Source organism: Spea bombifrons, chromosome 5 (assembly GCF_027358695.1).
Source record: "Spea bombifrons isolate aSpeBom1 chromosome 5, aSpeBom1.2.pri, whole genome shotgun sequence".
Lineage (NCBI taxonomy): Eukaryota > Metazoa > Chordata > Amphibia > Anura > Pelobatidae > Spea > Spea bombifrons.
Window position 1 is genome coordinate 7,888,142 of NC_071091.1, and position 119,510 is coordinate 8,007,651.

At 40.9% G+C, this 119,510-nt stretch overlaps 2 protein-coding genes and 1 non-coding gene across 5 annotated transcripts; 1 reads left to right on the forward strand and 2 right to left on the reverse strand.

The window, feature by feature from the left end:
* Positions 1 to 4,741: 4,741 nt before the first annotated feature.
* On the reverse strand, positions 4,742 to 59,075 carry ESYT2 (extended synaptotagmin 2). Of its 3 annotated transcripts, none has more exons than XM_053468455.1 (23): positions 58,491 to 59,075; positions 32,750 to 32,791; positions 31,539 to 31,673; positions 30,502 to 30,578; positions 29,916 to 29,988; positions 28,861 to 28,950; positions 25,074 to 25,129; positions 21,913 to 22,033; positions 21,551 to 21,727; positions 21,166 to 21,248; positions 19,462 to 19,510; positions 18,636 to 18,725; positions 17,478 to 17,573; positions 14,868 to 14,930; positions 12,705 to 12,779; positions 11,997 to 12,083; positions 9,857 to 10,006; positions 8,631 to 9,007; positions 8,092 to 8,190; positions 7,156 to 7,287; positions 6,641 to 6,746; positions 6,038 to 6,087; positions 4,742 to 5,322 (listed from the first exon to the last, which is right to left on the reverse strand). In XM_053468455.1, exons 1-23 carry the CDS (start codon positions 58,839 to 58,841, stop codon positions 5,277 to 5,279), a joined length of 2,625 nt encoding a protein of 874 aa, XP_053324430.1. In that variant the 5' UTR covers positions 58,842 to 59,075; the 3' UTR covers positions 4,742 to 5,276. The 3 variants fall into 3 exon arrangements, with proteins under 3 accessions (XP_053324430.1, XP_053324429.1, XP_053324431.1); XM_053468454.1 differs by lacking the exon at positions 14,868 to 14,930 and adding an exon at positions 16,593 to 16,694; XM_053468456.1 differs by lacking the exon at positions 14,868 to 14,930.
* LOC128498541 (small nucleolar RNA SNORA57) lies at positions 54,416 to 54,550 on the reverse strand. The gene has a single exon (XR_008354759.1). It is a non-coding gene; the product is annotated as a small nucleolar RNA SNORA57 (small nucleolar RNA).
* An 11,810-nt stretch (positions 59,076 to 70,885) lies between the features above and the next one.
* Positions 70,886 to 90,483, forward strand: DYNC2I1 (dynein 2 intermediate chain 1). Its single transcript, XM_053468453.1, has 22 exons — positions 70,886 to 71,015; positions 74,067 to 74,120; positions 74,892 to 75,309; positions 75,691 to 75,767; positions 75,931 to 76,242; positions 79,579 to 79,647; positions 80,084 to 80,279; positions 80,668 to 80,770; positions 81,399 to 81,528; positions 83,052 to 83,163; positions 83,772 to 83,860; positions 84,136 to 84,265; positions 84,655 to 84,818; positions 84,997 to 85,159; positions 86,178 to 86,276; positions 86,374 to 86,435; positions 86,999 to 87,050; positions 87,658 to 87,718; positions 88,501 to 88,600; positions 88,893 to 89,024; positions 89,427 to 89,650; positions 90,234 to 90,483. The coding sequence occupies exons 1-22, from the start codon at positions 70,995 to 70,997 to the stop codon at positions 90,394 to 90,396; spliced, it is 2,931 nt and encodes a 976-aa protein (XP_053324428.1). The 5' UTR covers positions 70,886 to 70,994; the 3' UTR covers positions 90,397 to 90,483.
* Positions 90,484 to 119,510: the final 29,027 nt, after the last annotated feature.

Here is a 119,510-nt window from a genome sequence, read left to right on the forward strand (position 1 = left end):
TCCTGCGGTGGGGGTGCAAGGCCTCTGCCTCCCAGCTCTGCCACTGTATGGAACAGTATAGAGTGATGGGAGTTATGATGTACTTTAGAGCATAATTATATAATGAAAAAGACATTGGAAATGGTACAGCATAACACCCATCACTCTCACACATTTACCAATCCACACTTACCATTCCACAGATTCCACACATACCAATCCACATTTACCAATCCACAGATTCCACATATACCAATCCACACTTACCAATCCACACATACCAGTCCACAGATTCCACACATACCAGTCCACAGATTCCACACATACCAATCCACAGATTCCACACATACCAATCCACACTTACCAATCCACACATACCAGTCCACACATACCAATCCACAGATTCCACACATACCAATCCACAGATTCCACACTTACCAATCCACACATACCAGCCCACAGATTCCACACATACCAATCCACACATACCAGTCCACAGATTCCACACATACCAATCCACACATACCAGCCCACAGATTCCACACATACCAATCCACACTTACCAATCCACACATACCAGCCCACAGATTCCACACATACCAGTCCACAGATTCCACACATACCAATCCACACATACCAGCCCACAGATTCCACACATACCAATACACATTTACCAATCCACACATACCAGTCCAGATTCCACACATACCAATCCACACTTACCAATCCACACATACCAGCCCACAGATTCCACACATACCAATCCACATTTACCAATCCACACATACCAATCCACAGATTCCACACATACCAATCCACAGATTCCACACATACCAGCCCACAGATTCCACACATACCAGCCCACAGATTCCACACATACCAATCCACACATAGCAATCCACACATAGCAATCCACACATAGCAATCCACTCTCACTGTCACTGAATGATTTCCTACCTTTCCTCTTTTCTTCTTGCAGCAGTCAGCTCCTTTTCTTCCTCTTCGCTCCTCTTCTTCTGTCTTCTTCCGGTTCAGAGGGCACGGACGAAGGTGGGCGCGGCTTCAGTGTTGCTTCAGCAGCAGTTGCCGCGCGGATCGCGAGGGAGCGGTATCGGAGGTCTTTAACAGACCTCCGGCTCCCTTGAGTAATTTTAAGCCGGTTCAAGGGAACCGGCTTAAAATCACTCAAGGGAGCCGGAGGTCTGTTAAAGACCTCCGATACCGCTCCCTCGCGAGCCTGCTCCTCCAGCGGCGGACATTACTGTCCGTCTCTGGAGGGGTGCCGGGTGCCGGCAAGTTGGCACCCCCCTGATGAGCGGCACCCGGTGCGGACCGCCCCCCCCGCCCCCCGCTAGGTACGCTACTGCCCTAATTATATATAATTAAAATAAGTGCCGTGTCCCTACAGACCGCCATTAAAATGAAACTTAAAAATCTTAAAAATAAGAAAACAAAAAACCCTCTAAAAATCACATGGCATGAGATATCAAGGGAGATATATTCTGTATCAAAACTATCGCTGTATGTCTTCCAAATCTCCTTGTATTTAAGTGTATCTCCCCTCCCCCCCAAGGTCCCATCACAAAAGGGGGTAGTGAACTAAACCCAAGGACCTATCCAATGAAACACGTTGGGACACAGGCACCTATTTAAATAATATTTTTACGGAATATATCGGTTCTATATGTTCTTCTTAAAAAGAAAACCCAACGCGATCAACTTCCAATCATTTAATCCAAATCAGAGTGATCCAGCGATTCATGTCTGGATCTCATGCGCTCTCTTACACGGCTCATTCTCAAAACACAACACTTATATACATCTTTATTTCAGAAACAAAAATATAAATGCCATTTAATATAGTAAACATTTTTTTCCCATAATGATAATACATTTATACGGTTTTTAAGGCACGGGATAAATATATATATCATGATAAAGAATCTCCTAGCGAAGCATTTGCGGAAAGTTCTCCAAATGTGGAACAAAACAGAATACGTCAAACCGCTCGAAGTTTGCACAACACGTTATTAAAAACCGACGATGAAATCAAGGAGGCGGAAGCTGGCTTTTATGATCATGCTGTTCAAAGGACTAGAAGAAAGTAAACTTATTGGATACCCTGATAATAAAGAATCTATCAAACAGGTTCAGGATGGTAACCGTTCCATATAACGTCATTATCCATGGTCGTGTGGTCCCTTATAACTTTCCCAATTACTTCTTTCTCTACAAAGATGTTGCAACATTTTACAAACCAGATTTTTATTCCAGCCGGCAGCCAATTAAAACGCAGTATCTAATTTAGTAGGGCCTGTAGTCGAAGGTGGAGATGGTAGAAGAGACCGCCAAGGTCCCAAGAGCTTGTTACTCTCCATCGTTTTCTACATCAGCCCCATAAAATGGATCATTTCATCTTCTCATGGACCAACTCGGCTCCTCGTCTAATTCAGTGCAAACCTTGCTATACAAACGCAGCGTTTATTCTGGTGACGATGGATCCTACATAAGCTCCTCAAAAGCCCAGCGTATAACGCCAAGTCCGACCCTCGAGTAATGTCTACTGATCGTTAAGGACTTCTAACGAGTAAAGAAGTAACCCACGGCATTTAGCGGTGGATAAGAAATACGATGAAGCTATTAACGGGAATGCCGTCCAGACAGGAACAGGCTTTGGTTATTGAAAATGGGATATTAAACAAACCTGGTGTTCTAAAATGTAATTTTGTGGGTATAATATATGTTATTTCATAAAAAAAAAAGCTAAAATAGCCTGGAACATATTGTGGAAACAATGCTGCTGCCTCTTGTTAAAGGTGCTGTTCCACTCAGAAGAAACGGTACTTGTGCTCGCTGATGAACCATCGCAGATCCATCGTCTTATTCTTTCTTCTGGAGGTTTAATCACAAAGAAACAGCACAGGAACTTTTAAGAAACCTTTTTGGTTTCTACAGCAACATTATTAGGAATGATGCTCCAAACTGATTTGTAAATGAGTAAAGTTCACTAGAGTAGGTGGAACAGCACCTTAAATACATGAGCAGCTAGAGGCAGTTTGGATAAGATAAAATATTTGTGTGTAACAATACTATTAGGGCACAAAGTGATCAAACATTCTCTAAATGTGCTGCACAGGAAAACAGGTCTGAATTTCTTTATTTCACTAAGTTTTCTGTAATCCTTTAAAAGTGATTTAAGGGTAAAAAACCCTTTAGGTGCCAGCGGGGACGATCACTGCGAAGCCCATCCTTCTAGCACAAAGCTTGGTGTAATGTAATGGCCAATAATGGCCAATTAGTAAATCTTACTAAACTGGAAAATAACATTTCTTGCCATCATCACCATATTCTGAAAAAAAACGGTAAATCTCCAACCAAGCCAACCAGGTACAGTTATTGTAAAAAATAGACACTGTATAAAACTACACAATACCAAGAGTACGAAAGGTATAAAAAAGAAACCCCTAAAGTCTGCTTTTTAACGCTTTCGAACTTGAAGATTACTTGTACAAACATAACGTGGGTGACCCACAACCCAGCTTTTTGGGTCTCTTGTAAACCCATTAAGAAAAGGTTTTTTTTCTTAAAACTTGCATTTTATTCTTTAAATGAGGGATGTCTTTGCAATATTTGATGCCTGTATGACAGCTGATGGTTCCCTATGTATTCAACGATATAAATAAATGCTTTGTATTTGCGGCCATGTTTGCTTTTTTTTAATGGAGTGGTGTATGCACTCTAGCATTCAATGGGTTAAAACTATTGCGCAATGGCAATGCGGTAGCATATATATACAGAAATCACTTGCTGCTTTTCCTCTTGATTTCTTAACGCCATTTCCATCAATCTGATCAGGAATTAGACATAACGGGCCACCCAGCACCTGTCCAGGTCACCTTTACGGTAGGACCAGCCCTGTCCTCCGCTTGCCCGTCTCTAAACCCTTACACGTCCGAACATCTAGAGAGACTACTTAGCAACAGCCTTAAAAATATAAATTCTGGGATAAAGAAATATGTCAGCTTCTAAAGAACTAAAACTCCCATCATCCCTTATCATGCAACTTAACTTGCGCAACCCTAATAGAACGACATGGCAAAGCATGTCGTTTCCCTACATTAATTCAGATTGAGGTGACCGGGAAGATGATAGAGGCCGAGAGCCAAACATATAAGAACACCAAAAACATTTATAAAAATACATTCCTCATCTTGCAAGGAAGACACTTATATATATATATATATATATATATATATATATATATATATCTAAGCCTCCTTCCATATGAAAATACTTTGCTTTATAGTGTGTTTATTCCATGGCTAAGCCCTGACCGCCTGGAACCGGTGACACGGTCCAAGTTCTGCAAACATTACATCTTCTTATCTACCTCGGTTTCTTCTCCCGCTCCATCAATCCTCCATTTTTACAGACCAAGAGTCCAACGGCAACTGGATAGCGGCACATTCTCCACCAGACCTTCACAGAAACCGCCCCTTGGATATAACAAAACTGACGAAGGATTATAAACGTACAGAGGGACGCGGAGAGGACCCCAGCAGCATTGGGGTATCCTACATTTTTTGGGAGACAGTTGGTTAAGCGGCTGGCTTTGGACTTGATGTTGATCGCAATTTTCGAATCAACCCAGAAATACGATTAAATATATTGAAGAAGCCATTTTGTGGTAGAAAATAACAAGCGGATGTAAAAGCCTTAGCGCTGAAAGGACCACCACAGTAGCTTGAGAGAAAAATTAACGTTTAAGCTCATCTTTTTACCTTTAATAAATGCGTGAAGAGCTGGCCCCTCAAAATTAAATTATCATTTAAACTCAAATCGATACTGAACCAACAATAGCAGTATCACAAAACAGAAAAATAGTACATATTTACATGGTATACAGTGGAGATATACAAAACAAATCGGGTATCTGGAATCCCAGCATTTAACTCCCAGCATGCTCATCCAGCACAGGGGGGGGGATTCCTATCCTTGCCTGTGATACGCAAACCTGTTTCTCTGTAAAAAGGAATGCAGGCGTCGTTCTAATTGCATTAAAAAACAATAATATTGCACAATATTAGACCGTTAAAACTTAAGGCTGATTAAGCTTGATAGCAGAAATTACCAAGAGGCTGCAAAGCGATGTAAAAAAAAATATATATACGAGTTTTAAAAAAATAAAATGGCCTCAGGGGCAGATAATGAAATATATGGATCGACAAAAACGATGACACATTTAGTGCGCTCGATACAATTGTGTCTGCAGGTGAAAGATATTTCAGGCGGAGTGTCTAGTTGGTGACAGATAACCTCGTACCATCTTCGGTGAGATCGTACCTACAGGAAAACAATAAATACAACGTTACTTGTAGGCAACACAATTCTTACAGAACCCGAGGAACCTGGGAGATTCCAGGATTCCCTTTTTTTAAGGCTGGGGTAAAACTGAGCAATTAAACGACCCCCGACTAAAAAGAACGATATGTTTTGTATTTTGTACTAGGCTGTCAATTGGCCTCGTTAAAAATCTCTGTACTCGATTGTTTTTCTGTGAATGGTTCAAGAGAGTTCAACGTGTAGGAATGCTATGATGTGCATTTGGGAGCAACTTTTGCGCGTTTTTGTTGCGTGCTTGCAGTTGGCTCCAGGGGAGGACATTATTGCTTGAAAAGAACATAAAATAGCAGAGAGAGGAGTTATCTACTAAGTGACGATTCACAGCAACCTACTGATTGATGAGTTTCATTTATGGCCATTCTAAAAGGAGCGCTGTCTGGACAGAAACACATAAAACACTTCTATCTAGAGGAGGTGCGCTACAGTAATGTAACCCCCACCCCAAACTAAAACAGCAATGGGAAAAGTCAAGGTCAGTCAGCGACCAATCAGCCGTCCCCACGGATCAGTGACAATTCTTTATCAAACGCTTCATCGGTATTCGTTATTTTCCAGATCCTTCAGGTTTTTTTCACAGGTTTTAACTTTTCCACTGTTTTCCATGTTTACTGTTGGATTTGGTGTTAAATATTAAGGGATAATATTTTTTACTTACCACTGAGTCCATCCTTTAGTAACTTCTTCTTGGTTTAGATCTACCATTAACTGTAAAAAAAAAATATTCAATTCTTGGGTTTATTCCTATGTCCCTCCAGGTAGAGTGTGCGTGTATGAGGAGGACCTGGCGTGATAATCTAGCTCGGTAGCAATACAAGCAACGGGCAATCATGACATCTTCATACAAACTCAAAAGACCCTCAAGATGAACCCAAGAGAAGAATTAGAGGCAGTAACTGGTAATGTGCAAACTGAGTCAGGTTCCAAACTAGGAATTACAAAGGGCCAACCCCGGCAAGTTTCTCCTAAAAAAAAAAAAATAAAAAAGGGGGCCAAGCCCTATGTAATGCATAGATTAGTCAGCTGAATCACAAAATGCCCCCCATATTAACTATACATTATGCAGGGCCAGCTGAGCCCTTCTTGCAGAAGAAGCTCACTGGTGTCAGCCCTTTAAAATGCATAATGAAAAAGGAGATGTGAAACATTGGTTATTCTTCGATGTCTCAGTAGAACGGGCGCTGGTAAGTGTCGCCAAACTCCCCAACCAGTAGGTTTCGGCTGAAGTTTCCCCTTCGTAGAAAGCACTTGTTTTACCCACCTTTCCAAGAAGTCCTTTGTCTCTGGATAAGAATCCCCCGCTGTTCTTCACAGCCACGTCTAATACCCTTCTCTGAATCTCTGGCAGCGAAACACTGAATTCAAACCTGGAATTGCAATTCACGCAGTCAGAATCATCACAGTCATATACATAAATAGCAATGGCGCCAGGAAAAAAAATAAAAATACTGAGTGTATCCTGTAACCATATAAGTGTAAGAAAGCAATGATAGGTGAGGGGGGGGGGGTACAAAATACCTAGAATTACAAAGTGGATCAGGGCTCATGGATGGTTGACCATTTCTGAAGACATAATTATATGAGAAAAACAAATAAGCCCTAGGTTAGAAAGGTTTTTGTTGCCCATAGGGACACAGCCCAGTATGAGATCATTATTATTATTTTTATATATTTGAAAAAATATGAACTTAAGACACTAATCATTTTCTAATCCAAAAAAATGTTTGTTTCAGTTTAACATAAAAATCTAATATTTAAACAGGAAAGACCACATACGTTTGGTCAAATACTGGATTTAGTGTCTTCTTATGTACATGGGTTTTTCTCCTGCCCGACCGCCTCTTGTCTGGCAATAAATACAATCGGACGTAGGGATCAGAGCCGTCTTCTGAAAACGCTATCAGGTTTCTGCAAGACAGATAAAATAAATTATTATAAAGCATGCCGGGGGGGGGGGCATTGAGTAAAGGTGCCAAGTGCCTAAAAGCCTTATTTTGATGACTCCATAGAACACGGGAAATATTAATAAAGTGAGTTAATGTAGGCCCCCCCTTCAGCGGCTGTCGATTTGAAGCTGGTACTAATGACATTGGCTGCGAATCGTATACTATTAGACATGCGCGAGGTCTTTGGTATCCAAACTGCGCGGAGCTGAAAAGGATACATTACATTTATTTATATTTCGCAACTCTATGAAGCTCTCCTTGTGCCTATCACGGATCATGTCGGAGTATGAAGTCATATCACTGATCATGTCGGAGTATGATGTCATATCACTGATCATGTCGGAGTATGATGTCATATAACTGATCATGTCGGAGTATGATGTCATATAACTGATCATGTCGGAGTATGATGTCATATCACTGATCATGTCGGAGTATGATGTCATATCACTGATCATGTCAGAGTATGATGTCATATCACTGATCATGTCAGAGTATGATGTCATACCACGGCCCCTTGTAACAGTGTGACTGGCCTTTGAGATAGCAAGCGTTTTCTGCTCTCACCAGGTACGAGGGACGTGAAAAATAAGTACGAACTAATATATAATATTTTAATCTAGCAGGTAAACTCTACTGCAAGTCACCGACATAACGTCAGCACTAATCGCATCCAGCGTCCAACCAGCTTAGTTACTCGGATGTATTTTGTTCCGGTTCCGTTTAATAACTTGAAGAATGAATAGATCATGAGAAGTTCACTCACCTGCAGGAATGTACCACCACCATGAGCTTGTTTCTGTGGGAGCTGTGCCGGATCGTCAGCTGGATCTGTCCGAGGGGAGACTGACCCACTGACGTGCCACTAAAAAATAAAAAGAAAATACTTTAACAAATGCTTAAAAACATCAAAAAAAATTTTGGATCCTAAATATATTATAATATATATAGGGATTTCTGCCAGCTATTTCTATAAGTAGGTGATTTGGTTGCCAAATTATCTCCTGGTTTACAAAGTTCTGTTGCATCAGTTTGGATAGTTTGACGATGTTTTTAAACTTTTTTTTTTTATTAAATCCTATCTAATCACACCATAGCAGCAACCATCAAACGACACAACTGTGCAGAGAAGAAGGATATTTATTTGAACCAAGAGGAAGAATAACTTCTCATTATGCGTAGATTACTTTAAATAAAGCCGGGTATATTGGGCTTTTTCTCCCTTTATAAGAGGCGCTGAGAACAAGCAGCCCACAGGGAACCCTTCATGCGCACAAAACACAGGGAGTTATCAGGACGACTAACTTCTGAAGCTGCCGGAGCCGCTGGCGTAGCTCATGCGTGGCCATTTGGGTGGATATGTCGGAAGCAATGCTCGGCGTGGGCTCCTTCATGGCGGATATGTGCGACGGAGAATAGCTGAAGCTGGAACCGGACAGGCTGGACGAGCTTTTGTTCAGATCGGTTGGTCTCTGGGGACTCGGATTCGTCGGGCTTCCTTTCTCCCCGTTCTCAGTTTTCTGAATACCATCTAGTTTGGGTGTCGGTGGAGGTTTCTGCACCGCCGCAGGCGTTGGTGTCTGGGGGGTAGGGGGCGCTTTCCCCTTGAATATGGACGGCCTTTTCACCTGGGACGTGTGCTGGTCATCAGGAGAACGTACCGGCCTCTCAACATAGAGTATCTATGGCAATCAGACAACATCGAGATTTTAGGTTATTTTCATCTCCTGTTTTTACAGCAAGGAAAAATTCTGAATACAGAAATACCAAGAAAATAAATAAAATAAATAAACTTATCCAAATGTATAGCTAATTTAAAATGTTTAACCCTCTAAATACCAGACAAATGTACAACGATTGCTGAGAACTGCACCCCCTGGCAATCAAAAGCGGACGTTAAATTCCCTGTGTCCATGCGTGATGGCGTCAATACTGGGCCAGTATGTTTGGGGCTTCTTGTATTTTTTTTATTCAGCTGCAGGAGAAGCTTGGTTTTGTCCTCCACCATCCCTGAAAAAGCAGATCTACGAGGTAAGAGGAGAGAAGGACCTCCAACAAAACAACTAGCTAAGACGATCCATAGCGCAGCAGACTAGGCGGTGGGGCAATAGGGTCACGTTATTGTATATCTATATGTTGGCAACATCATAGACGACCCAAATGAAGGTGACTGTAAGATCGTGACTTATGTGGCTGGGAACCAAATAAGCCCAAGTAGTTGCATTATCTGAATTAGTTGATTATATCATAACCTTACAGGGGTTCTTCGGCTGGGACCCTATCTATTATGCTCTTGTTTTATCTCTCTCATTATAGGTCATATTTATATCATAGACTTCTTCAGATGTTATCTCAAAGCAATACTTTGGGATGCTAGAAAAAATATACCTGGAAAAAAATATATACAAAAAAAAACATTGATCAAAGGAGGGCCAAAGCTTATCCCCAACTGCTGTGGACCTCCAGCTCCTATGATGCTTTCTGTCTGAAGAATGACAATAAGCGACACAAAGGTATCGGACGCGTCATACCCTGAGCGCAATCTTCATCTTAATGGTACTGTTGGGCCCGGAGTTATTCAGTTGGAACCTCTGATTGATAGTGAGGTCTTCGCTGTTCAGTAACTGGCTCAGCGGAATTCTCAGGTTGCCCATGGAACTCTGGTGAAAGTCATCCTTAACCTGCGAGACGGCACAGAAGAAGAGGGGGAGATTAACGTTTTACGGAAGCCGGCGGGATGTGATGCGTTACTGCAACATACAGCTTTTATTATCTTATTACAGCAACAAAAATCTATTAAATTCAGCAAAAATAGGCGCGATCAGTTTAACGCTTTCGAAACAAATGACAGCATCAGAAACAACTCGCCTCGTAGCGATAAACATCCAAAACACTTTCAGAAATATTTTGTAAATCCTACATTTTGCCTCATTTGTGACTTTTTAAATACTTGGCACTAAGACTGTTTCAAGGAGGCAAAGCAGAAAAAAAAGTTACTTGTGCTTTTCCAAGGGATTTTCTTCTTATCGTCTTTCTATTTCCTAACCATGATTTATTATTTATTAATAATCCTAATCAAACGGAATCTTCCGATTTAAAGGCGACAGGGTTTGTACTACATAAACTTTTAAATGCGTAGGTGAAATGATCATTGCTCCAAGATGTTCTATAGATCCCCCCCCGATGCGAAAGTATGATGTCACACTACTGCTCGCTAGGTGGTAGTGTGAGTGGCGTTTACGAGAGCGGGGAAGAGGGGAATGTTTAAGGCACCTCTGCCGTATTTCCCTACGCAATTAACTAATGCAGAACTAAAAGCGGAACCACTACGCTACATTTTGTTCCTACCCAGGCGCCAACGTCTTTGCAGATGGTGATGATGTCACACAATAGGGGATTAAAAGAAACACTATCACCTTCTGGGCTTTTAGAACAAATAAAAGTGCATTTTCGTTAACATTTTTAATTGCTCAATTTACGGGAATTGTTAAGTTTAAGGGTAAGACACTATTTATCTTTCAGGAAGCGAGATCTGTGGCAAAAGATGGCAAAAATGCATAATTTTTTTCTCCTCCCCCAAACCTTAAAGAACCAATCAAAAACAACCAGAAACTTAAAAGGGCAGAGAGAGCGTAACGTGACGAGGAGGCGGCTGCTCACACCGCATGCACTTAACGTTTTCTAATAGATGTATATTGTTTATTGGAATCTAGGAAGATCGTTATGTGTTGAAACGATCAATCAGATTCACGCTGAAACAAAGCCCCTGATTTGGCTCTTTATAAGCAGCTGCATTCCAACAATCCGCGCTCCACAAAATAAAAGAGACTCCGCATAGCAGGCTGGTAAAAACGCAAACAGATGGGATGAACAAACACCCGAGCGGAATAAGCAGGAGCCTGGCAATAAAAAACCCGAAACAATCAGCCTTTCTGAATGCATGGAAAATACAAACAGAACATGGAACAGAGCAGAGTCATCAGAACCGGTCTATGCCTCAAACAGGCCCAGCGCTTGGCACCAGCAGCGTCTGTACCGGGGAGGTGGAGGGGACTAGGAGAGATTCCATCGCCAAGTGGAGGGGACTGGGAGAGATTCCATCGCCAAGTGGAGGGGACTGGGAGAGATTCCATCGCCAAGTGGAGTATGACTACTCTATAGTGGGTAGAAGTTACTCCAGAAGCCACTAAAACGTGATTTGAAGGGCCGGTATAAATCATGTAACCGATCAGCACAGCGAGCATTCCGAAGAATGCTTCCTGTTCCAGCAGAAAGACAGGAAATCGAATTTTCTAACCCCGATTTGTATGCAGTAAAAGGCACCGAAGTCCGTGCAACATCGGCATCAGCCTTACTCATCGGGATAATCGTGACATTTATATTGCTGCCCCCATGGTATATAAATAAGGTGGGATTCTAATACATACATTGCTTATTTTAATCTGTAAACATTATAACAGATTAACAAAGTGTAAAAATTTTGGGGGAAAAAATCCATGGGTTAAAATCTCATCAAAAAAATATGCATTCCAGCTCTGACGATGGGAACTTAAATCGGGGAAGAGTCGTTAGTGCCTTACTGCATGTAATAGTAATAATTTTCATTGAAGTTTTCACTGGTGTGTTAATAAGCGCGTTATAACATTTTAGTAATTAATGCATTTTTTGTACCTCCACTTCGAGCGCCTGTCGCTTAGGATTGTGGACGAAGAAGGTAAACGTCTGCTCCCACACCGGTTCAATGGTCTTGTACTTAACCTTTTAACCATGAAAAGGGGAAAACAGGTTATCCAGTGAGTAAAGAGTCACTTCAAAAGACTTCAAGAGTTTTATTTTTTCAAGGAATAGGAGAGAATGGGCTGATTTCCAGCTATTGCAAAATATGTTGTTTTCAGGAAGCTGCATATTGGCCATTTGTATGTATTTTAGCTCTTTTCTCTTAGGCTAATCCACAAACGCGTTGATTCCTTATCATACTGCTTGTGGGAAACAATAGAATGGCTCAATTCTAACCACCCAGGTGGACATGCTGACTAGTAAAAGTCTATGGAGGAACGGACTTTGTTAGCATTGCAATAAAAATCATCTTAGTGTGGTGTTTGAGCAGAGAAGGTCACCCAAAATATCACATCCCACATTAGAGCGCTATGGAATATGATGGCTCTATATAAAACCATACGCAATGGCGGCTTCCGGGTCCGCAGATAAAGAAAGATTATTGGAACCAGAGTTTTTTTATATGTCGATCTGCATTAATGTATACAGGATTGGGGTTTATTCTCCAGTAACATTTGTTTCCAATAGAAGAAAGAAGAAATATCTACCGAGGACCACCTTTTGTTCCGCGCCAGCCCCGCCACTTCCGGTACGTTGGCTTACCTTACTCTCCTGCACAGTGTGACCCAAAGAAAACAGCACCAACGGGTTGGGGGTGCTTCCAATCTTCTTCCCAGACTGGAACGGAACCAAAAGCACTTCAGAAGAGAAGTCACACACCTACCAACTCTCATGACACCACACATATAACATGACACGCAACATATATATTATATATACACCGTATATAGCACATGCTGTATATTATACACACACACTGCAAGTATAAATACTCTTATAGATTCCCATATCACACATACAGTCTATATATATTATATATGTACTTATATATATGTTTATTATATCTATGTTGTTCCACCTAAAACACCTAAAAAGTGTGAAGTACAAAGAAGTATTTTGTTTCACACTCGCATTTTACATCTAGAAAACCCTTTACTCGTATGAGGTTCATAAAAGAAAGGGAAATAAAAAGAAATAAACTCAATGCACAAAATGAAACCAGCAAGCCCATGCATGAGAAAAAAAAAAGGCGGGAATGAGGACACAAAAAATTGTGTTTAAAAACCGGCAATGTATAAGAGTCCGCCTGCGACAGCCGGGGGGGGGGGTTATACATTGTATTAAAGGGACAGGATAGGGAAGGATTGTAGCGTTTTGTGGGGAGGACCATGGTTTTCTTGTAGTTCTTTTGTGTATTCTCAGCACGGGATTCCCAGAAGGCGGACGCACTATATACCGTATTTTTCGCTCCATAAGACGCAGTTTTTTTCCTCCCAAAGTAGGATGAAAAATCAGCCGCGTCTTATGGAACGAAGATGCAGGCAGGGGGGGGGGGGGCAACGATATACCGTATTTATCGGCGTATAACACGCACTTTTTTAACTAAAATCCGGAGCTTAAACCCTACCTGCGTGTTATACGCCGATATATCCGGGGTCGCAACTGAGGCAGGCGGCGGCGGTGGCGGCCGCCAGCAGAGGAGTCCTGGATTTCTGCCAGTCAGGGGGGCCCAAGGGGTGCCGAGCGGTTGCTGAAGACAACCGCTCGGCAACTCTCGGGCCCCCCTGCCTGACAGATATACAGGAATCCTTTGCTGGCGGCGGCCGCCGCCGCCGCCACCGCCGCCTGCCTCAGCGCTTCAACTCCTGTGTTGGAAGCGTTTGTCTCGGGTGCCGGCGCCCAGCGTAAAGCGCCGGCACCCGAGACAAACGCCTCACGCTTCCAACACAGGAGTTTAAGGTAAGTGACCGGGGCGGGGGGGGGGAGATCCTGAGAAGGGGGGGTTAGGGAGTTAGAGGGGAGATCCTGAGAAGGGGGGGTTAGGGAGTTAGAGGGGAGATACTGAGAAGGGGGGGTTAGGGAGTTAGAGGGGAGATACTGAGAAGGGGGGTTAGGGAGGGAGGTCTTACTGTGTGTGTGTGTGTCTTACTGTGTTTGTGTGTGTGTCTTACTGTGTGTGTGTGTGTGTCTTACTGTGTGTGTGTGTGTGTCTTACTGTGTGTGTGTGTGTGTCTTACTGTGTGTGTGTGTGTCTTACTGTGTGTGTGTGTATCTTACTGTGTCTGTGTGTGTCTCACTGTGTCTGTGTGTGTCTTACTGTGTCTGTGTGTGTCTTACTGTGTCTGTGTGTGTCTTACTGTGTGTGTCTTACTGTGTTCATAGCTTATTCAGTTATTGTAATAAATATTTTAGCCCATTTTTTAGCTCAAAATATTTTTTCCTTTTTTTTCTCCTCTAAAATCTAGGTGCGTCTTATCAGCAGGTGCGTCTTATAGAGCGAAAAATACGGTATATCCTGACGATTATTATATCTGAATCAGGAATATCGTTTTTATTCCTACAAACTGCGCTTTACCTAAATCCTACGGGAGAACCTAGCCTGCTATCACTGCAGCTTCATTCTGATCAGAAAATCTTTTTATTCCCCACTTTTTTCCTTAATTTTCCAATTTATTTCATACACTCTCTGCATTCACTTTTTATTAAACGGATAAGTCTCTATTTGCATTTCATGTAGTGAAAGCTGGATTTTTTTTCCATTTTCCTCAATTGTAACATTTTGACAGATACCAGAAAAATATTCTGCATGTTTTATGTTAAAAAAAAAACATTAAAATAAATGCTATTAAAATATGAGCTGCTTTAATGTTCCGATTGCCGTGTTTTTTGTTTGTTTGTTTTTGACGTTTTTGACATTAGGTTTACCTTTTTGGCTTTTTCAACAGCAGCCTTCTTCATGCCAACGTGGTTAATTTCTAATGGATTATTCTTATAACGGAAAAAATGAACACATAGAGGGTTAATAAACCATGCTATGAGGCTGCTCGGGCAGGTTAACCACAGACAGGAGCACGTGAAAACAAGCAAAATCAAAAGCAAACAGTGAATCATGGGCAAAACAAGACAAGAACACACGGTGATCCCGTTGTGCAGCGCTGCGGCATATGATGGTGCTATATAAAACAATAAATAGTAATAAAAGGAGAAGAAAATCCATTCCTGCATTAAAAGAATGGCTTGGAATTGTTTTGACTGTTGGGATGGCTTTAAATAAATACAAAAATGTTCGGGTTTCGTCCCGATTGATGAATGGTCAGGGCTGAACACCGATGTCTGGTGCGGCATTTATAACGAAGCAAATATTAATTCTCTGTATGGTGAGAATACGGAATGTAAGCTATTTCCATCAATGACAAAAAAAAAAAAGATATTAACCGGACAGAGCCGGGGAATGGACGGTGACAGCTGCCTTCTACGGCCCAGATGCTTGGAAAGGTCTCCACTGTGCTGAAGGAATAGAACTCATGACATATGTATTATGTATTATGACATATGTATGAGGTCTCCATTTTTAACGATGGACGCTTTTACCTTCACAAAGTTCTAAATGACTTTAGTTTAGCCGTGGATTATAAGAGTCCATGCTCAACCGGAATTGGAGATCTGCCTGACCATCTCTACTCCATGTACACCTCTTAGATGTTTGTGACTCACAAACTCCATAAGTCCATTATATATATATATATATATAGCAACGTCCTCTGTGTGAAGCCGCCAGGAGGAACGTTATACCAGCTTCCATGGCTACAGCTCCAAACTTATTTATCGGAGCATTTCAGATACGACCAACTGCTACATTTTCAATTTGGGCCAGACAATACAAGCCACTCACTTTGCTTAATTTGTTTCAGATTAGTGACATTAGGCTAGTTTGTTTATAACTCACCTATTTAGAGCAATTTAATGAAGACCGACATAATTTCACCAGACCTTTCAAGGTTTGGTCATGGTCTTGAATTTTTGTGATGTCCCTACTCAGAAATACTTGGAGAATCCCATAATTACAGCAGCTTCCTAAAGGTCCGAAACGTTACAGATTTTGCCTTTTGCATTCACAGGTCCGTAAAGAAAAGTATCGCTTAAAGAAAGACCTGAAGTTAGGAGAAAGGCTGGTTCTTTTAAGGTAAAGGAGTTCCTTACTTTTAAACGGAATATCAAAAACCGATGGATAAACAACAGAACAACCTACAACAACCGGATAAAATAGATAATTTTATCTGAAGAATGTTTCAGATCTAGTGAAATAAACACCTTTTGACCATTTATGAACCATTAAATGCAAAATGTTACACAAAAATGGTTAGTATAATGGGGATTCCATTGTTCTTGAAACATGGACTTTTAATAGCTTTTTAAGTCTGAAAAGTTTTAAAGTTGAAAGTTTTAAAATCCCCCAAAATAAATGATTGTGACAAAGAAAGTTAGCAACAAACTAAGTAGTTTACCAACAGCAAAACGCGATGGACAATCTCCCCAGATGTTTATTTGGAGGTGATTTAGATAAGAAACGGGTGACCATCTGACATGCTAAAAACATGCTTCGGTAGACAGACATGCATGTTCAGAATTCGCCACCACGTAAGAACTCACACAGAGAGCTCTATACATTGAGGAAGTGTTTTCACAAAAGATAAGTCCGGAAGCCTTTCTTTCTTTAAAGCGGCCGCAGCCCAAGCGCCCTTCGTAGATACTCTTGGAAGACGAAGAGTGAAATGACAAAGCAAAGAATGACCAAAGCGATGCAGAATGAAGGAAACGTGAGAGATAGGAATGAGATTTTAAAGCTCAGTGGTGCGAACAACAATAAACTTAAAGCAACACAACACTGAATCGACATAATGTGAACAAATGAGCCATTTCGCTGGTGAGGAAAAAGAATTGATCCGGGGTATGAGCATGCTGCGGGACTAAAACATAACGGCACACGACAGCGATGGACAGAGCTAAACAGGATCCACGTGGCGACGTCCGGGGAATCAGAGTCACGGCGATGAATGAAGAACAGCAGCAGAGAACGGTAAATCTCGGTGTTTAAGTGTACTGCACATGTTTATTATATATATATATATATATATATATATATATATATATATATATATATATATATATATATATATATATATATATATATAATATATAATAAAAAAAACACAATTCAGCCATACCTTACCTAACTTACTTACTAACCTCACTTAACCCATTAAAATGGAAAAAAAAGTTCAAAATTATGACAAATTTATGCAGGAAAAAAAAAATGTAAACTGTCAGTCCCAGAGGAAAACATCACGTGGAATAAAGGTCATTATCTAAAGCCACCGGTTCTTACCACTGAGGAGACAGAGCCGACAGATGTATAGAATTGGCTTGAATATCTTACAGCGCACTGCCAACGACAGCTCAACGTTGAAACTTTTTTATGTGTTACGCAGTTATCTGTGGATTTGGTGATACGAAGAAATATTTCGCTCTACTTACAGGCAAACTCCGCGCAGAATCCAAATACAGAATGAGAATAGCCGAGGACAGGCCATCGTCTGCCTGGTCTTTGTCAGCTTTAACGCTTGTGAGCGCCTAAAAATACACAATAAATGTAATACGTTATAAAAATACACAATCATCATAGGACAAATCTGTGGACAATGTTGTGTTGTCAATATATGTTGGGGCCACATACACAAAATGTAAAGTAAACCTTTATGGAACTTCAATGCCACGGCTCCACGGATTCCGTAGAGAAGTTGTATTTAGAAGTTGTATTTAGTGTGAGCATGCTGAGCATGAACCCCAATGACACCCAGCGGGCTCCCTGATATGTGACGGAGGGGCTGCCACCCACCTGACCTAGTCGCCCTTAGCCAGAATAAGCCACTGTGGGGACACAACCCCAAATTTAAAAAGGGACACTCCAGTCATCATATGAGTGTCTCCATTAACATTTTGGGGTATCTAGCCCTTTGCAAATGCATAGAATCTCCCTTTTATTTGACTCCCCCCCCCAGCTTCCAGACTCGCTCCTCTGCCAAATGCTCTCCTGGCTGCCACTGTGTATGCCCGGGATACTCATGGCAGGGCTGGCTCGTGCGCGAGTTCCAGAGGGTCAAACTAGACCCCCTAATTAACGGACTTTAATAGGAACCCTGTCCTGCCCCTGACAGGCGTAAAATGTAGGCGTGTGTAGTGGGGGAGTTTGCTGCAGCTTCTCCTAAAGGTGTTTTTTAAGGAAACAAATGCATATTAAAAGGACTTACTTTAATATACATTCTTATTCTTCATTGGTTGGGCTGCATGGGACACTAGACGGTCCCTTTAAAAAAAGCGCCACAACTTTGTCACCATTGCAAAACAAATAAAACCGTAACGATTTCCCAAAATTACCTGAGATGGAGACACCTAATGAGGGATTAAGGCCTGAAATGAGTGTTACAAACCCCTAGGTTATAGCACGCCTCCATCTGCTTCTACAGTTTTGGATTTCGGGTCAGTGGAGTTCCCGAGGCAGAAGCCGGAATACACCTGGCTACGTCACGGAAGATTTATGTATTATATTTATTTAATGGTATACAAAGAGGATTTTAAATGTTTGCCGTAATAACCAATTACAGATGCACCTTTATTTCCCTAATGACTACTTACCTGGTCGAGATACTCGGTTGTGGACATCAGTGTGAGCCATTCTAATTTCAAATGCAGTTTTCCACTAGTAGCATCATCCAGACAGAACCACTAAAATTCACAGAAAGACAAAACATCGCACGAGTTATCATTTCTTCAGACTGTTTTGGTTCTCATCTTTTTGTTTCTGTAAGTCCACATTGTCATGTCCTATTTTGGCCGGTGTACAGCGCTGTGGAATATGATGGCACTATATAAATCAATAAATAATAATCCGACAACGCAAACCATCCATCATGGGTTTGGGATTCTTCCCTCAAGAAAGGGCCGGACAGCCCAGCGTAATGCTTCAACGAAACCTCATCTAATAGCTACGCACTGTGCAAGGTCAACTTGGACCTTCTTGGAGAAGACACCTACTCGATTTGGTCAAGGATAACGTACAGTGGATGCCATATTAAATTGGCCAGTTAACCCTTTACTACACTAAAATTGAATCTTTAAAAAAAAAAAAAAAATTAAGATCTTGATTGGACTTTTAAAGACAAAGATCTTATATCGTTACCAAAGATTTTATTCCATTTGGACTCAACGCGATATCTGAAATGCTTGCGTTCTGCCTTTCTCCCTGTTGGGTTGGGGAAACATGTGGATCTCGTTTCTGAAGGATCCTGACACGTTATACCTCGTTCACCGCCGCTCCGCGGGACGCACAACTGAATTAGAATGTTTTCAATTTGTAATGATTGAGACTCTTTCGAAATACTTTCTTTTCTCAATAGAATTACAGACGACGGGACATGATAGAAATCATAGCAGAGCCGACTGATGCCCAGCCTGGACTTACTTCATCAACCACTCTTTCCTTCTCCACCTCCGTCAGGTCAATCAGGAGACTGAAAGAGAGCACAAAGTATGCTGATCGTTAATAGATTAAATGCAGACACATAAAGCATGCCCCCCCCCCACATGTTTTATAAACATAAACTGCCATTCAAAAGCTTCAGGTCACTTAGAAATGGCCTTGTTTTTGAAAATTGTACTAGTTTGTACTAAAGGCGGTCAAGAATTCATTGTAAATACCAACTGTTTCTGGTGTTTTCCTGTTCCAATTTAAACTAGTTGTAAAACTGTACGCGCACGCACGCTACCATTCAAAAGCTTGGGGTCACTCAGAAACGTCCTGGCTTTTTATTGATACGTTTGTGTTTTTTTAGTGTTTTTTTTTTTTTTAACGAAAGCAAATTTTGTCCATTAAAATAACATGAAATAGATCAGAAATCCAACACATATGGGGTTAATGTTATAAATGACTATTGTAGCTGGAAACGGCTGATTTTTAATGGAATCTCTTCATAAACGTACAGGGGCCCTTTATCACTACCATCACTCCTGTATTCCAATGGCCCTTCATCACTCCCATCACTCCTGTGTTCCAATGGCCCTTCATCACTCCCATCAGTCCTGTGTTCCAATGGCCCTTTCTCACTTCCATCACTCCTGTGTTCCAATGGCCCTTTATCACTCCCATCACTCCTGTATTCCAATGGCCCTTTATCACTCCCATCACTCCTGTATTCCAATGTCCCTTTATCACTCCCATCACTCCTGTGTTCCAATGGCCCTTTATCACTCCCATCACTCCTGTATTCCAATGTCCCTTTATCACTCCCATTGCTCCTGTGTTCCAATGGCCCTTTATCACTCCCATCACTCCTGTATTCCAATGTCCCTTTATCACTCCCATCACTCCTGTATTCCAATGGCCCTTTATCACTCCCATCACTCCTGTATTCCAATGTCCCTTTATCACTCCCATCACTCCTGTGTTCCAATGGCCCTTTATCACTCCCATCACTCCTGTGTTCCAATGGCCCTTTATCACTCCCATCACTCCTGTATTCCAATGTCCCTTTATCACTCCCATTGCTCCTGTGTTCCAATGGCCCTTTATCACTCCCATCACTCCTGTATTCCAATGTCCCTTTATCACTCCCATCACTCCTGTGTTCCAATGGCCCTTTATCACTCCCATCACTCCTGTGTTCCAATGGCCCTTTATCACTCCCATCACTCCTGTGTTCCAATGGCACGTTGTGTTCGCTGATACAAATTTTAGTTTAAAAGGATAATTGATCGTTAGGAAACTCTTTTGTAATTATGTTACAGCCAGAAATGTCCTTGTTTTCCACGAAAACAGCTCAGTGACCCCAAACTTTTGAGCTGCAGTGTATATTCGGTGAGGGCTACTAGACTGTAAGGTCTTCGCATTTTCTTAGATCTTTGTAACTTGGTTTTAAGCTGTACAAACAGTAATAGGAACAGGGGGGACCTGATCACCCCAAACGGATAATACATAAGAAATTCCTCAGCAGGCTTAAACAAAAATTATATCTTAAAAAGTGCTTTTAAAAAAAACAAACAAAAAAAACACAGCCCAGACACGGCACTGCGCCCTACTGAGCGATGCAAACTATGGCTCTTTCCAATTATGTATTTTACTAATCACATTAGTCCATTTAAGTCAGTATTATGCCGGGAGTGAATTTACCTGCCCAAAAAGTCATCTTTGTCTGTATCTTCATCAAACAACTCGATTTCCAGCTCCTGGCCCGGATGTTCATAAACCAAAGCCTAGAGAAGAAATTCATTTCGGGGAGAAATTAGACCCTTAGCTCAGAAACAAATAATAATAATAATAATAAATAAACGACAATGTTGGTATCGGCAACACAGATAACCCAGAAGGTCGCCATAAAGTCGACCTCTGCAGGATCTGAGATAACCAGAGGGTTCGTGAAGTATTATTAGGAATTTCAATTGAACAATAAGCAAGTTGAGATGAACTCCTGGGTAATATGAACGTTCTCACCTTAAGCAAAAATTAAAATATATATATATTTTTAAAAAGCTAATTATTAGCGTTTTAGGTTTACCTCATACACTTGATTCCACTTAGGGTTTAGATTTTCTTTGATGACCTTGGTTTGGAATATTTGACTGCCGAGCTTGATAATGCCGTACGGGTCAGACTTGCCTTTAACCAGTCCCTTCATGTAGGTATCCTTCCACATCAGATCCTGTGCCTCGATAAAATATATCCGCAGAACCCCCTGCAAGTAGGAACACGTGCTAGTCACTGCAGAAATACTTTATCGCTTTAACTTTTATTTCAGAAAGAGGTGCTTTTCCCCATCCCCAAAAGGTTGGTTGTTTTTTTAATTATCCCCCACATTCTTTCTTTGACATTTGGTATAGAAAACACCTAATTAAAAGCAAGTTGTATATTACCCCTTACCTTCGGTATAGGGAATCTCAGCTGTGAAATCTGCACATCGCTTACAAGAGGGACAGTAATACGGTTTGGAAGGACCAAATAATTTGATATAATATCCAGGATAACTGTATCGGACACACCACTGTAAAATAATAATAATAATTATTATTATTAATTGATGCACACGTACATTATTTTGTCAACTAAATCACATAGAGGCTACAGGAAAACCCTATGGTGTAAAAGTTGCAATAGTTAAAGTATAACTCCATTTATATCTAAACTCTTTTAGTGAATAGTGAATAAGACGTAGCAAACCTCATAATATCGCCTCCTGTAATGAGATGCCTACGTACCCCAAAAGCCCTTGTTCCTAATTTTTGGGTATTCAAAGCTTTGTGGGAGGTTTTAAGTAAATTCACATAGTGCCAACAGCTTATCCTGTTAAGCTTCCATTTATTGGGTCTTGGATCATCCCACGTGTATATGAATAGGTATATAAAGATAGTATAGTATAGTATGTCCTTGGGTGCATAGCTAATGTGATATGACCTATGACTGTATTTTATCAAGTCCTTTCATCAGCAGTCTCTCTTGAATACCTTTTGCTGTATAGTGTAGGCACCATCCCTTCTGCATTTGCAATTCATATATAATGGGTTTTGCTACCTATAGATTTCTAAAAGTGCAGTTTAACTCAGATCAAGTTTTAAAATTCCTGTTCCCACTTCTGTCCACTAGATGGGGGCAGAGAGATTCCAACTCATTTTTTATTGAATTTAAATGATATATTAATTAAATTATATATATATATATATATATATATATATATATATATATATATATATATATATATATATACACACACACACACACACACACACACAAATATACATATACTGAGCTGTTTTCATGGAAAACAAGGACGTTTCTAGCTGTAACATAATTGCTAAAGGGTTTTCTAACGATCAATTATCCTTTTAAATGTAAATTTGGATCAGCGAACACAACGTGCCATTGGAACACAGGAGTGATGGGAGTGATAAAGGGCCATTGGAACACAGGAGTGATGGGAGTGATAAAGGGCCATTGGAACACAGGAGTGATGGGAGTGATAAAGGGCCATTGGAACACAGGACTGATGGGAGTGATAGTGGCATCTGTAGTCTATTAAGATATTCTATTAACCAACCGAGCTGTGTTTAAATTTTGTACCCTTTGTGACCGAGGTTGTTTTAGTGTACCCACACAGTAATATGAGAAGGGCTTTCTTTAGATACCATTATTTTGATCACATTGTCTAATTCAATATAAAAAAAAATTTAACATGGTGAAAAATTGACTTTTATTTGAAAATGCTTTACTCATCTGCAAAAGCTAATGAAAAAACCTGCTAAATAGATTCTAATATTTGTCCTGAGCTTAGAAATAACCAATGTTTTTAAGTTTTTTTTTTTATTATTTATTTATTTTTTACAAATTATAGGGCAATAAGTACTGCTTTTTGAAAACTATTTAATAATAATAAAAAATCTGGTCATTCCGCTCCCATGTCCTATTTGGGACATCTTTGTAGCTTGTCAGTTCATCTTACCCCATCAAATCATATATGCTAGTATTAAATTAATGCAATGTGCAGCCACCTGCTTGACACACACGGCACCGCACACGGCACCGCACACGGCACCGCACACGGCACCGCACACGGCACCGCACACGGCACCGCACACGGCACCGCACACGTAAGATAATTTAAAACTGCAGCTCTCCACTGGCCTTAAAGGATCATTCCAGTGCTGAGGGGTATACATTAAATGTATTATAGAGCAAGTGCTGTTTTCATTGCATGATCGTTTGATTTCTATGAAATATATAAATACCAGCTTTCCTCTGGTTTATCTGTAATGGGTGCGTGTAAGGACCTGCCTTTCAGCCACCAGTACTTTACCGTGAGAGAGCAAAACCTAGGTGTGGTCTGCTTACATCTCATGTTCATACACGTATGTTTATCAGTCTATCAATTGGCTGCCCGGGGTCTGCAAATTCCCTGACAAATCCAAAGGTTAAAAGTCTCCTTTTCATCTTATCTCTGAGAGGGTAAACTAACAAGGTCATATCAGACTGCATGGAGAAACATAACCAGAGTGCCTGGAGCCGAATCACCATAAAAACCCGATTTTATTAATAAATGGCTGGAGGAGCACGGTCTTCATGGTTTTGTATATATTTTTTATTTAACATCCAGACTCAAGATTGGAGATCGAGGATAATGGCATTAAAGGTTTCGATTGATTTGCTGAATCCACCTATAGCTTGTAATCTTTTCATTCACTTTTGTGGTTCGTTACACCGAACAAAGCCAAATTTCTTGTTGGTGAAACGCGCATCAGGCTTTTTGTTATTTGCATCCACTAGACAGGGTAGGTTTAAGTTCTCTAGGGAGTGCGGACTCTGCAGACAATATTGGGGAGCCATTTAATAGCTTTCACGAAAGAATGTTTTTTAGTGTCTGTAGCATTTAGTTCTTTTCCAAATAAGGATATCCCTATTAAAGAAATCCGACATTTCCACCCCACCATTTTAGTATTTTTACGTAATTAAGTTTTGGAATCCTTAGTAACTCGTTGCTCTGGGATTCAGTTCCCTCGTGTTCCTTGTTTTATTTAATGGGGTGGTGGGATTTGTTTTTCAAACTCTTTTTCATTCACTATAACTGTTTTGGAGAAGTTTAAACACAAGAAACTATTTTCCTTGGTGAACATGTCCTGTCCTGAAGTTCTCTCCTTTCATCTCGCCCTACCTTTACAGCTCAAGAACAATAAGCAACCTGAAACTATGGGAGATATAACCATACATGGGAACAAGCTGGGATTTGCCCGGAGTGTTTGGGGCGAGCTCCGCCCACACACATGACTAGCCCCTGACAACCCCAAGCCTCGTTAAGCTACTCCCCTGAAGAGCGAGAGCTCCAGGAAGTTGCCATTTACGGACCAATTAACATAAAGACCTACAAACGGGAAGTTAGGATGGCTGCTCTGCACGCACGCACATATACATATATACATATATATATACATATATATATATATATATATATATATATATATACACACACATATACACACACACAAGAATAAGCGTATAGCCGCATTAAGGAACTAAGTAGTTCTGTTCTTGCTTACTTCAAACCAGGAATATCCAGGAGGTTTGTAAGTCCAGTCCAGTTGATCTCAAGGAGCTAAAATAAAATAAATAGATCAGTTACACAGAGGAAATAGAAATGAAATAAAAAAACTCTAAAAGCCATTTGGTGCGAGAATACTAACAATATACATATTACTGGAGCCGGCAGGCAGGCAACGCGTGATCCTTAATTGCTATATGTTGAGGATACGTGCCCCGCTATGGCTACATTGTCACTTTGATCAGTTAAAATGTCAGCTCCTTATTACTAAACATGATAAACAATAACGCACCCAAAGGCACACAAACCATCTGCCAGCTGATACAGCAGCATTTTCCATTGTATGACAACCACGCGTATGTAACGGAGCGGCCGTTCCCCCTGCCGGCACATCACGGAATAATCTGTGTTGCTCCCTCCGCAGGGGTCCAAGGCATTAGGAAATGGCAAAGTGTAAAAACAGCAATGAATGCGAAAGCCTGCATTCAGTTTAACAACAACAGCTTGTCAATCAGCGTGACAATATGAGATAGAAAATGTAATTGGGGGGGGGGGATAATAACGCAGAACCGGAGAACAGGAACGTAAGATGTGTTCACGTTGCATATTCAGATCACACAAAAACAAGCATGCATTCCCATACAGGTACTGAATGCTCCAGCTAACACAAGTTACTGTATCTGGAAGAATTTATCAATAGCCTACTTAGAATAACATGTGAAAAGCTTCACTGGATGATAACCCAAAACCATATGCATATAAACATGTAAGTTTGGGGCCACTTAGAAATTTCCCTCCTTTTGAATGGAAAGCAAAATGTCTATTAAAATAACATGAAATCCAGCGCAGACGGGGTTAACGTTTTAAATGACTACTGTAGCTGGAAACAGCTGATTTTTAATGGAATCTCTTCATAGACATACAGAGGCCCTTTATCACTCCCATTACTCCTGTGTTCCAATGGCCCTTTATCACTCCCATCACTCCTGTGTTCCAATGGCCCTTTATCACTCCCATCACTCCTGTGTTCCAATGGCCCTTTATCACTCCCATCACGCCTGTGTTCCAATGGCCCTTTATCACTCCCATCACTCCTGTGTTCCAATGGCCCTTTATCACTCTCATCACTCCTGCGTTATATGAATTAAAGGGAATTAGTTATTCACTCATTCTTACATTCAGGGTGCTATTCTTCATTAAACACAGGATTCACTGCTATACATATGTTTTAATTATTAAAAACCATTTACTGCTTTCCTAAAAACCTTTTCCTATTACAGCACCATACATATAATAGAACTGACTGGCGGAGGCGATTCACTCGACGGTCTATGTCACGTTCACCAACGAAACATTCTAAACATTAGAAGATAACCAATTATAACTGGGGATTTGGAGTTTCTGTGCTCTCGGGAAGGAGCAGAGATCAGATCGTCCTCTCGTCTGCCAAAGAACTGGAACACATTACCATACAAAGACAGAAAGGAGAAAATACAAATGACTAACGCTGCACAACGCGAGATCTGCATCCAGCGCTAGCTGCATCACACAGGAAACTCTAAACAAGAAGTCACCCCCTTTGATGAGAATTTACATAATTAACAAATTGGTCAACATTGCCTTATATGGCCGTCCGAGGCCCTCCAAATACCCCCCGGGAAATCGGGCTGTGCGATTGCCAGTGACATGAAACTGGAAACTTTGAGCAGAGCCGGCTGACTCCTGTGGATTTTCCCCGCATTAGTAACGACGTGCTTCTGATTTTGATCCAAATGTCCTCTTGTTTAGACACAGCGGCATTACGAGCACAAATCACACTCTTTTATTCATTATCACGCCGATAATGCACGCTTACCCCGCTGAGTTCCAGCCGGCCTCAAACGCCATACAGAGGAACAGGATTCTAGTATTTTCCCATTTAACCCCTTCACTCAGCAGCAAGTACTATTAAATGACCTTCAGGTCGCACACACAGATAGATCTACATGCGGAGACGAGAGATCAGGCTGTCTACCGACAACCTGGGCTCCCCTCTATCGCCAGACACAATTTAACATAGAAACATAGAATTCGGCAGCAGATAAGAACCATTCAGCCCATCGAGTCTGTCCTTTTCTCCTGATGTAAGGCAGATCCTCATGAGTCCTAATTTTGCCTTAGATTCAGGATAGATTGCACAGAACAAAGTTATATTTAAAGGGATTTAAATGGCCGATCTGTTCAGCACCCCCCCTCTGTTGGTGTCATCAGTGACCCCCTGATAGAGATACCTCAATGTAATCGGAAGACCCTACAGTGGTCTCTCGGCGTATCTCATTGCCTCTGATCATGCAGAGCCTGGCATCGCCATCGCTGTGTGATCAGCAGAGATCAGCGCGGGAAATGGGACAAATTCCTCCTCTCTTTAAAAAATTGGGGGGGGCGGGGGACACTTAAAAAATAAATACCTAAAAAGGAGTGATGAAATCATGACATGGTTTGCGTCAAGTTAGAAAAAACCTGGGGTCTGCAAACACCAGAAGAGGATCTCTAGCTTTGTTCATCTCTGATAAGGAGCAATGCAAAGAAGAACAAAAAGTAAAAAAAAAAACAATAATAATCAAAAAGGGTTGGGAGCAATAACTAAATGGCTCTCGGATTATCTAAAAAACACGAGCACCGTAGCAGAGCGTCAACCTTATGTATGGATCAACAAGAAAAACATAACATCTGGCCCTACAGCGGAGAATAATTATCTTGAATATCGTACTATAATGGGAGCAATGTATTTCCCCCAATTTGTATTTTTATCTGCCCTCCAGCGTATCCCAGTAACTCGTCTTCAGGAGAACGGATCGATTCAAAGATTGCAACACGTATGGCTTAGCAACGGAGCCTAATTCACCGATTAGTAGTGAATCTTACATTTAATTTTTTTCATATGATGTTTCCTGCGCAGATAAAGTATCTAATTTTCCATAAGATAAGCAGAGGCTTCTTTCCAATCTGTATAAAGCACCATCTCCGCCGCTATCACCAGCAGTAAGCGGAACGACCACCCAATGTCCGGAGGACATTCAGATAATAAAATCTGATTGAATGTGCCCAGATGTAGTCACGGATGTTTTTAAGACATCAACAGTCTCTACTTCGGATGTAAAAAGCGTCCTCTGATACCCTAAACGTTTGTGTGAACACAATTCTTGGCTCCAGAGACAAGGCACACAGAACGCTTTGCCTGTATGCGGTCCTCAGGGCCGGGAGTATAACCCGATCGCCCAGAATCTGACTTTTTGAATATTGGTCTACTAAAAGGAATCGTAAGCTCCTTCGTACTACCTTGTATTGAACCATCTATCTATATCAGAAGGGTCCCACCTTGGATTTTCACATGGTCCAGAATTTGGAAACTGGGATTTACTCCCATTTACACTTAAAGGGGCGCTCCAGTGCACATGATAGGTTGGTTTACCCTTTATAGTTCTGTGTCCCAGAAGTTCCATGGGGTCAAACAAGGTGGCTGAAAAACTGGTCCATAGTGGACAGCAACTTCTCCTAAAGGTGATTTTATTTCTTCTGTTGTAGCAAACTATTGCAGGTTAACGGATTTACAAATTAATTATATAAAATAAACCTTGCCCTTCCAGCCAGCATATGCACTATAATGCTTACGAGAGCTGAGTGTCCCCCGTAAATCCAGCTTGCAGGAGACGGCTATGGGGCTGCAGCTTCTCCTAAAGGTGTTAATTTTCTACTGGTAGGGAGGATTGTACTCTTGGCGTTAATGAGATTTATTTTACACTTACCGGCTTCTTAAGGAAAAATAAAGACATGGCTCCGATGATCGGTAGATCTCCTATCAGCGGCTCCAGAATAACTCTCATTGTTCCATGGAGCTGTAATGCAAAGTAAACATGGATCCATTAAAGCGCAAACATTTCGAATCCTTCATTAAAAGAGTGAATAATGCAAAGGTTTCCTCTGCTGCAGCGCCACGGGTTAGAAAGCTCGCGCAGGATTTATTTCTCTTGCGTGCAGATAGACCGGGATTAGGGAATTTGTCTGCATTATCTCAGCTACTGAAAGGAGGGATAATCTACGGCGGCGTTCACTCTCAGGATGCAGCTCCAAAGTACAAATACGCCGGTTACTGATGACCTAGAGGACTAAACGCTACATTGAAAGGGGAAGTTCTATCTTTATATACAAAGATTCCGTATAAAGCAACACAAAATAGACATATTTAACTAGTTATGCTTGTAAGATCTTTCAGTAAGAGATGAAGTTGAAGCATTGCAGTAACATTAAAGTCCAACAACCAGGGCCAGACTGGCGATTATGGGGTGGTCCTGGCACTTTAAGGCCAGCAGCCGCCCGATGACACAGGTGAGGCCAACGGCCGGATACGAGCAGCCGCACAATGTGTTTTCATGCTCCGTATCGCTGGAGCGGCAGATACGGTAAGTTTGGCGCACTCTTGGCCAGCCGCCCACCGGGCGTTTGCCTAGTGCACTAAATGGCCAGTTTTGGGTTTGCCAACAACGAATGCAAGAAATTAATTTAAAAGTGACGGAATACAAATACAAAATAAACTCCCTTCCTAATGAATGCAGCTAATAGTACACACTCCTTAACTTGTGTCTCAAACAATAAAAACATATATATTTTGTTTAATATTTTTTGGCTGTTTCTTTGGATGGACCCTACTAAGGGATCCATAAGATAACATCTATGATTTACGGTTTTATATAGCGCCATCATATTCCGCAGTGCTGTACACACACACACTTTCTAGCAGTTGCTCATTTTTATGCTAAGAATCCGGAAGGTATCACGGAGATAAAAGAAAGCCTCACGTTACCTGTATGCTCTTCACGCCAGCCTTGCAGAAGTACCTTTTAATTTCCAAATCTACCTCCGTGTTTCCTACAAAGCTGAAAGAAGAAATTACACACTGAGCTGGGGTACCAAATATAAAAAGGTTAATTTTTGTACGTTAAATACATTATATATTATATAAGTTACACAGTAGCTTATAACTATTATAACAGTGCTATGAAATCTGCTGGCCCTCCATAAATAAAATGTAATTTACAGTATACACACCTAGCAATAATGCCAAATATTATAATTTTACATAGATTTTCTTAATAAAATCCTATTTGGGGTATTATAATGTCTGATGCATAACAATAAAACAAGAATACAGAATATTCCAGGGTACTGATTATGATGTATCACCGGACCGTGCCACGATACAAACATCATTCCTAGTACTGTTGACTGTCCAAACCCTCCCAAGAAATAATTCTGTAAAATACTGGATCAATAATAAGACTTAATGGTCATGTGACACACGATCAAGGCTCAGATAGGCTGTTCCCATAGAACCTGGGGGGGGGGCTTGTTTAACATTTCTTTATGTGATGAAACCTTCAAGAGGTTACCTTATCTGAAGATCCAGAATAATCTGTCTTTTGTCCACATTTTCTGTGTAAACTTTAACACCATTGATTCTTAATGGCTGGAGAAAGACAAACAAAACACGGTAAACATCGTCATCCAGACGTTTGCCAATATTTGGGTTACTCACAGTAGGGGAAGTCAAAGCTGAAATATTTGCTCCTTAGTTCTTGTAGCGTGGTTTCCCTGCTCATTGTTTATGTACCTTTAACGCTGGAACGCATACTTGCCCTGGAATGCCCTGGCCCTGACACTATTGCTCATAGGCAGTACCCCTAGGACATGGTCCTCTTCATGGTCTTCTCCATTGAGACGTGATGTCATGACAAGAAGGAAACATGGGTTGTTTACGGGGGAAATCATTGATGTTTCCAACAGGCCTATTAAGAGCCCTTGGTGAACATGGGAACCTCATAGGCAGTACCCCTAGGACATGGTCCTCTTCATGGGTCTTCTCCATTGAGATGTAATATCATGACAAGAAGGAAACATGGGTTGTTTACTGGGGAAATCATTGATGTCTCCAACAGGCCTATTAAGAGCCCTTGGTGAACTTGGGAACCCGATCGCCCAATAGTCTGCTTCTACGAAAGGGTCCAAGGGTCCCCAGCCCCATTAGACCTGTCACCCTACTCCTAGGCCAGAATACGGCACTAAGTAGGTCATGTAACCTCTGGCAACTGCGCAAACAGAATGGTTCAAAGAATGGTGACACTGGTCAAGTCCCAGTAAGAACCGTCCCAAATCCTGCGGCAGCTGTGATACCAATAAATATATTTATGTTCCAATCAGCTGCAGAGAGTTAAACTTTGAAGAAATGGCTGTAAATATTACTCTAGCTACATAATATAAAGAAACCATTTAGACATTTATAGCAACATGATAGATGCATGCTTTCCCAACGGAAAGGGGACATTTAGACCGAAGCTGTGCCGACAATACACGTCCGCAACAATCTGATACAAATGTGTGTATACTCTATGAATGGAGACGATGCTCAGTATTTGTTTCTCGCACTTACTTGAGTGCCCATATTAATTCGGGTAAAACTGAAGGTGCTCAGATGGGTGTTGGCTCCTCTCACCGCCGGCTCTATGGTATCTCGAAACAGTTTCTCTATGAACTGGCAGATATAAGGCCACATGTGCTTGACTGTCTGCGAAACAAACAGCGTATAAGAGGATGTTTTACAGTTTGATCATGTTTAACGCTACGCGACATTAAACCTAATAAGCAGATTATCTGTGGTGGATCCTGCTGCTGCACCGCCGTGCAACTACAGGATCCATCGCCCTCCTCAAGACACGTCTCGGAGATAGTTCCCGGTGGGGTCATCTCATTCAGGATCTCCAGCCGTCATGTGGTAGCTCACTGACTGCATATTTTAAAAATACCACATAATAGTTCAAAGTCTATGAATAGTAACAATAAAAATACTCTTCCTTCAGCAACGCAGGACCTGACACACTGCACGCAGAGGGTTTGTGGGATTGAGTCACGAGGACAGGTCCCACACGCTAAGGAAAAGGTCATAGTTTGGTTCTGTCTCGCTCCATCATCTCACGTTTCAGTCTTTCACAGAGGGGTTTATACACTTACTAGTGTACGTGTCCATCAATGAAATAACATCTCTATTCTGTTTATTCTCCCTGCCTCTTTCTTCTCTCTCTCTTCATCTTTCTTCTCATTTCCTCCCTTTGTACGCTCTCATTCTGCTATTTTTTATTCTCCCTCCTCATTACGCACAATATAAAGTAGTCTCTCTCCCGCTTACAAGACTATCCAGCGCACCACACACACACACAATATCTGGCAACCGCTCTCCTTTGTGCGCATACTAGGCGACCCTCTCCTCCATCCTGCGCACAACACCATCCAGCAGCCCTTTCTCACTCTACTTACTATGAAGGGTCATCAAGGGTTTTTTTTTTGTTTTTTTTTTAACGCTTTCTTTCATATCAAATGGAAACTGTCAAGGAAATATTACACTCTTTCCTGTGATATGTTTGCACATGTTACTGTGTTACTACACAGTGACAACCAGAAACATAATCCAATAAATGAACCAGAGAAAAAAAGACAAAAATATACAGAATATGGGATTTTTATTTTTTAAAAACTTTTTGAATCATCACAGCTGGTATTGACCATTTCTGACACTCATGGGAATAAAGTAATATCTCATAAAATAAAAAAAATGAAATAAAATGTTCCCATGTTTATATTTCTTACCTTGTTTAGCCATTCTGCTCTTTCAATGTCTGGGAAGTGGACCTATAAAAAAAAGGCAAAATACATAATTTGTATGATTTATTTCTTTAAGAAATTAGAAAAATATTTTAAAAAATATATGTTTTCTGGATGTTCACACTGGCTTTTCTTTAGAATCAGATTGAAGCTGCCCCGATTTTGCTTCATAATAAAATGAATGTGGCACATTTGTGCCGTTGGTTATAAGAGACCGCTAGTCTGTATTGGGCTATTTAGGTTTTCTCACAAAATGGCAAACCTGCCAGACAATACTATGCATTTACCTCTCAGAAACAATCAGATAGACCGATCTATTTAAAACACAACTGGGAACTACAAACAATTTTACCCGGGACAACATCCCCAAATCCTCCATCACTTTCATTAAAAAAAAAGAGAGACATTCGTGCATACACAACACCAAAACCAGACACACATTTCCACCATAAATCCAATGGCCGCTTTACGTGCGAATCATCCAACATGCTGTACCTCTTCTCCTGTGCCCAACAGCAAGGTATGTGGGAGAAACAAGCCAAGCATTACGCAAACGGTTTAATTCCTACAGATATCGGGGAAAATATATACGTCTGTTGGAGAGCATTTCTGTCAACATGGGAGCCGCATCCAGGAATAAGAGCATCCTAGCTTTTTGTACCGATGGGATTGCTCCGCACCCAGGAGAGGGAACAATATGGGAGGTCATGCCGGTCTCATGCCTTACTCGCTGGCATTAACAGAGATCGTTACAAACCCGGGATTACGACAATGGACTTATTTGAAACAGCAAACGTATCGATATAAAACGTATGTACGTTAAACACAGTGTTTTTCTTTTAAATGTCTTCTTGAGCTAGGGCTAGGAGGTCCACGTATGAAAGGCATCAAGCTGCGCAAGCTTTCGCAGAGAGAGCTGGTGTGGCAGGATTTTTGTCTACTCATTTCCATTGAGTTTGAATTTTTAATGGATCACAGCGTTGCTTTATCTGACCTCATAGACTACCAGGTGTATACACTCACTGGATAAGCGCAAATAATGGCTTCATAGTATCTAAATTATTTAGAATGTAACGAATAATACAATAATTGTATTATTAATAAATAATTAGAAATACAGATGACTGCCCATAGACAAACCAGTGCTATGCCCAAGCCACCTGGGTATGATATTCAGACTTCTCTCGTTTCTAGCTAGCCGTGCGTGAAGCTGGAGTTAGCCCACTAAGGCACGGTGCTAGCCCCAGACAGTCTTGAATGGCCTGAGAGTAGTAAGGGAAGTGCGTGGGGAGTAAGCGGGGCTAAACTTAACTCCCCTGACCAGAGAAACCTGAAAGTGACCTTCACCAGTTGACTTAAGGTCAATCCCAGAGATTTTCCCAGGTATGGTTATCATAGCTAACCTCCTCTGAGGAGCCATCAACAGCTCCAGACTGGGGTCTGTCTGAGGCCAATAGTACCAAAGCCTCTTAACTCTGGCAGTCATTGGAATCTGATCTTGTTCATCTTAAATCCTTCATCTTGGTAGGGAAGAGGTGGTTTTGAGTAAAATTCTAGGAGTTTGCCCCCCCAATAAAATCAGACAGAACATACTCTGAGTGCGCGTCATCTCGCCTTCTCTATTCTTTTCACCACCTCTAAACCCACAATTCTTAATTACAAAACGTAGCACACTAAACCCCTTACACTTCCAGTACCCGTCCCAGTTACAAAAAAATACATTGCGGGGACTTACAGGAAAGAATGCAGCCAATCAGGACCAGGCGGTGCACACAGGAGACCAATAGCAATAGATTAGAAGTAGAGCTGAAACAACGAATCGATAAAATCGATAATAATCGATAACGGAAATCATCGATAACGATTTCCGTTATCGATTAATCGAGTGATCAATTCGTTGTTGGAGCACTCGGCTCCTTTTACTTACCTCCGCGAGCGTTCCCCGCTTCTGCTACACGCTCTGCAGTCTCCGCCTTCTTTTAGCTACGTGACGGATGTGACGCGTTCCGGAGGTAAGTATTCTTCATGTCTATGTGCACGGATCGCACAGAGCGAATCGCTCTGTGCGAATGGAGCCACTCGCACAGAGCGGTTCGCTCTGTGCGAGTGGCTCCATTCGCACAGAGCGGTTCGCTCTGTGCGAGTGGCTCCATTCGCACAGAGCGGTTCGCTCTGTGCGAGTGGCTCCATTCGCACAGAGCGGTTCGTGAGTGTGGGTGCAGGGCAGAGTGGGGGTGGGGGTGCAGGGCAGAGTGGGGGTGGGGGTGCAGGGCAGAGTGGGGGTGGGGGGTGCAGGGCAGGAGACTGGGTGCAGGGCAGAGTGGGGGTGGGGATGCAGGGTGTGAGTGTGGGTGCAGAGCAGAGTGGGAGACTGGGTGCAGGGCAGAGTGGGGGTGGGGATGCAGGGCAGGGTGTGAGTGTGGGTGCAGGGCAGAGTGGGTGCAGGGCAGAGTGTGAGTGTGGGGGCAGGGCAGAATGTGGGGGCAGGGCTGGGTGCAGGGCAGAGTTAGAGACTGGGTGCAGGGGCACAGTGCAAAGTGCTGGGTGCAAAGTGCCAGTGCTGGGTGCAAAGTGCCAGGGCTGGGTGCAAAGTGCCAGGGCTGGGTGCAAAGTGCTGGGTGCAAAGTGCCAGGGCTGGGTGCAAAGTGCTGGTGCAAAGTGCTGAATGCTGGGTGCAAAGTGCTGGGTGCAAAGTGCCAGGGCTGGGTGCAAAGTGCTGGGTGCAAAGTGCTGGGTGCAAAGTGCTGGGTGCAAAGTGCTGGGTGCAAAGTGCAAAGTGCTGGGGCAAAGTTTCTTGAACAGTAATAGTCCACCTCTTTTCAGAATGTTTGGGGTTATTTTGTTTCATAAATATTGTGTTTGGGTTCTTGTACTTTGAAAATATTGTTTTTTATTACATCATAACAAAATAAGAATGTTAATGTAAATTTTAAGTTGTTTTTTAACATCCAGTTCATTAAATTCTTTTAAATAAACGAAAAATTTGCATTGTTTTTTTTTATCCGATTAATCGATTAATCGAAAAAATAATCGGCCGATTAATCGATTATTAAAATAATCGTTAGTTGCAGCCCTAATTAGAAGAAACCAAATCTTAAAAGCCGCTGGGTGAAATCTTAAGACGCCGAACGCTGTTACACAACACAGAATGACAACGCGTTTTCAGGTGTCGGGTTCCCTTTAAAAGATGTCCCTCATTAAATATTGACAGCGACAGGTTCTGCGTAACAAAACACAGAATTCTATGACAAATCTCCTCAAAGACTCTCATTTGTTAAAAAGCTTTATAACCCTGTTATGTCCTCAGGCCGACTCACTGGCTGCTCCACGCCTCACATTTATTGGGTTTTTTTTTTTTTTTTTTTTTTTTTAATTTGTTTTTGTTTTTTTAGCCGTTTTGTCTTAATCCAGGTAGAAGAAAGCGATCAAATTACCGAAATCAATTAGACTGCAGACTCCATAAAACCAGCTGTCACTTATTTACGGCTGTCTTCTCGCCAACAATAATTAAAGTGTACGGATCAATCCCGTCACCGCGGGCACTGCAAACATTCATACCTCCCAAGTGTCCCTTAATGGGATTTTAATCCCTCTTGCTTCTGGTTTTCTAGGAGCTCAGAATGTTTGCCGGGTATGAGGGCATCCTTGGGTTCTACAGTCAAAAAAACGTGTAACGGTTCATAAAATTATGTAAAAATATATATATTATTGCTCTTCCTACTTAAATAGCCATTAAAAAAAACAACTAATTGACATACAAAGCCCTGTAACAAAAAACAAAGTCATGTGCGCCTTGACGCACGTCAAAATCTAATAATAATAAATCAAAATTATAATAAAATACTAATACTTATAAAAAATAAAATAATAGTACTAATAAATAATACTAACACCAATACAAAAATACTAAATGCTAAAAATACTACTAAAATATTACTACTACTACTAATAATAAATAGCTAAGTACTCCGGCTTGGTTGAGAGTTCCACGGCATCTAACGAGACCCCCAGTGTGCATGCGCAGTTTGCCAACTAATAGCTGCTTTAGCCATCTAAAACTGGCTCAAAATGGAAAATGGAAGAGGACGTTACCGGGGTCTCGCTGGACCTGAGGTATTTTCACCAGGTAGGCCTTTATTTTTTCAGGTAAATAATACATATATTATTTATTGTTTGATTTACCGCCATCAAATTCCATAGAGTTGTACAAAGAGTAGACAGTCACAGGACATAACATATTACCCGCGAGCGACTCCACCGTTTCAGCCAATGACTTCCTCTTTGCTGGTTAAAAGGGGAGGATCTGGCAAAATCAACTAAAGTCAACTATTTTATGGGAAAATATATTTTTAATAATAAGAGAAAAAAAAGTAATGCATGTTTTATTTATAAAATACAGAAGAAATACGTGTTGTAAGCCCCATTATATCAGGGAAAACTACATATTGGTTTATGAGGATGTTTTGGGCGGTTTAGAACTTATTGTGCCAAGTCTGGTGTTGGGTCCTCAAATGGTTAATGGAAAGATCTTCTGATGGCTTCTGGAGCATTTTCAGTCTCCTCTGTGGTCTCCGCTGTGTGCCGGCAGCAGCTCAGTAAAACCGATTATAACAAATACAGTGTGCAGGCCGATTCAATTTTAGGTACCCTAAGATGACCTGGGAGGGGAGGAAGGTCTGCGCAGGCATAAAAGGAATGAAGTAAGACACTGGTCTGCATCCTCATGTCCTGACACATGGCCAAACGGGGACGTCTGTCTTAAGGGGTGCTTAGCGACCAAGCTAGGGGCAGGGGTTTATTCACTAAACGGAGAGCCGTCAGGGGAGCTTGCAAGAGAATTGTGGTTTCTCACTTACTTTTCTATTCATGATAAAGGGCCAACACTGGCAAGTTTCTCCAGCGTCAACAGCTGAGCTGGCCCTGTATAATGTATTATTCAAATGGGTAAGAGGACTTCAAAGGAACTCACTGCTTTAACTATCCATTATACCGGGTCAGCCAAACTCTTCCTGCAGCAGAAGCTCCCATTTGGCCCTCCATAACGCATAGAGAAATTAATGAGCCGAAACCACAATTCTCCCCTTAGTGAATAAAGCCCAGTATGACCTTACACTCTATGCCACGGGTTCTGCCAATATCGAATAGTACTAAGTATCTATGCATTCCGAGAGCTCGATCTCATTCCTTTAATACAGCTTTAACAAAGAATTTTGTGACCGAATGCATACAAATCTGGTATTGAAGTGGTTAACAGTGGGAGATTATTCATAAACATTGTTGCTTTTTTTTTTTGCGAATGAATGAGCCTCATTATACCGGTCATATTCCAAAGCCGATGCATTAACGTAGTGAGTGGGAAGCCCCCACGGGACGCTGTGTATGTATAGAAGGCTTAGCTGTAGGGTCCCCTCCTGACATTACGCTATATGAATCACGAACGGTAACGTGAAGCAGAAATGCCGCACCCTGGGTGACTTGCCAAGCCAGTCTGTTTCCTTTCCATGAGTCATATAGCCGCTACACGGCAGCCAGGCCGGTTTAACCAAATCACGTCTCCGAGTAACATCCATCACACATACCGTACACCTAGAGCGTATAAAGCATTGGGGAACCCTGTCTGGCTGCGGGGGGGGGGGGAGGGGGGGTCGGTTTTAGTGCCACGCTCACACAGTATTTCTCTCTCCTACCGGAAAAAAAAGTGAATTTTACTTTACTTATTCAAATAATATCTCAGCGGTCTCACGTCTAGTCATCTCAGTTACATTTTCCATAAAAAAGGAATAAATGTGAGAAACCGTTTTACCAAAAAAAAAAAAATATATATATTTTATTTCAACTTACTATGTAAAAAAAAAAAAAAAAAAAAGCAAGATATTTACATACCATATATCCCATTTTACAGCGCGGCGGAACATAATGGCAGCATATAAATCGATAAATAAAAAATATATATATATTTTTTTTAAATAAGATTTACATGGCATCCCCTGGTACAGACATGCATTATTTTCTTTTATCATTTCTATTTACCTGCGTTTAATATTTTTTATTATTTTATTTTTATATATATTTTTTTTAATTCCCAGCTATACCCGATTCTATGATGCAAACGATGTATTTTAATATTCCATCTTCTTATCAGAGCATGGCGCATGAACAAGGAGCGAGCTGTCAAAAACAAACATGCGCTCCGGTCAATGTGCGTCCCTGACACGGAAAACGTGACGAGTTATCGCTGCCGTTTTATGAAGGGAACCGTGTATGAAATCTGCGTGTGCCCAGACGGTTTTGGGTGCAGAAGATTACATATGGGAAACAACGATCCATTTTTTATTTACAGCCACGCATACAAAAGTAACGTTGGTTACAGCGTAGTTTGTTGTCCTGTCACTTGGAAGCAGGGTCTGCCGTCAACGCTGCTTAAAGGGGCTAATGCCCCCGACACCCCACTGATAAAAAATGAAAAATAGTTACCTGACTTAGAAGTTGTAGCCCTTTTTCTGCATGGTTCCAGATTGCTTGCCGCTGATTGGCTGCGTGAAGCAATCAGCGGCAAGCTGGCACTCCCACTGCAATTAATGGGAGTGCTTGCTGCACATGCGCGTGGGATCTGAACAGACCCCCGCTGAGCCAGCGCTGGAGCGGATCGGAGAGGAGTATATCACATGCAGGGAGATGTGTTTGGCCGCACATACCTCCAGCGCAAATAGCTGGGGGGGGGTGTGTCAGATGCACATAAGGGGGGGTTTCGCAGGAATCCCACCATACATTTGCATAAGCAGGGGTGCCCAACCTGCGACCCTCCAGCTGCTGCTGAAAGAACAGCTGGAGGGCCGCAGGTTGGACACCCCTGATTTAAAGGGACCACACGGCTATCATATGCATTATAGAGCACATAAAGGCCGGAGTATCCCTTTAAACGGTTCCTTTTGGCATCTCACACCAGAACCGTTAAAGGTGCTGTTCCACTTGGACACGCTCTACACTCTACCATGTTAACAAAACCTTAGTGGATCTGTCATTTTATTCTCCCCTCCGCAGGGTTAATCACATAACACTTATGTTCATATAATAAGTATGCGTAAACGAAAATGATCGTCTCCCCGTGGTGTGTACATTAGAAAGAGCTCTGGAACACTCTGTATTTTTTGGATAATAAACAAAAAAAGAAGTGGCTGATTAGATTTGCCAGATGACATTCCTCAGAAAGGTGAGGCGTGAAACATCAGCGTCGATAAGTCCAGCTCATATTAAGATATTTGATAAAAAAATATTTTTGGATACGCAAACCAGGGCTGGAGAACGTTCCGTATAATTGAATTATAAGAGCTCATTTGCGGGGTGAGAAACGCTGCCGCGCGATTGGACAAAAACTTCGGACTGTGTGGCACCATCGTGCCCGGGAACCTCCCAGGATAGGCTACCTGGAGCTCTCCCTGTTTTGTAGGCGTGGCTTTAATGGGGGGGCTGGCCCCAGATAACATTAAATGTGTTAGGTGTGGGAGGGGGATAGGGCTGGGAGTGGGCGTGGCTAACCACCCTTCTCCTGCACCAGGGAAACAGCGCTTCGTCCCGGAGACTCCGGGTCAAATCCGGAGAGTTCCTGGGTATGAGTAACCTCTAATTAGAACCTCAACATCTTCTACCAGGATTAGCGGCAAACTAGGCCTGTTAAAATGCTATTATTTGAATAGATTATACAACTCATTTAATATACTTACTATATAGCCAGGTTTCTATGGGACTTAATGCCCAATTAATAGCTCTTCATGCAACCGAATAATTCAGAATATGAACAATGTATTTATTATTATTTTTTCTAGGCAAAAAAAATACCAGATCCCCAGCCAGCAACCATTCGGAGATCCCAGAAAAGAGGGACATCGGAGACTTTGGAACCCAAAGAGGGACTGTCTCTTAACAAAAAATACTCGGGAAACGGAGCCCCTTCTATGCAGTGAAGTGTAAGAGCGCACGGACGGCGGGGGTCCTAACGCTTCGCCATTTGTAGACTGAGAAATAAAATAATGAAGCCGAGCAGCGATAAAGTATATTTTCACACATTCAATCACCGAATCCCACAGAATTAGTCTATTATTGGCTTCTATTATTATTATAAGCGCCCTGACTACTTGTACAACAATACATCAGTGGCACGGCACCTTCCTTTGTTAATGTTTTTGCTGTAATTTCAAGCATGCGACAATTATATATAAGTAACATTTCTACTTCTTTCAATAATTTGGTCTTTTCACACGCACCTGTCAAGAAAAAAAGAATAGCGCGCGGTTGCATATGCCGGAAGGTATAGCTGCGTCCGCATGTTACGCTAAGGAAATGTCTGAACTCATTAAACGGGCAGATATGGGATTTTTTTTTACCATTACAGCTCATTTACTGAACTATAGAAGTCCCTTGCATCCTCCCAATGTGCCGAGCGCATATACAGCACACCGCGGAGCCGTCTGGCCCCGCCGATTTTCAGCAGGCCAGCAAATTACCAGCTTGAATCGAGACTCCTACCAGTAGATTGGGGCAAGTATAACAATTTGGGTATTACTACCCCTTTTAGCTGCTTGATTTCATACAATAATAAAAAATATTATATATAAAAAATGAATATATAAATAATAATAATAGTGATCTGGTCAACTCTTTAGTGCGAAGGTTAAGCTTTTGCCTAAATAAGATCTGTAGTACCCTATGGAAGGAACTCCTAAAATAGACTGTCTGGGTAATTATTAGACTGGGTCTACTGCAAAGAAAACTAAGATTTGTACGTTATTTTTGAAATATTTGTACAAAAAATATTGTATCCTGGTTGATTATAACAATCATTTTGCTTTTTTGTTTACTGCTTCCTGTGAAACCCACTCATTTTACTGAAATTACTTAAAGGGAAACTCCAGCCATCATGTGTGCTTTAATGTATATAATGCATGAGGGAGAAGATCAGCGTATGCGCAGAAAGCGCTTCCATTGATTTCAGCGGGAGCATCTTCCTGACAGTCAAACGCGTGCTAAATGTCACATCACTGACTAGGCATAGGCTGCAGCTTCTCCCTAAGACACAAAATTATTATTATTTAAAAAAAAATGCAGTGAATGCGGTGCAACGTCTGAAAAGGGGTCTCATCTTTCTAATTGGACCACTTCGTGTCAGAAGACCCTACATAACCCAACGTTCCATACATACGTACAGGTAGAGATTAAACACACTACGTGCGCCCATGGCCTGTGGTATTGAGGAGACATAACGAACCAAGTGTCATTTGCTTGAAGGCAAAGAGGTTGAACTCCCGACTTCATTGTTGAGTTTTGGTTTTGGAGCAGCAGTAGATTCACAATCCCCATCAACTGAAGACAACCGTTTTTGCCTACTTAAACCATATGGACGGATTTGAGGTTACCACACAAGTCACATTAAATGCCCATTTAATACACCTATGCTGGATTCCATTCATCTCCGGGGTCCACGTTATGTTACGATGCCCAAGGTACCCAGGATGATTTAGAATTAGAAGTTTGTTTTATGTTTAGTTTTCCTTTAAGACAGAATACCTAATTCATATGTAAATTAAGAGATACAGAGCCAAAGCGCTAAGCTGTGTGTATTTAAGGTGGATTCAAACGTCCGCAACGCCATATTTACAGATAAACACGCTTTCCATACCGCGAACCTCCAAAGCCTCTCGCTGTAACTTCAAGCTACTACTTCACCACTCATTTTACTGATGTTTTCATGGAACCGCAGATATTTGCATAGAAATCCTACCTAATGTCATGAATTTGATACGGTAATGTCTACTTCTCGCTGTTCTCTTTTTAGGACAACCAGTCAAAATATTTCTTCTCCTATTTGGAGATGGGACCCCAGGGAGAGACTCAAACCTCTCTTGGTTGGTGAAATATCAGGTCCGTTATAAAGCAGAGGTCTTTATCTAGATCCCAAAATTCTAAAGTCTGATGTGTCTCATCTTAAAAAGACGACACACTACTTTCATCTTATAGTCAGCATGTGGCCTCTTCAGCCGCATTCAAAATAAACTGTTCAAAAGTTTGGGGTCACTGAGCTGTTTTTATGGGAAACAAGGAGATTTCTGGCTGTAACATAATTACAAAAGGGTTTTCTAACCATCAATTATCCTTTTAAACTTAAACTTGGATCAGCGAACACAAAGTGCCATTGGAACACAGAAGTGATGGGAGTGATAAAGGGCCATTTGAACACAGGAGTGATGGGAGTGATAAAGGGCCATTGGAACACAGGAGTGATGGGAGTGATAAAGGGCCATTGGAACACAGGAGTGATGGGAGTGATAAAAGGCCATTGGAACACAGGGGTGATGGGAGTGATAAAGGGCCACTGGAACACAGGAGTGATGGGAGTGATAAAGGCCTCTGTACATCTACAAGGAGATTCCATTAAAAATTAGCAGTTTCCAGCTACAATAGTCATTTACAACATTAACCCCGTCTGCGCTGGATTTCTGATCCATTTCATGCTGGAAAAGCCCAGAGGCTTCCATATGTTTCCCTGATTGCCCCTGCGGGAATTTTGGGATAGCCAGAGTTGGCTCATACATGCCAGCATTCAACAATAGTCAACAATTCTCGCATATAGTCCATACATTCAAACGGTCTAAGAAAAAGAGAACTGTCAGACTAACCTGATAAATGAGGTACAGACGACACGGCTCGGAAGCTTAAAATCTGGAGCAAAAGCCACAAATGGCAATTTCAGGGCAACTTCGGTCATCTTCCGAAAGTGCAAGGGCTTGCTAAAACACACCGCTTGGCACTTAAAGTTAACAGCCATGGCTCTTAACATATTGCGAATGCAGTTATTTTGAGGTTTTAGTTCATTATCAATAACAGGTTCTTTTTGAAGAAGACATTTAAAATGAGTGTTGTCATGGAAAGGCTTACACCAGCCCATGGGCCACCAGTTGGACGACGGGCTAAGCAACTGGAACAAACTAAGAATTCCAAACACTGAGGTTGCTTAGTATATAAAGTCAAGGTCAGTTTCTCCTAAATCTTTAAGATTTAACAGATGAATAGGAAAAAGAATCAATTTTTAGAACTCAATCTCATGGGCAATTAGTTCAAAGCCGGATCTTTGATTTATTGAGACGCGACGTTAAGTCTTAAGAATGAACTCAGCGATAGGAAGTTTAAAGAGGTTGTGAAGGCTGTGGGAACGTAGCCACTAAGCTACTGTATGTAAATGCAATAAAAATATAATATCCTTTCTCAACCATATAAAACAAGAAAAGTCACGATTATCACCAATGCTAGATATACCAATGACACGTTTTTTCCCCGTTCCAGTTAAATAATATCAAAAATATCTAGTTTTATTCCAACGTGCTGTGAGCTTTTGCGAGGGACTGTCCTGATTTTGTCACTCTATCCCGGTGAGCTCTACCTCGGCCCCTGACCGCAATCTTGGACGCGAGAGAAGGCATACCGCGCATGACATAATGACTATTATTAGATACCGATCCGTTGACAGAGGCACATAATCAAACAATGCTCTGGGCAGGCAAAAGTGAGTTCTGGTACTCCAGCTCCAGTGCATCATGGGAGTTGTAGTCCACGGCCATGTAAAGGCCAGGGGCTTTTTATATGTGACCTACAGTCAGTTCGGGGCGGCAGGCTCACCTTCAATAGCAGCAGCTGTGGCCGCAGGATGCCCGACGGCCATAAATACTTTTGTCCTCCAACTCACAATCCAAGATCCCCTTCGGTCCGAAGGAAAAACACGTGCCTCAAATAACTCGGATTGCTGGGATCTAATTTGGAAGCACAATTCTCCTTTAATTACGAGCAGAGCCACCGGCACGTCTATACTAACAAACTTTCATTCTTCCCCGTAGATTAGGCTGATTTAAAGAGAAATTACTCTGAAGAAGAGGAAATTGAATCAGATCGGAAATTGTTTCTTAAAGCAAAATGTGTTTTTGTGGCCTCTAAAAACTCTGTTACAAAAGAAAAGAGAAGCATTTCCATGTCGTCTTAATATAGAATTTACTAAAATTTGGCAAAAACAATTGGAGATCAGCTTTAATGAAAGTTTAATCGCGCTGCGGCTACAATCTTCAGCAAGAGTCGCTTTAATGTCGCAAACGGAGAAGAGCTCAAAATGAAAAATGATACATGTTAAGGAGATAAGGAGGCTTATTCACTAAAGAGAGTCCAGAAGAGAGTTGCGTTTTAGCCTCTTGACGGCATCAGACATTACGCTTTGGATTCGTATGAATGTTAATTTTATTGAAATTTGCCAACATTGTTAATTCGTACGAATATCCGAAAAGAGGAGGGACCCCAATGAAACAAAACGAAAACGAAGCAGAGAGCTCAGAATTTTCATTTGCATTTTGAGGCTTCTTTCGTCTCTCTTTTTTTACTCGCCCTCACTCAATGTCTTCCTATCTTCTCTGCCGTCCGCTTCTGCGCTCTGATCTCCCTTTTCACAGCTCTGCTTCTTTTCTTACCTCTTCTTGTGCTTTTTTTTCTTCTCTCGTTTCCTCTGTATCATCTCCGTTAACCAGTTCTCCCGGAGCGCTTCTGCAAAAGAGCGAGGCCTCCGAGAACAACCTCTTCCCGTGTTTTAAATAAATGAAAAAGTGGCACGCTGTACTATAGCGCGATAGATTAAAGGGACGCTGCAGGCGCGAGATGCACTTTAATGCACACGACAGCCACATGCTCCTGGTACATGGTACTCTCCTTGACTGAGGCTGTCGGGGACATTAAACTGTCCCTTTAAGGCCAGTGTACGACTTGCACATAGCACCCAACTAGCTGATGCTACACGAGACTCGTTCCTGTTCCTCTAATCCAATTACCCGCGGATTTTACGGGACAGATGGCGCCGGCCATGGACTCCGTGGGCTTTGTTGAGATGTAGACAGGTTTCGCGGATACGATTTAGATAATTCCTTGCCTGGAGTTCGGGGCTTGGTATGGTTACCTCTGCCTCAGTTCACGCCGGAGTCAGGGGGTCGGTGACCTAAAGTCTACGGCCGGGCTGGAGCGGAGCGCTTACCCACTAAGACGTTCATCTAAAATGCAGATCGGAGCTCCCTGAATTATTAATATAACAGACAGACTGGCGTTTGGCTTTTCCCGTATTCATTCTGAAAAGAATAACCCACTTCTTTATTATTCATCTTTACCAAGTAGGGGAGTTATACCGGATCTGTCACCTCTACCAAATCCTGCATTTTACTATTTTATACATAAAATGAATGTGTGCAATATATATATATAATTAATACCCAGTTTAAGTGTACATAATGGGAGCAGCCATTTTAAATTCCTGTACTCGTGATCTGTAGGATTATTCCTCCCCATTAAGTTATGCTTCCCTTATAAAAATGCAGGCAGCATTTGTAAGGTGGGGAGACACCTGCTTGACTCTGGCTACCGTATGCGGTGATTTGGCAAATAAACAGATAACCCTTGGCAGCCAGAAAGTGCCCCTCATCACTAGAATGATAGAAACATTTAAATACTTAAGGTACAGGAGGAACGTTAAAAACAAAAGAGAAATGTTAGAACAAGAGGCCACAATCTAAAATCATGGTGGTCAGAGGCTCAGGGAAGTTTTTCTTTAGGGAGAGAGTGGTAGGTAAGTGCAATGGCCTCCCTGCAGAGGTGGTAGAAGCTAATACAGTGTGAGAGTGTGAATATGCATGGAATAGGCACATGTCTTTACATCATGGAAAACGAGCAAACTAGACAGGCGGAATGGGTCTGATCTGTCGTTTAATTCTATTTAATGCACTGTTTAAGAATAAGGCAGGTAACGTATATGGGCTTTATTCACTAAACAGTAGGTATACTATGTGATAAAAAAACTCCTTCAACATTAAGTATACATTACAACACAGCTATTATCCCCTTTTTGGTCCTTTATATAGCACTGTAGAGCGGACCTGTCACAAATACTACATTTAGGACTGAATACATACAGATTCCCATTAACTTATTACACGTGTAAAACATGCATCCAATACGCAAGCGTCCTAAAAATAACCACCCCCCGGGGGTCTAAAAGGAAACATCCACGCGGCTCTCAGAGCCCGACAATCCAGACGTTTTTCTTTTAAATAGCAATTTCGGAGCGAAGTGCTAAATACAGCAGCATCGTTCCGCTGGTCGCCATGGCGACTGCTTCACATTAACACTTTAGCTATTATTCCCTCTCGCTCGTCGCGTTATCCCTTGTACTGAGAACGGTCCAGAGCGCTTGTGGCAGATATCCAGAAAAATAAATCTTCTACCCATTAAAGTATATTAGAACGAAGAAAGGCATCGGGACACGAGAGATGAAAGGGAGAGGATGAAGCGACCTTTGTTGGAAGATGTCAATAATTTACTTCTGACCTGGCTTCTTATCTGGGTCTGCAGAGATATTATTACAAATGTCAGACCTGGGCAATTGTTTGCTCGCAAGCTGCTTATTACAAGGTGAAAATGAAAAGGGGCATTTGTTACAGGCTTATCAAAGGGCAATAAGGATCCGTCTGTATACCCCAGATAAGCTGATAAATCTCCGTGTAGACAATAAACCGAAAAATGAAATTATATTAGTAGAGGTCGGTAAACTGTAAGTCGCCAGCTGCTGAACTACAATTCCCATAAGCCACTGCCAAAAGGATGATGGGAGCTGTAGTTCACACAAGGCTTTCCTAAAGGATCATGGAAGTTGTGGTTGATTTCCTGATCTATAATATACCGTATCGGGGATAAAACAATACCTTGCAGGATTTCTGGCTGGAGTAGGGTGGGGGAGAATAATAGAGCTTTATAGAAAAAAAAAATAACATTTGTGTCAAAACAACAAAAAAGGCACTGCTGACAACTATTAGAACAAAAATGAGGTCCAAATGTGTGTGCGTTAGCAGTTATGCATAATTACGTATACTTTAGTGCATTTTATATCATTTATCTATCCATGAGAACAGTTTGCTTACACAAACTACCGTTCAAAACAACGGGTGAACTAGAAATGTTCTTGTTTTTAAAGAAAAAGCACAATTAAAATAACATGAAATTTATCAGAAATCCAGCACAGACGGGGTTAATGTTGTAAATTATTATTGTAGCTGGAAAGGGCTGATTTTTAATGGAATCTCTTCATATGAGTACAGAGGCCCTTTATCACTCCCATCACTCCTGTGTTCTAATGGCCCTTTATCACTCCCATCACTCCTGTGTTCCAATGGCCCTTTATCACTCCCATCACTCCTATGTTCCAATGGCTCTTTATCCCTCCCATCACTCCTGTGTTCCAATGGCCCTTTATCCCTCCCATCACTCCTGTGTTCCAGTGGCCCTTTATCCCTCCCATCACTCCTGTGTTCCAATGGCCCTTTATCACTCCCATCACTCCTGTGTTCCAATGGCCCTTTATCACTCCCATCACTCCTGTATTCCAATGGCTCTTTATCACTCCCATCACTCCTGTGTTCCAATGGCCCTTTATCACTCCCATCACTCCTGTGTTCCAATGGCCCTTTATCAATCACTCCCATCACTCCTGTGTTCCAATGGCACGTTGTGGTCGCTGACCCAAGTTTAAGTTTAAAAGGCTAATTGAGAGTTAGAAAACCCTTTTGTAATTATGTTACAGCCGGAAATGTCCTCATTTTCCATGAAAACAGCTCAGTGACCCCAAACTTTTGAATGGCTGAGTACATCTCATTTGTTATATCAGTCACTTTAATATTGGTAAGGTCACTTAGAAACCCTACGTACGTACGTCTTGCACCAACCAAACGTGATTATCCTAAAGAGCGGAAATCGACAAGTGAATGAATGTACGGGAATGTGCGCTGATTCTGGAGATAATTCTTCACACGCACGACGCTAAAATTAAAACAATAGACACAGGGGGAAGAACGATCATCTGCTACAACAGTCATTCCGAACCCTGAAACACTAGACGTAAGGTCACCGTATAGCTCAGTATAAATAGCATAGCTTTCAGTTACGCAGTCAAAACGTATATCGCACTTAACCCTTACGTGACCGGAGCATCTAAAAAAAAAAAAAAAAAAAGGCAGAGAAATGGCTAAGTGTACCCTAGGGGCTTAGATGATCTATTCAATGCATGGCCAAGTGTTACATTAACTTTGTTGTCTTCTGCACATGTAGCGATTATCACAACGTATACGTTTCACCATAAGGGGTTTATATTAAAATGTGTTTGGAGAAAATATATTGGGGGTTAGGTAGAAATAATACTTATGGCATAGACAGGATAAGTGGAGCTGCCTCTACGGCAACCAATTGCACCTTGCTGCGGATTGCTCCATTTGCACCGTGATTAGTGTAAGGGTGATAAGATGTCTTAAACTGTTAAGGATGATCTGCATGGCATCATCATAGGCAGTGGGGTATGTATCTTCGAGGCTGCCCTAGACCACCAGCCGCCCCCTAACTTTTTACTTCTGGATGTGGAGGTATGACATCATATCTCGTTGATCTACTTTTTAAGGATGCGAGGGGCCGAGCAGAGTTAATCGAAGGGGGACTGTGCCGAGTCAGTACTGCCCTCCCATAATGTTAATGGGCTGGCTGGGGAGCTCAGTGACCTCCCTTTAAACCGGCTCAATAAGGAACGGTGCTGCAGAGACTCTGAACCCCCAATATAGCAATGGGCTCCCTGTTATATGGCAGAGCGGCTGCAGCCCCCTTGGAATAGTCAGCCTAGGCCAGAATATACCACTGGTCACAGATTGCACAAGGCAGGCAGCAGCGGGCAATGCGTCACTTGGCGCTGCATTTACAAGGAGTTCAGCAAAGTGGAGACGAGGAAGAGTGAAGAATGAAGGCGATTCTATGCAACACAACTCAATGCAGGGGAGGGCTGGCAGCCTAAGGCCTGGGGGGCAAGTCAAGTGAAGTGGCTCCGCCCCCTCGCACTCACCTTTCACCCCTCACGCTGCTCCTATCACTATGCGGCCATCAGACTGCTGGATAACTGATCTAAACGGCCGCTGGGTGCTGATGCCACCGGCCGGAGCTACTTTAATCCTTTTTTTATTTATTTAATATGCCGGATCGGCTTGCCATATTAAAAATAAATAAATAAAGTATTAAAGTAGCTCCGGCCAGCAGCATCAGCACCCAGCAGCCGTTTAGATTAGATTTCCAACAATCTGATGGCCGCATAGTGATGGGAGCAGCGTGAGGGGTGAAAGGTGAGTGCGAGGGGGCGGAGCTTTCACCCCTCACGCTGCTCCCATCACTTGGCGGCCATCGCATACGGCCGCTGGGTGCTGATGCCGCCGGCCCTGCTTTAATACTACATTTTTTTTTAAAAAGCGTTAAAGTAGCGCCGGCCGGCGGCATCAGCAACCAGCGGCCGTTTAGATTAGATTTCGGGCGGCCTGGGGGGCAATTGCCCCTGACTCAATGGTCAGACATCCTCCAGGCACAAAACGTTTGAACCATAGTGTATATTACAATGAATATTAAGCAGGAATCACATTTGAATAATTTAATCCCATTCTATACTGCAGCACATGGTCCGCGCGACACTTTTTGCTAAGCGCATGTGCGCGCTGGTAAAGGAGAGACATGTTTGGCCCAATGGATTTCCTGCAAGCCAATGAGAACAGTGCCAATGTAAAGGGGGATTTTGATGAAGAAAGGTTAATGTAACGGGGTTACTTAAGTTCCACAGACCCAGAATCTGCCATACACGTCAGGAGTCCTCTGCCTTGTTGCTGACGGATTGGATTTGTATTGTCATTAATAATGCATCGACTCGTTTAGTACAAGTAAGGGAACACAAAAGGATAAGCCGGGCGACAGTAACACGACGAACATCAGAACAGGAAGCAACAAGGAAAATGCTCAGCACTTCGCTTGTATCGAGTGCTTAAAGGGACGTCTCTTTTCTTCCCTTGTGAATGGAAGACAGTAGACGAACGTTTAAAATCCATTCTTTTCTCAAATGGAGAAGCTTCCCCAAGAGTCGCTGGTCTAAACCTGGGAAGGTTATGCATTTGCCCCTTCCCCTCCCCCAGCTATTTGGCTTGCAGGAGTTGCGTTCGGCCACATGATATACCGTCCTCCAGTGCTGGCTCAGCAAGGGTTCCAGGGGGCATAAAAAAAGTTTCAACCGGAGCCCTTCCCTGCCCCACATTGGCTGCTTCAAGCAGTCAGTGGTGCAAATCATCGGACCATAGGGTGGCACTGGACTGCAGCTTCTCCTAAAGGTCATTTTTTCCCCTATAGGTACATCGTTAAGGCAGCTGCCAGAAACACTAGACTGTCCCATTAACATGCGAGACGGTTAGACAGGCCAATGTGCCATCAAACAGGGGAGGGGGCACTAGGTAATATCGCAAATGTAGCTCTTTATCATCAGCCTCTTCATTAAACGCATAAAAATAAATCGGATTTTACCCAGAAGAAGGCTCTACAGGTAGTTGTGATGAGGTGAAAAAGATATTTTTTCCCTGTGCGCCCGCGCTGTACTGCTCCGCTGAGCAGGTGGGCGCCTTAAGAATAGATTATAAAAACTAACCTGATTGCTGTTCCCAAAAAAAGAGTGAATTTCACTTCGTTGCCATGGAGAATGTCAGTAGAGGGAAGAAACCCAGAACAGGTGTTTCTATATTCTGCCCCGGTCACAGCGTTAAGCAGATCAAGCGCAGGGATGTTTATGGAAAGCTTCGGCCTTGTATGCTCAGGGATAACACATGCGTTGGAATCGATCGGTAAACAGTAATTTGTAGAATAGGAAATAGAACCAATTTCATCCAAACCCAGCGGTAAGACAATAGCGTAGCTAACGCATGGTGTTTAATATCATGAACATTTACCACTCTAAACTACCCAGTACAAAGCATCAGGGGCATACCCGGGAACTCTCCACGTTTCTCCCAGGTGATGCGCGGCTTTTCGGCTCTCTGGTTGACACCGGCAAATCTCCGAGCCGCGAAAGCGATGTTTAGGAAACCAAACTCCCTGCCCTATTCCCCTGCCACCCTCACACAAAATGAATGTGTTTGGGGCTGATCACGCCCATGTATGTGTATATCTCCGCCCACATACATGTCTGGTCCCCGCCCTCTCACACAGATGGGCCGCATCTCCTATGAGGTTCCTCCCCCCAAGCAGGAGGGCTCTGCGGAGGTGGAGCCTGAAAGTTCACAGGTATGCTGTGGGGTAGTTAAAGGAACAGTAACATTTTTTTTATTTTTTTTTATCCAATAGCAGCTTGAGATCTACATATTCGACTCAAAGAACGGTTCTCAAGTTTTAGCATCAAATAATAGAGCTTTTACCCCAAAATTTCTTCAACGTCCTAAGTAGCAACTGAAAAAAATAAAAAACACATACCAGCTAAGTTTATATGATCATGATAACTGCATGTTTGGAAAGCATTCGTAGTAAACACTTTCCTGCTACGGATTGGCTGATTCCAGCAGCCAATCAGCAAGAACAGGCGAATTGTCGAGAAGGGCAACTGCAGTAGCAAGGCTGCATCTTCTGCGCCCGGTAGGGGCTTTAATGTATATTTTTCCGTTTTAGAAGAATGCATCGGCTGTTCCAACTATAGATCTACTAAACATCATGTAAATTGTAAACGCCGCAAAACAGAGAAATCCCAAATCAGGGACAAAGTTCAGTCATGACTTTTCTTGCTCAACGAGGAGTCCAGGAAAATGTAAAGTTATAGGTCATGTGCGCTTTACAACCACTAAGTATTTACACAAGCCTTTCAATATCATCGCTGCCAGGACCGGAATGATTGCATTACTTCTCATCAGAGGCCATAAAGCGTCTGTCTGCATGAAGCGTTCAGCAGATGGTTTCAGCAGAGAAGTGCCGTGTAATATTGTGTTATATAAACATATATAAAACTGAAAAGTAACTAAAACTTATGGCCCAAAACTTCTTGGGAGTATTTAACTCAGGTCTACTGATGCAACTTAACTTGAGCAGCACAAAAATCAAGGTGGCTCCTAAGATTGTTTGGCCCTTGAATGATTAAACCCTCGGCCAGCCAACATTTAGCTAAGCTATGTATAGATCTTGAAAAGCGATCACCGCCTGTCACATTTCCGGAAAGACGACATATTCCTTAAAGTGCAATTCTCTTTGTTATGTCACAGGATTGCCGCCGAAACAAAGGCAGCCCTCGGAGAACAAAAATTACACCCATACGGCCAAAACGGGAAACCCCAGGATCTCTTTCCCACAGTGGACACGGTCATCTACATTTGTTTTTGGATGACAGGTCCATTTTAGGTATAGAATTATACCTGCAAAAGAGACCTAGATGGTCTTGTGAGCTTGCAATCCACTATACGTCAGATAGCAAATAAAAAGGTATCATCTTTACCAAATTACGTCCGTTTGAAGAGATACTCCAGCCATTATATGAACTTTAACGGGAATTATAGCCGAGTGTCCCCTTTCAATTGTTTTCTCCCCTTAACAAATGTATGTAGAGATCAGCATCCTCCCCTAGATTTTTTGGCCAAACACATCTCCTGCGTGACACCGCGCCCGTGCTATACTCCCCACCAACCATCTCTACAGTTCTAAGGGGTCCGAGACGCCCACCCATGTACTCATAAGCTTGCAATTTGTACGCAATGCATCGGTTCGTCTTGGCTTGAATATATGTTTATATAACATACGTAATATGTAATGTAATTTGTTGGCACTATATAAATGAAACATAATAAAGAACCTTAATATGTATTCTTCATTGGGTGGTTAGTAAAGGGAACCAGACTGCCATCAGAAAGTATTAGAAAAGTTACTTTATTTTACCAGACTACTTTAGCCAGACAAAAAAAAAGCTATTTGAAAATATAAATCATTGTGCCTACAGTTATTTCATATTCTACAGGGTTTCATTTGCATGGGAGACTGTTTTTATTATTAAATTGCCTGCAAATATATAGGTGAAAAGTTCCCAAACCCCCCCAAAAATGTCCTCTCTCTTTTTACCATCAGCTATTAACGGTATAGAAATAAATAACTTATTGGCTAAGGATCACCGGCATATTATATGATAACTTAACTTTCCCAGCGGAGCCCAAAAGGCTTCGACCACCATAAGGAGGATACTCATCACAGAGAGACGTCCATCAAGGGACTGCGTGTTTAAGACGTGCGATAACGTATTATTATTACATAATTCTGACATCACATACCGTTCTATAAATATATAGCCAAGCATGAAACAATGTGACGGGACTAAATCCCAAGATCAGGTGTCGGATGAAACTCTTTATAACTCACTCCGGAACTCATGCTATAAATTGCATTTGCTGCCGTTACTCTTACGCTTTATCCAAAACACTATAATAAAGACTTTTTAAACATTACGCTACATTCTTGCAAAGTCTAGCGGAACTCTCTAGAATCATCATAACCTACTGCCTAATTTTTGGGAGTCAGTCAGCGATGTCACACAAGGATATGATAACACGCCGTACCAGCTGACTACAATCAGAAGTTTTTTTGTTTTTTTAATGGTAACAGACTTAACTATATTTACTAAAGGAAGAAAATACAGTAAAGTTTCTAAAAGCAAACTGAATATATTTAAGAAAGTTCAACAGAAGAAAATGAAATTTGCAAAAGTCACCATTTATTTATTTCACGTGTCCCAGCGATTGAGGATAGAACCAGCCCATGGCGTCGAGCTAGCACCGAAGACATAGCACCGGGTATGATCTACCTCCGTACATATCACACAGAGGTACGGGCAACACTCTGAGTGCCAAGAAAAGGAGGTGCGCCATCACTATTTTACCAACGTGACATACGGGACCGAAAACATACGCCGGTTCCTGGGAATCAAAGAGTCTTTTCAATCATTAAACAATTTCAAGAGCCTAAGAAGTTATGGGGACAGCGTAATGCCCCTGAAACCTCTACTATAGAAGAATGGGTATTAAAGTACCCTGCGGGTAACCGTCTGTGGGTACTTTATTATGTATTCTTCCGAAACCCAGGAGGCAGCTGCTGGGTCAGTGAAAGAGAAGCATTACCCAACGAAATGCCACGCGGCTTGCTGAAAGACAGATATAGCACAGTAAACACGGCTAGCTCATACAATCTTTGGGCAGGACCGTCCATCCAAACCAACGAAACATAAAAGATTTGAGTTCTGAAGTTAATCTGCAGCCTACGAGACGTGCCGTTAAATAAAATATTGATCTATCGTGCTTAGAGCATAACTCCCAGCACTCACTGACCTACAGGGCTTACTCCCAGCGTGCTCAGTCCCAATGAAGCCTCTCGCAGCAGCAACCCATCGCTGAAGCCTCACTCTGTTACCCCGTCTCTCTATATGGTCTGCCTACCTGTTATGATACATAGCGTGTTATTTTTTATCTCCTGTTTAGAACAGCTTCTATAAAGCTTAGGAGACCAAGTGTAATAACTACCTGGGAACAAGCCGACATAGCCCTCCTTTTCCTACTATGCTTTCACTCATAGCGGTGGGATTCTCAAAGACCATGAGCACCGCAGGTCTACAGCTGGGATGGGGCAAGTAACTTAAAACACTCACACAGGGCTCATGTGCAGATGGCAGCGGTACTTTAACGCCAAACACAAGGAGACAGACATGCTGAGGGATCTTAAAGATCTATCTTGAGGTTTTTTGGAGGGTTATTAAGCATTTCGGGAGCTCTGTGGGAGAACGCGCCTCTAACCAGCTTGTTTTGTGGATTTATGAGTGAGTTGCTGGCAGTGAAGCGAAGGCTTGGAGGTGTGGAGCGCTGGAGAGGGCATTTCGCTCAGGTAGGGAGGAAGCTTTCCCAAGACGTGGTTGCGCAATATGCAAGAAAGCTGCAGGCCATGCAGGGAATAACTAGTTTAGATATTCTCGCCCATCACAACGACGGGGACTATAATCACAAAGCTCGCTCCGGCCACTATATGCACAGGATAGCTAAGAGGTCCCTTTTAAAGTTCTTTGAAGTTCCTCTTGGCTCTTTGCCTGCCCCCCCAGGTATTTTCTGTCCACTAGATGTGTTTGGCCAAAGAGGTGCAGCTTCTACCCAAGTACTTTAATCCGCATTCTTCTTTAGCACAGCTGTCCGTTTAAATCTGTAAGCTAGAAACGGGAGCATGCGATCAAATCTCCCACCCATCATCTGCACAACGTGTGCACATGAATTAGAGCAAAATCGTTTCTATTCCAGCCATCGAATGATCTGCGCATTAGCAATACTGCCTAATCTATACGACAACCTATAATTCATCGGCTCTATAGCATAAAGAATTACAGCGCAAACAGCACACACCAGAACTGAAAGAGATGAAACATTAAAACAGGCCCATAAATACTCGTATTACCACCAATCCACCCTTATACAAAGATACTATTAGCTCGTAATACATGGGACATCATCAACACAGCCCCTATAGATGAGCTATACCCCCTCCCATGTTTTTTTTAAAGCTCATACTGTAGTAAGTGAATCGGATAAACTATCGGACAGGTGTCTCGTATTTATTGCTTTAACCAACGCACGCAGCCCATAGTGTGGAAAGCCGGAATGATTGTACTACGCAGACGTATTTACAAACGCAGAAGGAAGCCAAGCGACTTAGGAAAGAGGTATTGAAAGGCCCGGTCCCCAGCCCACGAGCCAAAGCTTATTACAACGCTGCACCTCTGACTGAGCGCATAGGGCAGATGGTCTGCCAACATTCTGCCATGCAAAGGGTTAATGTTTGCATTCACTTTACTGTAAATGACGGCAAACGATTTGTTTTTGCTAAAGCAAGCAGGGAGTGTTATGGGGTACGCTGCATGTTCCCCTTTGGAAGTACATACAGTATAAGGCAGTGCTATCAAACTGGCGTTTTTTTGTGTAAGCTTGAAAAACCCAGAATTCATTCATGGCCATTACATAGCCCTAGGCTATACTGCTCATATACGGACCTATACAGTAATAATTTGGGCTGGTATTAAGTATTACTTTAGACGCCACAACATACAACAAATAATGAATTACAACTCTAATCACCGCTGCTTTAACCCTATGAGGGTGTAACGTAAGCACAGATATTGCTCAGGCTCCCACGTCTGCCACCAAGCTTCATATGGCAAACTCCGGCCCCTGTGGGCTCCCGTCGGCCTGCTTTTAGTAGCAACATGCGCAGCTCTTCTTCAACTAATGCTACAAGTGCTGTATGTTACAGTAACTAAATACTAGACATTGTTACTATCAGCCCAGACAAAACCAGATACATTTTATTTGTAATGTGACATTATATATACACACACACACACACATACATATACACACTCACTAGTTAAGACAGCATATAAAGGGTTACGATACACACATTTACACGTGACATGTAGCCATTATATTTAAACTGAAGATCTGAGCGGTTTCTTAAAGATTTCCGTAGTGGTGAGTAATGCTAAAGGTATCCAGTGTTACTCCCTGCATAGTATCAGGGGGTGTAGCACAAGAGTCCGCTGCCAGGGGCCGTGCCGACAGACAGCTCAGCAACCTCAGCACTAATGTATTGATCCTGTACGAGTCCCGGAACTATGGGGGGGTAATTATTAACATAACGTCCCTGTCATACCGCCGCTAACTGCAATGTACTATCTGTATGTATATATCACACGCATATATACAGTGTATGTGTATATATATATATATATATATATATATATATATATATATATATATATATATATATATATATACATACATACATACATACACATATATATATATACATACACATATACATACACACACACTACTGTTCAAAAGTTTGGGGTCACTCAGCGGTTTTCATGGAAATTTCTGGCTGTAACATAATTGCAAAAGGGTTTCTAACCATCAATTATCCTTTTAAACTCGGATCAGAAAACACAACGTGCCATTGGAACACAGGAGTGATGGGAGTGATGGGAGTGATAAAGGGCCATTGGAACACAGGAGTGATGGGAGTGATAAAGGGCCATTGGAACACAGGAGTGATGGGAGTGATAAAGGGCCTCTGTATGTCTATGACGATTTTCAATTAAAAATCAGCGGTTTGCAGCTACAATAGTCATTTACAACATTAACACCGCCTGGGCTGGATTTCTGATCCATTTCATGTTACTTTGATGGACAAAATGTGCTTTTCATTCAAAAACAAGGACATTCCTAAGTGACCCCAAACTTTTGAACAGTAGTGTATATAAATACAAATATGACGTGTAGACATGGAGGTGTCATGAAACAACAAGCTATTTACATTGAGCTCTCTGGGAGACATCAACACATTAATGCCATCTATTAACCCCTGCAAGACCAGGAAGAAGAAAAAGCCACAGGAAAGAAGTAATGCACTCACTGACAGGCCTTAAGAGAGAGCTAAGGAGGAGGGGGAGGGGCAGACTGACCCCAGGCTGGTGCTGTTCTACTGATCCGATCCATCAAAGAGCAGCCACACAGCTCAGTCCATGAGGGCCTGCCTTTTAATAAGGAACCCTGACCTTAAGGCACTGATTGACAGCTAGATTCTCCAAGGGGTTATGCAGCAGCTGTTACCTCCCAGTTGCAAAGGTCTCCTCGCCCAGTTCTACTGGTGTTTTTGTCCCAGTTCTACCAATTAACACAGAATGACAGAATGGATCAGGACAGCCACAATCCCCAGGCATGTTCTGATCCATATGGAACTTTACAGAGGTGCAGCTCCGACTCACCCAGGCAGGGAGGTCCGCGGTGGCTATGGTGTGCTTCACTGCTTTTTCCTCGTTTTCCAAGAACGCCAGCGCCCTGTGCAGCCGGGAATTCTTATTGCCTTTATTTTTACTCCAATACATGAAAACTCCCAAGGCGATCAGCAACCAGCTGAAACTCAACCCAAAATACCCCAGGACGTAGACTGGAAAAACGATGGCAAAAGTCCTGGCGAACTGGTAGAAGAGCCCTGTGAAATCCACGCTGATCATGCCAGGCTCCTCTGTGGGCACGGCGGTGGTGGGCACCGCGGAGTGCCCGTTCCCCTGTGCATTGGGTGCAGGCCCCCCTTGAGGGCTGCTCGCCGAACTCATTCTGCAAAGGATCCTGCTGCCAGCTCAGATAGTTGGGGGAGGCGGGGGGGGGGGTGTTATTTTAAAAGGAGATATATTAATAACTACACAGAAATCAGCCCCAGAGATCTAACCCCCCTCACTCTAAAAACCACCGTTAGGGGGGCTACATGCACTCCCCAGGGTCTTTTCCCCCCCTCCAGCGGCTCATTGGGCAGAAATGCTCGAGTCTGCTGTACGCCAGTGCCATGCACATCTGAAACCGATCGCAGCGAAGGCTCCTGCCTGTCACTGACTCCGCCCTGCTGCCTGAACGCCCCTCCCACCGCTCACTCCCTGTTACAGGATGTGCAAGGAACAACCAACTTTATTGAAACTGCCTTATCTTCACACACACAGAATTCCGAAACCAACTCAGCTGATTAGCATACCACCCAAATGCCATTAAAGCCACAATAATGTGTATAAAGTACATTTATTTAAGTAAATGCATTATTCTTCTAGTCACTCAGTTACATAAATAGCTATTAATAGGTCACAATGCCATATGAAAAGTATTCATATAGCACTGTCTCCCTAGCAACACCACAAACCACAGTCCAACAACAATGTCCCTGTTTTGTTTGTCATTTTAAAGGTTGAGAGGTATTAAAGAAATAGTATGGAATAAACTTATAGTAGTTCTGAAAGAAATAAAGACGGTCATTCAGTAACAGCAATATTAAAGAAATTGTAACTCATAACCCCGTATTCAGTTAACATTAAACCATGTATGTGAACCGCTACAGGGTTTAAAGGGACAGACACTTTTTCTTTAGGGGGCATGGCTAAAGGCGAGGCTAGGGGCTTTAATAAATCTTTTTCAGTAACTCTGTGACTTATTGCAAGCTACTTATTTAACTGAGTAACATATTTAGAAGGGTGATAATGTGTTTTATTTGCATGACGTCACTTATAAATCTATTTGCTGGGTATGAGTGTATCACAGGGTTCTACAGCCATAAATCCCACAACACGTAAACGGCAGTAAACATTCTGATCTCCTAGAAAAGAGGATGTCAGGGGAGGAAAAAAACATGTTTGAGTCCTAACTAAGGACTGATCCTTATGAATAGAGTCACATGGGAGATTTGCATGCCCCCTAACTCTCCCGATTTGGGGGGCTCCCTACCTCTCTACCCTTTGCAGGGGCGGAGGAAGGGTGAGGCGAGAACAGTACTCACCTCGAGTGTATGTGTGTAGGGGAAGTGTACGTGTATATGTGTGTGTGAGGGCAGTGTACGTGTATATGTGTGTAAGAGCAGTGTACGTGTATATGTGTGTAAGAGCAGTGTATCTGAATATGTGTGTGTAAGGGCAGTGTATGTCTATGCGTGTGTTTATGGGCAGGTGTGTGTAAAGGCGGTGTGTGTAAAGGCAGTGTGTAAGGGTCCCGTTGACTTCTCTTCCAATGATACTCAGCCAGCATTATGGTGGACACCTGGTTGGCTGAGCATCATGGGAATTGTAATTCACCTGCAGCTTTATCTACTATTAACTGCACTTCCCATGATGCTCAGTCAGCATCATGGAAGTAGTATGTATAGCTGAGCCTCATGGGAATTCAATTCAATGTGTTGGTTGTTTTTAATATGCATGACGGTGCTGACAAAAATGAAGCGTGTTTTATGTGGCGATGCAAGCCCGACATTGTAAAGTGCAACTGCTTGTAAGTGTCCCTCTTTCACATTTTGAAATGTTGGGAGGTATGGATATGTGCCTGGAAACAGCCAGGGTTTTCCCCTTAATTGTGTTTTACACCAGCCTCAAGGTGAATATGTGGATTATCTACGTCACGCGGATTCTTTTACATCTGAACTGAAATCTCTGCTTTACACAGGGTGGTAGCCTCTCTTCCACAAAATCGGGGAAGAATTATACTATTGGATGATCATTCTCTCCCCTGCTCAATGGGGCATTCACAAGGGAGATCTCTGATCTCTCCAACTGGTCCATTTACACTATAGTAGGGGTGTCAAATTTCAGCCCTCAAGGGCCAGAACCCGGCCAGATTTTCTGGACATGACATCATGAGCACTTGCAGTTCAATCAAAATGGTTTGAAGTGCTCGAAGGATTTACCTAAATCCCGGTCTGTTTGTGGCCCTTGAGGTCTGGAGCTGGACATCCCTGAATTATTTTATGTAGTACCCAAGGCAAAGCTCAGGGATATGGCGTCATCGCCTCCTCTCTGGGTCACCGCAGGGAATCTTCGGGTCGCTGGAGCGGTGTTCTGCCACTTTCAATTTTATGGGGTAGCCCGCACGCACCACCGGTGGACCGCCCACTGATGTCAGTAGACCCACCCATATCCCAAAGAGGGTGGTCTCCAGGAAGCTGGATGTTCCCAGGTTTGCTACACTACGCATAGTTGAATCAATGAGATGACTTTCCAAAAATGGTGTGTATTACGTCAGCACAGCCTTCCAAACAAGAGAAACTCAATGAGTTGAAACATCCAGTGCTACAAGTAAACAATTTTACTGAAATAATATCTATCATTAAAATGTTATTTTTGTTAATAAATAAATAACATTATAGAAAATGATAACATCTAAAAAAAACCTTAAAAGCTGATATGTGCGCAGTATGTGCAATCTCGCCCTCTAGACGATACATCCCAAGGTCGGTGATAACATATATCTGATAGTATGACATATCTGTTACAAAGGGGATATAGTAAGTATATTTCCCTGACTCAGCTTTATCCTAATAAGACGATTAAAGCAGCATGTGTTGAAGCTCAGCCTAAAAGATTCCCTGCGGCAGACAAGACTGCAGGTTCGTGTTGTCATGCCTGAATCGTAACATGTCACAAGAATTAACACTCGGCAGTATCCTTTCGGGGGGAGAGGATGTGACCTCCTCATTCTATTCCCATTAAAAGTTCAGTATACTCTCCCTGACAGCCCCACTAAAGAAGAAATCATACTTTGTGATTACCTGCACATACAGCTGCCCTACCCTGTAGTCTATTGATTCTTGGCACCGATTGGCTGGTGAAGCAGTCTGTCACAGTCCCGGGTCCCGGCCGGCACAGGCAAGTTGTTGCCCGTACGCGGCAAACATTGGGATCCCGGGCTGCATCCTCGAACCTTGCTTGTCTGACTACCCTCTCTGGATTTCGACCTCGGCTTGTCTGACTACCCTCTCTGGATTTTGACCACGGCTTGCCTGACTACCCTCTCTGGATTTTGACCACGGCTTGTATGACTACCCCCTCTGGATCTAGACCCAGGCTTGTATGAGTTCCTGTGTCTGTGTCCTGACTCGGCTATCCTGACTTCGCTCTGCCCTTCACCTTGTACTGCCAACTCCGTTCCTACTACCTATACCTACCTTATCTGGCCTCCTTGCTGTTTGGATCATCTAAATCCTGGGTTGCTGCTGCCTAGGGGCTCCTCCTTTGGTTGTAGTATTCCAGGTGGAAAAACTTCCGCGGTGAGTGCCAGTGTAAGGGTGGTCGTGACACAATCAATCAGTGGCAGGAAAGTGCTCTCATTGCAATTAATTCAAGCACTTTTCGTGCATAAACACGGGGTCTGTTTGCCTGATTGGCGTTAATGTGGAAGAAAATGTGCTTGGCTGAACACATCTTCTGCACAGAAAATAGCCAGGGGTGGGAAAAAAGGCTAATGCACATGGAGGGATAATATAGACGCACCCCATGAATTTGCAAGGGGACACACCACAAAATATTAAAGAACCACACAGCTATTATCTGCATTAATGTGCATATGATGGCTGGAGTGTCCCTTTAAATTGCATGCCTGTGCAGTGTTTTTAATTTTTTCTAGTTTTAATTTATTTATGTACGGCTAAAGCACACCTCTCAAGTGTTTAGGAAGTCCTTCTTTCCTCCTGTGATGTCCCTTTTTGCTATGATTTTACATTTTTTGTGGGTATGAATGTTTCCCAGAGCCCTACGAGTTACAATAATGTGTATGGAAACAGCAGAAAATGTATTTATAAATTAAACTGTGTAAATAAAATAAATGTATTCTTTCTTATTAACATAAATAACAATTTAGAGGTCACATAAAGTACGTAAGTATCGGTATTCGGAAAGCACTGCCCCCGGTCACTAAAAGAGGTTGTCCCTCTTTGGCCCTTTGAAAGGTTGGGAGGTGTGCTAAAGAATGAACTAAGGGTAAACTTGCCTGGATTGATGCTTTAAGATATAATTTTTCATCTAAGAATTATTGAGGGAAAATTCCGTGTACGGAATGTTCACTGAGGTCATTATTGTGGCCTCTTTTGCCCTTGGCTGGCTAGGATTAGGGGGGCAGATCTGAAGAGGTGGCAGCACCTGGGCCACTTTACTAAGGGCAGAACACCCTACTGGGCCAGGGGGATCCCAAATTTCACCAAATCTCTAGTTCTAACTCGCCCATCTTCCCTTTTGCCAAATTAAAGGCAGAGCACAACATCCCAATGTTCTTCAACAGAGATGACTATTGGCAGTTGCATAAAGAACATGCAAGGTAGGTCCGGAGTGGGGGCAGAAGTCACCGCCCTGGGTCAGGCCAAGGTAGCCCCCTGGTTAACTACATGACTGTGTCTCCCACTACCTCAGACCCCAGTGATGTGGTTCCCAGCTCTTCCCAGACATTAAACTCCTTCCACCCCCCTAAATGTTTTCCCTGCTCCCCGTATTTCAATTCTTCCCTGAATGAGACCCATAGAAAACGCCGCACCACCTCTCTAGCCGCACTTAGTTTCATCATCGTCTAGATTACCACCACGATGCTTCATAGCAACCCATACCCTTTCTCTAATCCTAGTCACATCTAAGCCCCAAACACAACATAAATACATACACCTGAATGTAAAATTAATAATAGGCTGGCAGAACTCCAGGAGTTCACCTAGTGTTTATGATTGGTGATGGCAAATAAAGTCATGTTTGTTCTGAGTTATTTGATTTGGCTCCCATGACTACCTCTGATACCATCTTCACAGGGTAGGGAGCAGGGACGCAACATGGTTAGTGCACCAAGAAAGAAACTTCGGAGTATTCTGTGTAGTGTAGTGACTTGCCAAATGTCTTAACCAAATCGCTTGACTTGCCATTACACTTCATTGCGTCACCTGCATTCAAGCAGGAATATTAATCATTACATACTGGTAGCAAATGCACTAGTTGTGAGTCTTATAGATGGTCACAGCAGTGTAGAATAGAAAGGAGTGAGATCCTGAATCTACACATTCCGCATCATTCATTACCCCCCTGCGGACTGAAACGGAAAATTCTTGAACAGCACCACCTGACACGGAAAATAAAAAGGTTTCCAGAGGGTCTATCCAGAACTTCTTGAGATCCTTGATGAGCTGGCTGGCTGATCCCAGGTACTGCGATCAGCAATACAGGAAAATGGAGCCCTGGTTGTTGATCAGCAGCGGTGGGAATCAAAGTTAAGAGAATGAGAAACTGTGTTTCTTTCTCTTCCAAAAAATGAAAAAAATAAATAAAATAATTAAACATATAGATGAAATAAAATTAAAAAATGCAAAAAATGACCAGTGATGCCACCATGACATCATAAGGGGTACCACCAAATTCCAATAGAGATCCCTGAGGGCTTTAAAGACCTTAAAGGGATCTCCAGGTTTTTGTGTTGTTTTGGCATATTATACATACTAAATTACAGACTATACAAAAAGGGGTATAAAGAGAAAGCCCTATCTGGAGAATCATGGTTCAACGAAGAAATGGTAAAAATAGCAAAGAGTTAATATGCATTCTAGACCTGTAATAATAATAATAACAATAAAATCACTTACTTTTACAAAAGCTGCAGCTCCAGAGCTGCAGTGTATCATCTACTCCATTTAGCGCCAGGTTTGAAGCAAACCTCTGGCAGCAAAGTGCTTCTGATCAAATGAATAGGAGCTAGATCCCTTCTATGTGCCGGGCACATTAACCAACCCAGTAACGCCCCAATAGTGCCGCAGAAATCTGCTAAACAGGCAGTGCATGGAAAGGAGAATGAAAACAGTATGCAGGGATATAGGAAAGGTATAGGGACATTAATTACGATACACATTACAATAAACTTATGTTATATTAATGATAGTGCTAAAAGGCGCACCACAACATCTAAACCGAGTAGCAGGTAGGCAGGTAGAAAAAAAATCCAGGGAAGTGTCCTGGAGTAAGGAGGTAATCTCATTAAATGATGGAGTGGGTAGAGAAGGATGAGTTTTATACAATAATGAAACATCGCTCAGCTCTTAATCAATAAGGAAAAGGCATCGTCATATGGTTTGTGCCCTCGTGTATTTAGCTCGCCATCTGGTGTTCACAGCAAGAAGTTCAGTTTGTGCTGCCATGTTGGCACATCTGAATCATTTTGTTAATAAACTGTTTTGTTTGATAACATTTTCTCTGTTAGCCATTCCTAGAACCATAAATTCCCTGCTGGAGACAAGAGCCTCCGGAGATATATTAGGCAGTAATGGAACATTCTGTCGTCAAAGTTGAAAAATGGGCAAGCGTAAGGATCTGAGCGACTTTGACAACGGCAAAATTGTGACGGCGAGACGACTGGGTCAGAGCATCTTCAAAACTGCAGCTCTTGTGGGGGGTTCCCGGTCTGCAGTGGTGGGTATCAAAAGCTGTCCAAGGAAGGAAAAGCGGTGAACCAGCGACAGGGGCATGCGCGGCCAGGGCTCATTGATGCACGTGGGGGGCGAAGGCTGCAGACAAAAGTGACCGCTGGTTCTGATAGAAATCGCAGTTTGTTGCCTATGGGACTGTGAAGTTGCAGGCCAGTCAGGGTGCCCATGCTGACCCCAGTCCGCTGCCGAATGGGCAATTTGGATTTCAAACAGGAGTTTGGAACAGAATCCTCACGTTTTATAAATGTACATTGTAGGAAATATGATGTAGTAATTTCATTAAAAAATTATATTTTATGGGAGGCAGACCTGCAGTGCTGGTGTCTTCCAGAGATTGACATCACCTGTGGAGCTGGAGCCAGGAGGCTCCTTCCTGTACCTTACTGAGAAGGTAGAGGTGGTAGATCAGTGGAACGACTTTCCAGCAGAAGTGGTAGAAGTTAATACAGTAAGGGGATGTATACATGTGTTGGATATGACTAGACTATGACCGGGAACTAATCAGGAAAAACAGGCAGAGCAGATTGGTTCTTATCTTCTGCCAAATAGTATGTTTCCATCTCGGCAGCGAGGGAACCATTGCTTCAAAACCAGCTGGACCATTGCCTGTTGGCTTCTCCTGCCGTAGGTTCACCTCGTGAGCCGCTATCGATATACTGTCACGGCATAAGATGTCCAAATGCTGAAGTCCTTCCAGACACGCAAGAATTACCCAAAATTGTAAGAGGGGACATTCAGCCGGCTTGGTTCCAAGTTACACAACATCAACTTGGAGGGCAAGTGAAATACCGGCCTCAAACTGCTCCTCCCCCCCAAAAGCTACAAAATAACGCTTATAGTAACGCAGTAACGCTTATCACGCAATATAACAATATAACAAAAATAACTTCCTATATCTGTATACTTTTGTAAGTAACATTGCGGTTACCGTCTCCTGCAGACTGGGAATCCCTTCTGGCCGCTCCGTCTCTATGATGTCTCCTCAGCCTGGAGACGGAACATGTTATGGTCTCTGAGCTGGACTTGGAGAATCGGCCATCTCTGTGGAATTCTCTACGCTTTCAAAAACTAACTGCCAGGAGCCCACGGGGCCTTAATCCTTGTGGTTTCTCATTTTATCTGAATTGGTAACTATTAATGTCTTACCCCAAGCAGTCTACAAATTTGTTTTGGATCTAGGAGCCCACTTTTTCCCTCCCCAATCATTTTTTTATTTTCCTATATTACCCCCTGAACTGCAGTTAAAGGATATTTACTGGGGCGATACGACATAAAAACGCACCTTTCTTCAGTCCTGCACCACTTTGTACAGTTTTGCAGCTAACTTCAGGTCAAAGGGTGTTTTACCCAATAAAGAATCAGTCACGTTTAACCAATACTCCTCTTTTTGTGTGTTACTGTACCTGCCAAAGACTCGATTATTTCAAAGTTTAATATTAAACCATTTTCATGTTATTAAATAGTATTTATTAGCACCAAAATATAAAGAGTAAAATGCATCTCTGGACTGTCAGCCTCGGCTAGAATACGTCACGGGCCGGATATAGAATAAGGCTGCTTATTAAAAGAAGTTAGGTCTGAAAATTGGGACTGCAAGAAAAGAGGCAAATCGATAAAATAATATAAAGGCAACAGGATTTATGGGTTTTTCATGCAGGGCGGGAAACATTTATATGGTCATATACCCTGGTCATTTTATATGATAGATACAAAAGTGCCCATCAATAAATTAAAAGAAATCCACCAGAGTATTTACATCCAATAAAGCAGTAAAGCAGAAGCACGGAACTCTCATTGTGCCCTCAGTGAATTATGACATCATACATGCCACTGTAAAGCCAGCGAGCGCTCATCAGTTAGCTCAGTGTAGTTGGGCGCTCGGCACGTGTAAGCAGCTATTCATAGCGGACTTGCAGTGTTGTTACCAACGACATCAGAGATTGAGGAGATTTAAAAGGGGAACCTTTTAAAAGGAGAGCTATGGGGGACTGTTGTCTACTCCATGGACTGAGGTGGATTGGAAGGAGATGCTGCCCCAGAAAAGTGAGGATGTTTTTCAAAAGAGTGAAAACAGCTTTCACCGACACCGCTAAAAAGACTGAATACCAGAACAAGGAGCACTCGGTCAGCAGAGACCCTGTTCTGAAAAGGAAGAAAGAGAGTAGCAGTACTGAGGAAGAAAGAGGGAGAGCGAGGAAGAGGACCAAACGTACTGCTAATGAGAGGGAGGAGAGCAGACTGTGTCTGAGGGCAAAGCAGACAAGACGCCCAAGAACCAGCACAGGTTTCTCCGAACGGAAGAAAAAGCGGTGTAGATCCAACAACAAAAACATCCAGACTCTGGGGCAGCAGGAGAAAGAAGGAGTTGAGGAACATCTGGAGGAGAGCAGAAGGGGAAAGGTTCTCATGAAAAGACGCAGAAGTGTGGTGGAAAGTGGTGTTACTGCGAAAAGATATCGGAGCCTTCTTCCCATGACGCCCTCCAGCTTCATTTTCCATTCAGTGTTGGGACAAGGGGCATTTGGAAAAGTCATGTTGGCTTCTGTACCTAGAAGAGATTCTATGGTAGCGGTCAAAATCATCCGCAAGAAAGCCATAAAGCCCCTGTACTTACTGAAGGAGAGGAGGATCCTGGAGATGGCTCGGGACAGCCCGTTCCTTTGCCATGGATATGCAGGCTTCCAAACAGAGACCTGCGTGTTATTCATGATGGAGTATATGGCTGGTGGGAGCCTCCAGTCATATATGAAGAGGGTGGGCCGACTCACCGAGACCACAGCTGCATTTTATTCAGCTGAAATAATCTGCGGCATCCAGTTCCTCCACGCTCGGGGAGTTATACATCGAGACCTGAAGCCGGACAACATCTTGCTTGACGGAGAGGGCCATGCCAAGATCTGCGATTTCGGTATTGTCGCAGAAGGCATTTTTGGAGGAGCCGAGACAAAAGGACACTGCGGAACATTCACGTACATGGCCCCCGAAATACATCTAAAGCAAGCATACGGTGTTGCCGTGGACTGGTGGTCCTTCGGGGTGATTCTATTCCGCATGCTTAACGGAAGGTTACCGTTCTATCACGGTAACTGCAAGAAGGCAGCGTTGGGTTCCATTGTAAATGGAAGTCCCCGGTACGTCAAAGACCTCTCCGAAGATGCTGCGGACATCCTGAGGCATCTTTTGATGAAAGATCCTCAGCATCGCCTCTGGATCACGGGGTGTATAAGGCGGCATCCATTCTTTCAGGACATTCAGTGGGAGGATATAGAGAGCCGCCGTTCAACTCCCCCGTACCGGCCAACATCAACAGCTAATCTAAGCTTGAAGGCGCTTCAGGAGATTCCATCAGTTTTGTTGAGCACAGAGGAGACGTCCTTTTCATCTTCATCTCGCTCTTCCTCGTCATCAAGCAGCCAGAGTCTTTCTGGCTTTTCCTTTGTGACTCCAGACTGGATGGCCTGAAGGATGGACTAAGCCCTGGCCGAGAGTATCAAGAGTGTTTCCAAATAACATCATAAGATCAGAATAAATTCGTGAAACGCCTACATTTTTTTGTTATTGTTTCCTTCGTGTTGTATAACTACAGCTGCCATTGTCTGCATAACGATGACCTCACAAGAGAGCTTCTGCTTCAATGACATCATGAACAGATAGTATATTGTGATTTATGGAGACAGGAATGACCCACATAAAAATGAATTTAAAGTAATACACTTAATGTGGCCCCAAATCTAATTTCATTCATGTGATACCAGATCCTATAATTCTTCATTTCTAAAGGTTTTTTATTTTTCCATAATTAGCTGAGCCCAGTATCATTCGAACTCGAGTGATGCATTTTGGGGGCCACATCCCTCCTATATGTATACATTTAACTAGATTTTAATATTCACAAATCCATTACAGGTGTCAATTCTATTACCCCGACGGCCGTGCAAACCAGTAACAATTTACTACAATGTATCACCTTATTACATCACAACCTCTCGCCGTTGCACATTAGACCAGCAGCTTGCAATCGCCAAACAGAGTTAACAGGACTCATCGTTAGCATTTAGCCTTAATCTCTACCCCAATGTCGTGTATAAAACAGGCACATTCAGGGCCGGGGCTTTAGCAAGAGTTGAGATTTAGTGGACTATTCATCTTTGTACACGGAAAACATTTAAAAAGGAGGATTATGTTTTTCATTTACATTGTAACTGGATTTGAAATTGGGGGGGCTGTCCCTTTAATACCAGGTGGGGTGCAGAAGCAGCAAGTGAGGTTTGAATTTTTCACACAGGAGATATGAGAAAAAAAACAGGACTGATGGGAGGTATAGAAAAACATAACACAGAGTAAGACAAACCAGTGTCTTTATAAAGGTTTTTTTTAGATGAATCCGCAGCTGTGAAGGATACGGGGTATTTGGTTATTTGTTTTAATTAATTTTTTTATACTATTTATTTATTTTTGGGTCTGCGGTGCTCTGAAAGGCTGCAGTAGAATTGGTTTTTTTGGCGCTCCTATATAAAATAAGTGTTAATTTTAGTACTTACAGGTATTCAGGAGACATTTACAGGGAAAAAGCGCCTCAACCAGCAGACCCGAAAAAATGTGGCACCTGATTACCGGCTGAGCGTTACAGCTTTATGCTAGTGCTTCCACATTGCATTTAGGCAGTATCGCCCGACCCAATAAGGGGCAGTTAAAATAAATGACAATTTAGAAATTACATCATAACACACATTTAAACATAGCGGTACAGAAGGAGAAAGGAGTTTATATAACCCTGCAAATGAACAGCTTATATATCTCCATCCTCATGGACCATGTTTGTACATACAGATGTAAGGTATCTGGGGCTAGCACCGCCCACGCACACAGCTAGTCCTGCCCCTGATTAAGCCACGCTACCCCTCCCCAAACAGGGAGGACTGTGGGTAATGTATTTTAAAGGTTTCCAGTATGTGATGACAGCATCCAAATAGTCTGAATATTGGCTAGGGTGACCAGGCATCCCCGTTTTTAAGGAACAGTATTGAAAAATGAGAATTTCCCCTAAAAAGCAGCAGTTTGGTAGGTATGCGTGTGTTTATTCATTTTGTATATGTTAAATGAATGTTTTTATTCCTCCCCACTGGAACTGCACCGTTTATAAAAAAAAAAAGTAATAACAATGATAACTTACAGGAGCCTTTACAGCTTAATAATACACTTTCTATAATATAGTTCTTAATCAAATATAAATAATACATTATAAATATAATCATTCATATTATGTATTCATATAATACATTTATTAATATAATAAATACTGACATTAAAACTTGCATGTAAGTGGCAGGTATCTTGGTTACATTGCAGGCCGCGGTTGCTATGTACCCGGCTCAGCCGTCGCCCTGGTGACGCGCATACTGCGCCTGCGCGTTGGCTGTGACGCGGACTGTCATGGCGGCTACCTAGTTTGTGAGTTGCTGCCGAGATCGCCCATGGTAACCGAAAAAACGACGCAGGGAAGACGGGACCGGAGATGGCCATGCAGCACGGCAGGGTAATGCCTGTGATCTAGCATGTAACGGACTTACTATGGAGGATAGATATATATGCAGGAGGGGTGTATGTCTGAAGCGCTAGTGTATAACTCGTGTTGTCACCGATTTATAAAGCAATAGCATGTTGTCCTTTATGCTTCCATGTCAAAGAATATATATATATATATATATATATATATATATATATACACAGATAGGAGGTGTTTTTACTGTGCAATCACTCCTTTTGCCGTTTCCATGGTAACATCTTATTTTAGCAACTAAAACACCGGAGGCTCCATACTCTTTTTTCTTGTTCTTTCTATGGGATGATGGCTATAGAAGTTTTTTTTTTTCTCGAGAACCTGACATTTTTAAAAGTGATCAACAAAAAACAAATCAACCGATGGAATGGTCAGGTCAGCAGGATTATTGCGTCGGTTTCTATGGTGATAATACCACAATTAAATTTTTTTCGCCGCCACTTCATTTTATGCATAACTTTGTTCCCTTAATTTCCTTTGGGTAGTCCGGCACGCGTGGTGATATTATGGGATGCACAGCGGACGGATTCTCGCTGGTATCTGCTGAATCATCTGGCTGTGTTGTAGCTGAAGGGTTTTAATACAAGAAAACATCTAATTGACTCCCTTGTGTGTCCTTTAGTAAGAGTGACCAGAAGCGTATTATGATCGTGTACGGAGGAGGTACACGCGATTCGTATGGTAGCGCCTATTTAAGATTCTTTTTATCGCGTTTTCCTAAATAGAATCCACAGTTGAGGCTTGAGGAATGGAGATTTCAGCATAGGAAAGGGTTCTTCACCGTAAGAGCAATAAGGATATGGAATTCTCTGCCTGAGGATGTTGTATTATCTAACTCAGTAGTATTAGCAAATTGATAAAAGCTTTTCACTCCAAGCTAGGTACCATTTAACTGCAGGCGGCTGATACTTGGGACCATATTAGCACATATAATTCATTTCCAGAAGTTATCGTCCTTTTATTCTTTAACAAAAGACAAATGGCTTTCTGAAGCAATCAGCAACTTAACAATACAGGAGAGATAACATATTGGGAAGAAATGATCATATATTTATTGGAAAGTGGAAGTTCAGATGGCTGCTCCCATGGTGTTCACGTGAAGAATTAAGCTGTAAGAGGAAGGGTTTTGTGAAATAACAGATACGTTTTAAATCAGCCTTTATTGAAATATAATTAAAATACAATTTTAACAAATATTCTGATTTTGGTACCTTGAATAGGTGTTATGGTATTTGCTGATGATTTGGACAGCATGTGCTAGATGATGACATCATACAAGACATCATTGATGCTGGGGCTGGTTTCCCTCTCTGTCCTGCTTAGGTGCTTATTCCCATACCTGGGAACTCTCAGGGTTTTACTCAAATCTCAGTTGCACCGTCTAGAGCTGACTCAGTCATATTCTACGTTCATCTGATGACATCTAGCATTCCTAATTGGTGCTTTAGCTACTATTATGTTATTGTTGATATCCCTCTTTGAATGGATGTTATTAAATTAAGTGTTTCTTTAAATAATGACAAGTCAAGGTTACCATGAGAACTAGTTAAGAGAGTTAGTTAGACACTTGATGAGTCACTACTTAGGACCTGCATGTTGGACTGTTAAAGGGTTAACATTTAAAGAAGCGAAAATATAGAGACCTCGCACTCCGGATAAGTTTGGCAAAGTTCTTTTGAAAGTGCAGCAAGCGACGACATCAGGAGCGGCTTAACACGTTTCGTGCCTTGAATGGAGGTTAGTCGTAGGCGTTGAGCCTTAACATTTGTTCCTCTGCTGATCTAAATGTATCTTGAGTGCGAGATCGCTATACTTTTACTTCGTTGGTGATGCTTGTGGGAGCATCGCATGTCCTCTGCACCTGGCTCTGCGTGAAGGATTTGTCGGGTGGACTGATGGTTGCGGGACCGCTTGGAGTTGATACAGCGTGATAGCCCGTACAGGAACGCAGTTACTTAATACTTAAAGAGTCTCAGGGCCGGCTCATTTAGAAAGTTCCCCGGTGTGTTTTATTTCGTGGATCAGCAGTAGCTTTCTCTGTGCTAATTTAGAACATTCTCCCCACTCTGAACAAACACCTCTCACGTCTATTCACTAAAGAAAGGAGTTGTGGTTAAGGCTCCTTGACTTCACTATACATTAGGAAGGGTCCAACCCCCTGATCTTCTGTCGCTGGAAGTACTTGACTGGCCCTGTATAATGTATAGTTAAATCAGTGAAATGCCGTCAATGTTTCCCCACCCGTAGAATTATATGTTATGGCGGGACAGAATAGGCCCTCCTTGTTGGAGACATTTGCTAGTTGTGGCTCTTCTCAGTGAATAGTGAAGAACCACAACTCTCTCTTTAGTGAATAAACCCTTCTGTCTTCACAGGGACTCAATGCCCTGATATTACTCGATACTCGAGCGCCCGTCATCCCGAGTTCAGTATGGCCGCAGTGCCAGGGAAACCTGAGCCTTCAGAAATGTGGTGTTCATGGTCTGTCCCAATCCACTGGAATAGATGTTTTCTAAATCCAGACTAATTTAAAGTCATATAATAATAAATGAACACAGGTTTTTAATTTGTGGAGAGACCAACACTTGAACTCATTAGTCTAGTAAAACGGACTTTGCTTTGGTTACTCAGTGAGCTCCATCGGCTCTCAGGGACTTGGCCTGTTTCGTCTTTAGACTTAAATGACAGTAAACAACTTCTGTTATAAACGCTGATAGGCAAGTACGAGTCTCGACTGCTCGCCATCTGCCGCTGGGTAATCTGTAGCGAATCCCTTAATGCGCCACCGGATAATCTCTTTGACGTAATACCCTTATACATATTATGTTTGTGCAAGGTAATACCTAAATGGAAAGAATATATAATGGGGATACATAGCCTGATCTGACTTCCAATAACTAATAACTTATCATTCCTAAATCTAATTTGCATATTATTATTATCATAATAATAATAACCCATGTCTGTACCATGCAATAAAAGAGGCATACCTAATGTTTTCCCCGTTCCTTCTCTTTGTTTTTTAAGGTCAAGTCCAAGGAAGACACATGGAAAACAGAGGAGTTACAGAAACACTTAAAGGTAACGCAAAAATGTATCTTCCGTTATTACTGTTCTCTCTGACAATCAGGAGATATACTCTCAAAGTAAAATAAAAACAGTTTTGATGAAAGGTATTCTTATCCCTAAACTTAAGGATTTTGCATTATACCTCTGATTTAATAAATATACCTCTACAAAACATGGAATCCCATAGTGGTGTATTCTTCACTTTTTCCCCATTTGGGAGAGGCACCTCCTGTCTTAGAGAAAAAGACAACCAGAACCGAAGGCCATGTTCTTAATCATGTGCAATAGTAAGAAAGGTTACATACCTTTGTTTAAAGATGACTTCTGCCATTGTTTTATTACTTATAATAGATTAAATGAGTTTTAAAAGGTATTGTGCTGTACATTTTTTACATTTTTTCCAGAATATAATGTTTTCAGGCAGCTGGATATTATCCATTTGTATGCATTCAGGTCAGTGTGGTGTTTGAGCAGGAAAGTCGCGCAAAATATCACATGACTGACAGCAATGGCGGCCGACAGGTCCGCAAATAAAGGGAGTTTATTGGAACAAAATGAAATAACATTTTCTGTTAAGCGTTTCTACTTTTTATACAAATAATATAATAATATATTGTATTGTGTGGTGTTATAGGAGTTATGTTGAATTCACTGAAGAATAACTGATCTCTCTCGTTTAATTTTAACTTTTCTAATATGCAATATATAACATGCGTTATTTTACCACCTTTCCTTTGTTTGAGAAATGTGAACTCTTTTTTTTTTAATTGATTAATTTCTCAGGTTGTAGACTCTGAAAGACAGCATGATGGAAGGAAACATAGAGAAAGGAGGCATCACCGAGCTGAAGACAAAGATGAACTTATAGAGCGAAGACGCAAACATGGAGAGAAGGAAAGGAAAGAAGAAAAAGGGCACCAAAAATATTCTGAACGAGACAGACACTACGACAGAGACAGGGAAGGGGGTCGAGACCATCACACTGAAAAGGAAAAGCCAAGAGACAGGGAGCGAGATCGGAAGGCAGACAAGGAAAAGTATGAGTCTGACAGACAAAGAGTGAGAGAGAAAGACAAAGCAAGGGAGGGGAAATACAGCGGAGAAGATCTCGGTAAAATATCAAGAGTTTCTAAAGATTACAGAGAAGGTGAACTGACGGAGGGGAAGGAACGGAAACAAAGGGAGACTAGAGAGAGTCATGGTATGTTGGAGCTGGCAGCCGAGGTCTACAAAACCAATATAGTACTGTGCAAAAGATGATCCCACCGGCATGAACACCGTGCCCAGCGGTAATCAATGAAATGAATTGCCCATGGACATACATGGTTTCAAAACATTAATAAATGTATTGCAAGTTGATTATATATAAATACACATATACAGACGATTATTGATGCAATTTATTTATTTATTTTGTTTCCCTGTGGTGGTGCTAAGCTTAGATTTAAGGGACACTGTTGTTTTGTCAACTTTAGCAACTTAATGAAAAACTAAATATTTTCTTATTTTTTTGGTTTTAAGCATTGCTATTTAATGAGTGCAAAAGGTGAAACATTGATTTTTTTTAATGATTATATTTCAGAAAAAAACCATCACACGAGCGAAGACAGAGAAAGCAGACACAGGGAACGACGAGAAAAGGAAAGGAAAGTCCGAGAGGTATGTTTTGTAACAAACCTTATGAGGGTTGAAAGGTGTCTGGGCCGGTGTTAAGATAGAAAAGTCTGCCCAACTTTACAGTTATAGCTCCAACATGAATTAAAGAAAAAATTGGGATACAACTAAAGGCCCCCTAACTAAACATCTACGTTATTTATTAAAGAGTGAAGATTATGAGGACAGAGACTCACGACATAGAAAACACAGGGAGGATTTAAACGATCCAGACAGAGAGAGAAGAAGGCGCGAGAGGAAACAGGATGAGAGAGAGAAAAGGCACAGAAGCAGACGAGAGAAGGAGAGTCTGGAGAGTACGGCCATCCATGAACCGTTAGAAAATGCCCATACCTTACAGAAACTGAAGGAGAGGAGCCCTCGAGAACAAGCTTTACTTGATGGCGACAGCGCAAAGGGGCGCACCGAAAAGAAACACAAAACCGAACAACAAAATGAAAGAAGAAAAAGTGACCGCAAGGTATGTGTAGCCAGTTTTCTTTTTGGCAGCACCAGCCGAGCTTTCAAGCTGGGAAGGATGGAACGTACAGAGGTTAATGTATTTTGTTTAAAGAAGTAACTTTAATGTCAAAGTACAGATATGCACATCTGCTTGTTTTTTTCAGTGGGATTGTGATGGAAGAGACACTCCGCCCATCATATGTACTAAGGCATCCACATTATTCCTCTCCCCAGCCCCCAGCTCCTATGCTTATCATTAAGCCCAACACATCTCCTGCTTGCCGCAGTGCAGCGAGGCTGCGTGGGACAATAAAGTGTCCCTTATACTGTGATTTATAGACTACAGTGGCATCTTAAATATTTTATACCCAGCCAGTTTAGGGCCGCATTACAATTTATCATTCAGTTCAGGGTCGCTTTTTAGCCTTCGGCTGAATTACATTGTTCCGTTATTTTGGTATTTTAAGGTGCACCTGTCATACACAATGTATTTTTATTTCTTTTGTTTAATGTTCATTATGTGTGTGCACATCTCCCTTCATCCCCAAGCATGACTCAGGTGCACGGTGTTTACATGAGGAATGTATGCTTATGTGTGGTGAAAACCTCACATAAACATAGATATTTATTGATATAATATGTGTATTGACACTTTGATTATATTATGTGTTTGCTTTTTGACCCACTTCTCAATGCAGAACTTGGTGACATTTGTGGGTTTTCAAGCAGGAACAGCTTGTTCCACGTCTTGCCACAACATCTCAGTGGGGTTTATGGATTCATGGACCCAATCAAACATTGAGAGCTGTCCATGTCCTAACATATCAAAGCATCCCAGACACCGCCATGCTTGTCTGTTGGTATGAGTTTTTTTTCAAATGTGGAACTCAGTATGTCCTTTTGAACAGACATAGATGGGGCCATGTCACCCAAGAAGTTCCACTTTGAACTCATCTGTAAAAAGAATGTTCCAGAATTCTTAAGGAACATCCAGATGCGTTTTTGGCAAACTCTAGAGGAGAATTTCTATACTTCCTAGAAAGTGTCTGGTAATGGAGTCATGAATACTGAGCCTAGCTAGCCGTCGGAGTCTTGCAGATCGCTTCAGGAGATCTTAACCATTTTTATTCTTCGTGAGATTGGGCCACTCTAACCGCTGGACCTTTTCTTTGGTATTTTTTTTATTTCTAAAAATAAAACATTTGATTACTCAAATCATTTCTCATAACTTCCATCAAGGTCTTGCAGCTGTTAACCCAGGTTTCCATCCTCTGTTTATTTGGACCTGTTACAAAGAGGACAGATTACATCTAACGCGCCAGGAGACTTAACTCTCCTTTCGTTTGTTCCAGTCATCAAAATACTTATTAATAGACTTCCACTAACGCTTTCGTGTTAAAAACCACTACCTTTTTTGGGGTGTTTACAGCTAATTATGTGTGTGATGCAAATATATATCGAGTTAAACGGTTTATGTAGAAATGTATACATCTTCCACAAAATGTTGAAAGCCGTTCTATTTTGTAGAACCCTTTCGACTTGATCCGTGTTTTAGAGGTTAATCCAAGACCTGGATCTTTCTGCCAAAAAACCTTTCATCATCTTATACTGAAAGAAAATATCGACCAGACCCTCTGTGATGTGTGAAACATTGAGCCAGATGCAAACAACGCGATTACATTATTTTTTTCCTTTGAAAGTCGTTCAAACTGAGATTTTTACAAGCCCGGTTTCACACCAGGTTTTGAAACTAAAGACCCTTTTCGAAATTGATTAAGAAAAATCGCTGTATCTTCTCAAAAGATGCTTAAGTATCACAGCTCGTAATTCATCAATAAAACATACAAATAATTGGTAACAAAAAAAAACCCAACATGGCGGCTATGAGTTTATAAAGGGCAACACACTGCGGAGTGTCCTCATCAGTACCCTTTTACTCGGTGCCCAAGTACTCTTTATGAATACGAAAGCCTATTCTTATAGCTTTTTGTGTATATTTAACACCCAAGGGGACAGTTCCTTCAGCAAAGCCAAAATGCGGAGGTGCAATGGGGCCAATTCACCCCGTAACGATAAGTCCCTTAGGAAATCTCTCCAATTTGTCTTTACTTAGGCAATCGCTCCCCAGGCATACCGTTTAGTTCATGTTTCCACCTTTTACCTGTATTTCAACAGCACATTCCTCTGATGATGCGACTATGTTTAGGTTCAACTTTATTTTTTGTGAAGCATAAAGGTAAAGACCGTAGAGAAAGCATCACAGCCTAGTTTATGGTCATTAGTTACCCTAATATGTGAAAGACTAAACGTAGCAGATGCAGGAGTGATTTATAAAGGTTTCTCAGGCGAAAAACAGATGCAGAATTTCAATAAAGTACCGTATTGGCTCGAATATAGGCCGCACTTTTTCCCCCCACTTTAAGTCTTTAAAGTCGGGGTGCGGCCTATATTTGGGGTCTAGCGCCCGGGCAGGCAGCGGGATTAGGATACAGGTCCCCCGCAGCGGTGCAGGGGACCTGCATCCTACTCCCCGATACGCTCAGACAGCCTCCCCTGCCAGCACTTCCCACGGCGGGGGGTGCCGGCACGGGAGGTTGTCTAAGCGCATCGTGCGGACTGTCCGCACGATTCGTTTTACCTCTGCCCCCCCCCCGGACTTACTGGAGCAGACTCCCGGGTGTCTTGCGGGGCCGGCGGGGGACATCTACGCAATACGCGTATACAACTTCCGGTGCCGGCACATCCAGTGCCGCACCGGAAGTTGTATTGCGTAGATTTCCCCCGCCGGCCCCGCAAGACACCCGGGAGTCTGCTCCGGTAAGTCGGGGGGGGGGGCAGAGGAGGACAGCAGCATATCTCGGGGAGGGAGGACAGTGGCAGCATATCTCGGGGAGGGAGGACAGTGGTAGCATATCTCGGGGGGGGGGGACAGAGTGGCAGCATGTTTTTTAGGTGCTTTTTTAAAGAAAAAAACTTTTTCTTTAAAAAAAGCACCAAACTTTTAGGGTGCGGCCTATATACGGGGGCGGCCTATATCCGAGCCAATACGGTATATGAATAGATTTGCAAACGTTTCTAGGATGTGACAGACGCTTCAAAAAGTACATCTATGAATGAAAACAAAGCCACACACCCCTGTGAATATGGAACGTATATACGTTTAATGCCAAGCAGTTGCTCTCCTTGTTGGGTCTTTAACACAGTAAGTGCTTATAGGTCAAAATAACTAGGTTCCTACGTGTACATATCCATTACAGTTAAGTTACCGATTGATTAAAGCATCTTCAACTAGATTTAATGAAATGTTGGTAATAAACTGAGTGTTTTCTCAAATATTTCTGTTTTAATATTTAAGGGGACAGACAAAGAGGAAGCCTCTGATGCAGCCTATGATGACTCCACAAATTATGAAGAGGACTTTGAGGTTTGTAAGGAGCGCAGGCAGTTACACTCCTGACTATGTGATCTGTTGTAATAAATGCTTTCAGTTAGAAGAACTATTGTTTTCATGTCAAACAATCAAAAACTGTTTTAAAAAGATAGTAGAAGGATGTAATTTATTAAGCTCATTTAATGTCCGCTTTTTGAGTGTTTTATGGATGTTTTAAGGCTCTGGAGGGCTTGGTGGCTGCAGTCGCGTTTCATAACCGCTATGCATTATTTGAGGAAAAAAAATATAAATATGAATGAGACATGATTAAATATTCATGGAAATGGAACAATGTTAGAAATTATGTTACATTCAGCTGAGTGGTTTGAACAGAAACTTTCAAAGATGAAAGACAGCTGTAGTCGTATCTTCCTGACGCTGCGTAGTCCATTTCTTATTATTGGTATTGTATTATTTTGATTTCTTTTAGGATTACGAGGATGATTTTGAAGACGAAAGTGACCACGAGGAAAAGGAACCTGTAAAAATTCAAGAAAGTATTCCCCGTTTGAAGAATCCAGAAATAGAAGCCATTCAAAAGGCTATGACTTTGGAAAATGAAACGATTGCCTCGTTTAATTCAACACAGAAAATAAAACTCAATGAGCAAGAACTTCACCAAAAAGGTTAGTAGTAGTAGATCATTAGATGGACCTTCTGTACCCGATGATCAACCTTTTATTGTTGGTAACGTTTTTAATGCGGAAGTTTGTTTGTTTGCTCTTTTTTGTACTCCTTTCATATTAAAACGTAGAACTTGATGGCCCGTAAGAACCATCTGGATTTCCTTGTGTTAAAATCATGCACTTCATGCTTTAGTTTAGGAGTTAGCATTCCTTGGTATTCCAGCCTTTCAGGACTAAAATACAAATCAGATTCGGTCCACATGGGTGGACCACAAAATGTTTTAGTTGTTGCGGATTCTAAGAATGTCAGAAACCAGCATAGACTTCAAACCATGGCATTGCCTTTACTAACAATCTGCTTTCTGTTTCAATTTTCTTTTTTTTGTAGAACCACCAAGTGTTCCAAATAAAGGGGGTCACCGGGGTGTTTTTATAGACTTTGGGTCTGCAAAGCAAAAGCAAGTTAACAGCCAAATAGCTTCTAAACTAAAGTAAGTACGTATGCTTCTTATTGCAAAATTCATTTTTTTTATATAATATGAAATATAATCATTTTCTTAAGGTATAAAGATATACATTTAGACTATGTCCAGTTATAACAATAAAAATGGATAAAGACATAGGGAGATGTTTTCTCACCCACCTCTTTTAAGCACGCTAACCCGTCATGTCGAAAACTCACGCATGTTTTAGGTATGTTAACCTATTACTTCCACATGTAGAGTTAGTATAGGTCTGTGTAGGTTCCTATGTTGACTCTTTTATTTAATTTGATTTAAATTCTCGGTTACTTATAATAAGGAGTCAGTTCACTACTTTATGGTCTCTTTCAATCTATTTAAGATGTGTGGTTATTCCTAGATGTCTGGTGCTTGTATATAAATTATAGCTATAAATCCTGTAGTTCTAACTTGGTTAAACAGAGGCTTCAACTATTATGGTTCTATACCTCTTGTTAACGCTGTATGATTACTATGGTCTGTGTGTTTGCTTGGTGAATGTTTGTAGTGGATTAAGAGCTGGAGACCCATTATTGGATGGCCTTTTGTAATCAAACTTTCCTTACCTTAACTTAAACATAAATAACATAATCATTTTTATTTTTCCTTGATACTAAAGAAAACGCAGCACAGATATTCTACGACTGGTTGACTTGGATTTCTCCTCCACCGTTTCTTTGCTTGACCTCGCTCCTGTGAAGGAGTACGACATGTACATTCGAAATTTTGGTAAAACCAATACAAAGCAGGTATATGTATATTAATACTAATTTAGAGATCTGATGAGTCAGCGTAGCATATGAATTTGCAGTGACTCATAAACATCTGTACAGGAGAATGTAAAACATGAGCTCAAGCAAAACATATCTTTTTTTATTCTTTGTCCCACAACACTATCTGGCAACCCCCTCCCACACACACACAACACTACTTTGCAGCCCCTACCAAACACAATGCCATACTGCACCAATCTACACCCTGCACGCAACGTCATCCAGCAGCTCCTTCACTATGGGTCAGCACCAATCCTTCCCACATGATGCAGAAACTCCTCCATCCCACTGCGCGTTTACTGGATAGCCTTGCTGGTAAACAATCATGTTTTATCATGTTTCAAAGTACTCACTTTGAATCGGATTGACAGACAAATTGGAATCTAGAGTCTACCAATCAGCATCTTTTCAGTCAAAAAACATAATTTTTTTGTTGGGTAATCTCTGATACTTCTGTGCTCATAACTAAAACAGGAAAGCCTGATGTTAATTGCAATTCATTTGGAAATCCTAACTTTTTGTACGAAGTCTGTCCATTGTTACACAGACCCAGCAATGGATACTTAGGTAGCGAGAATTTTGCTCATCCAAAAGTGAATGCTAAATGTTGACTGATTCACTTTTACCAGAGACACCTTTTTAGGTTTTGCTGGACCCAGTCCTTGTTAAATTTTGTTTGGCCAAAGAGTTTTACTTGATTATCTCTGCTGATAAATTGGCAGTGAGGTTGTTGGCATGAGCGTGACATTTAGTGAATAGATAACTATGCATGTATAATGTGTGTGTGCATGAATGGTTCAGTGGCTTCTTCTTCTTAATAAATATGTGCACCTACCCTATTACATGTACATTAACAATTGTATTCTGTGCAGATAGCACTAGAGAATGTGACTGCGCTTTATAAATGAAATATAAAGAGAATACCAAATCGAATAGACTTTTATAGTATTCACCCTCTTCTGCTCTCCAGTGATATGCATGTGCTAGAAGTGCTGAGAGACTAACATCGCCCCGACAGATGCTAAAAATATATATAAAAAAACACTTTACACTTTAGGCTGTTGGGGAAAAAGAACCACAAGTAATCTTGTAAATAGCTTGAGTCCGGATAAGACCCCATTTCAATGTTTCGATCTGAAAAGAACCCAGTCCGATCTCCACAGTTGATTTTAGAGAGTGAAAGAATGTGACGGGAGTCACATTATTATTATTATTATTATTATTATTATCTTTTTTATTTATATAGCGCCAACAGTTTATGCAGCGCTTAATACAATACAGATATTCAAGGGGTCTGGCAAGAAGAGAATTGACAGACTAAGACAAACCAAAACATTAGGAGAGAGCCCAGCTCGCAAGCTTACAATCTTGAGGGATGTACCATTGTTTTTACCTCTACACATAGAATAAAGACAACCAATAAGACACAGATTTCTATAAAACAGTATTTTAAATCCCACTGATGTACGAATGCATATAACCTCCTCGTTCTTTTACAGGCTTATGTGCAGTGCAACGAAGACTGTGTTGACAGAGACATTCAAACTGAAGAAATAGATATCATGGAAAAGTGGACCCAGCACCCGGGAGAGAGCGCTGTGGTCTGCGGAGGTCGGTATTTTAGAGCTGTTCCTGTCCTACAATAACTTTATTAGTGATATATGTATGTGATATATGCACTGCTTTATAGCTTTAAGTACATTTCAGCTGCTTCTGGAGTATTAAGTGTATCAGCACTTCAGAATATAACATAGAACAGCACATTTATTGAATGGAAAACATGAACATAGGAAATATACAACACATACATAAATCTGGATACAGAAACATAGAATTTAATGACAGTTAATAACCAATCTGCGTGTTTTTCCCCTGCTCAAAAAGGTCATTAGTCCCCTCTATGATTCAGGAGCCATAGCCCTATCCCATGTATGTTTAAATTCCTTTACTCTATTCCAGGCTGTGGGTAATAGATGAGTGAAACGGCCTCCCAGCAGAAGCAGAGGAAAACTTCCTTAAATTTTATCTAAGGCTTTGAACCCCTATTACTTTTTAAACTCAAGCATTCATACTCATGAGACATGAGACTGTAAACTTGTATACCTATCAAATGCTGTCACATGTGTAAGTGTTTCCTAAAATGTGCCATAAACAAAGCGTTGTGTAGATTGTTACTTAGATATTCACCGTTTGCTGTAACTTCTCACCTTTTTTCTTAGGGTCCAGAAATGAAGCAGCAGATGGTAAGGACCCAGTAGCACAGCTCAACTCCCAAAGATTAACAAGCTTTCTTCGCTCCTCTTGCCAGGTAAACGTCTTCTTCTGGGTTTATCTGCAGATAGTTAGTAACAACCCTGTTGTTTCATCCCAAAAAGCATAAGAAACAATTTACGTATTTACCAGTTATCCATCTGGAAAGTTACTCTAAATAAGTTTAATTACCAAATGTTACCATATATTATATGAGATCCGTATATTTTGCTATGAAATGTGAGCCTATTTTGATCAAAGGATCCAAACTACGCAATACATGCACGTTATAATGTTCATTCCAATGACTGTAACTAATTTTAACTGTTTTAGGTCATCGCGGTTCTGCTTGAAGAAGAACGTGCCGAAAGACGATCAGAATTTAAGCTCCAGTCCAAGGAACCTTGTATGTCAATCAGCGACGGCTGCTTCCAGTTAAATACCGACTTGCCATTTCTTCAAGGTAAAGTATACATCCCGAGTAAAAATGATTCAGTCTAAATGTGGGGTAGTCCTCAAATGTGTTTGACAGTACACAATAAAACTATTAAAGTCAGCAGCTTTCAAAAGTATATTTAAAGGGTTAATCGTTACACATTGACTTGTGCAAATGAACCAAAATGATTTGGAGAAAGTTATGTTTCTTGCTCTTTCGGTTCAGATGAAATTCAGGGGGCTTTTTCCGTCCGGAAAAGAGAATTTGTTGTCGCTGTCTCCCTATTTCCTTCGCCAACCGTTTCCGTGTCCCTTTGCGACAGCCGCCAGAATCTGAAGTCTAACCGTTGTCTTTGATGGAATTATAGTAAACTCTTCATGGATGAAACGTCCCTCTTGTTTTCTCTGTGTTACCAGGTCGCGTAGTCCGCAGATTACAGTTCTCTGAAGCTCAGCGACACCTATTACTCTCAGTACACGGCTCCTGTAACAGCAATGGCCCCGTCAACAAGTTCATTATTTGTGTGTGGAACATATGGGAACCCACGGCTCCTCAGAAGGTTCTGGTCTGTGAGTCTGAGGTATGATTATTCTCTGAAATTAGGAATTCTCTGGATGTTTGTGATCGTTCCTACAAAGTTGAATGTATAGACAAAGCATATAATACAGAAGACCTGCTTGCCGAATATTGAATACATGCTGCAACGCTCAACACGATCCTAAAAAAACAATCATGAGTTCTGTGTCTGTGTCCCGTAGGTGAAATGTTGCTGTTTCAGCCCTGGGAAGGCGGCTCTTGTGTTTGCCGGGACCGCGGATGGTTCGGTAATGATCTGGGACCTGCGAGAAGACGTCAGCATGCATCGGACAATGAAGCTGGGGGACGCCAGCTGGACTTTCAGATCCGCCACGTTTTCTACCGGTTAGTAACCTGCTGACCTTCTCCTAATTTCACATACCTGTTCCTTAAATGAATTTCAATTATGTTTAAAACTATACTCTAGATTAGTCATAGAAAAAAATTAAGATACTTTTTCTAAGTGAAGGGAATTGCACAAATAAAGCATGATATTGTGAGGTCATTAGCAATAATAATCACCTCAAAATTAACATGAATAACAATAAAATAATAATAGTTTAATTTTTTTTATTTATTTATTTAAAAAACCACTTGTAGCTGAGGCATGAGTTTTTTGAATGAGATTAAATGCTTAACCTTCTGTGTTGTGCAGTTGATCCCCTGCTTGCTTAACGTGCAAGAAGAGCTAAGCTGGCCCTGTATAAAGCATAGTTGTTGTGGGGGGACTTCTTGAGTCGCCTCACAGGTTTTAATATACATTATTCAGGGCTAGCTCTTCTTGCAGAAGGTGAAATGTCCAGTTACAGTTCATTTTGGGTTAGCTAAATTGGAGTGTATTTTGCTATTACATTTTCATGTTGTTGATGCTGTTTCAGATCTGGCATTTTTATTATTTACCAAGTTCAACCAAAACTTAAGAAGCTTTTTCATTGTTTCTATTATGGGCTATAATAATTATTTTTGCTAATTTCTTTCAGTAATTGAGTTATTTTCCTTAATACCAAACACTGTTCTGGCATTTGTGGTATAAATCAGTTTAATTTTATAAATGCTAATAACCCACTGCTGTCTCCTTTTTGTGTTTTTACTTCTGTCTTGATTTGCATCCTTATAACTTATTTCAAATTATTTTGGGGGGGGGGCCTTTTCTTGTTTTATTTTTTTTAATAAATGTACCTTGTATTTGGGGTCTCCAAAAAAATCACCTTTTGTCTCTGATCTCCTGTTTTCGTGTTTTCTGTTTTTCAACCACATAGACCAGAGATTAACCTTAAAAAGCTCTTCACTTTTGATTATTCCGTTTGTGAATGAGACGCAAGGATATTAAAATAAAGTTCATCTAATCCCTTAATCATTGCAGATGGAGTCTACACAAATGTTAACCACTCAAGCCCGGTAAAAGCAATGGATCCAGTACTGAGTGCGGTGACTAAAGAAGCCTCGCTCTCTTCCCAGGAAGGTACAGACCGGAACATCCAGCCGTGATGGGCCGTTTGCAATCGGCTGCATTGACGAAGCTTAGAAACCATTTTATTCTTCTTAATTTATTTCCACAGAGGTATCGGGATTGTCATTCCAAATAGCATCGTTAGATGAATCTGGACATCTTATATTATGGGTGAGCGTACAAAATAAACATTTTTGAGTCTTTAGTATCATTTTGATACATGATGATTTATGTAAATGTACTTTAACCTGTTATGTTTAAACATAACCACTGTGTGATCAACGGACTGTCGCGGCGACATAGAACCAATGCAGTCCTTTGGGATGGGAGCAAATCCGCAGTCATGTGACAGCCCAGTGACCAATCACAGCTCACACGACAAAGCCAATGTTCATACATGGCTCTAGGCCTGAAAGATGGGGCTCTGTGTCCTCGCCAGCTTGGGCCATGTCTATTTAGATGTTTCACATGATGCTGTTATCATGCCCCAGTGCTTCAAAATATAGAGGATTTAATCATTAGCCAGTAGCCATGGTCAGTTCCAAGTCATGAAAGTAGTAATGTTTCTTGGATTTACTAACACTGCTAGGGCCGCAGTTGACCAAGAAGGAAATCGAGGCTTTCCACGTATAAAAACAATCCATCGCAGCACAACAAATGTCACATCATCTCCACCTGTGATTTCAATCGCCTTTAACGTGTCTTTTTATCTTATTGTTTCTTCTTCTCTTCAGGTGGTGGTGGAGTTAAGAAAAGACGATATGGCCGGCTCACAGAATGATTTAGGTACGTGCGTGCGTGTATCCCGTGTGTGTGTATGTATCCCGTGTGTTCCCATCCATCATAAGCACTTCTTCTGATTTTATGGCACCCTAATTCTCTGTTGTTTAGTAGTTTAGTTGTAGTTTAGTTATATTGTTCTATCTGTTTTATTTTGGATGGTGTTATTGGACATACATGGGAGATTTGAGCTTTTTCTCAAACCTCTCACACGCATGTATATGTGTAGATCCTATCATAATTTCTTTAAAAATAGTGTAATTGGGTCATGCCTTAAGTTTAATTGTATTAACTTTATGACTGATAAATGTGTGAATATATACGATACATATTTCAGTCAATATGGACGCATGTTTTCCTGTCTTCAGTCACCTGCGTTTTGCTAGCGTACATGTGATTGGCAGCCCCCTCATTGACTTTCTACTGGCCATGTGCAGGGGGTTTACAAACTAACGCTACCTGGTTTAAGTGGAGACGGCCAGGGAAAAAAGTGCCATTTGGGAACAAGACTTCTATTTTTTGCATAGTGTTTTTATTGGTGTTATTTTATCTCCTATGTATACTCTGTCGACAATGAACTCTATTGCATGTTTGAAATATTGACCTTTTTCAGGTCTGATTCCTGGAGGCAAAGTGAAGTTAGTTTATAGTTCCTCTATATTTCTCGATGGCAGGTGGGTGCAAATGTCTCTTTCCTGCGTATGCTCAATATTTGTTCGATATGTTAATTAATTTAGCGTAATAGTAAATAGATTTAGTTTTTTTTTTGCTTTAATTCCTTGAGGTAATAATGATAACTTCTCTGATCCTGTCACGCTTTTTCTTTTTCATTAAGGTGGACCCGTTAAATACTTAGACTTTACTATATAGTATGTAGTGAAGCTGTATCAGCAAGTGTATGTGATTAAAGGAATGAATGAGTATATGAATATTTGTGAATGAGTGTGTGTGTGATAGCATGGATGTGTAAGTGTGGGGGGGATAACATGGCATAGGAAGCCTGTAATCATACTCCTATCATGCTCAGCCATACCCAGATTCCAGCATGTACTGGCTGACTTGACATGATAGGGTTGTGATTGCTGTTTGCAATTATATATATGATTTTTTTGGTGTGTAAGACAGAAAAAAACAATAGCAATATATATATATATATATATATATATATATATATATATATATAAAAAATTAACCGCACACTCTGCTGGAATCTGGGTATGCCTGGGCATGATAGGAGTGTGATTGCTGTTAATCATATATATATATAATAATGTTATTGATTTTTTTTGTCTAATTTTGGTGTGTTACTTTTAATAAAAGTGTGACTTTTTTGTTTTTGGGGTCATTTTCGGTTTCGGGCAAGTGAATTGTCAGTTTCGGTCCAGAATTTTAATTTTGGTGCATCCCTAATACTTGCTCTTAACCACTCAACGTCGTTGTCATTTTTTTCATCTAGCTTTTTCCCCAAAGATGTCCTGTCGCTTGGTCCTCCTCAGACCCTGAATGTTAAGTTTCTTCCTCAGGACTCTAATCATTTCTTCGTCGGAACTGATATTGTAAGTGACGTGCGTTTCTTGTCATTCAAAACAGTCTGATGCACCCTGACATCCAACGGACAGCCAACGGACCAGTTAATTATTGCTCTATTGTATATACCAACCAAGTTATTTTATAGCCTCATCTGTCCGGACCAAAAAAAAAAACCAAAACCGTTGATTCTGTTTGTATTACATCATTTATTTAATACGTTTCTAAACTGTACGCGGCCCTCCCCACTAAAAAGTGAAAAACCCTGCTGAATAGTAATTTACGCGCATGACCATGGATGTATTGATTATTTTATAATAGGGAATTGTAACTCATGGCACAAGATATGGATTAATGGAACCTCCGAGGCATTATAAACCTCTGCACGGCAGGATCAGACCATCACATGTCATCGCGATGGATTTCTCTCCTTTTCATGTTCCTGCATTTCTGGTAACATATCCTGGCTTTATTTCGTACCTACTAATAGTTTCATGAAACATTTAAGCCGCATGTTTACGCCGTGTTCATAATGGAACCATCCTGGGAAAATAGCCCAGTATATTCTTTATTCTTTAACGTCTCATGCAGCTGATAAACCTCTAGGTGGGCTTCAGGGAATGATACACTTATACCTCATGCCGGGCTCTCCATGCAGGTAACCAGCTTGTCTAATAAATTAACCGGCATTTCCCTACTAAAAATTAACCCTGGACACACCAGATGAGTTTCTAAAGTCAGTCTAGCATGTGAATATGTTAATCTCTGGGACATGAGAAGAATAATATCTTCTTAGGCTGATATCGCCATCTTGTTTATTTGCTAATAATGGGTTTCTTTGTTGTATTCTTTAAGGCAGGGTGTTCAGACGGTTGTATACGGTTACATACGACCTACGCAGAGTTCCCGGCCATGCAGTGGGATCAGAGCACCAACGGACAGGCGGTGGCTGCAGTACAGTGGTCTCTGACGAGACCCTCCGTTTTCTTTGTGTTGGATGCTGCAGGTTGTATATACGTGTGGGATTTGCTGCAGAACGATTTGCAACCAGTGGCCAAGGAATCCGTGTTGTCCGATCAGTAAGTAGAGAGAAATCTTCTCGAAATGTGAATGTGAACGTTGAGAATACGTCTTAAACCCTTCGAAGCCTCAGAGAATTCAAGTCAGTGAAAGCATAGTGTAATCTGTAAACTTTTTTAATGCCGTAGACGCAATGAAAGAGTTAACACAATCCGTTGAACTCTTTTAAAGTAGATCCGTCAGCTGCGCATGTTTTAGACTTGTTAACTTCAATCAACGTTCAGCAAAAACTGTCTCCTGCGTAGTAAAGATGGCTACTTCCGCTGTCATTGACATAGTGTGCATATATACGGTATATATAATATAAAGAACAAAGCAATAATCCACGCATGCTCGGCATATTCTTGCTTTGTGTTGTGTTTATTGGGCATTATTATTCTAGCAGCAGCCGGGGAATGTGAATTTGTATGCCTTTTTATGCTCTTTAGGTTGTGCGCTCCCATAGTTTATATTTTGTGGTGGGCATAAATAAAAGCTGTCCCATTTAACATAAGTTTTTGCTTATCTAAACAGGCCAAAGAATCTGAAAAACGTTGACGCTTTTAAAATGGTAAATCTGAATATTTTTCCCCATTTCTCCAGGATTACCAGTATGGCTGTTTTTGGTGAACCAGAGAAGACCGATAGCCTGATGGGTCTGGCTCTGGCTAAAGCCTCCGGGCGAGTGGAAGTCCAGTACATCAAAAAGCAGTGGGCTAAGCCTCAGCCGAAAGAGAACGACAAGCTATGCCTCATTCTATATTAGCAATGATATATATTTGTATATAATAACCACAGTTTGTACGATACAACTGCATAATTTATTGTAAAGTTCCATATATATATATATATATATTTTTATATTGACACTTATTTTACCTTCTTGCACTTTCTGTATTAAAGTGGGACAGTTCAAACCACCAAATTTGTAAATTTGCAAAGAATTTAACGGAAACCTTGAAACAAGTTGCCCAATCTTTCGATGCTTGTTCCGTAACCTATAGAATGCTCCGGCGGTGTGGTCGGGGTTGCTTCTGTGGTCAGTAGGTTGTTACTTTTAAGGAACTTCTTTAAATTACAAGGTTAAAACACATATATTCAGTTTGTATGAGAACTGTCTGCACCCCACGCTTTATTTCCAGGGGAACACTCGTGTTGGTTACCTTGCCACGGTTCTATGTAAGAATCATATCACATTGCCAAGGTGTTTGAGAACCTCCCAGTCACACATGGTGGTGCCAACAAACTACTTCTGGATGAAGACGGGTGATATCTTTTTAATGGTTAGAAGTTCTGAGTTTTAGCTCTCAACTCCCTTCCATGAAAATAGAACATTTGCCAAATTCATTATCTTTGCTAAATTTTTCATTGCCGTGGAACGCAGGAATATAGTCCGGTCACTTCAGCGTCAAATGCTGTATTCTTTTCTACCTGGGGAACACGGTATGATACAAACAACAAATTTAATCACCTATGTGACCCACTTTGGGGTTTATTCACTAAAGTGGGACCTGACAGGAGAGTTGTGCTTTCATATCCCTGAATTCAGTGTTTATTATGAAGGGCCACCCCTGCATCATGTATAGTTCAAACAGAGAGATAACTGAAGGTTGATCCTTCATAATGTAAAGAAAGTCAGTGAGACCAAACTCCAACTCGCTTGCCAACTCCCTCTTTAGTGAGTTAACCTCTGTGACTGCGAGTGCCGTAACAGCCCTGTCTGTGAGATTTTATTTAGTGAATAAGACCCCATGATATCACACTACCATAGAGGTCTCAGTTTCTGCATTCATATTTTCATTCCTGTTTGAGATACAGGATATTGATATATTTTGTAACATTAGTTCCCCATTAATGTCGTTTTGTGGGATTTTTTTCACCTGACATATATTTCCTAGCACTTTAAAAATACTATTTTTCTATGATTCCAAGGAACATGTGTATACAAAGCCCAAAAATATTACTGAAAATAAAAGATGATTAAATGTCTTATGTGTGATTTGGTTAATATTGAAATTAAAACGTATTGTAAAACACAATCGACTTACTTAAAGGTACTTAAACTATTTCAGGACAACAGACGTGGCCTTTTACTTATTGGCCATTTATTTTATTTTACATTTTATTACATAAGATTTAAAACCCCTAACTGAGCCACATTGTGCGGTTAAATTTTCATTTACTGAAAAAAAATAAAGCTTAAAAGTGCCATTGCTGCCTTTTTTATGTACACATTTAAATTTTATAATACTGCATAAATAGAGAAATTAGATTGTTGCGTTAGTCTCTGCAAGTAACAAAATGTGACATTTTTATTAGTTTTAGCTTCTACCAGCAGGTGGCAGTATTGTCATATATATATATATATATATATATATATATATATATAGATATAGATATATATAGATATAGAGTAGAGGTTGTAGCCGTATTAGTCCAGTGGTGTCAATATCAAATAACAGATGGAATAAGTATCTTGTGATAATACCTTTTTTATTGGACTAACAGAATTTTAGAATGACAAGCTTTCGGGAGCTCTTCTCCCTTTCTCAAGTCTAAAGCATATCTGAGCAAAACGACACATAGAATTCAATGTAGTGTGGCAGGAGAGGGGGGGGTGCTTACTACCCAGATCTGATAAGGGAGGGTGAGATGTTGTAAAAGTATGTGTCCCTCCAGAGGGTCATAAATGTTCTGAGTAGGGAATTTGGAGGGGGGTTTTTAGCACTGCTGAAGATAAATTAACAAAAAAAAAAAAAAAAACATAAGATGGTAGTGCTAACATATAGGGAATAGGAATGCAGTGATGAATATAAGAATGGGATGGGAATGTATATGTGTACACATGTTGTCATATATACAGGTACATATAGATGAACATGGTGCATTAAAAATACAGTACATATAGCAGGTGGGGGGGTTATGTAAAACCTGTGTAGTGGGACAGGAAACCCAAATCGACATTGAGTCCTCTATTCTTGCTGTTGAATAGTTGAATCATTCTGACTTCAAATGTTTGTCTTTCTTTGGTATTACTGAAGTCCCCTTTCAGTACTTTGATTTTTAGGTCCTTGAAGGTCACTATCTACCACCTCTGCCCCTTCTCACTGCCTTCCCCCCCTCTGCCTCTTCTCTCTGCCTTTCCCTCACCACCTCTCCCTACTTCTCGGTATCCTTACTTACCTTGTTGAGTCCTGCGGTGGGAGCGGGAGGCGTGTCTTCTCGCTCTGGATGTTAAATAAAGTTAAAACAACAAAAAAAAACAACGATGCTTTAATTTAAGTCCCGGGCAGGGGCGCCGAGCGCTTGCTCATGAAGTTTTCAGCAGCTGCTCGGCGCCCCTCGCTCTCCGTGACTCCGTCGCGGTGCCGGTGTTTCATGCTGAGTTTAAAAAAAATATAGATAGATATAGATATATATATATATATATATCGTATTTGCTTGATTATAAGACGAGGGGTATTTTTCAGAGCATTTTCTCTGGAAAAAACCTTGTCTTATAATTGAACAAATACGGTGTGTGTATATATATATAATTAGTATCTCAACCTCATGCTGACGAGTCCCATTAACGACGATATAGCTGTCCATGAGTGGTGATCTGGCTACTGCACCCAGAGCCGGCCTGGGTGGACTACTCCTGTGGCGCCCCCCCATCCCAAAAAAGTAAAGGAAAAAAATCTTGTCACAAAACTCCCCTTTCTCACTATCTACCACCTCTGCCCCTTCTCACTGCCTTCCCCCCCTCTGCCTCTTCTCTCTGCCTTTCCCTCACCACCTCTCCCTACTTCTCGGTATCCTTACTTACCTTGTTGAGTCCTGCGGTGGGAGCGGGAGGCGTGTCTTCTCGCTCTGGATGTTAAATAAAGTTAAAACAACAAAAAAAAACAACGATGCTTTAATTTAAGTCCCGGGCAGGGGCGCCGAGCGCTTGCTCATGAAGTTTTCAGCAGCTGCTCGGCGCCCCTCGCTCTCCGTGACTCCGTCGCGGTGCCGGTGTTTCATGCTGAGTTTAAAAAAAACTTTATTTAACATGGAGGATTTAAATAAAGTTAAAAAACAAAACAAAACAAAAAAAATGTTTTAATTTAAGACCTGGGCAGGCGCCCCTGTTGCCATGGCGCCCTGTGCGGCCGACCCTGACTGCACCTCTTACCAGAGTTTAGTCTAGAGGCTGTCCTGTACAGCAGGCAATTACCTTCAAGGGATCCATGTATAAAGTGGATATAGAGGCAAAAGGTGATCATTGTTGACCTTATTTGCATGCGCCTACCCAGAATCCCTTGTGGTTGTGGCAGCACCATGAGATTTCTGAGGGAAAAACAAGCCTTCTGGCTTGCCTGGTGTCTGTAGATGACTGTTTAATAATACTTCTACTACATATATATATATATATATAATTATATATATATATATATATATATATATATATATATATATATTACATAATACCTTCTAATCCTGCTATCTCTCGCACCTTCCACCCTTTCTGTACCCATAGATCTAGCATATTTGTTTATATTATTTTTTACGTTTTTGTTATTTTATTAGTTGTAATGATATTGTTTATTTAGCATTCTTCCCCATTGCTATAGAATATGCTGGCACTCTTTAAATAAAATGTAGTTATATTAAAATAAGACTAGCCGTACTCCATTTAGACTGACCTTGCCGTGGGCTCCTTCTCTACAACATTAGAAGCCATTCTGACCAAAGCAGATTCGATATGCATTATTAATCAATGAAATGTAATTGAAACATTCTCTGATGCAATGCGGCACTTCTTTCGCATGTTGTTACAAATGCAGCTCATTAGTTTCTAGGAAAAGCAAATGAGAAACAACATTGTGTAAGAATACAAACCGAGGTTCCTGGAGACATTCATTTTTAAATGTTCTCTTAGGCTATGTTAAAATATTTACATTTTCCACTTTCTCTTAACTTTTTATTTCTGCAGTATTTTCCCTAGTTTTATACTTGTCCGTCTAGTTATATACACTTTTCTTACAATAAACCCTCATTTGTGTGTTCTGTGTACTTTTAAAGAAACACTCTATTATAGAAAATATACAGGAAGTGTACCATGGTACGCTTCCTGCTTTCGGAGCCGGCATGGGAGGGGTTAAAATATTCTGTAGATATAATTTAAATATCCTGTAAGATCTCCTGAAATCCTCATTATTGGGGTGTTTTATTGCCTGCGTAGAGATGTTAGTCTACTCTTCTACATGGAAAAAAAACCTGGGGGTGGGCAAAGGCTTATGGGGGGATTCTGCTGAATTCTACATGCATGTGCACGGGGGGACACTATGAAACTGTAAAGGGACCACGTAGTTATATACATTAAAGTACATATGATACGCCTTTAAACGGCAACTTGCAACACTCATGGAAAGTGTATAAGGTCCACGGTATGTTTCTAACAGGGACCGTGTACCCACTTACCCCGAATAGATGTTTTGCAGTTGAGGGGTTACGCTAGCGCTGGACATTATGGCACAAAAGGGCAATTTATACATGTTACAGCACTTTGTATACAGTATACCCATTTGCGGTAATACAGGAAAATAACGCACATCTATTTAGTGGTAATTTGTTCAATTTGATGGTTAGAACTCCATTATCTCTGAAATTATAATGGTCCGAATGAGAACATGAGTGTAGTGTTTTTCTCACAGAGACATGCTACTTACCAGGGCCATATTAATCTCTACATGCAAGTTTCCCAAAAGAAAATAATCCTAACTGGAATACATTTAACTTTATAAAAAACACATGTTCCTTAAAGATTCTGTTCAATTCAGTCATTTTAGAACTAAATAGATTATTGAAATCATCAGTTCAAGTGCTGTTTTTTTGCCCAAAACCTCCCAGAGAAATCATTCCTGAATCAAGGAAACTTTTACCCTATTCATATTTTTGCTGGGAACACTTAATTGTCATGTGACACAAAAGCAGGCACACTGAGAGATTGTTGCCGGTAGGGCCACCATCACCTAGTTCTGCAGGAGTGTGTGGTGTGGAAGCTTGCGCAGTTAGGGGATAGGGAGTAGTGTGTATGTGTACTGTTATGTTAGAGTCAGTATGCATGTGTGTATATATAATATGCATGTATAGTGTTAGTGTGTGAGCATACGGTGTCGTGTGTATTATTCCATGGAATTAGCATGAATGTGTGTGTATTGCTGTATGGTGTTAGCTTGTAGTATATGTTTGTTACTGTAGAGTGTTAGTGACCATACAGTAACAGACATACACATGCCAACATCATATATGTTGGCATGTGTATGTCTGTTACTGTATGGTGTTAGAGTGTGTAAGTGTATGTTAGTGTATGGTGTTAGCGTATGTGTGTGGGTGTCATCGTATATGTGTTATTATCAGTGAGTATGTGTCAGCGCATGGGGTTGGAGTGTCAGGGTGAGCCTAGGGTTAGTGGCACCTGCGAGATGGAGAGTGGAGCAGGAGAACAAATGTGTGTATGTAAGTGTTTGGTGTTAGAGCAAGTTTGCATGTTAGAATCTATGCATCTTAGTTAGGGGTTCTGTAGAAATACTGCACCCGGGGGTAATGGTTTATTGGCATCATATACTGCCGCTCAGTTTCATAATGGCACGCAGCTCATGTGGAACATGGGCAAGACAATGGGATGGACATGTGGTGGGTTTGATGGGAGATGGATGGGGCTTTAAGTCTGGTCTGGATCCTAAGATTTCTGATGGAGGCCCTGTACTGGCGCCTAGGCCGGCTAATCCTAAACCAGGGGCATATATCGCTCTTGTGTGATCACCTACCCTGTTGCACCACAGCCAGATACAAGGAAGATCTCTGATTTCTCCAACCTGCCCATTCATAGTAAAGAGGTCTGTACCGAGCAGGCATACCCTCCATAATATGCAGAGTATCCACTCAAAGAGGCAGAGCATCAGGATCTGACCTCGTATCCCAGTGCTCGGAGGTGAGGACACCTTGTTAATCTTAGCCTTCTCCTTGGTATGATGGACGCCATATGTGAATGTCCCGCCATTGTACGCAAAACAGGTAGGGATAATTAATCATTAGTCTTCATTCCAGCAAAGTAAATGAAATATTTTGTATCCGAAATGTTGGTATCTCATATTCAGGGCAAGCTGTTTGGCACTTTCATATATTTAGATATATTTGAAAGTACTGCTATTATGATAATAAAGATCGTATTGACGCCAACTGTATGCAAATACAAAGACTTGATCATAATTAAAGCAGAAGGGACGTGAGTTACAGTATATCAAATCTTTCCTAATTAGATACAATATATCCCATGGTGCAAGATGTGGAAATAAGTCATTACTAATTCTGACACATTTATCTAAAGAAGTGTCTGTTCCACACATTGAAGATTAACCATTACATTGTCATGTTGCTAAGATACCTGAATCTGTCATTTCCATAAATTGGATTTTAGTAATCTCGGTTTAATTCTCCCCAGTGGCAATATCCTATTATGCATTTTGTGATCTTGAGATATATTTCTCTTATTTTGAAATGCCACCAGATGATGAGCTGTCACTACGGGCAAATTTAATTGGTGGAGTTTACATGCTCTGCAGTCATCACGTCTAAATGGGGAACTGAGGCTAGAAATATAGAATTTGATGGCAGATGAAAACCATTCGGCCGTCCAGTTCGCCCGTTTTTCCTGCTGTAAAGACTCAATCCTTAATCATTCGTTGGTCTCGTTAGATTCCGGAGCCGTATGTCTATCCCATGCGTGTTATCATGGTATTATCTTCTACCACTTCTGCTGTGACCTTTTCCCTTGCAATCCCAGGCAGCCATAATTTAGGGCAGAAGCAACACTACAAATCACCCCCCGACCTCCCCCATGTGTCTAGGTCTCGTTTATGTGTGCACTAGGAAGGGTCTGGGCCCCTTGAAACTGGCCTATGGTACTCCAGGTAGGGTACTGAGGGGCGGCTGTACCTTGCCTTCTCCGCCGATGCTCCCGTGTCTCCATACCGTCTCCTTGACCTGCACCTCCTCTTGCGTCTTCCTGTACTTTTGTCTTCTTTCTTCGTCCGCTGCTCCTTGTCTCTTATTTCCTCCTTTCCTTCTCCGTGGACATGGCCTACCAGTGAACTTCCAAAAAAAGTGCGGAGCCTCTGGGCTGTCCTCGTGGCTCCACTGTTTTGCGGAAGTGCACAGAGAGGCCAGTATTATGCAGGTAGATTCACAGAGAAAGAGAGGCGCAGAGACTCTTTCCCAGAGAATCTTCGTTATTCTGGCCTCCTAGTGAACTTCTGCAAAAGGGCGGATCCTCCGAGCACACCTCCTCTCCCGATTGGAGGAACAGGGGAGAGGGTGTGCCTCAAAGGGGGTCAATAATTTTGTGCTATCAAGATACTTTTCATGTGCTGATTTTGTAAATCATACTCTATATAAAAAAACTTCAGTAAGTAATTACCCCAATCCATTTCAGCAAAATGTAAATTGAAAGCAAAAATTGCCAAAAAACTTAAATAACAATTATAAATCACAGATAGGTAGCTTTTAATATGCAAATGATTATACAGTTGCATCCTTTTCAGTTGATAATTGTAGATTCAGTCTACTTTGTGTGGCTTTTTTTTATTGCTTTTTATTGCTTATCCAAATATTTTTTCTACATATTCTCCTTATCCTGTTAATGGAAAATGGGATTATTGGATTTTTTATCTGCGGTTTGGAAGAAGCATATGTGTAAGTACAAAACGCAGAAGCCAGATGTCATTTGGCTAGGAGCCAACGTTTAGCAAGGAACGGAGCAAAGATTTTAAAAAACATAGTGGGAGAGACGTTATTGAGAAGCTTTAAATACCATCAGACATTGATGAATGAAAAGGAGCGTATAAATATATATATATATATATATATATATATATATATATATCTTTATATATATATATATATATATATATATATATATATATATATATATATATATATATATATATATGGCCCTGTGGGGTCATACCATCACTTCCAGGACTCCATGTTCTTCTTTACACTAAATATGGTTCTTAATGGCTTTGGTTGTATGTTTGGGGTATTTCCCATGCTGCAGAATAAATTTGGGGCAATCAGATGCCTTCGTCATGGTATTGCATGATGGATAAGTATCTGACTGTACTTCTCAGCATTGAGGAGACCATTAATTCAGACCAAATCCCCAACTCCTTTCGCAGAAACGGAGCCCCAAACTTGCAAGGAAATCCGAGATAAGGGTAAAACATTAGCATATAAATGCTTATTGAAGATTAGACTGGCAGAAATATTATTAATAGGTTATAATTGGGTAGAGATGGACAGGGCCACTATACTGAGATAACGGGGAATCGTCCACTTTGGCCACCGCTCTGGGTTATGCAGGTCTCCTTAGTCCATTGTATGTATATGCTGTAAATTAAAGGTATAGAAAAACAAGCTCTCAATTTTTAGCAATGGTTCACCTAAACCTGAAGAGTTCCCAAGTATTTATGATGGATTGACATTATGTGAATAGAGTAATTAGTTTACATCACGGGGCACCTCATCTCCTCCTCCTTTCTGAATACGCAGTTCATCCAACGTACAGCAGTCCCGATAAGCAAAACTGGGCAAGATAGACTTCATACTCACATGCATGAACACAGAAGGTTAATTCACTATACTAATGATAAGAGAAAATTCCTTGAATATAAGGCATTGCTTATCATTGCTTCTTCTAGAATACAATACTACATAGATTGGATTCTTCCTACTCTTATATGATAAAGTTTAGCAAATAGAGGCTTTGAACTCGGATCAGCTCGACAGAACTAATTAAGAATTGATGGACAGACTGACCTAGTGAGTAACTCAATAATATGTCATAGATGGATTGCAGCTTAAGTAATAATCAGATATTTGATTAATCTCAGTAAAGGAATAATGTGACAGCAGCCTCCTGATGCAACAGTCATAGAACTTTAAATACCAAGCTCCATTAAGCAGAGCCGCACTAGCATAGGATAGATCAGTGCTGTCTTATTATAAAACATTAATATCGTTTGATTTCAATTGAAGTATTGATGGTGATTTTATAATATGGGTGTACAGTAAGGATGCCAAACTCCTTTGTTTTTTAGGGGCATGGGCTGATTCAGTTTGGGGTGGTGGGAGGGCAACAACAGGGCAATTGCCCCCCTCACATGCTTCAAAAGGAGGGATAAAGAGGTAAGTTGGCAAGCATATAAATCATGGTCAAAATTGTCTTGTTTATACCCGGACAAAAAAAAATATAATGAAGAGCACAACATAATAATATATACAGTCCTACAATTGCTTCTCTAAGATCATTGCTGATGTATTTCCTCCTTGGCATTTTGTTAACACTCACCTGAGTGCTCCAGACCAGCACTAGTCTGCTACTTAAAATCTTAATTCCTATGGAAGCAGTAAGGGTGTACTTTGTTTTTCACACATGGCTTCCCCATTTTGGCTTTATTTCTATTGACTAAATCACGAAGGGTTGTAATGGATTTAGTCCTCCTTTTCCACAATGACCTGCAGTTTACAGGTGCAATCCTGTTCTACATCTTAGTATTCTTCTAACTAGTTTATTTCCAATTTCAACAAACGTCATGGACTTTTTTTGCGCCTAACCCAGTATTTTTTTGTAATGCAAGAAAAGTGTAAGATAATGTTGATTTTGAATATTTTCCTTAATTTTTTATTTATTTATTCCTAACGTATTTTGAAATATCACATTTTACTACTTAAGACAGAAAGCGGAATGCAACAGTGTGTCCCTTTCAGTGGCACATGTCCAATGAGACACATCTAAAAGAGACTTATTTCATGTGGTTTTAATTATATAGATGGAGCTAACAACCTGGTAACCACTTCTGTGCTGCCCGAATACCTCCATTCTCCAAACGATCACAAAAGGAACAACCATAGAGAAGCTGAAAATCAGTGAACATTACAGTAATTATGGGCACAAATAATAACGCAAGTAAGCGAAAGGTACTTTAGAAAACCTTTGAGGGGGGGCAGTGGAAAATAATAGATTAGGAAGAACAATACCTGTTCTTTTTCTGGTGTCATAGAAACACATTTTATTATTTTATTGAATATTGTGAAACATGATCTCCTTTTTGTTGGTTATCCTCACGCTGTTAGTAAGCAGGTATGAACACTTACTAATAGAGTGACAATAACTCGCTGAGGGTTTAGAATCTTTTTTTTTATTATTACGACAAAGACTACTGAATGCATGTTTATAGACTAGTATATTTTTCATGGGGCTACTTGGATATTGCACTTTATATATTTTTTACGATAATGTATAAAGCTAAATAATACCGGCACTATTTGTGTACAGTAAAAAAACAAGGGTTCCCATATGCATTTCACATGAAAATAGGGGGTGGATTGCGTCCCAGTGGCCCGACATACAATTGTCCTGTGTGCCCTAAACCAAGAGTTGGCAGGATAGATTGCAGGAGAGTTTTATCTTTAACTTCCTCACTTCACTATTAAATACAAAGGGCCGATACTGGCAAGTAATAAAGGTCTGAGTTGGCCCTGTACAATGCATAATTCAAAGAGTGTGGACACTTTGATGGAGTCTTACTGGATTAACCATGGTCAGCCAAGCCCTTCTTGTAGCAAAAGCTCAACGCTGGCCCTTCACTATGTATAGGACCTAAAGAACCACTCTTCTGCTGACTCTCCCTTTAGTAATTAAATCCCCAACACTAGTGGAGTGAAAGACGCTACTCCAATAGTTTCCACTCGTAGGCTGAATGTCGATGTGCATCTTCCACCTCACTCAAAACCCAAAAGAACTTTGAAGGCAAGAAACATGAAATGACCCAGTGAACACTACGTGGCAATCACCTTGAGCAGCTGGTTGGCCACCGGCCACTTCTCCCCATCCGCCGACACTCATAGAATCTCTTAGCCTCTGTCGGATTATTCTCTTTCACGCTCACAGGTAGCCATGACATTTCTACAATGGAGTGAAGTGAAGACAAGTTACACTGTATCATTTCCTGGCCATTTCCCAATCCAAAGTTTCCTTTCTGAACAATTAAGTAAAACAAAATGTAATTTGCCAAGCAGAGATTGACACGCTAACGACTGTTAATGAAGCATATATTTATAGCCTAATTTCTGCCCTGCAATTACATTCTTGTTGTGTAGGTAGCCAGGGGGGTATTAATGAGGGGGTTGATTGGCAGCCCGTATAATTAAAATGCAAATGAAATTTAATTTGTCTGAAAGTTAGAATGTGATGAAAAGTTAAACATCTGCTAACAAAAATGTACCTTGCGGGCTAACTTCAATGCAGGATCCAGATACACCTGGATTACTCCACTAGTAGTGACTACGATTCCTATTATGCTTGAAGATTTTTTATAGTTATTCTACAACATCAGAGATGACTGATAACTAAATCAAGTTGTCAGCAAATCCCTTTGCGAATAATTATATACCCTAAACCACAATTAAACAATGCTTCTATTTCCTCCTTTGTTTTCTCCACTCATTTTATGTTAAATTAATTTAGTGCCTGATTTTTTTTTTAATTTACTGATTTTTTTTGTGGAATTATACTTTATGGAATCGTGTTTTTGCATTCAATAAACTTTTGAAGATGCTTTCGTTATACCTGGAAATTGACCTTGCTGTGAACGAGATATACATTAATATTTATCACAAATCACAGTTTGTAAGATTTCCAGCTGCCAGTTCAAACGGTTTATTATATTCTTTGTTCGTTTTAGTATTTCTTTTTTCATTTCTTGTTTTTCTTCCTATTATTCTTATTTTTTGTGATATTTTGTGGGAAAGGGAGATCAAAATGAAAAGAGACTGCAAGGAGGTGGCAGTGTTGAGTGGTGTCACGTCGTGAGGACAGGCTGGGGCTTCACAATAGTTAGCACAATAGTGAGTTGTATGTGACTGTGTGTCTAGGTATGTTGGTGTGTGTCTGCTTCTGTGTGTATGAGTATGTTAGTTTGTGTGTCCAGTTGTGTTAGTGTCGATATGTGTGTTAATATTTCTGGTTATGTTGTCAGTGTCCGGGTGGGTATGTGTGAGTGAAGGTCTGTGGGTGTTAGCGTGTCTCGGTATGTTGGTGTGTCTGTGTGCATGTTGAGTGCCTGGTAGTGTTGGTTTCAGTGACAGAGTGTTATCTCTGGATGAGCGTGTTAGTGTGTGTGTCGGTATGTTAGTGTGTGTCTGTGTACATGCGAGTGTTAAGCTGTGTGTGAATGTGGGTATGTTAGTGATGAGCTGCCTTGATAAAGACCGCGAAGGGCTGAATATATTGCCTGTCTTTTTTTTTGTTAAGCCAACCATTTAACGGCTTAGGATAATAGGGCGTAGAGTACGTAGACGCTTGGGGTGTTATATCAGCTTTTTATACATTTAAGAAATCCTGAATAGCAACATTTTGACATGTACGCCTTTTTAAAAAATGTTTTACTGATTTATTTCATTTTTCTACATTTTATATTTCATCGCTTTAGCTTTACAGTGGTTCTTTTTACTGTGTCGGTTTTGGGCCTTTATGGAGGAAATATATTAATTCTGTTATAAACACATGCAGGGCCGGCCCAAAGCAAAATGCCGCCTGGGGGAATTTTAAAATGCCGCCCCCCCCTTATCTACCCTTCCTCCCCCCCCTGTACTTACCTTTCAGCAGTCCTGCGGCGAGTCTCCCTGTTCGGTCTCGGTGCCGGCTTGTAATACTGAGCGCTCGGTGCCTCAGCATTACAAACCAGCACCGAGACCGAACAGGGAGACTCGCCGCAGAGGAGAGAGAGAGGGACCCCTTTCTCTCTCTTTCGCTTTAAAAAAAAAAAAGGGCTTGGGGCGGCGAAGTGCCGCCCCTTCAAAAGTGCCGCCTGGAGCGGTTGCCCCACTCTGCTCCATTGTCGGACCGGCCCTGAACACATGGCTAATCTGTACATTTTTAACCAAGGGAATCTCTGGAGGATTATTTTAAATGGGAAAAATAAATGATGGTGTCCTCTGCTGGTCCAGTTGGTTTACCAAATATCTCTAAAACAATTGCACTCATTTGGAACAAAAATAAAATAAATAAATTTGACGAGATTCAAAATTGGAAATAACATTAACACATGGTGAGAAATACTGGTACAGAAGGAGAAGAGGGTCCTGCCCTTGCGTGTTTACAATCTATTTCCGCAATAAACCAATTAGTTTACTCAAAAATGTGCATTCCATCTATCTGTGTGAATTTTTTTGGCCTAATAATTCAGTTTGATTTTCTCTACAAAAGTAGAAAATTTATAACCCAAGAAGAGGATCTTCCATCTTATTTCCTGGCAAGTAATCCAGCTCATATATCACAAGAAATAAGCAAATACTTGGGCTTTTATAATTTTAACACACAAGAATTTGACATTTGTTGGACCGCCAAGCTACGTCAGTAAATGCCTGGCCAAACTTCATCTTGGCTACTGTTGCCTCGATAACCTTATAAAATGAAATAATATTGAGAAAAAAAGTGCAATATTTATGGGATTTTATAAGCTGGTTAAACCGATGGCTTTACTACTAAATATTATCATCGCTGCAGGAAAGAAAGTCTGCATGAAAAGCAAAGTTAAAAGAAAGATACCATTTTAATGACATTTATGCATACATATTATATATATAATATTAATATAAATACTATGCATACATAGTATATAATATTGTATGTAAATAATATTAATATTCATATTTATATAAATAAAAATGACATATTTCTAACAATTCATTCAACATAAATATTCCTTTCCTATATGTTTTTTTTTTTACTTTTACTTTTTTAATTTTGTTAAAATAACAATATTTAATTTACTTAACACATTTATTTACAAGGGCTTGCATCAGCTTCACCCACCCCTAAAATAATATTTGTTTTATGTTTCTTTTCCACAAGATTTCGGAGAGTTTCTGTAGGAATTCTTGCTCATTCATATGGACAAAAGTATTGAGACGGACCTCTTGAATATTGAAATGAGGGTTTGGGCTCCTTCCTTCCAGCGAAGGAAAATCTTTATGTTTCAACACCGAGACATTTTGGACAATGTGAGGCTTCCAACTTTGGGGGAACAGTTTGGGGAAGACCCTTTTCTATTCCAGCGTGACTGCTCCCCTGCACACAAACAAGGTCCATAAAGAATCGTATCGGTGGTCGGGGGGCTATCCACTGTGACAGAATGGACTTTTTACTTACCGCCAAAGGGATAAATAAGAGAGAGTTCGCTTTTGCTGAGACAAGATACCGTATTAGCTGCAGAATATATACCAATTAATGCCCATTCAATAGAGATTCAATATCTGGAACCCAATGTAGAAGAGATGTATATCTGTATTTCTGAACAGAAGGCTTTAATATGTTTAGATAACCAGAGGTCCTGAATCAAGTCTGCCTCAGCTAAGCGGCATTTCAGCCAAATAATATTTTTTATGTAACAATCAGGTAATTAGTACTTTGGCTAATTACAATCAGGAACCGCAGCCCAGCTCACCCAGTCGCACTTGTGGAGGCCAAGATCCATGGTTGATAAGCTGAAAGCCCCAGAGAAGCATAGACCTCAGAGGAACCGGGGAGCAAATCTATTTCAAAGCTGATGTTTATTTATAATAATTGCCTTTTCTTAACTCAAAATCTAGGAGAGCTCATTGCAACAGTGCAATGGAATTAGCGAATTGTATTGACCAGGCCTAGATCAGTGACCCCTATAAATGTGGCATTGGTCACCATACATATGGGTCCATGACAAGACCAGCTGTATTCTAGATAAATGTAAATTACCATATAAAGCTTCTGTTGCCTTTTGCCCCATTTTTTTTTTTATAAATCTGAGCTTTTTGTATTTTTCAGTATATGATAGATTTAGTAGCACCATCAAGTACCAAAGCGCTTTCCTTTACATGTAAGTATAAGATTAACCACTAGGAGGCAGCGGTATTCCTTACTTCCTTACTGGTTATTTTTAAAGTTTTGATTTTGCATGGATGAAATATTTTGTATTAACCCCTTAATGACAACGCCCGTACATGTACGGGGTCAAAATGCATTGTTTTCAATGGGTTTAGGGACCGCCCATTGTCCTTAAGGGGTTAATATCCAAAGCAAATACAAGCAAAATATTTCCCCCTACAGAAAAAGGGGTTTTAGTAAAAAAGCTCCTTCCCTACCGGATATTTGTTTACCCATTAATCTTCTCTGATTTAACTAGTCCTCATATTCTGCATGTTCTTCCTACGACAGCGTCATCCGAATTAGGAAGTTAAGATGCACCACTGCTAATGTTTGTCATTTATCAGATCTTCCAAACAATATATTTTGATATATAACCACTAATTAAAATCTATGCATTAAGTTCTTCCATTCTAGGGCTTTCCTCCCTGAAGTATGATCTTTTAGTAGAATTTGCAATTTTGGCTTTAGTAACCCTTGTGAATATGTCTATGGAGTAACTGATATTTAAAAGAAATACAGAGGGGCAAACTGGAATCAGACCTCTGGGGCAATTGTTCCATGTGCCCCTTGGTTGATCTGGCCCTGGTTGCACCACTTTGAATCAAAAGTGTCCTTTTTACACAATCTCAGTATTATTACATTGAGAGGACCCCAGAGCAGAATTGTTTGCTGTTTTTTCCCCGGATTTATTATTAATCCCTTAAATTTTGCAGCTGCTGAAACTTTCAGGTTTGGACTAGTGCCAAGAAATCCATTTTACTTGTTATATAAGGGATTTTCATAAAATTGTGTAACTTCTCATCTTTTGGATACACTTACATCCACTGTCCTCACTCTGGATTACAGAGATAAGAGCTCAACAGACACCTTACAGGGGTGGGAGACCCCAAAACCGTTATGCTGGTTGCACTCTAACCATACTGTTTAATCAACGGCACGGCCGTCCCTAGTTGGGGCCAGCATGTCCTGGGTTACCCTGTCCTTTCTGATGTGTCCTGTGTAAATTCTACATGCTATTGGGTAACTTTATTCAAACACTTCAACCATACTGACCATACCATACTGCCATCTCTTAAAGGCATTTAGCGTGGAATAAAGCACTATGAAGGTTGTGGCGACTCCAACAAGTCCATAAATAGACCCATTTGGAAGATCACTTATAACTGGCCCACTTAGCAGGGTCGGAGGCGCTCCTTCTCCCTTGGTCATTTAGACCACGTCACTGAGCATACGTGAGACGACTCTTCCGCGTCTATGGTTTGGAGGGATACATTTCCATGGGTTCTTGTATTAATACTCCTTTCTTCTTGCACTTTTCATCTGAAGTAGTGCTGGTCGTATCCATTCATGTCTAATTGGATGTGTGACTAATATATGAACTTTTTCTCTTGGCTAAAAAAAGCAGCTGGTTAATGCACAGACCACCGAATGATTTCAATGCACGTCTTCTTCTACAATGATTGTTTGACAATAATGATCTCCTGCTCGAAATAAAAACATTTTGCTTTTCACAATTTAATCTAAAGCCGGTCTTCAGGTGGTGACTTTGAAGAAATGTCAATGGCAACTTTTTCACGTGGAACAATTCATGCATTTAGTCATTGATGACCTAGAAAAGTAAGCTCAATAGAGACCTGATGAGATGAAATCTTATGAAATGACCAAAAATATTTTCAAATGTTGCAATATTATATGCCAGACTGAAGCCTTTTTGTTCTAGATAATAATAGATTTGAGAGCCTGGGTTATGAATTTTACCTGCTGTCCCAGTCTATAAATGAAATGGTTAATTTGATTCGGTAAATGGAATACCTTGGCTACATTCTCTGCAAACAAGAACCCTCAATATTTAAAATCCATACACTGTTTTAATTCAATTAATTGATTTAATTATGCCTAGTGATTGGCAGCATTTGTCCAACGCTGGCTTGTAGCATAACTCCATTGGTGAAACAGTCCTTCTTTGGGACCCAAAGTCCATCTTTCCTCTCTTAATGTCCCTCTTTTCTAAGAACTTAGAGCGTTTAGCAGGTATGAAGCCACAATGATGTGCATGTAATCAATAGAAAATGTCTTAATGAATAAATTGAGTAAACAAAAGAAATCACTCATCTTCTAAATGGGTTACATAAAGACTTAAATGTAAACCAAAATATCCATAGAGCTTTAAAAATGAGTTTTATTCCAAATTTTCATTCATTCATTCATTCATTCAACTCTTTATTGTGCCAAAAAACAGTCCTTAAATGTTGTCTTATTTTGCTCACATCTGGCTGGTAGACGTACAACTATGGCTTCCAGCGAATACACGCATTAATTAACGCAGAACTATGATAAGAAGCCCAGCTGGACATGGTTATCAGTAAGATCTTTGCTAACCATCTCATGGATTGGGGAGACCCAATGGAGTAACGTTTGTTACAGCGGCGAGCGACTCCCAGGACCCAAGTAGCCCCGCAACCGTACAGCCCCTTAATCCAATCTGTGGCAGCACAATATTAGCATGCCGTATTAACACGTCACACCGTCCAATGAGAAGCAAGAAAAAGGAATCTACTTTGATCAAGTGAGAGATCTCGCTGTCCTCACTCCAGATCACCAGGGAGAAGAGCTGAAGAGACACCTTACAGGAGCATGTCCTGGGTTATCGGGTTACGCTGTCCTTTCTGATGTGTCTGATTGTGCATATAATACACTGAGTAAATAAAATACATCACTCATCTTCTAAACGATTTACTACATTAATAAGTATGAGTAGGTTAGAACCTCACAGAGTTAAAGTAAAAGGTCCGCCATTTAGACCCACCTTGAACGTTCCTCTAAAACAATTCTCATTTTAGACATTTAAGGTCTTGGGGGGCGTTAATTAATTTAATAATGTCGAAAAGGCTATAGCCCACCATTGGTCTTATTAGGTCCCATATCATTTGGACGATGCTAGACGAACATTTACAATTTTTGCCGCAAAAAGTATTTTGTTTAGAAAACACGTTGTTCGTTCCTCTCCGCGTAAACAATACTGTAACTACAGCAGAGGCGTCGGATCCCGCTTTTGTCTGTAATTGAAATTAATTAAACATGCTTTAACTCTGTTTAAGTGTCTTGTGGCAGTGGAAGAAAAGCTTTTATGTCGGGTGTATACGACGTCCTATCAAGTAAGTAAACACAGTCCTAAATCGGGCTTTAACAGAGAATTAAGAGGAGATAGAACCCAATCCCTCGTGAGCCGTACAAGGCTCCCTGATTATCAAACATTTGGAATTAAAATGGAGTTTTACGCAAATTCTGACCTTCTGTACAAAATCCAATCGTAAAGAATTCAGTTCTTCTTTTGTTTAAATGGTTTCTCCTTTTTATGTCAGATTAACATAAAACAAATTATTTAAAAAAAAAGAAATTACCCCTGCATAGCCGAAATCTCATGTTTTTACTTTGTTTCCCAATTATTGTATTTGTGGAGTGAAATTAAGAGGGTGACAAGGAGTCGAGGTGTTTGGTAGACTGGGGTCAGATAACAGAGCGAGAACTCGTACCAATGACTAATATGCAGCTGTCTGAAAATATTATATATAAATTATATTATATACAAAGAGCTGTTAAGGAATAAAAATCATATAATACTTTTTAAAAACGTATTTTTAATCTAATACGAGTAATAATAGTAATAAAAATTGTGCGAGATCCCCTTTAAGTGTTAAGACTGTGTCTGGGAAACAAAATTACAGTGAACATCGCTTGTATGTCAATTGAATAAATTATTATTTTGGAAATTATATATTAATATTTATTTCATTTCCCCCCTGAACATTTTCTCAATCTGACTAAACTAGTAAATAATTTTTTTTTTTAATGCAATATTTTTTTTCATGACAAAAAACACTAATAAAAAAAAAGCAGGAAATAGATACATAGAGCAGGCGGAAAATAATTGTAGTAATGATTCTAATATATACAAATTCCATATAATACACGTAGAATTCATTTATAAAAATATGGCACGTGGACTGAACATCGGACAGCATACAATCTATTAAAGAAGAACAATGCTCAGAGCTGCTATTTTTGGTTTGAGCTGAAACTGTCCACTTACATATCAAAACAAAAAAAAAAGTTTGTGACCCCATGTAGATTTTTAGACTGCAATTAATGAATATTATTGTAAGCCTAGGGGTTATGGACCATTTTGTTTATCTATGACATGGTAGAACTTTCCTATGGAGTTTTACAGCAGCCCGCCATGCATCCTATAACTAATGAGAACTTCATTCTTCTTCACGTTCCGTAAATTAAAAAATAAAAGTAATGAATGAAACTGCTGATTTTTATGCAGAGGGCTTAACTTCGTTGTTTTGAGGTTCATTCATTTGAATAACTCCTTATCTCAGATTCCACGACCGTCATTCTATTGACTCGGGGGAGTTGGAAATATGACTTTTGAAAGTATCCTCTGAAATAATGTAACTTTTAAGACGGTGAAACGTGGGTTAATTCTGCATCGCGCCCGTCCGTCCGTAGGGAGGCCCCCAGCAAGCCGGCTCAGAGGAATCCTGATTTATTTGTGTTTCTATAAAAGGTTCTAATATAAACTGCTGCCATCGTTTATCAGCGTTAGAAACCTACCGAGGTGCATATTAGCTGTACATTAATCCTCCATATTTACACGGAAGTGCTAAACATTATCAGTCAGCTTTGGCGTCCCTCAAATTGAATCTACTTCTTAGTCAGCGGCTTCTGTTAGTTCTCCGAGGAGGTAGTTGGTGCGGTCTGCCTTCCAGGAGCAGTCATTGATCGTCAGCATGAATGGGATAGGCACGAGACTATCATTGGTCTTATAATACGTCGACCCCACGGGGCAGACCATAGGGGCCGAATAGCTTTCCAGCAATCCCTGTTTCCGAGGTATTTCTGAACACATACATTGTGAGCCGGTGCATATTTATCACACTTGTGAAGCTCCCTGTTAAGAAAAACTAATAAAAAATGGATGCGTTAAATGGACCCTAAAATAAATATTTTGGGGGTATATTTAACGCAAATGATGAATTTTACCGTAGACATATTTAGGTGGTAGCTTGAATTTTACACCAGCTTCTGACAATGAACACGTTTACAATTACAAGTTAATAAACTATAGTAACAAATTTGCTATTTTTTCACCATGCCGTGACCTAACCTTCAAGTCAGCCATATTGATTCAAGATGCGTCAGCTGTGACCAGTTTAATGTCTATGATAGTTGCGTAGTCCATTGTTGTGTGGTCCATTCTGGAAACGTATAGGGGGATTTTGCAGAATTCCTCCAAATGCATTTGCCCCTTTCTCCATCCCCTCAGCTAAATGTCCTGCAGGAGGTGCATTCGGCTAAATGCCCTCAAGATTGTAAGCCTGCGAGCCGGGCTCTCTCCACCTAATGTGTCGGTTTCTTTTAGTCTGTCAGTTCTCGTCTTGTCAGACCCCTTGAATATATGTATTGTTTGAAGTGCTGTGTAAACTGTTGGCGCTATATAAATAAAAGGTAATAGTAATAATAATAATAATAATCTGCTGCACATGATGTATTCAGCTCCGGTCACCTCTAGGACTGGCTCTGTAAACACTGCATGCACATGTGGAACGTGTACCCTTTCATTTCAATGGGAGCTCTGATTGGCTGCTTAAGGAATGCTTCCTATGATTTAATTGGAAGTACTTTCCTGCCACTGATTGACAGCTTAAGCAGCCAATCAGTGGCGAGAAATTTAGTTTTTTTGTTAGGATTTTCTTAGGATTACTCAAAGAGTACCTTAAAATGCATTATTCTGTAGTAGGGGTGTAAGGGACATAAGCTGTTCTTTTAACGAACCCTTTGCTTCCTCGACTCACCCAATGCTGTGTAAATGGACCGATCTGAGATGAATTTAGATCAGCATAAACCAAACCCAAGCGTCAACATCTAAGACATCAATGTTTTTTAATGTAGGCTTATTATGGACTTTTTATGGTCTGTTTGTAACATTTCACTTTGATTAAGTGATATGACATCGTCTTGTATGATATTAACAAAACCATTCAGAGATGCTTATACACCATAATATATACATATAATTTCCTTTCAATGCCCCTCAAAACGATCAATCTGCGGATGGTTAACTTGAGTAGAATTTCTTGAGAATGTAATAACTCTGTGATGTGTCCCTCTGATTTGGAAGAACTCCAGACACCAGCCACTTTGAGTAGCATTCTTATGTGAAAATTCTATTTCTATCATTTTGTCACAGTTGTAAATTGTGCCTTTCACGTAGCCATGGGAAAATTTTGAAAAAAAAAAAGAAAATAATTAGCTCCTTTGAGAAAATGACTAATGAGACCAAATGTTTTTTTTTTACTCTACCCCTAAATGTAACAAATGACATGAATGTTGTGCATTAGCCAAACTAACTGAAGTGAATTCATTTAACCCTAATGCAAAAACGATGCAGGACCTTTAGGTGGACGGCAGTTCCAAGTTGGTCCATCGCTCCAGCTTTCTTAACTTCATGCTATGTGCCTCCTGGCACACATATTCAATGGAACATCTCCGTCTACTTAATCCTGAGTACCCGTCATAAGGCTTGCCATTTTGAAATCTTCTTTTTGTTCTGTCCCAGCTGCCCTTAACCCTCTCCCTCCTTGATATGGCTACCACACTACATATTTCTGGGTAGTTATTGGCCCACAGGGAAAAGAAAAAATGTCGGTGCGCTAAGCTAGTCACAGGCTCAAATACAAATGTATAATACGAGGCCTACCAAACAGGTGTAAGCATGCTGCAAGAAACAGTGTATTGGCTGTACAATGTATACAAAAAACAAAAACTGTCTGCGCTTCTTACCCTAATAAAGTTGGCAACAAATATATAAACATAATATAAATGAGATATTATATTATGTGTATACATTTGTTGCCAACTTCATTAGGGTAAGAAGCGCAGACAGTTTTTGTTTTTTGTAGTTATTGGCCCACCCAGAGTTTGTCCCTCTTATACTTCAACCTAGTTCTGGTCACCTTGACCCTAATTCCACCAGTATCTACCATCTTCCAGTCCCACCACTGTCCATGTATGGTCCATACCTCTACTCTCGCTCCATAGACATTTATGACCAACTGCCCTCTCTCACCACTCAGTCCAGTCTCTTGTCCTACTAGTCCCAAGCTGGTCCCAGTCTCTGCCTATCTTCTGGGGGCCATGTGCCCTATCTCTTCATCCACTGCGTAGAGACCTTCCACAAGAGACTGCTCTCCAATCTAGGTAGATCTGAAACTGTTTTGCTTCTGTAAAACAATATTTTCCATTGCTTTGAAGATGTACCCCTTTGATCCTGCTGTTTACTTGCTCTCGACCAAGGCTTTAATGACTTCCTTTTTTGGTGATACTTACATTGAGTTAATCAGACAGAAAAAAAAGTGTATTAGTTAAATAACCATGAAAAAAAAAAAGAGCATTAGCAACCGTAGCTGTGGAAAATTGTCAGCATTGTATGTAGCTAATTGTATTTCCAACAAAAATGTGGCTCAGCGTTTAGGAACAATACATCTGCTTTTATCTGCAAGTTATTATTCATCTGATCTTTTCAATGCCTTTATCTAGGGTACATTTTAAAATACACAGACATTGTGTTCAATAAGATCATATAGCAAAAAAATCATAATCAAACAGGGAAAAAAAAAATGTGCAGTGGAGCAGATGGAAGGATTTCTTTTGATTTGTTCCTAAATCAAAAGAAATATAGAAATGGAACGCTATGGAATATTTTTTGTGTGATTGTGTTATTGTAACACAAAATGAAGAATTCATATTTATGGAAAATAATATTATTAAGGGATGGATTGCGTAGATTGTGTTGCTTTTGTCACACAATATTTGATTCTAGATTTTCAATCATTGCTTTCATTACTTTGACGGCATCTTTCATTGAGCCGTTGAGTTTTGGTACAAGCACAATATTTAGACTTGTGGTGCCCATAAACGATGAGACCCTGTGACAAAACTATGCATTATCCGGAAGAACATTATTAATGATTTGTCATTAATTCCTGTTTAATTATGAATCAGCTCGCCGAGGTTTGAACTTCATTGTGGAACGATCAACTCTTCTGGAAACACCTTCTTTAGTAATTAGACTAGAGATGGAACTACAAGCAGCCACCATGTTGCCTCTATATGTGGTGTAGATCAGATGGATCCGTTCCGCCAATAGCTAAGATCTCTTCTTTTTGCAGTTAGAGTAACATGACACTGTGTTATGACATCATAACCAACACACCTGGGCACCCTCACCACTTTAAAAGTGAGCGAAGATATGCTTTTTTAAGATAAAACATAGCTTTTAATAACACAATGGAATTTCCATTAAAACCCATCACACTTTTTATGCGGAATAATCTCCTGTTAATGCCAAACTTAAATATTCATACAGAAATAGATTCGCTAGTCATTCCATCAGAGAAGAATATTACCAAACTCACATGGAAAACATCCAACCTTAATTTTTTTTTTTTTACCAGACTTTATGATTAAGATGGGGAATTTAGGGGGCTTTTAATGGCTTATGTAACCTGCATGGGGATATGGATATGTATGTATTTTTTTTTACTATTTATATCAAGATCGGATTATTGTTCTTAATTAACAAAATTAATTTAAAAAATAATTCTAGCCATTCATCTATAAAATATATATTATTGGCAGACATCGACATTAGTCCTCGTATTATTAGTCTCAGAGTAAAATCTTCCATTTAATACAAATTAAAATAAATATTAGCGTGACCTTGGTTGACCTTACCAACCATCATCAAAAAGTCATGAAAATCTTCAGACAATTCAGGATGTTTACTCCAAACATGGCCAACCTTTGGATAAACCTCCAAATATCAAGTGTGTGGCCTTAGCCTGGGGGAGATAAAGTCAGAGGTTTATCATCTTGAAAGGGATGAGCTATGAAGATGACATCAATGCCCTTAGTAATGCTCCGTTTTATATTTAATTAATAGTCTCAAGATTCTAAAATATCTTGCAAACAGAAGCCGACTCGGTCATCGTGACCTAGCGAATCTGAATGCGTTTCATAAAGATTAAAACACGCCTGCATTTCTAATCTCCTGAATACCTGATGTTCATTCTGTGACCCTCATAGGAAAGTTCCCAAGAGTAAATTTGTTGCTATTGTTGCTCTAAAAATTGCACAGTACATTAACCCATTGTAGTATCATGTCTTCTATCATCCGAGTAATTAAAGCCTTAGCTTCAGTACCGTCGTGGCCAAAAGTTTTGAGAATGACAAAAATTTAAATTTTCCCAAAATTTTCCCAAAGTTTAGATGATTGCAGAGACTCCATCTAATCCAGGGGTTCTCAAACTGCGGCCCTCCAGCTGCTGCAGGACTACATCTCCCATAATGCTCCTTCAGCTAAGGGGCTGGCTGAGGAGTATGGGAGATGTAGTCCTGCAGCAGCTGGAGGGCCGCAGTTTGAGAACCCCTGATCTAATCAATTGCGAAGTCCCTCTTTGCCATGAAAATGAACTTAATCCCAGCTTAAGCCGTCGAGCCCAAATGTCGTGCACATGGTGTGTCTGCTTTGACCGATATATATTACTAAGTTTATTTGGGGTGCACTCACTAAATTGAACACTTTTAAGTCCCCAACTTCACAAGGCATTAGGAAGCGATGACCCCATTGAGCTTCTCCTGTAGGAAGGGCCAAGGATGATGCATTGGCCATGTGTGGAGATTTCTTAATCATTCTCGATGAACAATTTCATACATTGTCAAGGAAACCTTGACAGGAGGTTAATGGAGGTGGCTAGACGCGGCACAGTCCTAGTTTCGCTCGTTTTTGGTTATGGTCCACACCGTTCCATTTACGCATCGCAAATAGAAACGTAGAATTTGGCGGCAGATAGGAACTGCTCGGCCCGTCGAGCCTGCCCATTATTCCTGCTGTAAAGACTCGGACCTAAATCAGTCGTTGGTCTCGTCTTAGAGGCTTCTCAAAATGTTAAAAAATAACTCAGGCAATAAGTGATTTCAATGATTCCCTGTATTTAATTCTGAGGTAAGGGAGTCGACTAAAAGCACCACTGGTGACCACAAAGCAGGTGCACGTGTACTTTTAATCTGTTAAAGAAGAAGAAGTGCGCATATTTTCTTTAAATGTATTAATAAAAAAGCACTGCATTGGGTTTTTGGATCGATTTCTGAGACTAGGTATAAACACTTCTAATGCCGCACATGGCCTACAAAGATATAAATTAATAAAGACAATGGAAAAAGTTAAAAGGGTTCGGTACTCTAGGTAGTAGTGGGGGTCTACTCATTCAATTCCCTCCCCAAACCGAGTACACATTATATTTACATACCAGTGAGTTGGACTCCACACGTTAGATACAGAAATGCCAACGAAGCTGAGTGAGGCATTTAGAAAAACACTAATGTATTTTATTTACACATTTTAATTTAAAACCCAATTCCACTATTTGTTAACACATTATCATGAGGTTTTAGGGCTGTAGAACGCTGGGATACCCAGGAAACATTCTGAGCTCCTTGAAAAGAGGGACATCAGGGGAGGAAAGGGGGACAGAAGGATTGTCCCTCCTAAAGAGATGGCTAATAAAGGAAGGGTGAGTGTTAGGCTGTCAGTAATGTCAGGGGAGGAATAGCATCATATGGGAGGAAAAAAGCCATGTGGGCAATTAACACAACACATCAAATATTTTCAAGATCCTACATACAGTCACTAAAACAACATCACAGAGGATAGGGGCCCCATAATAGGATTGTAGATGGGATCCAGACGTGGTGTAAATGCTGACCCCATGCAGTACCATATACCTTCTGTGTTTACTAGGTGATGTTCTAGGCACAATGCATAATTATACTGGGATAACCAGGGTTTAAGCCATTAACTCCTTAATGACAAAGCCTCTACATGTACGGGCTCAAAATGCATTGTTTTCAATGGGTTTAGGGACCACCCATTGTCCTTAAGGGGTTAATGGCTTATACCCTGGTTATCCCAGTATAATTATGCATTGTGCCTAGAACATCACCTAGTAAACACAGAAGGTATATGGTACTGCATGGGGTCAGCATTTACACCACGTCTGGATCCCATCTACAGAGTAATCATTGTCACTACAGGTCTGTTTGGACTTTGCTCGTCCTTAACTGCCCATTTCCATCACAAATCTCCAATGGCTCGCCTATCTGAAGTCACGACCATGATAGTATATTTCTTATTGGATGAGCAGGGACAGGTTAATAATACAACTTTGCAACTTTCCTGCAAAATCCTTGCTTAGTGAATAAGGCCCTTTAAATTGTTGTAACAGTGAAAGAATGAAATCATCAATCATGAAATTGATTTGGGTTTGTAAAAAAAAAAAGACTTCAATTCTGCCAACATGTAATGATACATAACAATGAACAATTTGTTCCAAAATCAAAATAATTGTCATTAAGCTATAACTGCTCTTCCCGGATGCCCCTCATTATTTGTTCTGCGCAAGATAAATGGCAAATTATTTACATGCTTTATGCTGGTCAAACAAGAGTCAAGGGCTGCCAATAAAATAAAGAATAATTCTGGAAAAAAATCCTCACTAAATAAATTCAGAATCATATGCTTCTGTTTTGCCGTTAACTTATAATGTAATTGTTTAACGCACCAATAATAGAATCAGAATAATAGCCATGTTACAGATAGTTTTGATTTATTCTATTTTAGCAGCGTATCACATATATGTATTGTAGCCCACATTTCAGAATCTGTTTATTATTAATATTTATGTCACATAAACAGCACGTATAGGGGAAAATTCCATTATCTGTAAAAAAGTGTCCTAATGACATAGAAATATAGACTATGACATCATATAAGAAATATTCGGCCCATATAAGAAATATTCGTCTGCGTATATTTAGTTACCATTTCATGCACCCTTTACACCTAAACGTATGGAGAATACTGTGATACTGTGTTGAGCCAAGGTTTAGCGGGTCCTGAGTGCAGTATTTCTTTTACCCCTGTAACACATCTAACACCCACTCACTCTAACACCAAACATTCACACACATGCTACCTTCCTTCCTCTCCCTCACACCACTAACCATTGGCTCACCCATGAGATGCCAACCTTATACGCTGACACATACACTCACACTAACACCATACACTAACACCCCACACACACATGCTAACACCAAATACTAACACATACACTCATGCTATTACCATACACTAATACACAAACACACTCATGTTAACACCATACACTAACACACAAAAACACTTATGCCAGCACCATGCACTAACACACAAGTACACTCATGCTAACACCACTCTAACACATATGCTGACACAGACACACTCATACATGTTAACAGCACACACACACACACACGCACATCATCATACACTCACACACATGCCAACACCATACACTATACACACTCTACCACCATACAGTAACACAAACTCACTCTAACACCATACATTTACACATATACACATTGTAACACTGTAACACCATTGAGTGAAACACACACACACACTCTTACACTCTACCATCACCAGTGCAGCCCGCTCAGCTCTCCTGCCCCATACTTTCACCATCTCCTACTACCACAGGGTCACATGACCCCACTGGGCACCCCATTTCACACCAGTACAAGTCATACTCTTTCCCCACAGTCTACAACAGCTGTAATAACAAAAAGACGCCAGTCCCCGAGCAGAGGAACAGTTCGAATGTTTTTCACCTACTCCTTGTAAGGTCATCGCAAGTACGTTCAGAAAATGTGACCTCCCTAGGTTATGGCCACTTTAAATTTATATTTTAATCCTTCACACTAAAATAAAATAACATTGCTCCACAACTATTTATACGCTATCACAATCTCTAATAATATTTACATTATAAAATGTCCACTTTTAGCTGATTTCATATGAAAGATTGAGTGAAATTTTTTTTTTTGCTGGAATCGTTATGTTTACTTTGCATTAAAACCAAGAATCTCATAGCAAGTCATCGAGCTGATTAAACGTGTGATCCTCTCTGGAAACAGACATTTTTTTCCCTATCTTTTGAATTCCGTGCCATGCGCATTAACTTATGATGTGACCAACAGGGTGAGGAATTTAGCTGTTTGTTTTCAAAGATTAAAAATAACAGAAATATATATTTTTTTCACAGAAAGGTGACAGAAAAATGTAAAATAAGGGTGGTATCTTTGAACTTGTCTGGTTGACAGAACTGATGTGTTGGGGACCGAGGTGGGCTCCAGTTTTTCTGAAGACCACCTGGAACCATTAGATCGACAAGCCTTGTTGTGGAGCCTGATGTCCATCTATGGACACATTGCCCACTCCTGCTCAAGGTCCTATGATGGGATGTTGTAGGGCATTGCTTGAGTGCACACCAGTGCCAGAGCCAACTCATAATACCCCAAAAATAGTGTGGTAGGTACCCTAAAATTGGGAAATCCTTAAACATTTAATGTGAAAATAGCTTAATGGAGCTAAATGTCTCAAAACGGGCTCAAACCTCAACCAATTGCTTCATAATGTTGCATAACCAAAGTTTCTCACGATCTAAGCCTATCCTAGACGTTTCGTGGATTTTTGTTTCCCACGTTGCAAATAAGTGACATTAAGCTTGTTTTTGGGCACTTAATGTGGCTTAAAGTACAAAGAAGAACTTAAATATCAACCAATTTCCTCCAAACTTTCCACAATAAAAGAGTCCATCTACTCAAACATGTCCTTTACATTTAGGACTTTTGGTAAAAACATACCAAATATTATTCACATTTAACATTTTTTAAAAAAAATTTGTCTTGAAACTTTGCACATCCTAAGTTTTTAAACT

What these genes read in the sequence shown, in the direction of transcription:
- DYNC2I1 (XM_053468453.1), top strand. Translation starts at nt 70,995, where the DNA reads ATGGCCATGCAGCACGGCAGG. An exon ending in GAGCGCTGTGGTCTGCGGAG is followed by an intron (nt 83,164 to 83,771) that starts GTCGGTATTTTA and finishes CTTTTTTCTTAG; the next exon opens with GGTCCAGAAATGAAGCAGCA. An exon ending in TCTATATTTCTCGATGGCAG is followed by an intron (nt 87,719 to 88,500) that starts GTGGGTGCAAAT and finishes TTTTTCATCTAG; the next exon opens with CTTTTTCCCCAAAGATGTCC.
- ESYT2 (XM_053468454.1), bottom strand. Translation starts at nt 58,841, where the DNA reads ATGAGTTCGGCGAGCAGCCCTCAAGGGGGGCCTGCACCCAATGCACAG. An exon ending in CAACCGAGTATCTCGACCAG is followed by an intron (nt 17,574 to 18,635) that starts GTAAGTAGTCAT and finishes GTGTATTTTTAG; the next exon opens with GCGCTCACAAGCGTTAAAGC. An exon ending in GTGGTGGTACATTCCTGCAG is followed by an intron (nt 7,288 to 8,091) that starts GTGAGTGAACTT and finishes TCTGTCTTGCAG; the next exon opens with AAACCTGATAGCGTTTTCAG.